Source organism: Ooceraea biroi, chromosome 5 (genome assembly GCF_003672135.1).
Source record: "Ooceraea biroi isolate clonal line C1 chromosome 5, Obir_v5.4, whole genome shotgun sequence".
NCBI classification, from domain to species: domain Eukaryota; kingdom Metazoa; phylum Arthropoda; class Insecta; order Hymenoptera; family Formicidae; genus Ooceraea; species Ooceraea biroi.
Genome location: NC_039510.1, coordinates 8652233 through 8773526, shown reverse-complemented (window position 1 = coordinate 8773526; position 121294 = coordinate 8652233). Strand labels below are relative to the sequence as shown.

Sequence of the window (121294 nt, the reverse complement as noted above, 5' to 3'; positions counted from 1 at the left end):
GTGCAGCGGTTAAAACATGGTTGCGCATTTAACCGACGGTCACTTTAGGCTTCCCGTTTGATCATCAAGTTGAAGAGCGGACGCAGGTCTCCCACGCGGGCAGCCATACGCAATCGGTGACTGAAAGAATCGTCATCGGCCCTTGTCTGCCCGAGCCTAATTCAACTGGCCAATTCGATAGCGATGTCGCGCCGTCATTTTCGAGTACGCGCCATCCCGGCATAACTCGCAAAGTGGCTTGGAGAGGATTAGCCCGTCGGTTCGATTTCATCGGGTTTCCTCATGGCTGAGTCCTAGATGTCATCGCCAGAAAGGTCGGGACGTCGAAGATCGGGTGCAACGATGAAGGGATCTCTCTCTCTCTCTCTTTCTCTTGTTCGTGTCACATCCATTCGCGGTCGATGTGTTTGTAGTCTGTGAGTACATTCGTGTCGTATACATTTCATTAGCATTCTTAAGATAAACTGATGCTTTCATCTTATTATGCTGCTTCTTCCGTCGATTAATTGATATATGCGAAATTTGCTATGCATCGAGAAGATTACTTGTTTCTTTTGCGATAATTTTCATGCTTGATATATTATATTATGGATCTTTTATTTAAATACATTAATTCTGCCAATATTGCAGTAGTAATTGAATATTCCACTGTTGGTAAAGATTAAAGGATTTCGTTAAGAACTAATTGCAGCAATGAGTTATTCTCGTAAAACTTGTGAAATTTATTTAACTGATATGAGACATTAATGTACGGTATGCTCTATAATCTTTTACGAAAGTTTTAAATTTATTATGAAATATTATACATTGTACATCGTAGAGAATGCATCATATAATAAATTTTATGTAGCTTCTTTATTTAATTATATGCAATCGCAATACGAAATTCGCGTTGTGCCGACTTTACAGCTCTCGTATTTTATTCAGGTTTCGTAGAATAAGACGTGCAGGGATTCATGGGTTCAACTTTACCCAGAGAATAAATCGTCTACGGGCGGCTGCGTGCTGTCTTGCCAATTATAAAAGCTATTATGAATTTGCCGGGCAATTTGGCGGCTTCGAAAACGTGCCGCGCGTACACGATACTACAGCAGCGGGATATCGAAATGGCGGGTGGCGGCTTTCTCTGACATTTGCGGAACGGTGAAAATAAGAGTAAGCGCGTGAGCATTAACGATCCGTTGAGAGGGACAACGACGGCCGCGTCTTGCATTCTACTCCAGCGGCGAGGATATTTGTCTTCCAACCCGGCTATTTGACATTCGATGCTTCTTGACACAGACACGCCGCGTAAAGAATTACCAGCGCCTCCGCTTGGGCACCGTCTGCTTCGAATCGTCGCCCATTTTTCTTTTACCCAGTACGGAGTCCTGTCGAAAGACTAGCTGCACACCTGCTAAACGTGGAGCACACATTCACCGTTCTCATCGTAAGATATTTTTGATGAGAATGAAAGAAAGATTTTTCAACCTTCTCGATCGATAAATAATTATTAAGTGACAAAATGGGTGTGACTGGTCTTATTTGATTTAGAGAAATCAACTTTTCGGGAAGTACACCGCTGCGTGGAAAGCTAAGATTAAATCCCCAGAAATTTTACATGACCTGGACTTTAATACTCAGATAAAATTCAAGGATGGCAGATTAAAGGATCGTGTGCGGCTCAGCTGGCGAGATTAATATAAAATCTTATCTTTAAAAACTTTCTTTTAAAACACGATGTGAGCCTAAATCTCTTGATTCTCTATCATTTTATGAGGCATAATTGAGACTTTCCTTCTTTTACGCTTAAATCGCTTAAGCGTGAGCGCTTATCCGTAAGCATTTATCCGTTTAACTTCTCGCGAACCGACTTTGGTGTGTGTGTGTGCCCCAATCGTTTCAACCCGGGAGCGTCGACCGATCGATAAAATGTGGTGCAGAAAATTGACCTCGGAACATAGTTGCTGCAAAGCTTATCCCCCTCATAATTCAGAGTCCTAGGCGAATTTCAGGTACCGTGGCACAAATTGTGCTCACGTCGTACATTATGCGTCGAACCCCGTGATTTCGCAGTTTCCTATGTTCTTCCTCCCCTCTCTCACGCACCCACACGCACAGAATTCCAGAAGCACGCGATTGTTAAACCCTACGCTTGGCATCCGGTCCGTAAAGTTCCGCTGTGGCCGACGTCAGGGATGGATTTACTTCGCTGGTCGACGTAGTTGCCTACTAGCCTGCGGCTACGACAAACCCCGGTTTATCGCGGCGACAACCGTCGGGATATATCGTCATCGGGTTGAACCCGCTCAAATTTCTCTCCTAAGCGAAACGCAAGAGTGATCGCAAACAATTACCACGACAAGTTGAGAGAGGAAAAGTCGCATTGTTACAATTCCCCTTTTCAACGATCCAACTGAGACAATTAGCGCAAATTATCGCAAACGCAGCTCCGTTGCCGTTACATTTAATTCGATATCGAAATCAAAGAGAAAGATGGACGTAATATGTTGTATCTTTCTCTTCATTACCTGCCTCGTAATCGCCTTCACCGTGCAAACTTTGTTAGCTGCAAACAATAAAAGCATTATTCCGTTTGAAACCAGTAATCTCCCATACCTATATGACTTTTTAGATGAACGGTAATGCGTGCGCGTCCCTGCACAAAGGTACGCGCGCTCCGCCAACTTCGTAAGTGGTAGGTGAACACCTAATCGGGATCCAAATTAAAGCGGACGATAACCGCGGCGCCAGTGCGAAACGCGACATGGCACAAAGGGACTCCTTCGCCCACCCTTTGCGTAGGATTCGACCATAATTTCGGATGTGATGCAGCGATATTTTCAGGGGCGAGACGTATTTGCCATCGCAACACTCACGCGGCAAGGCCTTGATGGATGAGAAACAATAATGGTAGTGGTTAGGGGCATTTGCAGGAAGCGCGTTAATGGACTCACCTTGCGCTTTTGTCATTCACGTAAAAATACTCGATCACATGGCTCATTCTTCCCGCGATAGTCGTTGAATTTGTTGCATTATCTCTGATGCGCACATTTCAAACATTTCATGTTACAAGATGTAATTTCAGCCGTTAAATCAGTATTCTTTTCTTTTTTAATAAAGATTTCGTGTACTTAAAGAAATCCATTTGGTTTGCGTAAAGTTCAAGAAAACTAATATTCAATCCGTGCAGTATACACAGTAGACTGTATATACAATATAAAGAAAAAGACGAGACTCTAGGAAGGAGACTCTTTCTCTTTACATTATGTTTTCTCGAAAGAAAATGATTGAATGGGTGAAGAAGGGCAGTGGCGGGAGAGGTCGGACGATGAAGCGTAAAGCAGCATGTCGAGGGCAAATTAAAGAGGAGCTCGCAAAAAAAAGAGAAAAGGGGTGGTGGGATGGAAGGGAACGCACAGAGTGCCGCTCTCACCCTCGAGTCATTAAAAACGCGGTCGTCGTTCTGGCCATTAGAATGACAAATGACGTCGTTGACGGTGCCAAATTAGTACGATGAAAGGACGACAGACACTGCGAAAGCCCAGCATGACGTGACCCGTACGCGGGTAATAGTAATGGTTAGGCAGTTTGTAAAATCTCAAAAAAAAACCGAAAATTTACCAGTTTACATTTACGCGTGTACTCGTTATTAAAACGTTGACAATTACTATCTCAATAAATTGATTTCATTCGCGATTACACTGCTATTACCACAATATTGAAGAAACATAAATAAAGAGAGAGAGAGAGATAGTGCTACTTTTGTTTTTATAATAATTACAATTGAATTACAAATGCTGAAAGGAAAAACAAAAGTTGAGCTTTCTACATAAGTTATTACAATAATATAATAATTTAACAATTATAAACATATAATAATAACTTAGTGCACATTGGTACGAAAACTGACTTTAAAAAGTATATTAATTCGTTTATTGTCACAAGAATCTTTAATATCTTCAGCTTAATGCTTTTATACCTTGGAATACTTAGTCCTGTGTGCATGCATGTGTGTATTATGTGCGCGCCTAGTATCAGAATAATCAAGGTAGAGATATAAATCACTTCACAGAATAGCTAATAAATAGATTCAGCAGATCCCAGTTGGCCTCAAGTATCCAATTTTGTATACCATTTCCTCCTCTCTGTTCAATATATTCGTTTATTAAGAAGAAACAGTATTTATAGAACCTCTAGAGGTTTCCATTATACTGAAACACAGTATCAGTCGTTGGATTATTTCACAATTATCTGTATAATTGGCTCTCGACGTGTATATTCGCTGCAATCTGAGAATTCTTTATTAATTATCCATCGAACAATATCGAGAAGCGTTCAATAATGTAAAAATTGACTGAAATAATTATCCTTATAATGTTAGGTGCAATATACATGTACTCGTTGAAAGGCACCAATTATGGAAAATGATCTTTCTCCTTGGGAAAAAGAACATTCTGATACTGGGATGGGGATAAGATGATTATCCAAAGGTTATAAAAAATTTACACAAGTCAGTTTCGTTTCGCTAAAAGTTTTTTATTTTATTCATCGGTCATTTAGCCCGACTGATCTGTGTGTATGCTTGTGTGTGAGCACATGTACTCGTTTGTTCGTGTTTGTATGCGTTACACCTCGGTACTCGTAGTTGCCTACATCGCGATTAATACGAGATATAATATGTATAATTCTGTATTTTTTTATCTATCTCGATAGCATACAAAAGGATACAGGCACACAAATATCAAATATGCATCCGGTACTCGTTACGCTATTGATCAATATAATTACACTCACCATAGTACCGCCTCTCCGCTCATCGTTTACGTTATATAATACAGATATATACAAGTGGTCTCTTTCCCGCGCGTTGGCGGGTGTATTTATAATACGTTTACACATATGTATGTATAAATTACAGTCGCTATATACATCGAGAGATTATGCGGCGCGTTAATACGTTCGGGGTGGCGGAAAATTTCCTATTATCGCTTGTATTACAACTATGATAAATCGTCGTCGTTGTCGTTGCCGTCGCTGTACCTGCTCACCGCGCTTTCTTCGACTTTCTACGTACAAGGTTCAGTACACGTATAGCCAGACGCGCTGGGTATTGCACGATCGATCGATTATGTACACGGTGTCTGTTCTCGACGAACACAATCCCTGGCACAATCATGCACAAACAAATTCATTGTGCAATGTACCACATAATTCGTCCAAGTCCAGTTATATCGTATCGTGCGTGCATTATTGTATTCAAAGTATTTTTACAGGAGAAATGTTAGAGTCGTTAGATCAATTTCTATCGATTTGCTTTATTTGCCAAAAATGATGAATTGTGTAACCAAATAAATTACACTGGGGAACACGAATTTTTTGTCGGGCCAATGGCAACTCATTCTGATAGGTTTTTTCCCGTAGAATCCAAATGTGGAAATGAAAATAGTGAATTGGCTCTAGTGTTTAAACAAAACGGGGTCAAATGTGCAAAAACCGTGGGTTTATTGGTCATTTTTGAACACCTGTAGAAAACAACGGGAGCTCCTAGAACTTTCTAATTGAGATTAAATGAAAGCCTAAACTTTGTCCTTTTAGGCTATAGATCGAAAAATGAGGTGCCTTTAACTTGGAGTAACAAATTTTTTTACGAGCGCGCACCGATTCCGCCACATGCTTTTCTGGCCGCGTGCACCGTTCTCTCCGCTCTCCAATTATTTTATCACTAGCATCCCCTGTCTTCGGCTTCGTCTGTGTTTTTCTACAGTATATTCACCACAAATGTAGCAGAATACATCTGGATGATTAAGACAAAGTTTTCGTAATGAACTCATATTTATACAAACCTTAAATCGTAATTCCAATGTTTATACGATGTAAATAAATAAGAATGATACCTCGCACTTGCAAACACACTTTATGACTCGTAACAAACTCACGAGATGCATCTGCTCATTCATCTGCTCATACATGTGGCGGATCGCATGTGGCGGAATCGGTGCGCGTTCGTAAAACAATTGTTACTCCAAGTTAAAGACACCTCATTTTTCAATCTATAGCCTAAAAGGGCAAGGTTTAGGCTTTCATTTCATCCTAATTACAAAGTTCTAGGTGCTCCCGTAGTTTTTCTACAGGTGTTCAAAAATGACCAAAAACACGGTTTTTTGCACTTTTGATCCCGTTTATTTCAAAAACCAGAGCCAATTTAGTATTTTAAAGGCCAGATTCATGTTTAGCGCACCCAAATTAGTAAAGAATACCCATTCCCTTAAAAACGATAAAATTTTGTTGACCAGTGTTATTGAAAGGAGAATCGCATAGATAAATTTGGTTTTCTTTTATACGACTCATGATCAATAAGTCAAGCGCGAAAATCGGTTGACCAAACAATCTGAGCTTAATCCGGTTTTTCTTTTTATGCTTCCTTCGTAGAACGTATGTACTCACACGCAAATACTTGTCGTCGTATAAAAGATGGGCCAGTTCCCCTTTGTCCCCCGTCCTGGAGCGTCTTCCTGCATTTCTCGTGTCAGATAGAAAAAGTGTTATATGCGTGATTTATACCCGAGAATTTTCCCCGGTCGCACCGACTGCGCCGTGTTCCTGCACATTGTACGTACCGATGCAGAACCGATCGTGTCGTATCTCGGTTATATCGCTAGACCGTGCCCGTATCGTTGTATCGGCCTCGACGTAGCGGCCGGAAGAAAACTTACGACTGGCAAAGAGTATCTATCGAGGGCAAGGAACTCGTGCCAAGACAGTGCTATCTCGTTCCGATACCGCGAAAGCGGCAATAAGAATTAGCTGCATAACGTTGACGGGCACATACGACCTACGAGACAGCGAATCTCCTTACGTCCTGAGATTATTAACATTTCTCCTTTCGATTCCGCTGATAATCGAGACAAGAATAATTCAAGAGTATGAAGAGTATGACTTTGACTTGTAGGTGATCGATAATGACATTCGACTTTGTTCGAACTAGGTTTTAACGGGTCGATACTAGATTTACTAGGCGCCATGATTTGCTCGTTCAACGGTTATTGTCTTCACCGTTCTCATCAGGAAACAAAAAAATCGGAATACAGATAAAAATATATCAAGTTATGAAATATTAATAAAAAGTTTACAAAAAGATGGTAAGAAAATTGACAGCGATGTCGGAGAACGATCGTGTTGCCAACTGGTACGTCTTGCGTCGGTAGTTCCATGTTATCAAAGAGATATTAGATGTACAGAGTACGCCGTGAGCAGATACCAAAGTGTTTTTCTTCGTCATCTTTATCGATTCCTTCGTCGGGGGAAGGACCTTACAACTCGCGCAACTTTGATATATATATATGTAAACTAACTTTCCATCATCTCGCGTCATCTTTTCCTCGTTTCTATGGATTAACTGATCGAACTCTCTCTCTTTCTCTCGCATCGGATGTGCGCGCGTGTGTACGTGTACACTCGCTTGGGACAAATTGACGATTATTGCCAGGAAAGGACTATCAGCGAGACTGATGAAAGTGCGAGCGATTTAGAATACTCGTATTTTCCGTGTCGTGGTAACTATAGAGCGCACGGTGAATCGATCACGGCGCCGCTGAGCGAGAAAATAATCGAGAGTCATCGACGAAGAGGAAACTCGGCGGACACGATGCGCCGATCACGGCCTTAAAAGCTCTCGAAGGCGCGACCTAGATCATATTTTGCCGTCAGTCTGCCGCCGTGTCTCATCACGATAATGATAACCGTTTGTACGTGATATCTTCCGCCTTTAAAGACGACGATTATTATTGCGACAAAATTATTTGCTCAGTGCCCCCCAACTTAAGGCGCTTGAAGAAAGTCCGCTTGCGCGCGCGCGTGTGTATGAAGTGTGTGTGTGTGTGCGCGTGTGTAGGTGTGTTACGTGGTACGAGGTCCCTAACGGTTAATATTTACACTCGAAAAGCGTACGAAGCTGTCACTCTTAGTTATCTCTTTAATTCAACATCCTACGTGGCGACGATATCGATTAAACACTAAATATACATAGCAATGTTTGAATCGTTGTAGACGCTACGCGCCGCTTTTGCCGCGAAAGGGCGCGACCTGCGCGGGGGAACGCTCGATTAAATTTCTCCTCAACGAGTCAGACTGTCTCGCGCTTAATCGAAAAACCGATACGCGCGCAAACATCGCCGGAACGGCCAGATATTCGGATAAAAATAGCGGAATGTCAATCAGCATTGCGCGTTCGGCGTGTTTCGGGACGCGTGATTTGCAAGAACGTTTCCGGGCAGCAATGCCGAGAGACTGAATCCGATGAAATGCGAGAAAAATTGAGCTTAATAGATTACGGCCAGTAATCGAGGGAAGTGCAATCGAGTCAATGGACGACCAAATAATCGTACGGGAACGCTATTTAAACGGTGCGCGGTAAAAGCACCGAACCCTGCCTTAAATTTCATGCTGCGCGCGCGCGTACGCGCGTTTCACGTCAGATATTTAAACCGGTAATAAATTTTGCACCACACACAGGTGCACGATCGTTCGTCGACCTAGTGGAGTGGGGAGTCGCTGCACTTTACGGCTGCTCTTTCAGGACGAAATTCACGGGGAGCTCCACCGCGCAAGGCACGCTTAAGCATATAACGTGTCTGTATATGTGTTACTCTTAGCGAGAGCTCTTTTGCGTTATATCACAATGTGGTCGAGGGTCTCACACGTTCGCGCACCCGATATCCCGAATATATCTCCTTATACTTTTTGTTCAATTACATACACATGTAGTTATTGTTGTCTCATCCCTGTATTGTCGATTTCTTACGCTGGTAATTCTCGATTTTCCTCGTTGCATGAAGGCGATGTCGGTAGAGATAGAGAAATAAAGTTGGGCTTATACAATATTATCGTTATAATCTAGCATAATGCTTCAAATTCGTCGTCGTACGATAATCCGCATTACCGCTTTTGTGTGTGTATATATATATATATATATATATCTATGCGCGCGCGCGCGTGTGTATATATATATATATATTCACTTTTTCTCGTATATATAAATTAAAAATTCGTCGCACTATGAGTCGCTGTGCGTGACAATAAATAATACGACGTGCGCGCGGTCGGGATACTGAATTATTTATGTGACATCAGTCTTGTGTGTGAGGTGGGACCGAAGCTCGCTACCGTTCACGCTTTTAAATATCGTCACGTCGATCTTACTGCGTCGACCTTTTCTCCTTCGATGTCAAGCGCCGCGACGACTGATGGTCGGTCAAATAATTGAAGCGTGCGAATAATTGAAACGCTCGCTTATATCACATCGAGCCAGCAATTAATTATTTTTTCGACCCATTACGTCGGCAGCGATCACGCCATCGGATAAATATCTCATCTGGCCTGGTCGTTTTTTCTATTTCTGCTTGCTGCGTATCTTCGCTGCGATCGATAGCGAGCTCGATCTTGTTGCACATGCGCGCCGTACGGACCAGATCATTAACGCGACTCTTCCTGGAGATTCGTCCGGACGCGTTGACGCGCGTGCATATCCTTCGTGATGCGTGAAGCAACGTCATTTGCCTTTGCCATCTCGAGAAATTTGCGAGAGAACGATTAATCGAGAATCCCGCACGACGGACGAATCTCGGAAAGAGTTATTCGCGCGAGAGGTCACTTTACCATTAAATTGATATGCCAATTTAATACAACTCCCGTTACGCGATTCACCCTATTCGTCGGAGGTGAATCGAGTCTCCCTAAAGAATTAAAAAAACTCGATCGTCACGCGCGATACGTTCGATAATTCATCGATGGCAGTGCTCGTCGGGAAAAGACCGCGCCGTGCGTTGCGTCGTTTTTTCTCGCTCCAGACGCTAAACTCGGAGGAACGGGGGAGGGGGATATCATCGTTGTAACAAGCAGGATTACGACTCCTTCCGCCGCGCGGTCGCTCACAGCGTTTACTTGAAAATATACAACGCGCCACTTTTATCACCGATCTTTACTTGGAGATTAACGCGCGTGCTTTCACGCGAAATATCCACGCGAAACTCGGTCCACCGTGATATTACTCTGCTCCGTGCTTGGTGGCGCTTTTTCTCTACGACGCGTTCAACGCTCGTGAAATCTACGAAATTCGGAGTCGATGAACACAGTAATTTAATGGTAAAATTCTTCACGTAAAGACACGAGACATAAAGAGACACGCGTTGTACGAGGAAACGGCAGTGCAGAACATGAGCATGCTTTTTATTGGCGCGATCAAGCATTAAGATACTAGTTTTGTTAAATGCAAATTTCAGACAATTTCGACGAGCAAGAAATGAAACAGAATTCCTTCTCGGAAGATGAATCACGCAATCTTGCTGCTTATAGTAACGGAGAATTCATCATACCTTGGAACCATTCTATCGCCTTCTATGAATATCCTGCAGGCTGCAAGAAATCCTTACGCGTATCTGTGCAAGGAATGCTCGCGGCGCTTACTACTTCTGCGTTCACGCTCGCAAACTGGTTCCGGACTCGGTGGATTCGAGTATGTCAGGTTGCTGGAACCTCGAGGGGGTGGCGCGCTCATAGGAGGTGGAGGCGGCGGGAAAAAGCTCTGCAAGCACGCCTAATGCATCGGAAAAGCACATGAAACATCGACGTTTTCATGTCCGACAAACGTTTTGCATGATACGAGGTAAAATATTTTCGTTGCAAAAATAGCGAGCGGAAAAAGATTCCAATGTTTCAATTAATATTATTAATATGAAGAAAATATTAAATATGTTTAAGTGCTCGGGTATGAAATTTTGGCTTGTTTCCACTTGTGACAACTTACCTTTGCGCTACCCCTGGAGGACGATTTCGAAAACACGCTATCCTGATCGCTGCTTACACTAGGCACGGGCATTGGTACTGCGTAATCATAAGTAGCATCTGTGCAATAAAAGATATTTCCCTTTATTTTTCTCTCGCGTGTGTAGCGTCCTTCCATCACGCGACATCACGAAACACCAAGTAACGCAGTACAATCGCATAGCTGTTTGACTACTTTGCGTTTGTACTGCGAGGCACTATGAATACGTTGAACAAGTTGAAGGAGCTCACCAGATTGTTCGACGTTGTCATGGAGATCCTTGTTGTCTATAACGACCGTGCTGTATCCGTAGTACGCCGCATGAGGAGATTCCCGATACTTGTTTTCGTGGAAGGGTTCCTGGTACTCGTCGAGCCTGACATCGCCCAGAAGACGATCATTGAGATCTCGTGGTAGGGTCGTGAGCTTCGTGCCGGCGTACCGGTCGTCAAGTTCCTCGACCCTGTAGGTCATCAGGGAAGGGTCCTTCTCCGTCGTGCCGTACGCGGATTCCGGCGACAGATGCTGATGATTGCCCGACGGAATCGCGCTTTTGGTGCCCAGGGGGCTCGCAAAGTTCTTCCGTTGTCTGTGACGCACGACTATGAGGAATATGGCGCTCGCCAGCAGCAGGATTACAGTGATCAAGACGCCAATGATCGCAGGCATGTAAGTCGGATCGTCCTGCTTAGCTACCGGAACTTCGGCTTGCAGCGGATTGTCGCGAGTCAAAGTTCTATCCCGCAATCGCGGGGCTTCGGTCGTGGGCGGTGCTTCGGGGGTGAAGTTACCATGAGCGATGTCTGCAACACGACAGAAACACGTGCTTCTGAATGCAACAACAAGCCTCCATCTAATGCTAACTTTGACGATGTTCATTCATCGAAGATGCAAATAACAATAGTGCAGTAACAATGATACGGCAAATGGTGCAATTTGCATTTCTATGTTAATTACAGATTCTTTTCTGCGTGAATCTTTGCCAAAATTGACAAAAGTTGTGGCTCTTAGTTACGTACGATAGGCGTATCGAGTTGAAAGTTTCTATTCGAGAGTCCGTTCGACGAAAGTATATCATGAAAGTGTTGAAGTTATTACTCACCAGAGTCAAAGGTGACTTCGCTGATCATAATCCACCGTGAAGCAAAGCTGAATCTTAACTTGACAAACTTGCCGATCCGATGATGAAGCTTGATCGAGACATTCCTCGAGTGCTCAAAGATTCTGTCCTCCATGTAGGAGTATACAATCGGATCACCCGTGTAATATTTACCACCGATGCTAAACATAATGCTGACTTCGGAAAAAATCTAAAACAGAAAAAAGGAACACGATGTTCTCGCATCAATATCCTTACTACGAAGAGTGCTAATTTGCGCTATCGAGCTTTATTACTGCGGACAATTCGATCTATATCGGATAAAGCACTGTGTATTCAGAGCTACTATGCGGAATTAATTTGATCGGAAGCATACCACAGGTACTCGCTTACGTCGGCATAATCGGTATTATCATCGTTATTATCATCGGTAACAGATAACTAGTTAACGGCACGCCGGGATGACATCGACGGTTTCGACAATACGGAATGTCTCACGGATGTTCCGAGCAAGCGAGGACGCGTGGAATGCTAATTTCATCCCTCGAAGGCGTAAGACAATTCAGCGAAGGGAATTCAAGTCGGGAGTCGCGTGAAGAGAGATAAAGATAGAGCGAGAGAGAGAGAGAGAGAGAGAGGAAAGGAGAAAAAGAGAGGACGAGTGAAAGAGAGAGGGAGACATTCAGAATATGGAGCCAAGACGTCGTCGTAGGAGTTGGGAACAAAGATTACAAAGCCGAGATTATCTAACTTCCCTTAGATCCAAAGACAGGGGAACGTAGAAATTTTCGACGTACTGAAGCCTACCGCCCGCGGATGCGTCGAGAGAATGAGGAGAGACGTATAGAGAACCAGAGAAAGCGGCAGCCACCACGTGGATACCGTGGAGAGAAATACGAGAGGGAGAGCGAGAGAGGCGGCAGTAGTTGACGATGCTTTGAAGCGCTGTCTTTCGAGGAGACGTGTCCTATCCGCGCGAGCGCGCGCTTGTTAATAGGAGAGGTCGTTTAGGGATAGCTTCTGCCACTCCGCAGCCCCATTCGCCGAACTGCCGACTTGCCAGACTGTCGGTGGTATTGTATTTGAATACGTGGCGTATCTGCTCTCTCTCGGTCGTTGTGACAGACAGAGTGAAAGAGGGGAGAGAGGAGAGAGGAGAGAGCATCACATCCCGCTCTATTCCTGATATTCGTCTTTGTTGAACCCCTTCCGTCTTCGTCTCCTCTCGTCTCTATTCTTGTGAATCGCCCGCTGATCTTCCCCACGAGCCACCGTAGCTGCATCCTCGTAGTCTTGACTGCCTCTCGTTGTCGGTCTGCCTCATGGTTCTCCAACTCGCTCGATCGCGAGTGTACAATCGGACTCGAGCCGGGTAATGAGGCGCTCCATTCAAATAAATCTTGATACCGGGTAGGAGAGTGTTTCGCGGCCCATTATACAGGGATTTCCGCGCGGAATGACGATGGGGAGCAAAATTTTCGCGGTTATAACCAGAGCACACATCGAGTTTCGTAACTCTTTAAACATAATATATTTGATTGATTAGCTCAGTTTTCACTAGAGCTTAGTAGCACTCTTTTCTCTCTCTCTCTCTCTCTCTCTCTCTCTCTCTCTCTGTCCAAGTGCTAAATTATTTTATTAAAATATATCTCACTAGTCGAGTACTCAGCGAGCCATTATGTAAACACTCGGGCGTAAAAAGACCGTGGGGGCGAAAAATTTTTACGGGAAAACTGACGTCTCCGGCAAAGCTACGGCCATCGCGCCGCCGCGCTGCTTCAAGTGAAACGCGGATCCAACAACCCGCGCGCGGGTCGTTTCCTTTTTCTCCTTCCGTCCGTTTCAGCTGAACCCAGGGGCTAACCGTTGTTGCGCCTCGTTACCCATCCTACGTCCGACCTTGACTCCAACGTGAAAACTGGATTTCATGCCGTACACCGTCTCCTCAACCCTACGGCGTCTTTTTTTTATTCTCTGGGTGTGGATTAAAGGCTGGTGGAGGATCTTCGCGCACATTTTGCCGCGACTGTCCGTCTTTCCTTTTTGCGTCTTTTTCTTCGTTCGCTCGCCTGCTTTATTCAGCAGCCGTTTCGTTCTCACTGGCAAGTCACTGCCGCGAGGCATTCCAATTTCCTCTCCATATCTTACGCGTATCCGTTTATAGTTTTTCTCGCTTATTATCGCGCAAGTACATGATACACGAACGTACATCTGTATGTGTATATATAGAGTCTACATAAAGATACGAATATGACAACGAGACGAATCTCGAGAAATTGGCGGGTCACCGCACACATAATCTAATACGTTTTCCAATGCCTAACAATTCACTGATGCATAATTGTACACGTAACGTAACCTTAGGCAAATCTTACCTGTACGTCCTTGGTGAACTGGTTGTTGCAATAGATGTGAACGGCCGAGAATTCTCTGACGTGATCGAATTCGAATTTGATCTCGAGCGGATGTCCGGATCTTGTGTCGTTCTTCCAGCCTACCCATCCAGCCTGACTTCTGTCATAGGTATTGTAGTAACCCATCTTAAAGTTGTCGGGGCCAATCTTGCCATCCGTCAGTTGTCCCAAACCGCGGAGAAGCTGTCCGTCCCAATAACCATCGTAGGTCGCGTCGAAGAACTCCCAATTACTGCGCTTGTCACCTTGGGGCATTGAGTAAGAGACGATGCCATCGTTCCAAGGACAACCGTACAGCTCGACGCGCATACAAACGGTGCGACGATGGTAGCTGTAGGGCAGGAAACGAATCTTGCTTGCCCATATCGGTGGTTCCAGTTCGTGCTTCGATTCTAGGTAGGTATTGCTATTGCCATCGATGACCTAAACAATACAATGGAAAATCGATTGCAGTGTTATCAAATGTATAATTTCTCATTTAGCCGAAAGGCATATACTTGCGCTCAATAAATTTCGTTTGATCACATGCAACACGTAATTGTTTTGTCGATGTAACGTTGGATATAGCCTTATGCGTAGCATCACTTGAAACAACTGAGCATCACAAGTCGCGATAAAAATGCAACAATTAAAATGCAATTTTCTGATTTTGACTGACGTGCGCGAATATGCGGGTAATTTTCTTGTCGAGCTAAAGCTAAAGGGTTGAAAGAAATATTTGTTTCTTATTTGGATTCTTTTGGCATTTTCGCACAATTATCTGAATATCTAAGCGAATATCTAAGCGTATAATGATGGTTATATCGTATTGAATTCAGAAGATGCATCGATGGACGCGTAAACTGGCTTCAACTTGTCATACAATCGGCAGAGCGAAATATGGCGTGATGTGTTTAAACGATGCTATTCATAGTACGCGTGATGCTAATTTATCAGGGAATAGACAGACACGAGATTCCGGTCGGTGACGTTGGTCCGACGCTTGGGATGAATCAGCGTTCATCTCGCATCTTGACCCTTGCCTCATTTACGGACATTCAGTCCGGGGAGATAGCGCAATTTTTCGCCAGTCCGTAATGTAAATCGCGCCACGCCACGCCACGCAGCGTAGCATTTCTGTGTGGCGTGATTTCAGGCTTGGTGCGTTCTCTCACATAGAACAAGGCTCGTTCTATTCGATCGGGCGAGCGCGCGCAACGGTCGAAACATATATATCGCTGGGGAGGATCGGGAATTTCTTGGATGGCGTCGTCGTCGAGGGAAGAGGCCCTTCGGAACAAAGGATCTCTTATTTTACACTTATGAGCTCGCCAGCGCCTCTTGAATCGCTCGGACGAGATTCTCACGTATGGTCGATTACGTGACTATGTGTAACCATCACCGTTGTGATCCCGACAGGTGTAAACGCTTCCTTATTTCCTATTTTGCGCTTTACACGCTTGTTTCTTCTTCTCTACTATACTCGTGCTCGTCAGGCGGTTTGTCCCATCACAGTTTTGTTACGTCCTGACTTTAATCAATTTAATACACTTAATCGATTTAACGCACGATATCCACCGTGATTAAATTTAATTATATAGACGTTCGTTCTGCGATAGGAAATAAGCAAACATTTATAGGCATTCTACAAAGACTCTAAAAATCTTTCAAGCAACTTTGTAAAATTCAATTGTGAATTTTCCAATTATGTATAAAATTCTTGATGGACCGATTTCTGTTTCATGTATTTCCATCCGTTTTCATTGATTAAAAATCAACTGAAACACTCGCGATGGGAAACACATTTAAAGATGATTCTCGTGACCGCGCGAACCGGCATGTTACGCGCCGGGTGGCACGGTAATTGGGGCCCGGTAGCTGACACCGTTTTATTTGCGCCGCGACACCATACCTAATGTTTAGCACATTGAAACGGACGGTACCGAGGCGTCGGATGCGCAAATACAATGAACCGACACGTGAGAAATTTTCTGCCAGGCGACGGAACCGCATCGTCGACGTTTCCGGAGGTTGACAGTTAGATGTGCGTGTAGCTGTGCAAAGTGTGCGTAATAGCATCCTGCCTCTCCTCAATTATACGATTGAGCGGGAGCTATCTTTACGCCATAAGCTTTCTATCAATCTATCAACTTCCGGACCCCCAAAATTACAAACGTGCACGTAACTGTGAATTATACAGATACATACATACATCTGAAACTCTTTCTTCTTAGATCGCTGTGTACGCTAATGCCTATCACAATTTGCTAATTTTGTGAATCGCATATTTTCTGCACAATCCGCGCAATTCACACAATCTACTCTCACGGAAATACCTGGAAATACAACTCGGCTGTTGAAAAATACATTCGATATCCCTTGCTGCCATTTACATCACGTCTTTTCTTATTTTATATTCCGAATTATTCCAAGCTTTCTCGTGGCGCGACGCGCTATCGAATATTTTTATGAACATGACTCACGATTCGGCGGCCGGTTTCGCGTGCACGGTCCTCGATGCCTGGTTCTCCGCTAATTCTCGAAAGACCCGCGACACCGAGCGAGACCAAATTACGACGGCATTTACGAGCCGTTGAGACGTGCGCCAGGAAAAATAAGTAATCTTGATATTTATCTTCCCGCCCACGCGCGCGCGTCACAGACCAGCCCAAGCGGCGCGGCTAGTTTGTGAAAGACTTTCCTCGAGCAGCGTCACGCTGAGGCGAACGATCGCGCCTCTGAAATTACTTCTCGACCGTTGCCGCGGTTTCTCGTCGCTTTTCGTCGTAGGCGAATTCCTACGAGCGATTCCAAGTGACGACGAGGGCGTGGCGGGGACCAACGCCCATTTTATGTTAATGTTTCGTACGTTCTGCTCTTGTGTGGATCGGCCGCAATAGGTTGCTACCGTTGGCAGCAAGCAACATTTCTCTTAGAGGCGGCGTTGATGGCTGCGTGTCGTCGCGGAAGATCGTGAGGGATAAGACGTCTTGCGGCTTAATTTAAATTGAGACGCCCGATGGGTGGCGACGACGCTATTACGCGGATTTATGTGGTACACCGTGATCTGTATGTGTCGGTATTGCCGACGTCTATTAATATCATGTAACGCGGGTCAGTTAGATATAAGAATGCGAAGAAGGATGCAAAGCCGGTGTCAATAATCTATTGCATTTCCTGTCCTGTTGTATTATATATTCAAAGAGGATCGCTTTACTTTACGAGACCATTTTTAATAATCGTCGCGTGTATCGTCGTCAGTTGATCGTCCGTGAAGTACAGGTGACGACAACCGCATAGTCCCCGTCGTCAACGCCGTCCAGCATCGGATCTGTTTTCAACGGCATCAGGCCATTAAGAAAGATTATGCGTTGGATAAGCTGAGTATCGTTGTGTAATTAAGCGAGGGACAACGCGGAGTGCACAGCGGGAGGAAGAGACACAAATTTCTGCAGGTTTATCCCTACCATCGGTGTTTTCTGGGTGGCCCCTTCTATTTCAACACAGGTATCTGTGTGCCGCGCTACGAGCGAATTATGCGGATATACAAGTGTTGCGAGATGAAAGATATCCATCAATTATCTCATTTCCGTTTTCTATCAACAAGGTATATCATTTGAATTGTCGGTCGGAACAGAATGAAAGGATAAAATTTTATACTGGAATTTCAGACAAGTATTCGCTTTACGGAGAAGGAAACAATTGTTCAATAAAATATGCGTATTCCGTTTGCTATGTAATAAATGTGCTTTTGAAAAATGACACATTTCATTGATAATTAAAATATAAATTTCATAATATGCATTTACCTGTAGTATCAGGTTTTCGTGTCTTTCGATGATTTTAATTGCACCTGATCGCCATCTTTATCAGGTATATACATATTGCAACGCGCACATTATTAGACATAGTTAAGAATGTATAAAAGATACCGTTTAACAGGCAACCCCTTCAACGTTTGATACCAGATGGTACCTTAAAGTACATTCGCTCGTCCATTCTGAGGAGTACATGGATGAAAATGTTGGAGGTGCAGCCCCCGTGCGAGGGAAAATATATGTAAAGGCGAATCGCCTCGCAGCTGCATGCAAATGCCAGTTCGGGGCCATTCTCCTTCGGGTTCGACCTTCGTTGGATACGTGTGCTACCGAAGGATTCGCGTGTTCAGACAGGTGCGCCTATGTAGGTGAGCCAGAGTCGTCTGACCCGCGTGCACGCTACGACCTTACCTTCCCTCATTTTATTGATCCACCCTCCTATACAAATAAGCTCGTAGCACCACCCAGCCTGCCAACTTCTGAGGAAAGTTACCCTAACGCGACCGGACGCTCGCTTCTCTTTCCTTTCGATGGTTTCGGAAATCGATGACATTCCCTGACGCGAGTCGTCCGCTCCGAGGTGTGTTTCCGCGTTAAACAGACGACTCCGCACGCTGACGCAAATGATTTTACGAGGTGCACGCATTACGTTTCCTTAATTCCAACGGTACGGTATGCCGACTAGTTTGGCAAAATGTGACGAAGATTTGTGGGCTGTTAGACCATCTTACACGGGCTCTACCACTTTCGCGAATCGTCGAAATTGGCTGGCTGCTGCTGCGCGTATATCGTCGGTAGCATGCGATTATTGCGAGTGACTTGGGCTAATTAAAGATTTGAGTTCACGGTTACCGGTATATCTGCGTAAATTACATCACGTACAACTCGCGCCAACTTTCCCAGCGCAGCGTATTACATTGAAGATTTACGTCTTGTTAACGTCGCGCTTTAGTTACTGTCTATGGTCGCTCCGCAGATTCGCGGACACTACTGCAAATCATTCTCAGTAATCCGTGCTCTCGGCTGTACGCGTATTACCCGCGACTAAATTTAACCGCGTGACTTTGCCTGTACGTAATCCACGCCTCGCGGGTCGGATTGCCGTGATCGCCGTATCGAATCGAATCGCGCAGTGAAATGTCTTTGTAGCATGCTGTCGATTTGCGTGATTGTTTCAATCGTGGCAAATCGCACCGACTGGGTATCTGGGATAACGTATCAGGCGTAATAGATTTTGCGATCTTGTGTCAGCGGACATCTATAATGACGCGGACAAATCTATAGATATACGTCGACTCTACACCGTACTATGTCGCTGTTACACTATTACGAGACGCCCGTGATCCCGGGTTATTCTTGGATTCGTGTAGTTTTTTAGTAATTTTGCTCACAACAGATAACGAGCCTTGCATCGTCCGTTCGACGTTCGCATGTCCGTCCGTCAATATTCGCGTAACAACAGGTTCAAGTGGCGGAATGATAAGGCTGGCTCACCTCCTCGCCGCGAAAGTTTCTGAAGCGAACCCACTTTCCTAGCTTCGGCCTCCAGTATTCCAGCATGTACGCCTCCGAATACTCGACCCCCTGGCCGTTACCGAAGCGGCCCTGAGTGGCGGTTGCTGTGATCATGTGCACCGTATGAAGATTGATCTCCAGCCACTCGCGCGGCTCCGTCGTGATCTGCTGCTTCGGACACCAGGCACCTCCGTGACTCTCCTGCCTTAACCTGAAAAGAATAAATATTTGCTTCGAGATTATACGGACCTTTTACTTTCCTTTTCCCGCTTTCTTATCGCACTACACGATCGCTCAGGGAGGAGAGGGCTTCTCGGATGAGTCGCGCTCGCGAGGAGGAAAACGGTCACCAGCGCGCGCTATCCGAACTTCCCAGTCTCTCTCCGTGTGACGCTTTTATAGATCTATACATTTTTATCTATATGTAAATTCGAGCGTTTTACCATATTTCGATTCGCAATATTCCTCTTTTATAGTTTTGCGCAGGAGCCCGTAAAGATATGGCATTTTAGAATTATGTAAACATTCCTGAATACGAAATGAACCGACAATGTATCGTAATATCCAAGTTTTCTCGAGCGTTCGTTGGAATTGGCAGCGTGTGAGAAATTCGTGTTCGTTGATAAGGAAATTGTTATCACCGGCGTGGCAAAGGAAGAGACGCAGGGTGGAAAGACGGCATTGTTACTTGGAGAGAAAGAGAGGAAATCGTATAAATACGTGATCGGCCGCGCGTCTGACGGATAACCGTCAACCCGCCGACGCGATACGGAGTGAAATTATAATTTATCGATCGAGCCGAGTGCTCGGATGACATGAATTAAAGATGAGCTGGCACCGTCGCGAGAATGACGACGAAGCCGGCTAATAATTGTATTCGCGTATACCGTATTTTGCGCGCTCGTCTGTAGTGTTAAAAAGCGGCTATCCGTTGTCTGCGACCACGCGGTCGTGAAATACGTGTCTTCATGGCGTGCTTCACGGATTATTCTACAGCTCTACGTAATTTTTACGTCGGGAACAAATTTGTCTCGAATTCTTTCCGTCGCCGTAAATTATCACGTTACTATCACTTGACGCGATAGTTAGTACTGATCCAGGAGATGCGCGCTGCCCCGTAAGCGTATTTATTAATAAAATGCGCTTGACGAGTATGGTATGCATTGTGATGTAAATATTCTCATGTTGAGCACGTTTATTAACCATGAGAAGTTTATGAAAGCATTTCCTCTCGAGAATTCCAGACGGAATTCCCTGCGTGGAACAGGACAGAAGCGGGTGTTCGCCGAAGAAAAATTTAAGAAAGAGAGAAAAAGGAGACGAAAACGAGATAGTGGGTGATGGAGCCAAATGAATCTGCCGGCGGAACTCGTATACGTGCGCTCAGCAAAAATGTTGTCGTGCAATAAAGAGGTGAGCTACCGTCCTCTCTGAAGTGTCAGAACTTTAAGTGTTGCTTTGACGTGGAAGGCGGTAAAAGCGGCCGACCAGGGTGTGTCTTTAAGGTCGTCTCTCGACGCAGTTTGGCAAGTGTATATGTGTGTGTGTGAGTAAGAGAGGTAGGGAGAGAAACAGACGAAACATACGGAACAAGTAAAAGAAAGCCCGAGATGCAGGCAAGGATCCAGGCGGGGAGAAAGAGCGAGAAAGAGAAAGCAGTAATATCCACCACCGCGAAAGATCATAACTCATAGCCCATTAAGAGACCTCGAACTGCTTGGCTGCCACTTTGATACAGTCCAGGGCATCAAAGACATTCCGCGCGCACTCCGGGTACGCGATAAATCTCCGAACGGACGATTACGCCGACTTGAGCTGCGAGCTGCCACGTCGGCGGAATCGGAGCGCGTCCTTAGACGGAGCGACCGATTATCGAGAAGAATGGTTTGTCGAACGAAGAGGGATGCGCTTTGCTTCGAGATCGGACATGAAAACTGTCCGAAGGGAAATGATCCGTTCCGAAGGTGAATAGGATCCTCGAGCACCTTCGAGCTGCACCATTGAGCGGCCGCGAGGATTTCTTTGCGAGCGAATAACAGGATATGTTGATAATGTACGAGCAATAGATGACAGCATGTAAAAGTGATTGAAAAAATTAAAGTGTATATAGAATTTCGAGATTTTATCAATTAAAGTTTCACGGAAGAAAGGGGTCTGCTTCGATTCGTTACGTCTATCGACGTTGGTATGCGTATATACGCACATGGTATAGGTATATTTTTGGGATATGCATAGAAGGATAGGCTGTTCGTCGAGAAGCCCGTGGTATCACGAAGCCTTGGAAATGCCGCCGAAGAAGTTTTAGTTGGCAATGCGATCTGGAGCAGCGACATCGGTTGTAGTCGGAGGGACTCTCGTGCCACGTGGTCGATGGTAAAACTGATTTTTACATGTCTCTGTCCTCTTATTAACCGATTACTTATGCGGCCATGATACTTGGGTCGTAATTAATTTAACGCTAATGCTAATATGAATTTGCCTCACATTCACGCTTCGCTGATTGATTAATAGACGAGTTGATTACATTCCACGGAACATTGGAAATTCACGCACGACTAGGTTAACGCAGCAGAATTTCAATTACGAGCGAAAGGGCACCGGTGGAGCTAATGTCCCGCGAGTGCGAGTTTATTAGCACGGTAGGTGGTCCCGATGATTCCTTGTGTTTGGACATCCGTCCAAACTCGTCGTGCTGTTCCTCGTCCGACCATGCCGCGTGTTTGTCCCGTCGGAATGGTAATTAGCTGACAGGCATAATCAAAGGAGTATGCGACGAGCACGTTAACGTCTGAGAGCTTCGAAACGGCCGATACAAATGGCTCCGTATGCGGGACACTGCGCGTCATTAATTCTCATTGCGGAAGGTCGAATTGGACCAGTTGCAGTTTAGTAGAACGTCGTGATTAATACACGGCGCCGTATCACGCGCGTGATCAGTTGACTATTCCGAGGAACCTATGGATGATCCATCTTGTTCCACGAAAAAGATGACTCTATCTTTGATAGCATCTTTGACTCGTTGTTTTAAATACCCTCATCGAGAGCCAGTTACGAGCAGACAGATCGAGAGCATCACGGATAGGCTGCTAGTTAACTTGTCGAGTGCAGCATTCGAGTATAATCGAAGTATAGTAGAAATATAGTAGCAGCAGCAGCAGCAGCGGCGAATGATCAGACCGTTTTGAATATCACCACATTAACGCCGCTCGATGTATTTCGACGCGATGCGAGCATTGCGTTTTTCATGGTCCGTAGCGGAGCTAATATGATGATGAAATTTCCGGATTTGTATCGCATCGGATTTGCGTGTGACGCACTGCATAAACGAATCAGTAATTCACTCACCGTCCGCGATGCGGTCCGACGTTTCCGCTATCGAAGCTGGAGCTCGCGGTGATGTCCGTGTCGGGAATTGCACCCGACTCCATCCCCAGAGGAGCGATGCATTGTGCTGCAAATAAAGGAAATTGTTTTTCAATTATGCATTTGCCTCGAGTAACAAGTTCAAATAACAGAAACATTTATGCAAAATCCCAGATTCTAAGAAATCTTATAACAAGTGAAATTCTTTTGCGCGATAAAGCGTACCTATTTTAAATTCAAACTAAGATAAGATCTTATCGTCGAGAACGTCGTACAATTGATAATACGACATTTTAACGTAGTATGATTTCTTAAGTAGATTATATTCGTTTTCATTTTCATTCACAAGTTGTTCCAAATGAAGCAATGATTCTCTCGAGGATTGTCTTTCACGGAGAGTGGAGTCGATTAGGTTTTGATACGTGCCCGAATGTTGCCAGGATACTTTTTTCCCGAGACCGAATCACATAAACTGCGCACGTCGATCGAAAACGAAGGAAAAGGCAGCATCAGCAGGAGTAGCGCTGTTTTTTCTCTCGACGCATTCGCGATAATTATGGCGCTCAACACAACACCGGTAATGGGGATTTCCATATGAAATCAAAGAAAGATGAGTGCTGTGGATGACTTGAAATTATATGCCCGCATGGGCTTGCCCATGATCAAAGCGTTGCTCGCAAACGGGAACCGCCGCTGTATCTCGAGGAACGGTCAAAGTAGATCTGTTAGCGTAGCGTAAGATCGTGCCTGGCTTCTCGGGAAATGAGCGAATGATATACAACTCTTTAGCGAGAAATCGTGGCAAGGCAGAGCGGTGCTTTAGTAAACTCGATAAATCGGAGCAGAAAATTCAACCCCAAATGGTCCCAACGACAGCTGTTTCCTGACCCGTCGTCGGAACCGTTAACGATTATCGAGCTCGTTTATTCGCCCAACGATCTTAAATCCACAAACTTTTCTTCCGACCGCTTCTTTTTTCATCGTCGCGGATGTCTGGCAGCGAAAAGACGTCTGGCGTAAATAAGAGGGTCGCATTTCCTACTTCTCCCGAACGTCGCAGAAGAGACTTTGAATTTGGATGAGATATAGAGAGGGGATAAAAACTAGACATTTCTTATCGCGGAATACAATGTTTAACAAAATGCTATTTACCTAGTCACTCGTTAAGTAACTTAAACTTGTCTTGTAAGTTTCGATTCTTTACCGAATACAATATAAAAAATGTGGTTACTGTACATACATAAATCTACAAAGAACTTTGAAATATTTCTTATGCAATAAATTTCCAAGTTTTTAAGTATGATATCATGGATATTTTAACATTATTAATATTCAAATAAAAACTTGCGTCAGCTCTTATTTCATCTTTGCTTCATTTTCACCGGCTCGAGAGACGAGGAGACAATTATACGTGGAGAAATTTTGGGTAATTATCGCCAACAGTGTCGACTAAAAATACATCGAGGATCGAGGACCTCGAGAAGAAGTTTCGTTAAGGGGAGGAAAACGCATTCAGACAAATAAGTTGTAATCAGCGCTACGCGACGCACGATCCCAAGATGCCCGGAGATCAATCGTCCTTGCGCCGCGCTCCTTCCGGTACGTGCCTGAGGAGGCGCGCTGCGAGCAGCATTCAGCGCGGGTAACCGTTGTCTCCGAGTAGCTGGGATAGCTAGGCAGGTTCGATTCTCGTATTTATAGACATCCTGGAAAAGAGCAGGCACGGAAGAAGAAGAAGAAGAAGAAGTAAGTTATGCGACGTTTGGCCCGCCCCAGCCACTCATTCGGCGACCATAACTCTCGGGGAGTGACAGCTCCGAACGGAAGGGTGTGCGCCGCCCTCCATCCGCGAGAAGAGGGAAATTGAATGCCCTCGCAACCCCTCCTCAACGTTCCAACGTCGCTCTCTCGTCTGCCCGGCTGCGTTCTCGCTCTCTTGCTCTTCTTCTCTAACCGCGTCACTGTCAAGCTGATAACCGCTTCTTTCCAGAGAGACGGCTCCTCCACGAAACCCGAGACAACCGAAACAGTTGACGAACAAACCGCGTCTGGACAAGAACGCAATACGCTCGCGAAGAGAGACGTGGATCGTAATAGAAAAACCGTAATAAATTCTGCGTGAACGTGAAATTCTTTCACTATATATCCAGTAGCGCTGTTTTTCCACTTGTTACTTGGTGATCCGAGAGTTCTACGAATGCAACAGCTTGTTTTCTTTATTTCCATTTTTGTACGTTCTATACATATGTATTCACGTACGGTAAATCCAGCTGATAAATGATATTTCGCGGATATTTTGAAATACGGGAATAGTGATTGTATGGATATCATAATGTGATATCTGTGAAATTTGTTGAAGGTCTATTGTCTATTAATATATAATACATATACATATATACAGGGTGTCTGACATAAGGCGAAAAACCTCTCGCCAGCGGCTAGCCGTTTTTTACGTTATTCACGCCTACTTCCCTCGCTGCCAATCGCGTCCACTAAATTAGCGAACTTTCTTTACTTAATTACTCGAAATTTTACATGGTTTGCAAAATGGTACAGGACTTTTTAATTCAGTTTGACGAGATCTATCTGTGGGCGAGAGGTTTTTCGCCTTATGTCAGACACCCTGTATATATGTATATCGTAAATCTTCACAAGCATGACTTTCCGTTATTTGTCCTTTTCGTCAAGCATCCACGTTTCAGCAGCGAACCACTCCTTCTTCACGCAACTGTGAATATATTTCGAATTAACCTTTAACGGCACGGCACACAAGTCACGTGCTTATCTACCGGAGGCCAGATTGACTTTAATAATTTAATATATATGTAATGTAACGTAGCTTGGCCATGAGGGACCATATAGTTGACTTAGTGATCCAACATCATAGTTTCTTAAGAAACATGTTAAAATATGTAATTTACGATATGTACGCAAATCTTTTTTCCTTTAGCGTATATTTACACGTCACGTCCCATCTAATTTTGTAATATTCTTACATATAGAGTCGAAAGGTTACATCTTTCCTACGCGAATATAATATGGCGAATAATTAGCATGGCTTTTATAATAACAGTAAAGCAAATTGCACAGAGAAGACTAACGAATCCCTTAAATTAGGGAAGAAAAATAGAGGTAGCGTGAGAAGGGTAGATGCCAACAACGGGCTTTTCTATCTCGTTGAATTTAATAATTCGCATCGCCCTTCCTTTGTTAATTCCGGGATTATTATTAATGACGGCGCACGAGAGTCGCGGTCGGCTTTCGGTACGCCCGGCTCGGTCCCACTTCTCTCCTCGGGCGCGAATGTAAATTAATTACGCACCAGGACTTTCACGAAAAACATATTAAACTTTCCCATCTCATTGCAACGCGATATTAGCGCATAAATCATAACCCGCGCCTAATCCTTGGGTTAACTCGATCTTTTTTACGTCAAAACATCTCGACTAATAATAATGTATGAGCTGTCTCTTGCAATCACGCGTATCCTCAAAGCTAAATGAGTCGTGAAAACCGTGTAATAAATGCAACAACGTACATTTCTATTTATTATATCGAAATTGGAATATTCTATCGAAAGGATAGAAAGTTGGTGCCGTAAGTGCCGCAATAAAATGAGCCGTTAAGGAAATAAACACTATTTCTTAAACATATGATTATACGTCAGATAAATTTCAACACGATATTGTTTGCGTGTTAGTAATAATCTTAGCACCGTGCATTGGAATCCTACTGCGTTATGTTTATTCAACTGAATTAGCAGGTGGACACCTGCCGCATGATATTTTCCGTCCTTCGTCCTGTGTCGAGATTTCCGGAGGTACCAATGAAATTAGGATGAATGTTTTTGTAAGAGCTTCGAGACCTCTAAGCAATGCACGCTGCGTTCTTTCGTAAAGCTATGCAGCTACCATGGTTTCTTCGGGTATTGTCGGATCTGGGGAGCCATTTTCGCCTCTTTCAGGGAAAACAAACATTCGTTCTAGGTGAAAGGTAACTTGCCTCGAAAATGCGCATGCCCGTCCTTCTGGCGCCGCGACGGCTGGCAGAACGGAAGTACTACTTTTACACGACCCTTTCATCCCTCCTACTTCCCCAGAGGCTCTCTCTCCCTCACTCTTTTCATCCTAGCCACCCGTTCTTGCACCCTTTTCTGCACCGTTTCACCCTTGGAACCCCCTTAGGCGTTACCCAGCATAGACTGGAAATCACCGTCTCGAGTTGCGTGCGTTACTTAGACCCCAAGGGTTGAAAGTGCAACCCCTTTGTGCGGGTTTGGTGCCTTCGTGGCCTGGATTTATCAAAACTAACCAGTTTTATCCTCTGACATGGCTGGCATTAATAGATATGAGGATTCTGTGTGTGTGTGTGTGTGTGTGTGTGTGTTGTGTGCGCGCGCGCGCGTGGCAGACGCTGAAGAGTATCTATCAATATCAGTTTGTTCTTTTAGAAATTGTGTTTTAATAATATATAATATTATATAGTATATTGCTATGCGGAATTCGAGGATTCTTTCTCTCTTTCTTTCTCTCTCGCTCTTCCTGCTTTTGAAGTTTTTTCTACAAATGAGAATGGGAACATAAAGAAAGTTCTAAGCCCATCAGTTAAGAAAATAAATCTTTAACGAACAACTTCTCCGACTGTCGTCCATATTGTCTAATTTTTTCCAATTCCAGTCAGTTCCGCGAAGGGTTTTAGGGCACGAACCCTTCGTGCTCGCGTAGCTTTGGGTACGTAGTGTTTGCTTTCATGGGTTGGCCTTATGAAAATACAGATCCACGCGGTGGATTGACGGGCGCCCTTCGAATCCGAAGTCGGGGATTATTACACTCGACGCCGCCGTCGACGTCTGACAGTTGACGTCCTTTCAGCGCGTCAAGCACGAGACGTCCTTCGGATTCGTTCGCGTTGCACGATACATTTTCCAGTGCCATCAAGATGTCATCACGCAGATCGATCGCAATGAGAACGGAATACGAAAGGATTTATCGCGACAGTGGCAGAAACGATAATCGCTTTGATATACTCTTCTCGCGTATATTCTGGAGCAAAGATATATCGCCGAAAAATAGAGATCCACGATCGAGGCAATGCCGAGGAAAGCCGAGGATTATTACGCTCTCGTGCGGCGTAATACGTCTCCCGAGCTGACATCCTTTCAACGTGTCAATCCCACTTGATTCTCTCGATTGATCCTCGTAGGCCGATGTACCCAAAGGGTATGTGTCGCGGGTGAGACGCTATGGGTTAAGTCGATTGCACTCGAGGCGATTTATTCGGACTCGTTAGGGCCAAAGGAGGTCTGAAACCGCGAGCGTAAACTCAAGACCCTGGCGCGTGATCAGACCGAACGAAGAGATCGGAGTCAGCCGCGAGGGTAAGAAACAGATGTCGGGATACTGGGATACCAGCTTGGGAATGTTTACGTCGCGGGGATTTTATATCCGAAAGACATACGACGTACACGTGCAGAAAGTGTCGGCGGTGTCTTTGTCGTACGAATAATTGCGCCTTTCAAACAAGCAGAAGCTGTCCGCTGGTATTAACGGCCATGCCATGCGTGTAGGCAAAGAACTGACAAGTTGTAATGATAGCCGAGGTACGTTTTGATAAGTATATCTATAAAGGAGCATGATCGCGTGAGAGTATATCTCTCGCATATAAGTAACCGTACGAATAAGCAACTAATCCACCCACGTAGGGTCTGATTTGTTTTGCAAGTAAATCATATGCGTGATTAGACCCAGACTAACAAAATATATTGACGTATTAATTTGTAAAACTTCATAATAATGTAAAGAAGTACAATGTATCTTATTATATGTATATATATTTATTGTCTTTATACATATCATTACTTTCATTATTGTCATAGAGAGAAATTGTAATAATAGTATCATAAAGATATGAAATAAGTGCGCTTCTGCGTTATCTCGGTCTTTTCTAATTTCAACAAAACTACAGATACCACTCTCGCAACTACTCTTGATATTACCGTGCCGTGGGTTGGCGATAGAGCGTGGACCTAGGGCAATAACACATTAATTGCCGCATTGTTATGTTAATAGGTTGAAGGTTCCTGCAATAATTTTGTCACCATCACGTTAGAGCCTAATGGATCTGCAGATAATTGGAAAGCAGGGTTGAGAACCGAGAGGGGTAACGGAGAGACGACAATGTCATAACGTGAGAGAACTCTCTATCGCGTGACGGTTCTCCTCCCTGGACGCCCTTATTCCTAACGGTTGTTTTCGTTGTATCGACAACGCGACGAGTGCACACGAATGCGCCTCTGCGTTATCGTTACGTTATATGTGTTCATCTCATCACGCATTATCTTACGTAGCGTAATTTTGCAGTTATTAAGATTGTAAATAAATGCGTAATTACATCTAATTAATATATTCATTATCTAGTTGGAGGCGCATCCCCTCGTGCTTCGTCATTAGCTACATCACCGATGTGACGAGTCCCGTGGAGAATGCGAAAAAGAAAAAGTGATGCGCCGCGTGTGCGTCACGTGCATTAAATTTCGCTACGTCAGACACACACATCCCTCCCCGGATGACGCATATGTACAATTACCTATCCTGTCGTTTCGACTTCACACACACACGTGCTTGTGTACGTGCAACGCTTTCGCGTTGCCCTGCAATTACGCAACACCAACGCGATCCACTCGCAAACGGCAATGGCCGTTCCTCGTTCTAGGCACGCGCCTACGTTCACGTAGGCTTACCAAACGTCCCCGTCCACACCATATGCACCCTCTCGCATGCATGCATGTACACACGCACGCGGGCAAGCATCTAGAGGGTGTGCAGCACGCGCGGACACCGCAATTCGACCGACGTGCAACATGTTTATGTATCGCCGGCAACATTAACATTGCAATTTATGCGCGCTTTAACTGCTCAGCGACCCTTCCAGCGTCCCCCAGCCGCCCTTCGGCCCCGCCACGGCTAACCGGCTCGCTTAACACAACCGCGAATTTACCAACGCGGTTCGATGTACAAGTTCAGTCACCGCGGGGGGGCCTCGATCGTCTCCCTTCGGTCTCCTTCCAGCTTTCGTACGGAGCTATTTATATTTCGACGCTGTTTGCTCGACGCTCCTCTTATGCAGAATCCGCCCACCTACACCCTCACATAGCTGTACGGATCTTCCGGTGACCGGTGTGCCAAGTGCGGTTTCATTGGTGCCGAATATGGTCGAACGAATTCGAAACGAATCTCTTTTTATCAGTTTGCTAACTCGTGCGTGAATAAAGAAATATTTTCGTCGAAGCAGTTGATATACGTACCGTCGTAAACATAATATACTTTTATTGTTCTAACATACTTTTATTATAGATTCAATATATTCTTTTCTTCTATCATAATCGTAATTTTTATATTGTTATATCAAGCAGAAATTACATATGGCATGCTCAGATATAAGTATAATTGCAATGCGCTCAGAGGCTACATATAGTTTTCTCGGTGACGAGAAATCCGTTAAGAATTCATCAAGCACATTGCTCGTTATAGAGTAGATCTCGTTTAATCCGCGTAGTGCAATCTTAACGAATCCAATTTAAACTTTTTCACAAAGTCAAGATAATAAACCATACACTTTACACTCATGACACGCAACGCGCAACACTTATTTGAGAAACTTTCACACACTTGTGCATTCTACGTAACTCGAATATACTCGCTCATCCAGGAAAAAGGATGGTACGCGCTGCGGTATAACCGAATCGGGAGACCATCATGATCCATCTTTCGGTTCTGCTCGAGAAATTCTTCGGGTGAGAAATACGTCCCGTATACGTAAGTTTCGAGCTCGATTTCACGAACGAGTACCTAAAAGCCTTTCTTGGAGCTGACTTTGGAACTCTTGGCGGATACTTTGCAAGTTTCTCGCCCTGTTTACCTGACACGAGGGTGGGCTTGGGCTGCCGGAGTCAATGGGATGGAAACCAAGCCGAGTAGAAACCGAGCCCGAGGTTTAATGTAAGGCAAAGGGCAACGCGGTACAAGCGAGGGCACCGGAATGCTTTTCTGTTTTTATCGCAGTGAAACCGCGGATGGGAGATGCATTCACCTTGGGGTAGAATTATAGCTACGGATGTAAACACGTATTTTTACCGCAGGCAACCAATCTCGCGAGAAATCTCTTGAATTTGCCAGAAGGAGACTTGAGTACCAGAAGGAGAGTTCGCTGCTACGAACTCAGCAAGTATCGCGCACAAGAGTACTCTTATTAGTTATTCAGCGATTATGCGTTAAGTTTATTAATCGAACAATTAACAAAATTGCTTTGATCGGCGGTGCTGTTCGGTCATAACTAATTGAGAAACTCGTATGTACGAATCGGCCTCGGAGACAGCCAAAGCCATTCTTCATCGAGTTGGATCCCTTAACCAGAGTGATATATGTCTCGACTCACATATGTCTATGGAACGTCCACCGCAGAAGCAGAGGATGAGCAGATAAAAGATGAGGCACGTCTGCAGGTAGTCCATGGTAGCGTCGATGGTCCGCGGGCCTGTGGTCATCGAACTCTCATAACCGCTCCTAGAAAAACAAAAGGTTTAAAAATCGCACAAACGCATACATACAGACACACACAGGGCTCATGATCGCCGCGTAAATTTACAGAAAAGAGTGATTAAGTGTAATTTCCAGGAAATCGTCTTGTCAGGCATAGAGATTGCACATTGCAGGAGCAGGAGAGGGTTGGACGAGGAGGAAAGAGCGACACGGCGCGGCGGTGAGTGAGTGGGAGGAGAAAGGAAGAGAAGAGTGGAAAGGGGAAGGGGGATATGCGACGTGAATGTAGAAAAAGAGCCTGGAAGCGGCCGTTTCGTCTCCCTGTGCTTTTCGCCGGGGTGAAATGGCGCGGTTCTCGTACCGGACAGATATACGACCGGTACAGGAGCTACGGACAAAGAGCTACATTCACGCCAGCAACCATTACGCGTCATTATCGAGATTAGGATCGGCCGTTCAGTGCGGGAGAAGAAGACGGAAAAAGAGAGGATACTACGAGCGGGAGAAAGAGCTACGGCGAACGCCGTGGGGCTCTTTGGCTGGTTCTTCTCTTGTATGCGAAGGGGCGAGGACTCGTGTGTACCGGATAGTCGGCGATGCAAGGGATTTCGAGGGACAGGAGGGAAGAGGATGCAGGTTCTGTACTTTATTCACGATGGTGCCGTCGTGGCGCGTAGCGCGGGAAAGAAAAGCGAGCGGATCCCCCTTCCACGATAGAGGGACCAGAGGAGAGGCCTCACTTTTTGGCTAATTAACGGGGGGGTTCCTTCGACCACCGCCGACTGTTCTTCTCGATGCTTATCTGCCAAGTTTAGAGAAGTCCTTTTGCTGCGTCTCATTATTTCACGACAAAAATATCTGTGGCGACGCGGCCGCCGACGTTTTATATCGTGTTACGATCCTGGATTGGTGAAGCTTGAAAATTTATCGTAGGTATCCGGTCGTGAATCAACGGAACGCCCGTCGTCACCGACAAATACATTGGTTTAATCGCTCGATCTGATTTCGCATGGGCGAGACGAGTCAACTTTGATGAGTTAAGTACTAAGACAAAAAGTACAAGTGTTTGACTATTTATGCGATTTATCTTCTCACGTGTTGTGATTATGACGTCATGACAATCTCATTCCAAGAAAAAAGCCATAGTGCTCATCTAATCTGTGCGCATCTAATCTGGATCTGGACAGAGTATATCATTAATAGGTAGCCAATACCATTTCGAGAATTCGCGGATACGATTGCGACGGCTCTATGGACGAGCATAATCGATTAAGTGGCTGAATCGGATTATCCGACCGGCAATTAAGACACCATTCAGCGTGAAGCGGTTGCGTATGCCGGTACCCGTGTCGAGCATAGTACGATCACAATGCGCGCGATCGATTAGTCGACATAGTAATTAAGGTCATAGGGCGCAGCCAACCTCTAACCGCCTCGCTCGCTCGACCGATTGTGTCCGAGACACGGCATTCGTTTCTGAGCCGATGATTAGATCAATCGTGACATACAATTAATCATTAGACCCGAGGATAATCTCGTGGCGAACACGCGTGCGGTCTAAATGCAACATTCATGCTCCATTCTACCATCGCAAGATACGTTCCCCGAAGCGACTGTATCTCGCGTCAGATAGCATTTCAAAAGTGTTTCTCATTTCAGATTATACTGTATTACGTGTCAATGTGCTAAATATAACGTATTACAAATTACATGTAAAATGGAGTCTCTCTAATTGCATGATTCGCATTTCGCACGACCTTACTTGGAGAAGAATCTTGAGCTCTTTGTATCTCGCGGACACGCATTAAGTGGAAATAAGTAATCATATCTTTGTAATTACAGAAAACTGATTACATTTCCGAATTAATAAATCTTTTTATCGAACGCACAAACGTTACAAGTTTATTAATAACTCTTTTACTTATCGTAGCCTTCGGTATATACGTATCGGTTCACGAAATGATTATTGTTCCACAGAAGAGTCGCAGGTACGAGCGTAAAACGCGCGTTCAAATGGTACGACCTGTTTGCAGCTTCTTTCATGAATAAATTATTCTTTTAACAATGTTTATTTAAGCGACTACGTCATCAGCCGGAACATCGAAGCCGGCGCAACTCTCAAGTAGCAACCGTTGCTACTATGTATGTACTCTGCATGGAAACGAAGAAATTATGTGAATTTAGTAACCTGTTTGTTCCAGCCTGCCACAGTACGCACACTGTCATCTTTCATTCGCTCGAATTGCCGCACCGCCTCGTTTGGCTACTCGGTTCCATTGCATGCTGCTACATAAGATGTCCTTGTGCGCATTTGGAATGCTCGATTTGCATGGCATTCGTCTCTTCATTTTTGTCGAATGCATCGTGCACTCATCGCGTTGAGCTCGCGAGCCAGGTGCATCGGTGCTTAAGTGGAATTAACGTGAATGATGGGGCCCTAGATAAAGCTACATCCGCCTGTACAGCTCACGAGCCGTATTTTACGAACGAATACACGTGAATTTGTTCAGCGAATCAGCGAATCAATCATGCCGCTCCGATTACGTTCGGTATACGTTCAAAGCGTCAACTTGCAATAGTAGATTTTTCTGGGCTCAATAATTCGTAGCAAGCTTTTTCGTAGCATGTGTTTTTGTTTTTTTTTAATATAACGATATTAACACTGATATGAAGCAACTTGCTGCCTCGCGTTGCGATGATTCTCATGTATTCTTATAAAATTTCTAGCTCACATCACTGTAAATGTAATTAAAAATATATACACGCTTTACGTGACGTTAAAGAAGAAATCTATTGTTTCAAGTTATTTTCAGCAAGATAATTATTTTCCTTGAAATTCAAAATTCAATTAAAAGCTAGGACAAGTATTCCCATTTGGGAACATTCCTATAGCACGTACACTCGTAGAGTCGGCTTGGCTCGGTTCCCAACGTGTCATTCCGAAGAACGTGTGAATGGGAGACGAAGGAAGGAAAGTGCTGTTGCACGGATCCCCACAACTGTACGTGTATGTGTGTGTGTGTGTACATTACGAATACACGCTTTAATCTCTACACTTACAACGTTTCCGGATCGTTAAACGCCGTTCGTCGACGAACTCTCTCGACTTCAGGCGAAAAATTCGCATCCAAACTCGACTTCGCCACTCGCTACTTTAGCCGCGACGGGAAACGCGTCATTTCTCGTCGAGAAGTTTTCTACGATGCAGAAAAAAAAGTTTAGGAAACTAGTAGGTAAAAATTCTGCATACACGCATACAAGGACTTTTTGCTAAACGGCAAAAAGAAATCGTGGAACAAGACCTTCCAGAAAGTTATGTCTCCACTCAAATTTGTTGGCTACACGTTCACAATTTGAAGGAAGACTTGTCCATTCAAACATAATGTATATTGATCTATAATTGAGATGCGTAAAATATGACGAAAACGCTCATCTATCGAATATAATTTCGGCAAATATCTATCAAAGTCAACATGCGTGCCTCGCTTTCCTATCGGTTGAAAAACGAGAAATTGTTTATTGAATTTCTGCAGCCATGTGAGAAATTTGCGTTTGAAGCATCTTTCCTCTTGTTTGCGAGAAAACGTCCAATTCTCAGTCAACGAAATTTACGGTGAGTGTAGGAGAAGCAAGCATGGTACTCTTTTGAAATCCGTTTCCATCGTTTGGATGCATAAATTTGCGCGTGAATTCGTGGAAAATGCTACGTACACGAATGCGCGGCGGTCTCGAGTGCAGGCAAATTAAAACTCGACGAAGTCGTCCTCGCATAATTGCCGGGGCGCGCCGCGACTTATTTTTGTAGACCCTCTTGTGAAGATGCAGTCGTCGACGCGAGAAAAATCGCGAGACGGCATTTACATCGCCGTTTTTACAGCGTACCATCAAGATAAAAGAAATGTGTAAAATGATGATAAAAGGATAATTGCCATCGAATAATTGCCATTGTTTAAAGATACAAGATGCGTAAAGACAACCAAGTACGTATGTATAATATTACATTATTTTTGCCAAGGATTCACATCGGAGAACAGGTTCGAAATTTATTATATAAATATAATATATTAATATCTGGCTTTTATTATATAATATATAAGCATATCGAGTTGAGTCTCTGAGTGTTAGCACATATATATGTATATTAATTTGCAGAATGACACAAGTCTCGGCTCTTTGAGATTCCAATATTTTCCGCTCCAAATGCAAAAGTTAACGATGATCCCTATCTCTTTTTGCCAGATGCATCTCCACTTGGAATTCGCACAGCAACTTTTACGAAACCTTTCGGTCATCCGGCGGTTTTCAAAAGACTTTGATCGATTCGCGAGCGGTTCATAAATAGACACCATCAAGCATCGCAGTCTTCGAAGCGGCGTTTCTAACGCGAGAAAAAGAAGAGGCATGCAAGCCCGGCTAATTACGAGGGTCCCTCTGGCTACCGTGCTGTTGGTGCTGTGGCTGCTGTTGCTCTGTTGCTGATGTTTATCTTCTGGCGCGAGCGATGGGAACCCAAGATGGCAGAGCATCTCCCATTTATTCAGCGCAAGAACCGGTACACTTCTCCGGCAGGACGAGAAAACGACTTGCGGCTCCTGGTCGTGCCTCGGGATATCTGCATCTTGTTTCACTGCCTTTTCTGCGCTTCGAATCGCGGTGCGTCCGTAGATTAAAGCCGGTTCTGTATTAATTTCGTGCAGCCTCGTAGCTTCGGGTACACATTTTGTCTTCCGATTGGTTTGTGTACACGGACCAAACGAGTCACACCCTGAGCGCGAGGCGAGAGGTGCAGTCGATTTTAACAACGACATTGCCGCGTTATCTGTTCGATCATGTTTCAGGTAATCCATGTGGATCATTCTATTCAACTGTCAATAGCCGAAATATCAAAAACACACAAAAATATCATCAAAAAATCTTCTTAATTGTATCGGATATTCGAAAGCTGAAAAGCTTAAACTCACGAGCGTTTGATGAGAGATCAAAATGACAATGATTAGTGTGAAATAATATTTTAAAACTTATTCCGAAAAATAAAAGCCCAAAGAGACTCTTTCCACAAAGTAAATATTTTCGGGGTACAAATAGTCGACATACAGAGAATAACGACCTTGTTGACGCTTTTGTGAAAAAGCAAGCGATTTTTGGTGCATTCCACATCCTTTTTCACAAAAATAGCAGAGTTATAATTTACAAGTGCACCCTCTGACGTATATTCTACCTGAATGCAGGATCTTTGCGTCACTGATATATTTCACGTGGCATTAAGAGTTTGAGATTTATACCACAGTACTTTATCTCACTACCCATCCCAACCTGCATCAAGCAGTACATATTCTTCGCGAGCTCGACGCGAATTAGAAAAGAAAATTTACACGCGCGTGAATTCTGTAATTAAAGAATTCTATGATTACATTAGTATCTTCTGCTTAAAAGCAACGTTAGTTTCAACGTGAGGTGGTAACGTGAGGGAGAAAAAGCAGGTCGTGCAAGTTACAAAAAACCTATAACGGATCAGCGATGCGTAAAGTTGTCCAAGCTGACTTGTGGTCTCGTAAAGATCCATTATTCCGATCTTCGAATCTTGTTCTCCGTCAGAGAAGGTATTCCAACGCGATCGAGAGAACGGTCAAAGCGCCCGCGGTGTTCCTCTAGTTAGGGCTGCGCTACCTCAACGGGGGGTGCTATCCGCCCATAACTCAGCCGAAATATTCGCCTACATTCTGCGCGAGGTTACGAACATGCGTGTATACCTGGTCGTAGGGCCAACTTTATATACACGTATGTACATAAGCGCACGCGCGCGCTTCTTTTGTATGCATGGACTAGCAACACACATATACGTGATGACATACAATGCACGTGACTAAAGCTGACCCTGGCAAGGAAGGAGGTTGAAGGCGGTGGTGTGCAATGAGGGCCGGGTGGCGGCGGCCCTCTGGAAGCGGGTCCGCCGGAGCGGCGGTCGGTGTGTAGCAGGACCATGAATTATGCAGTTCGCCGCGGGCTAGAGCCTCGTACGCGTCGGCAGGAGAGAGAAGGATCGCAGTACGGCGAATCAAGCGGCGTCGGGACTGTGAGTGGGACGAAGATAGGTGATATACCCACACGGTCCAGAACCACTTTACCTCCCTTCATCCTCCCCCGCGTCGCGTTTCTCCTCCTACCTCTTCGTCGCCCTCCACCTGTGCCTCCACCTGAGTCTCCTCCACTACCATACAGTCTTCCACCTTCGCCGACGCCGCCTCCTCGACGCTCTACGCGCGCTACGCCCGGCACTTCGCCCCGGCCGATTGAAATTTTCATACCGGCACGTCTACCGTCCCAGTTTATGCCTCGACAAGCGAAATGCACAGCTACCGTCGTAGCGCCGGGGCACTGCCGCGCCATTCTCCACCTTCTCCATCTCCTGCACCTCCTCCACCACCTCCTCTTCCTCTTCTTCCTTCTCTCGTCGTTGCCACGCTGCACGAGCAGTGGCAAGCCCTTGCTCTCGCCCTCGCCCGCGTTCTTCCTCCCTTCATCCTCGTCGAAACTCTTTGATTTTCCTCCATCTCACGGCGCCCCGAGGCTCGATCCCTTGCGTGGGGGATAATCCTCGAGAGCACTTACACTTTCTGTCTCTCTACCTGTGTGCGGATCTCACAGAAGCGCTACGTTTGTCGTTCATGTCTGATTCGACGAGGATTCATGATAGCCGTCGCTATCGATTTCACAAACGAGTTTTTTCTTTTTTTTCTCCTTTTTTTTCGATAGCTGAGCCGCTTTACGTTTGTTTGACGCGCACCAGACGAATGAACAATCGAATCGTTAAACATTGCAATATGACTCCCATTGCTAACGGGCGATAACAGTCACCGTATACAGTCGAGATCGACTGAAATTTTTATGTCAGTTCTGTCAGCTGCTATCCGAGTTAACGATCGAGAGAAACAAGCCGTATCATTCGCCTTAATTTCAACTCTTTCTTTGTTTCACTTGCGAAAGACATTTATACCTTTGCCTGAACTCCGTTCAGTCCCAGAAGTGTATTCTTTTTCTCCACGTATTCAATACTTTTATGCTGACGCGACCGGCGAATATGGGAATCGTATCGATTATTCTCGCCAAGGCGCTTCTGCCTTCGTATCGTTTTATGCAGATTTCAGACGCCAACTTATCACGTAATGGTACGATGGCTAACGACGAGATGCGATTGGACGAAGGGGTAACGATCCTGTTCGGGCTTGGATCCTATTCACGTATCGATCGAAGCAACATCGGGAGTATCAGAATTCAATGGCACTTTATTCGACAAAGAGTATAGAGAGTGGTACGTATCGTTGATAGAATGGCAGAGCCCGCCGAGTGCAAACGATGTCACGAGTCAATAGCGAAGTGATGGCCGTAACCGAGATAGAATATTGGCATGTAATATCACTCTCTGGAATGGTACCCAGTGAGCGATGTTACCTCTAACGGGGGAGATCGTTAAATTTTTTTTAGCCTGCACGAGAAACGACCCATGGATAACATCCAAACTGCATGTAGGACTCCGGAAATGATGGCGTCATAATTGAATTCTGCATCTCTCAAGTGGTATCGTAATGTAATATTATTTTAATCCAAAGTTCTTAACGACCAGACTGGCAGTTTATTTAAAGGAAAATAGGAACACAACGTTTCGATCAAAGTTTCTAATCCTTATCAAGTGTTTAACGTAACCGAGTATTTTAACTGAATCTCATTCTAAAACATAATGAAGTCACCAATTTGTTACAATAAAAAATACAAAATACAAAAATCACGCAAAAAAAACCAAAGTTAAATAGTAGTAGTGAAAACAATGCAGAGAACAAAACTTACTGGACAAAAGCGATTCAGGAACTCGAGAAATAATGACTTGTAGAGAGAAACACCTCCGTATGCGATGGAGGTTCACAAACAAGTGAGACATAGACAAAGGTTACATGTTTACCAAAACGGCATCATAGATACAAGGCAGGTTCTCAACGTCTAATTGTAAGTTAATCGTGTTAGGATGCCATTTTATGAAGATCATTTCGGCGATCTCTCTCTTTCTTAATCTGCTCTCATGATGCAAAATGTTAATATTCTACCAATCAAAATCGTGTTCGTTAAGTATTCTATGTTTGCTTACGACGGACAAACAGTTATCATTTTTTTTATTAATGTCTAATTGGTGTTCTCTAATACGAGTATTCAAATGCCGTTTCGTTTGGCCTATGTAGCAAGCCTCACAATCCATACAGTTAATTTGGTTTACTCGTATTAGAGAACACCAATTAGACATTAATTAAAAAAATGATAACTGTTTGTCCGTCGTAAGCAAACATAGAATACTTAACGAACACGATTTTGATTGGTAGAATATTAACATTTTGCATCATGAGAGCAGATTAAGAAAGAGAGAGATCGCCGAAATGATCTTCATAAAATGGCATCCTAACACGATTAACTTACAATTAGACGTTGAGAACCTGCCTTGTATCTATGATGCCGTTTTGGTAAACATGTAACCTTTGTCTATGTCTCACTTGTTTGTGAACCTCCATCGCATACGGAGGTGTTTCTCTCTACAAGTCATTATTTCTCGAGTTCCTGAATCGCTTTTGTCCAGTAAGTTTTGTTCTCTGCATTGTTTTCACTACTACTATTTAACTTTGGTTTTTTTTGCGTGATTTTTGTATTTTGTATTTTTTATTGTAACAAATTGGTGACTTCATTATGTTTTAGAATGAGATTCAGTTAAAATACTCGGTTACGTTAAACACTTGATAAGGATTAGAAACTTTGATCGAAACGTTGTGTTCCTATTTTCCTTTAAATAAACTGCCAGTCTGGTCGTTAAGAACTTTGGATTATTAGAATTTCCTGGCGTTACATCATACAACAGTAATATTATTTTATCAAAGAGCAGAGCTTGCACATAAATATTTCGGATCTCTATTTTTTATTATTGATACTTGATTGTCTTGATCGTAACGTCTGTATAACGCTTGCAGCATTGATATACATCAGCGAATCAGCTGCTTTAATATAATTTAAAAAACTAAAATTAGCGGCTTTAACATATGCTGGTAATAATAATAAATATGCTAGATTTTCTCGCTTCAGGAACAATTGTCGTTACGAGGCACTGCCATAGCTGCCTCTAGAGGATCCCTACTGTCACAGCTTAATGATTATTTAAGTTTAGCAACTTTTAGGTTTGTATATTTCTCGAGTTTACGATAAGAGCCTTGTTTCTCTCTATGGGTGTGGAGTATTTGTTTGAAAATGTCGCAGCGCCAAAAGAAGTTGGATGCGTCAAATGTACAGGTCTTCAAACCACGACGCACGTGGGGAGATCGTTTCTCGAGCCATGGATTTACGAGCAGACATTATCATTCATTTAATACGCTGATTAGATTATGGGACGAGAGCGTAGCACCGATGCTAGAGAATCTTCCTTGCCATATCGCAGACATCGCGCTACATACCTCTTCCAGAGAATCATAAAAGAATGCAACTGCCTCGCCTGATTTTGTTGTCCCCAGTGACGAGTTTTACGAGCACGCGAATTAATTATTTCGTGAGTGAAAAGTAGATGTAGCATGTGTTCGGGGGAGGGGAGGGGGGGAGGGGAAGCAGTCTCGCGTTTGGTATTGGTCGTTTTTAACGGCCTGCACCGTCTGGGGGTTAACGCCGCGAGGAACTCAGAATAGTTGCAGAAATACGCAGCTGACGCTCGCAAATTAGCTTGCGGCAATCCGCAGCGGAGCCAACTTTGTGAGCGCATGAAATGAGATCGCTTTGAAGCCCGAAGTTTCCGCCGGTACCCGCTCCGCGAGAAACGGGCCGCGTTCGCGCGCTCGATTGAATCCTTTTATCCCCCGCGTGCTCGTCGTACACCTCCGATGGAATATATATTTTTTTTCTTTTTTTTAGTCGGTTTCTTTTTCCGTTATCCGCGGCTCAACTCGTAAATACGACGTACTGGAACGCGATGAAATATAATCTTTCTCTTAGCGGAACCGTACCTCTTTGGAGTGGAAATTCTTTATGTAAGATCTCGTGTATCCTCGCGACAATTGCGTGACTCCGGAGTCACTGTCTAACATTCGGTTTACTTTCGTCGCTGCGGTGTGATCGACGTGGCGGGATGAAGATCGAAGCTTCCGAGAAGTCAAATGACCAAAAAAGTTCATTTACTCGCTCCATGAAGCAAGTGTCCGGCTGCGATTCATCGATGTGTTGTTACGTCCGAAAGAATGACACACACACACACACACACAACAGATACAGAAAAAGCGATTAATTAAATCAGCGAATAATAAAGCGGGATCATGCGTATGTATAAAGAAGATCAAAGCAATTTGATGAATGATAACGTTGGTCGCATTTTCTGCGAATCGTCGTTATATTCGTGCCGACAACCTTTCATCAACTCGTCACAGTCGTTTTGTTCTCATAAATCGTTTATTCATGTTTAATGCAGCCTAGTATTCAGACCGTCGCCGAAAGTTTTTGAAGCTCTCGGATGAAAAGCGCGACTACGACGGGAATCGGTGGACGGGGACGTGGGAACTTTGAACAAGGGAATGCTTTTGCATCGAGGCAACGCCTGAAACTAGTCGAAAAAAGTCAAGAGAAACTGTGGAATCGTGTTGGATCGTCCTTTCACCGTCTGTCTAGAAGACGGTCTCCCGAATCTTCGGGGTACCGTTCCCCCACACCACATGTATACGAAAATATCCATCGAGATGGTCGATTCGCGATATTCACTCGGTTGCCGAGTAGTTTCGTATTGTCGAAGCTGAAAAGTTCTCGTGTCGTTAGAAATAGGTCGCGATCACAAGCCGATCACGAATGAAATATTTGTAACGACCGATAAGATAACTGGCAACTGTAGGACATTGCGTAATTTCGTGTTATCAAGGCATAAAAAGACGGCGCGTCAAGGGCTTTCGTGATTCAAGATGATAAAAAGTACTCTGACTCATAAAGAACGAGCAAAGTTTGCGACATTATTTAGAAACAAATAAATCGATAGATCACTTATTGTTAGACTAGCGCGGGATGCTACATCGTTTTCAATCAAATCAATTTGTTACGGAAACAGCCGATGTTACCGATATCGATCAGACGACATAGGACGGTCGATAACCAATCGATCGCGTTAGAGTTTCGGACGATAGAGGGCGCTCTGCTAGGGCGGTTTAAGGTGCGCCGCGCGAATTTTGTAGTCGTCGTTCTTTGTTCTGTGAGATAAAGGTTGCTGGAAAAAGTGCGTTCTCTCTGCGAGCCAAGGACGAAGGGATTTCTACAAGGCAGTGGGTCCTGCGGATATCACTCCTGATCATGTCAGCGAGACACCCCCTTCGATTGCGATCCCTCAGTGCGAGGATTCTATTTGTCATCTCTCAGTGCGAGGCGAGGTTAAGCGGGTGAGCTTTATAACATGAACACGGAAGTGAGTACAGCGAGTACGTATTTCGGCCTTGATCAAGCCGAAGCCCTTCTCAGGGTGATAGTGTCTCAACTAGACACTTTTTCTATACTACGGTTTGCTTGCGTCAGTGAGACGCGTGGTTTTGTCAGTGAGACACTTTTATTTCACATAATTTGGGTCGTGTCAGTGAGACACGTTTTCACGTGCAACATTGCTTGTGTCAGTGAGACACTCTTTATTATTTGTCGTGATAACGTCAGTGAGACGTCTTTTTCTTTTGTTGCGATCTAGCAGTGTCAGTGCGACACTCAATCATTCATTATTTTATCCGATTAAGTGCCAAAAGCATGGCAGTGTCATTACGATAGTCAGTAAAATTAATTATTTATTTTCGGCTATATTATTTATTTCAAGCTATATTTAGTTTATATTGAGTCTTTCTTTGTTTATGTTCAGTAATATGTAACGGCGTGACAAACCAGAATTTGTAACAATAAGAAGCATTTTAATACAAGTAAACACGATTAAATATGTCTGTTTTGTGAACCAGTTATTCCTTCAATCAATTATGCGGAGAAATAAACAATCAAGCATTCGCTTGAAAAATAAACATTTTCCTGAGGAATAACGTAACTGGCTTTCACTTCAGAAGTTGGATAATGGTTATTTCCATAAAAGCGCTCGACACTTCTTATGTATAATAATACCGATTCATATATAATTCATCGTACTCTAACGCATGCGTAATGCGTACGTAGTGTATACGAACGGAAAAGTTGCATTTTTCAGTGACAAATACCATGTTTTATCTTCTTATGATGTATACACTTGGAAAAATCACACCCGACTTACACACGAATTCAAAGAATGATTTCCCTCAGCGGGAATTCCGCATGGATCTCAGTGGTGGAAACAGAAATGCGCGAAGAAAAGGTGGATGAGAAAAAAAGGGGGTGGAGGAGGGCACGGGGGAAACGGAAGAAGGAGAAAGAAATGTGCAGGAGAGGTTCTAATCCGTCCTTCAGGGGGCTTAAGCCCGTCTTCGTGTACCCTGCTCGGAGAATACCGTTTAAGTGTCGTCCGTCTGGGAGTCCTCCACTCGAGTAAATATTTAGGAATTTTTCAAGAGTCCCGAGTGCCTAAGAAAACAGTTTACTCCGTAGGAAGGAGAGATCCCTCCTGGGAGTCTGAACGCGCCGGGCCTGGAACAGTCATCGCTAGCGTCTTTCGTCGACAATCAAACGCACCAGGATCGCGCATGTCGGCAAAAAATATACAAAGGGAAGATGTACGGGGTACGTTTCATTTAGAGCGTTACCGCGCCTTTGCGCGTGTCCCGGTCTCGTTTTGTACGAACGCGCGTTGAATCCGGGCTTATCGTTTCTATTGGAATTTCCGCGACACGCATCGGACCGGATGATGTTCCATTGCATAATTACTCTTAATTGAACTCACTGTGTAGGTAGCTTTTCATTCCGTGAGCGCGTGATTGTTCAGACACTTGATAAGCTCAGTTGACTCACCTGTAACAAGCACAAAAGTAATGACGATTAGCTCTGATAGATCTCACCTATAATAGTACACAGTCAGAATGATATATCTATTATTCATGCATCATTTGCTTAATTTCGACGACATACGTGCGTCCAGTTTGCATGAAGCGCTGTAATTCAAGAGACATTTAACGCCAGAGAGAGACATTCACGATTGTTATTAACATAACGTTGAAATCCTCTCGATTATGTGGTATGCGGAGGCATGGGCGTGCTCCGATAGCTTGCGTGTTCCGTCGTGTGGCAATGATAATAATACGACATACAATAAGACGTCAGCCGACGTTTTAATGAGAGAAAAACGACGGAGCGCGGGAGCTCGTTACCGACGTACACCACCCCATAAAGAACGGCCAGGGCGGTGAGGAATGGGCCGACGCGTACATAGCTTTTGGTAGAAACCGTTCGTTACCGTCCGCAAACGTGTCCGTGTGCAAAATCACACATGAGCTTACCAAGTATATTCGGCAACGTTTCGCCTTGTCGCAATATAAATGCCAGACATCGAGAGTTTTAGTGAGAATAACGCGATCGACGGTGCACCACTTTAACATGATCCGTGACGGATCGTGCGATAGGTGCTAACATCGAGGTAGCCATTCAATAAATATTTACTCTGGCACGTGAAGCACGGCAATTAAGCGACGCGTAATGAAACCGCCAATTTCCTATACACTGAAACAACGTTGACAATTAGTCCAGCTTTTATTCGATGGAGAATTGTGACTCCAAGTTTTATTACGCGTACCATTGACGGACGCAAACGCACGACCACGCATCAACGGGTTTCACTGATCGTTTGTCGGCACGGGTGCAATAAATTCTGCTTAATTACATGCGATAAGTAATTAAAGTGATTAAAGCTTATAATGTGACACGCGCGCAATCAGTAATGCGAGTATAATCAGGATTTCGATTCGACGATATCTCTGTGCCTCAACGACGGACACTTTATAACGATAGCTTTCCGTTTCGTGCTTTTAACGAGTATCTATTCTCGCGAATATCTACTCTCGTTCGGGTTTTAGCGTTTTTGCAACAAATGAAAATTTCATGTCGATGGAAATTCCATTCACTGGTATTACTGATATCCACTAATAATTTCGTTCATTTATGCCAATGCCAATTAATAATTTATTAGATTACATTCCGTATTTCGCAAAAGCATATCGAGGGTACTGCAAGCAGTGCAAGAAAAAGAAACAATTCCATTCTATTACGAATCCATCCGAATTACGTAGGATTATGTAAATTCCGAAAATTTTCTGTTTCTCATTAATCATAAAGAATAAAGAATCGAGCATCTAATGCTTCTACAAGTTAACGATGCACGAAGAAGATACTGTAGCAGGGGATCTATAATAAAATAAAAATTGTTCAACTGTAGACATGAGAAACTGCGAGACACGTGAGATGCACTATCGAACGACGACGACACGTAGACTGAAGTCTGTTCGGACAACTAACCGGCTTCGACAGCAAGACGTTTTTATCGCAAATTTCAACCAACTCCGACGGCGATGTTGTCGTCGCCGTCGGCATCGTCCTCGTCTTTTTTGTCTTCTTTGTCGTCGTCATCATCGTCGTTGTCGTCGTCGTCGACGTCGTTGTCGTCGTTGCCGTCGTCGTAGCAGGTAGCTAGTACGTGCGTGCATCCACGATGAGGGACGTGCGCTCGCTGAATAATGCCGAGAATTCGGGGAAGAAGGAAATGAAGGTTAGTCGACGGTAAGGGCGTGCGAGACGCGGCAGACGGAGTGAAAGAAGGGGGTAAGAGGCGAATAATAAAACGCCGAGCTATAAAGAACGGAAAGAAAGAGAAGAAGGGAGAGGAGTCACGTGGCCGTCGAAGAAGCAGCCGGTGTCTCAATGAATTCCCTCGAGCAGCCTCGTTAAAACAGTTCCTTGACGATGCTGGCACCAACACCAACAACTATGCCGCCATTCTCGTCTTCTTCTACTTCTTCGTCATCTTCGTCATCGTCGCGGTTTACGTGATTTTAAACGAAAACGTAGAAAGTATATTGCAGCTGTACGCTGATCGACCACGACTTTCAAGGAACCTTCGAAAAATCGCGACGATAACCAGCCGAGGTGTTACAAATGCCGGACGTGCTGCGGTTTAACCGCCTTCTCCCCGATACCCTCTTTCCCTCGAGTGCCGCCAAACTGCTCTCCGCCTTTCGACCGGAATCCACCCACCTACCGCCCCTATATTTACCGTCGCAATAAATTTCAGGTCAGATTTCAGGCGAGCGAGAGTCGATGCGAGAGAAGGCTACGCGAAATTCGCGTACGCGCGCCGATTCCATCGCTTCTTTATTGAGAGCCAGTAAACAAGTTAAACCAGATTAGAAGCGGGCTGCCTCGTAACTGGTGTTTTCTGCGTCTATTCCTAACCCTCCAATCCTAGCCCTTTCCTCGCGGCCATTCTTCTTTTCTATGGCCAGTGACGAGGAGGAAAGATCGTGACGATAGAATCAAAGGAAGAGGAAAGGACAAACAAAAGTGCAGAGAGCCAGAGGACACTGCGTTTCATCTTGTCGAGTGGGACTCTTAGTTTCATTCCTTTTGCTCGAGTCTCAAGCGAGTTTCGGCCCTCGTGTAAACAACTTGGTGAACTGAGCGTATTATCCGGTCTGCGACGATGGATATTGTCTTTACCTATGAATCCCATTTCCGTTCCGGAAGCGCTTAATCAGACTTTTCTTCACGAAACGTATCTACAAGTGGTTTCTTCATTTCGCGAGATTATCTCGTTCATGGTAGCGCGTGTTGCGGTGTAACGCGATTGCTTTTAAAAGTTCACCGTCTCGCAAATCAGAGTTGAGCCAGGTTAATAAGGAGAATTCGCAGAAAACAGGTAGATGTCTGATTCAGAATCGCAACCCGCAATTTATCATAATCATCGCATTTAATTCCAATTACACGATATTGCGTGGTCTTGAAATGGTATATATGGTATTCGAAAGGCAAGTACGCGTAGTTCCAAGTCACGAAAGCATCCGTGTCGGGATCGAGCAAATTATACGCGAGGGTGAGGGCGTAGCGAGAGTTGAAAATTTTCTATCAGCCTTATACGCAAACGATTTCCCGAATAACGTTTCTGGGAAATTGCCCGACGCTAAACGCGCATTACGATTAGCAGACCAATTTGCCGTGCGTTTCAAAATTGCAAGATAAAAGCAGAAACGCTCGTTCTTATAACAATGAGTTGTCGGCACGCAACAATTCGCATCGCGAAGGATCAGCACGCGGAATCGTCGCGTCGCGTCACGTCGCGTCGCGTTGCAAACTATCGACCATCGAACGCACGTCTATCCACGTGAATCGTTCATAAACGTACATTTCATGCACTGCATTAACAATTAAGTCAGTTTGACATTTTATCCAACACTTTACGAGATTCTTAGAGTGTCGCTTATACAATGTGTTGAAAGTTTTGCGTCTGATTCGTTGCGAACCATGTCAGCGTAGCAATCTCGTGAGCTCACAGCTATGATCAAGTATGACGTAAACGTTGAAACCCCCGTGATTACACTAATAGTGGTTAGGCTATTAAACTGTATCCCTAAGATAATTTATCGCAGCAGATAATACGATACGCCGATTACGTCGATTTCGCTGTTTATTCCCGTTAATTTAAAGGCTCGCGATGCCCAAAAAGCTAGCGATACCTTTTCCAAAGCATCCCGCATATGCCCGCTCGTACATACGCGTGTATACATAGACGTGCATATATACGCCCGTACGAACAATGCTTCGATTCAGGAACGTATAACATCGTCGTGCCTTACGGCAACGGTCGTATAACGTCGGTGAATGACGGGCATTCGAGCGAATGGGACCAATCAGACTGATTGGCCGACCGGTATTTACATTTCTGCGGGCGAGCTTGCCGCTCGAGGCCGGTTGCGTCGGGAGACTCGGAGAGAATGCGGGGCAGACGCGACGCCGCCGCCGGTGCAACTGTGCAAATCCCCGTCGGTGCATCTCGACGATGATGCGGGGACCATGGAGCCCGAATGCTTGTCGAGCGCGTTGTTCGATTCATAGCTGGGAGCAGCGAATCATTCCACGTTGTGTCCTCGTCGATCCTCGTCTGTCTGCTTGATAATCGATTAGCATCCACTTAACGTGGAAGAAACGTAGATATTGCCGAAATATGGTATAAAGTATCGTTATCTAAGGAGAATATATCACGCGTAATCCGTGAGAATCATCTTTATTTTGCAATCAGAAATTCGACGTATCGTGCGAAAGACGGTATTATCCTCCAATTAAAATCTTCTCCAGCAAATGCATTTCAACTCACACACGGGAAGAATACAGCCGGTAATTATCGCACTCGGCTTTGGTCGACCAGCCGATGCTCGACAACGCGGACACGTTTTATCTCGTGTCGAGGTGGACAGGCCTGAGGCGAAACACGCGAGAGGAACGTTTACGATACTCGAGGCACCGATGTATTCTCCGTTCTGAGAGTTAATTGCGCCCTTGCGAGCTCACGCGAGAGGCGTCTGGGTACATCGGCTTCTGCGAGCCTGAGGGATGCGCGCGCGCGCACGCGCGTGTCTTCATCGCGATCGGCCGGTCGGCTCGATGCCTTGAACGGGCATCGGGTTACCGATACTTGAGCGGAGTCACATAATTTCGACGATGATGTCGCCGGGATACGGCCGTTCTCTCACCGAGCGGAGCTAATTAATAACCGCGAGTAACAAGGAGCAGATGGAGCGGTAGAAACTCCAGAGGAACCAGACCCCTGGGCCACGCTTGGCAGGCCACGATCAGCCTGGCTCAGCCAGCTTCGCTTGGCCCTGTTTGCTGGCTGACACCGATACACACCCACGCACCTACCAATTATACCACACGCACGTGTGGTCCGGATGGTCGCGTGCATGCTATTAGCGAAAAGGAGTGTCTACCTCCTTGTCTGTCCCCGGTGCGAAACAACTGTCTTTCCTTTCTACCTCGTGCTTCATCCTCGACGCCTCGACGATTTCGTGGTACGCCGGCTATTCCAAACGAAGGAGATGAATGAAAGGCTTCCGGGGTTGATCGCGAGCTTAGGGATCCGAGCGAGTACTTCCGGCTTGTAGGTGAGACGCTACCAGATGAGTGCACTGAATATGTAACACGTTAACGGTAAAAGTGTCAAGATTATCTTAATAACGTAGCGTGTACTTTGACTATAGAAATATGGACTGCCAGTAGCCAACTTCAGGTTAGTATCCAAGATGTGTTGCGCCGCCATCGACCAAGTGAGGTGTTTAGGAACTAAAATGTATGACATATAGCAATTGCTGCGGAAAGTGTTAAGTGTAGATCAACAGTGTTAAACGTAAAAGAAAATATAATAGAAGTGAGTACAATAAACAATGGTGGCGTATTGTTATGTTGAAGGGTGCAAGACAACTAAATATAAAAATAAAATAGAAAACAACAAAGCTCTACCTATGTACGGGTGAGTTAGAGTTAACCTCAAATATATATTATATTATTTTTATTTTGTTTTGCAGAGTTTGATGGAAGTCACATATGAAATCATATAAACATATGTAACATGAATATTGTTATTTTTATATATAGGTTTCCCAGTAATGTGATGCTACGGGAAAAGTGGATAAATGCAGTATTAAGTAATCAAATCAATGCAGAAAATCCACCGAAATATAGTAGAATCTGCATAAAACATTTTGCAGATGATCAACTTGAACAATTTGGCTTCATGGGTGTCCGATTAAAGAAGAATGCTGTTCCAACACTATTTCCTAATGTTAAATAACAACACGGGTACAATGTAATGTTATAATACTTGATATATTAGATAATACGCGAAATTCATATACATCAATACTGGCCTATGCAAACGGATAAATATGTAATGTGCTCGAAACTTTATCAGAATATCTATATTAATGAAGAAAATATATTGTTTATATATGTATATATATTTATTTTTATAACCAAGCAGCAATAACATATTAATTGCTTATGTAGAAAGGAAATATGTCAAAACGTAAATGTGGAAAAACCTGTTCTGCATTCTGATGACATTGGAATTGAAGAATCCATTTCAGAACACATTGAAGATTCCAATCACATAACTGAAAAAAAAGGAGAAGCGCAAAGGGAGAAGCTTAATTCCAATGAAATGGAATCAAGTACTTGTCCCTCTGAAGAGAATAGCGATTGTACTTGTACCGTGGAAACAATGCTTACAGATATCAATGAAGGAATCAACTCAACATTCTTTTCCAGTGTAGAAAAAAAACGAGAAAGCCATACTGAACAAATAATCAGAAACTGTAAAAAAAACTATTAGATATCCTGGAGATTTGAGTAATACCGAATTGACTAACATGTCCACAGAGGAATTGATAAACATTATAAAAATGTTGAAAAGGAATTCAGCGAAAAAAGATAAAATTATTAAACGTTTACGAACTCAACACTATCGCAAGAGAAACAGAATTCAAAGTATGAAACAGTTAATAGATGAATTAACAAAAGAATGTAATCTATCCTCAAATGCCTCCGAAGTATTAAAGGTAAGATAAAGTCATTTTATAACATTAATAAAAAAAGGGAAGACGGACAAGTTGATACATGTTGCAAAACGTTTGTGAAACTAATGGAAAAGTAGAACATGCTAGACCAATAAAACCATTAAAATTGCAAACATGAAGTAAATCTGTTGAAAATCACTCCAAGAATTATAGCGTAAATATGTAAAAAACTACGGGGAATTGAATTTAGGTATGCTCCACTTTCCCTTATCTGTTTCATAAAACCTAATTAATTGGCAGTTATGTGTGCTGACCTATGCCTATAGAAATACTTCTACAGTTAAAGGTAATGGTTAACACTTTGATCATGTATTACACAGAAGATGTTATATATTATATGTTATATATTCAGAACCAGTTATATATACAGATCATGTATTCACAAAATCGTTTATATATTGTAGAAATAAATAAATGGTGTATGCCATATGATGAAGTTATGTAATAAAGATATTTGTAATAATTGCTTTTAAACTCTTTCTCTTATTATTATAAGTTAATTTTCTATATTTTGTTAAAATGCCTTGAGAACATGGTATAGTTTTTTTTATTAAGAAGTCATAACATTTGTTTGTGAAATGAAAAAATGGGAAATTAAATAAATTAATTATAAATATTGATTTCATATTACGCATTACAAATATTAATTATATACTATTTTATGTTAAATCATAACTTTTCGTTTCTTGTTACGTTTGTAGACACTTTCGGAAGATAGTGATATTATTCGAGAAATTAAGACTGGTAAAAAGAAAGGCAAATATTCGCAAGAATTACGTGCCTTTGCATTAACATTAAGCTTTTACAGCTCAAAGGCATATGATTATGTTAGAAAAGTGTTTAAAAATAAATTACCAGCGCAGTCAACGCTTCGTGCTTGATATAGCAGTACAAATGGATATCCGGGATTAACTCAAGAAACAGTAGATATATTGCGAAGAAAAAGCGAAAATTCAGGCGAGAAATTGTATGCATGTTTGACTATGGATGAAATGGCAATTAGGAAACACATAGAATGGGATGCTACACAAAAGAGATTTCTTGGCTATGTTGATTATGGATTGGCAATCCAGAATCCTGAACATTTGCCTATAGCTAAGGAAACGTTGGTTTATTTATTAACAGGTATGAACTAAAGATGGAAGATTCCAGTAGCATATTTTTTAGTTAACGGGCTTTCTTCGAACGAACGAGCCGAAATTACGAAGAAAGTTCTTACTTTTCTAAGTACCTCTGGAGTTCAAATCGTAGCTTTAACTTTTGACGGACTTTCAGCTAATATTTCTGTGTGATTATTTAAATTCAAGTATTGCTAATAATGATTACGGTTTTTTACATCCAATCGACAAATATAGAACTGCGATAATTTTTGACGCTGCACATATGTTAAAATTGATTCGAAATACTTTTGCACCAAAAAAGAAATTATATGACGGCGAAGGCAACGAAATTAATTGGAATTTTCTCGTAAAACTTGTGGAAATGCAACAAAACGGTTGTTTTCATTTGGCCAACAAATTAACTGCTAAACATTTTCAATGGGATAAAAATAAAATGAACGTAAAATTAGCTGCACAAACCTTAAGCGAAAGTGTTGCTGTGGCTTTAGAACAATTGCATGATAATGGTCATTCAGAGTTTTCTGGATGCATTGCCACAGCAAAATTTTGTCGCATAATTAATAATACTTTTGACTGTCTAAATTCCAGAAGTTTATATTCCAATAAATTTAAGAAGCCATTGTCAGAAAGTAATATGAAAGAAGTATTTACATTTTTTGATGAATCTATTGAATATTTGTTGTCAATTAAATTCAACATTAATGACAAACCGGTGATACAAACAAAATCAAAAACCGGTTTTCTCGGTTTTATTATAGACATGAAGAATTTAAAAGTGATATATTCTGATTACATAACAAAAGGATACATGAAATATATATTAACTTATAAGTTATCACAAGACCACCTGGAAATGTTTTTTTCATGTATTCGAGCGATGGGGGGATACAACAATAATCCTAATGTAAAACAATTTATGGCTTCGTATAAACGCCTTTTACATCACACTGAAGTGCAATCATCATCACAAGGAAATTGTATTTCGTTAGATAATACTTCTATTCTAAATGTTTTGTCACGACAAAAATCCAATATAAATACGGAAAAAGAAGATGAAGGAACTCAAGGAGATGTCGAAGATATTTTGACTATTGATGATTTACCACTTTCACAAAATAATGCTGCTAATAACGATGCAATCATATATATAGCAGGATATGTTGAAAGACACATTTTAGATTCTTTAAAATGTAAAGTTTGTTATAATTTACTTAATGATTGCGAAGAGATGACATCGACATTTATTGATCGAAAAACTTTTGGATTTTTAAGATACCCTCGAAAAGACACATATATTGTAATAAATGTTCCAGAAAAAGTTTTTAATATGTTTAGAATAAATAATACATTAAATAACTTAAATACATATCAAAGACTGATTGCAAATACTTTCAGAAATATAAATACATCTGTGATATTTCAAAATTTCGATTTTCATATACAGGGTGTCCGATAACTCACGACTCAACGCTCGTGAGTGGATAAAGAGGACTGAACTGAGTGGAAAAGTCCTATACCATTTTGCAATTTTCACAATAGTTAACGAGTTATTAATTATTAAAAATCGCTATATTAGTCCGGCCTACCGCCGAATGCAAGTGCGCGGCGAGATGCGACCGCCTAGCGATCAAAGTTGCTAGACGCGAGAAGTTGTTTATTACAAATGGCATGCCTAGCCATTGCCACTGCGATCACTAGGCACTCGATCGCTAGGCGGTCGCATCTCGCCGCGCGCTTGCATTCGGCGGTAGGCCGGATTAATAGCACGATTTTTAATAATTAATAACTTGTTAACTATTGTGAAAATTGCAAAATGGTATAGGACTTTTCCATTCAGTTCAGTTCGCTTTGTCCACTCACGAGCGTTGAGTCGTGAGTTACCGGACACCCTGTAGAATTTATGGAAACAGTTAATATTATGGAAAACCATAAATATATGATAATAAAATCAATTCTCAAGTTATTTTTTAAAATTAAATTATATTATTATGGTAAACAGATAACTTTAAAAGAACACAACGTGTTTATTAGACACGATTTAACTAAAAATATTCTTTTTAAAGGTCAATAATTATTTTTATATAAGTAATTAATATTACTTACATAGTTCCTTTTATGTTTCCTTATATTTCTTATGTAGGACATTATATGTTCTTTATCTTATGTTCTTATATTTATTCATATATATTATTTATAGTTATAAATAATATTTAAATGTTATTTATGCATATTTAATAAGCATATTTAATTTTTATAACAATACTTTATGTGCAATAAGTTATGTTTTGCTGATACTTTATGTTGCATTTTATTTTGTTTTAAATACATGACTTTTTATACAGGGTGTCCCGGGTTTTAACCGACAAACTGCGGGAGCATATTCTACTAGTGGAAATAAGAAAAAATTCTTATATCGAGTTTGCTTAGAAATGCTTTATTACAAAGTTATAAACCAATATTGAAAAGAAATATCAGATAAGTAACAACGGATTTTTTCACAAAAATATAAATTATCTACGCAATGATTTAGTGACGCATTTCAAAATGTTGTCCTTGCACATCGATACAAGCTAGACATCGACGTAGTACAGAATTTGTTACAGTACGACATTCCTGAAAATTTTGTTGCATCTCAGTAACTGAATTAGTAATTCGTTGCTTTAAATCTATCTGGTACTCTCCTGTTAGGAAATCTACGTTGATACTCTCGTACGGCAGCTCGTGCATTTCCGTCACAGAATCCGTACACGAAATGAATATCAGTGTATTCCTCATTTGAAAACACTTTTGGCATTCTGATAGTAATTGCTAGTTCACACGACGATTGAAATCTAACAGCTACTGTTGTGAAAGTAACAATCATACTGAATCGTTTCAACATAGTGAACATGAATACATGTGAATACACGTAACATAAACATCTTCGACCTTCCAAATTCTACACTATGTTCCGTTGTTACTTATCTCATATTTCTTTTCAATATTGGTTTATAACTTTGTAATAAAGCATTTCTAAGCAAACTCGATATAAGAATTTTTTCTTATTTCCACTAGTAGAATATGCTCCCGCAGTTTGTCGGTTAAAACCCGGGACACCCTGTATATGTGTGTGTGTTGCATTATTTTATTACTCCACAATTGTTCCTTACATTTATATTATATACAATTATATTACTTATATTATTTACAATTTTTATTTTTCCTCATTTGGTCTATACACGGAATAACAAATACTTTGATTCAAATTTCCTGGTCTTTGGTCGATGGGGCGGAGCTTATATTGCGAAGATGTTGGATACACTCGTAGCATTGCTAATGAATGGAAAAAGTGGGGGGCTGGCAGTCCATATTTCTATAGTCAAAGAGCGCGTATCGAGTTTCAAACATTAACAATATATTTTAATAAATCGGTACACACGAATTGCATGTTTCAATAATGAATAGGTAAAGGATAAACGCGAGACGTCGATATTATCCCTACCGGTGGCAAGGTCGTGTATCAACAGCGTTTCTATGCGTGGTCGCGTGCACAATAATTACTTTTCGGTACGCGCCGGCATCGCTCAAAACGCAACACTTGCACGCGACTCGGCTCGATGCGTCGCGCGCGTGCATACGCGTTCCGCTTGAAAGTAAAAAAAGCGCACGCCCCGTCACACGTTTCGGGAATCGTGAGCGACAATGGTTTCCTGTTCCATCCCCGCGGGGCACCCAGCTGTCTATCTGGGCTACGATCGCGTGAATGAATAGTCCTCCGACTACATTGTTTGCTTTCCAGTTTTCTGTCAGAACGGTTGTTCCGACCCTCACATGATGTCTTGATCCGCGCTCATCCTTCGTCACATTGCTCGAGTGACCTCTCGAGGAACGATATCACGCTCGTGCACGTACAGTCGAGATACACGGAGTTTCGTCATTTCACGAGGTGGTCGGTCATTCGTCTCGTCTATTACCATCGCGTAATGTGCAATCGTGCATCCTTACGTATGTTGATCTCTCGAGAGCACACTTCCTCGCGGATTCTCACGCGACTCCAGAATAATCCGAAAAGCGTTGTAGTCAGCGATACGGCGACCATTCTTGGTGTGATTTTTTTAAAGCCAGTTCGCGATTCGGTGGTAGAAAGGATCGAGGGGAGGTGGAAGGCTTCGACTTGAGCTACGGCAAACGAGGGATTTCGGAAGCGACAGAACGGAGGCGTAGGCCGTACCTTGCGAATGTGTACGTAATGACCTTACGCTGCGCTTTTTTACGATGCTTATCAAATACAAATCCTACTTTATTGCGATTGATATTCTTATTAGCCGTCTTCTTTCTTGCTCACCCCCGACGAAGCGTTTTCGTTTTCCATTGGTTACTCCTCTTTCCTCTCTTTCCTCTTCTCGTACTTTTCCTCGGTCTTCCTTCGCGGTGTAAGAGGATTTTGTACGACTGCCTGCGCCGTATAACAACGTACACGGGGAACGTGTAAATGCCCATGACCACCTTTTAATCCCGGTCTGGCGATTAGGAAATCGCGATTGCCTCGGATTACGTCTCTATCTTTCGTATCTCAACAAACTACCGATTTGAATTGATTGACATGCGCATTTATAATCCGGTTACGCGATCGATTGGCGTCAAGTAATAATAACTCGCGATAGAAGTGGTGCTTCGTAGAGGTAGATGGTTTTTGGGGGCTGCATCCGACTGGAATTTCACAGTCGGTACCTCCTTCCACCGTAGGGGAGGGCGTCGGACCGAGGGACAGAAGGGTTGTTTTCGTGCAAAGGCACGACGTATTTGCGGTGTGCGGGTTGTTTCGGTATCAAACCCGGCGTGCCTAGAATTCCCCCCGTAATTGCATCGCTCGACGCCCACGCCAGAACGATTGCATTTTCGGGCCGCATCATGGCATAAATAGTAAAAACCTACGTTACCGCTCTTCAGCTCACGCATCGCCCTTCATGACGGACCGGATGGAATCACCTGCCTTGTCCGTTCCACGCGCGATCCATTGCCGCGTGACGTTGATTTTCGAAAATCGTTCCGCTCGTTTTCACGTGAAAGCGTCGACGTTTCCACGCGCGCTCCCTCGCCCGGTTGCGTTCGTGCGTGGCACGTTAAACGGAATTGTAAATTTCGGCGCGCTCACTTTCGGCCCGACGATAATTAACGCATTGTGGCCCGTAAGGGAGCGCACCGTATTTGCTGCTGCGGCCGTGATTACGTGGACACTGTGCAAACTGCAAGGCTCTAATTGCGTTTTAAAGCGTAATCTAAACTGAAACGCATCGGTTAGCACGTAGGTGTAAATTAGGAAACCGACCGGCACCGGCTCGAAACTTTACCATCGTTATTGACTAGCGCGATATGGTTCACACGATTCGTTATGATCTCCATTACCATCAATTTGTCGTGATAAAAATGTTCATCGATAGTGGTATGCAATATAGAGTTTATCTGTAAGTCGACTTGTTCGACAAATATGACGTCATTTGCATGTGTCGTCGACGTACGCGAGAAGGAAGCGACTTGCTAATGAAGGCGCATCTCGCGTTACAAACGGAAACGTCATGAACAAGTCTGTTGCGTGCTCCGTCGGTGTTTTGTAACGTTCCTCAAACGGACGAATGTGCACGGGCACATGTTCATCCGAAACGGAACGCAACGTGAGAGCCAGTCGAATCAGAGTTGGAACGAGGAGTCTCGAATTACTAGACAACTACTATAGCCGATCGCCGATAGGGCGATGATTCGAGGTGTCGATGTATTGCCGCGATTTTAGTGAACAAAGGTGTCCAACTGCATGAAACTTGACGCCGACGATTTACGAATCGGAAGATCAAGATCCCTCTGATCTAACTCTGATCTGAATCTGAATCTGAAGATGTACGACAAAAGGAGATTCCAATACACTTAAAAGAATATCATAAAGCAATATTGATTCAGTTTTTTAATTCCAGATGCACTTTTATGCACCAGATTTTACGTATTATGTTCTCTTGTAAGGGAAAACGTAATACGTAAGTATTAGTTTTACTCGCTGACGATATGCTAAAACGCGCTAGATATTAAGAGATTTCGTAATCTCGAAGAGGAAAAGGTATTTGCTATCCGCAAAATCCAAGAATCGCGGAAGCCGGCCAATAGAATGTTGCTATTTAAGTAGAGTTAATCTTCTTGGAGAGATCGCGATCCTGGGAGCGGAGGGAGGAGAGGGTGCATTCTCTCTAGAAGAATTGTGAGAGAAGAAGGAAGAGAAAAAGTTCGATCTGAGGAAACGCTTATTTGGCCGGCGCCTTTATTTCCAGGCAGGTACCTGAGAAGCGACGTCTTAAAAGTTCTTTGTTAGTTTTCCCGCTCACGAAACAAGAATAATCCAATCCGTTCTATATACTGGAATATCATGACGGTCTCTTTGGAAAACTTGAATGATCGATAGTCCCGATAATTTTCTGCTCAATCGATATAATGCGAGGCAATACTTTGCATCTAATGAAAAGAGCTTTCTCTACGTTTCCTTATACGCGACGTTTTCTCTTATTATTATTACTTTCTGCTATGCTCTGCTTTGTACTGACATTCCAATGGTTTCGATTCGATTCAATAAATCAGATGGTGTACGAGTCTTTACGTTTTAGCGCTCACCGATGACTTCAATCGGACATTTTATGGATAAGTGCGTAGATGAGAGAAATCCGTGCAATCGGCAATCACGATAGGCTTCGGCACGCAATTGCATCTACGTTCAACCAAGCGCGGAACGGAGATTCGCGATTGGTACAAGGCAAGAGACGGATATTGCGTCGGCTCTGGCTGACGTTACGTGCGCGGAAGTTTGAGCGCTGGTAATAAAAACGCCGTGCGCAGAGAAAAGGCAGATACAATGGAAACGTAATGGGCACACGAGTGGATGACTGGGCGACATAGACGAGAGAGAGAGGGGTCTGCCTCGCTTGGGTGCAACTACAATTGGCGGTGGTGGTATAGCAGCCGCCGCGGTGCAATCTCATTCGCGCTCTCTCGCATGAGCGAACACAAAGCGCACTTCAAGTTAGACCCCTCTTGCTTTCTCCTCCTCTTTTTCCTCCATCTTCGACCTTCTCTCTCTCTCTCTCTCTCCCGCTCTCTCTCCCTCTCCCTCTCTCTCTCTCTCTTTGTTTCTTTTGTCCTCGCCGCTCATCGATACCGCGATATTCTATGTAATATCTCGACAATCTTCGATTTGAAAGAATTGACTAAACTTCCAAATTTCGATAACGATTCGAGTGGCACTTACGTATAAATATAACGTATAAACGAGAGGATAGTGTGACAATAGGATAGTGAATGCGATTAATTGATATATGAATAGGTATATTTTAGAACAAGTAAAGATACTCTCCGAACGATCTCATTGCCTCCTCTTTGGAAACCTGTTCTCGCCGTATGCGTAATGTCCTTCACTTTGCTTCTTTATCATCTTGGATAGTATCCTGGATACTTCTATATCTTTGCTAGATATTTCCATCGCGCGACCAGATTCGCGAATCGCTGCAAACAGGTGGCTGTCAACTTTTAGATAAGCCTCGCGAGGAGAACAAATCTCGGAGAGGATAATTCGCGCGGTCGAATGCTACGTCAAGAGATCGATAAAAGGTCGATCGTCGTCTCTATCTCAAATACGATATCGCGTTTCTATCTGACGATCTCGTTAGCTTTGCCAAACATGTGGATTTCGCGAGACGAAGGGTGGAGGACGTTCGGAGGATGTTCTCTCGTCAAATAGCGATCGACCGTGCTGCCGCGATGAGAATGGAGAGAAATCGGAGCATAGATAAACCGCCGTCACTTACAGCTCGTTCATGACACTCGTATGAGGAGCCTGGCCGTGAATGTTACGGTATGTCGAGAGGCTCCCGTGTCGTTTACACGGTCGGCAGTAAATTTAGATCAGCGACACTCGACGTTACCCTCAAAGCCTCGGTCGGAGGATTCATCCGTTCCGGCGTACTTTTTTCTAGCATAATTTTAGGCCGGCCAAATAGTTTGCATTGCTTTCTGCCACCGCTCCGTTAATCATTTCAGGCAAATGACGGTTTCTCGGGCTCGAAGACGCCGCTTCGTCTGGCGGAGGAGGAGCGCAGAAGTGAGAGTGAGGGAGGTAGAGGGAGATAATTGGCAAGCGGAACGAGGATGAACCTTGGAAATGATATTCGCTAATCCGACAGCGGACAATTATCTGGTCCGTCAGAGCACGACTCATGGACAGCAGAGAAACGTGCAAACCTGAGAAACGACCGACAGGGTAGCTTAAATTTAGCAGATCTTCCTTTAGTGATTGGCCAGGAGCAACTGAGTATGCAAACGCGGTGTTACGGTGTTGATGCGACGTCATAAAATTACTTTGCCATGTTGACGAACAGATTAAAGAAAAGCTTTCGTTTGATTAATCGCACGCGATTATAAGATTATAAGACTCGACGCACTCGAGACGAGTCGGATCGCTCGTTTATATCTGCAAAGTGCAGAGATGTCTTTATGATATCGAAGTCGAATGAGATTGTCGACAGAATCTAGATGTAATCTTCGTTCTGTTCGTACTAGACAGGATTCGATGAGTGCCATTAATATATATATCTGTTTTGCTGTCGTTAGCGGAAACGTTGTTTGCAGAAGATAATGATGCTTAAAGAGACAAGAGAGATAAGAGAGAAAGAGAAAGAGGGGGAGGAGGAACGGACATAAAGTTCAACGAAACTATAAACGAACGTGTGAGCCTTCGTTCACGGTTCCGTCGCCTGAGCGTATTTCCAGAGAATCGCTGACGTTCGAGAGGCGGAGTGGAAACTCCAACAGAGACGCGAAACCGCTTCAAACGCGTAAGCACTCTTGAGAAAGTTTTACGATCAAGGAATTAATTATGTGCGGAGGGTCGCCTCTTGCCCTGGTTGGTGACCGATTAGAACTGGTCCAGATACTTCGATGAAAAGACCGGTTTGATTCGGTAGCAAATAAATTCCTTGATTCTCGACCGAACATGGCCGCGTTTGAACCAGGCTGCCATAAGTAGAACTTTTCAGATTTGCGAATTTCTTCGCGTGCTCTTACTTTTTTCTCTCCATTGAAACGAGAAATGAGAGTTTATCAATTGGACAAGCTGATGCTGGTAGTAAGACGGTAGAAAAGTGCGCAGGGAACAAGAGAAGCCAGAAGAAGGTGGTACGTCAGTTAAGTGCCTTCGTGGTAACTAGTCCTTAATGAAGCAAACTTTTATTTTACTTTCAGATTCTTCGCCGTCGCCCTACCCCATCCCCAATCCGTCCACCCATATTCGCGACGAAGCGGCAAAGTTCTCACGCGTATATGCAAATGCGCGTCCGCCGCAAATTGAATTGTATTGAACGCCGCCGCGCAGCAACGTTTCGACGTTCGGGCAGAAACAAACTCGACTAATGATTTGATTTCGTTTTAGTTTAATTAATTGCGTAATGAATTTTCGGTCCAATTGGTAGTAAATTAACTCGTTTGAGTTAATCGGATTCATGTGTAAATTGACTCACGTCGAAAATGCGTCCTTGTGGGCTCATTGATCGTTGAGGGAAAATCGCGGCATGTCGTACCGACTCGAGATCTTATAGAATCGACCTGTATTAAATGAGTTAAGATGGCAATCCATCGGTCTCATGTTGATCGTTTGATGGATAACGGATAGATAGATGATCGTGGTTAGACACACGATCAATTAGTCCCACAAGATGCTCGATAATCCTCATCGACGGGCAACAAGCCAGCTCCGGCATGTGCATCGTGATCGCCGCAACCACGACACACACCGAGTACTCGCGGTCAGTGAACGCATAAAAGAAAACCGGTAAAACTTGGCTTTGCCAAAGCTGACAAGATCAGGAAGCCAGCTTGATACATTACTCTGTGATCTCGTGTAGGAATAAAAATGAGGCGCATGGTGGGACGTCACATGTCAGTTTAGAGCGCAACACGACGATGACAGTCTCCGATGCACTGACACGAGTCCCTCACAAAGTTACTTGGAACGCCATCCATCTCCCCCCTCCAGAGCTGTCTTACTACCTAATTAATCCTTCGGCTCAATTAACTTCTCAACACGGCGCGACACCGGCCGATGATCATCGTAGTAACGTCCGGTCCACGTAGTTTACTAAACGTCGCTTTTCGTGCCTATTAATTAAAACGCGCGTGGTCGCATGGAGCAGGTGGCATCGTTTTTCCCTCATCGTCACGGAACTAGGGAGATATTTTCTTTCCCTCGTCACTTTCCCGTACAACCAGCGCGAAGATATATATATTTAGAGTGGACCCATCACTCTTTCAGCCTCTCCCCTCAGTTTTTCCCTCTTTCATTCCACATCCTCTCACCGATCTTGGCGTTCTCTCTATCGATATATGGCACCTAGAAAGACTCTACTTTCGCCTTGTTAGTAAAGTAAATAAAGGTGCATCTGCTTCTCGCGACGCTAACAAAAGTGGCGCGTCACGGAAAAAGAACGGAAATGATGAGGGTAAAGGCGGAGCCGACCAATCGCAACGTCAGGTTGCAGGCTGCATCAGTCAGACAATTAGGCGACGATCTAAGCTCATGCCCGTTCGGATCCTAAACAAATAGGCTTACGATGATCCGTAATGGGATGACGACGTGTCACACGGTCGTCCTATAAATCCGTTTACGATGTATACCTCTGGTATCCTCCGGCTAGGGAAAAAGGGTACGGAAAACGGGGGACAAGGCAAAAATAGTCTTGGCACTGAGGGATTCGCAGCAAGCTCACTTCCATGAATCCCATAGTAGAAAATACCAGTGACTCTTTTACTGTCTGCTTAACTTTTATAGATATGACTGCTTAGATTTGCTATATACACATATATATCTGCTGTGTGTATTATACGCTAGTACACTTGTAGTAGGTGAGTCAGTACGAGAATAATGTAACGTGAAAATATAAAGTTGAGAGCGAGAGAGGGAGAGGGACGAAATTTCATCAGAGTTATTCATTTGTGAAAAGATTTAATGGCCGACGATATACATTCCACGTTGCGAGAAATCAAGAGATATCGTTCTAATTACAGGTGGTTTGTAATATATTCATGACATGTTTCACGTGTGATACTTATAGGGGAGGCAAAATTGTCGACTCATGGAAAAGCGGGTTAACGAATCTTAGTAGTTCCCGGTACGAAGCGTACGAATGAAACAGATAGGATTGGTAGTGGCAGCTTCATTCTTCCGGGTAGGAAACTAGCTTTCTGGCTCTCGCTTACACTAATTCTCCGTTGTCGCATACTCTCCTCTGTTTAGGGTATACGGCTCTCACCGTCAGTTGGCTTATGTCACCCGGGATTAGCACTGTTTGGACAGAGGAAATTAACTACTACACTCTGGGCGCGCCATCTGCGTGGGCGTGCACGACATTGTGTCGCGGGCATTCCCCTTAAGATTTCGGGGCAATGTAATTCAGTGTCGAAACCGATCCTGGGGGGGTCGTCCATCGGCGATGACATTGCCATTTCTGTGATTAGATGCAACCCTAAGGTCAGCATATTTCATTCGGTTCTTATGATGTTTCTTTGCAATCGATGCAATTCGATGTAACATGCCGCTTCATATTGATGGTGAGAATAGTACATATAGTAATAGGAGAGACAAATTTATAAACAAGTTAAGTAATCAGTTACTAAATGCGCTAATGATAATGATTAAGAATGAAAAAAGAATGATCAAGATCAAGAATAATTTTTAATCGGTTAATATTAGACTAGAAATTTCAATTTTTTTATGTCACATTTAAAATATTGAAATTCTGTTTAGTTATAAATAATATCCGTATATATCATGCGAGGATTCCTTCTATAAATAAAAACAATATTACTACGATAAAACAATCTTCACTAACTAGGAACAGCTTTATAAGCATTGCTTATGTAACTGTATATCTTGATGTGTTAAACAATATTCTTCACTATCTCGCTAAAGATTTTGTATACGTATGTATTTGCGCGCGTGTTCTCATATGTTCGAGTTAATTATATAAAGGATGTATTAGGGGTGGAGTTGCTCCGCCGGAGTGAACATGATCGATTAGCGGCCATCTCGTTATTGCATATGCGAGATATAAAATGAAAATGGCGTTTATATTGCGATCGATTCTGTAAATAATGATTACGGTGCTTTCGTTGTTGTCGCTGTATCAACGGTATCGACAGTGACGGTCCCGATCTCGCTGGTTTGATCATCAAGTAGATGCTAGAGGAATCGCGGAGAAACAAGGAGAGGCGAAGAAAGAAAAAACGAAAAAAATCATCACGACGACGACGACGACGACGACGAGAAACCACAGGTCGAGGCCACAGTGCCCCAGGTAAGATTTTCGCACCCGGCGGTAAGCTCGTTAGCAGGAGATTGCGATCAATGACCGAAGATGAACGCGTTCGCACGGCAGAACAGGAAAGAGATGGCGGTAGAGAGGAAGCAAGATAGAAAATTGGAGTAAGAGAGGAAGAGAGCAGGAAAGAGAAAGAGAGAGTGAGGAGGAAGAGAGCGATAGTAGGGGAGGAAATGAGGAAGAGAAGGTTGCTTTGCAAGCGTTACCTGGCGGTAACCTGGCTTGCTCGTTAGTGCTGGCCTTCTCGCGTCGACCTCTTTCTCTCCTTCTGTCTCTCTTTTAGCTTCTTACTCTCCCTACCGCCTCTTTTAATACGTGTTATTTGATACCACCGTAGGTGGTTATGGTGGTAATTGCGTTCACACTTAACCACCTCGCCGGGTGCGGGATAACGATTGGTCCGCAACCGTGTGCATTAGAATTTATCGTTCTTTTTGCGCTCCATGTAATGGAGAAGTAAATACTCATAAGATAGGAAGTTTACTGACAGTGTCAATCTCGTATATAGTTGTTCCTGACACGGCCATAGGTTTGAATTTTTCAATGAAGCTCTCTCTGTGTAGACGTGTAATAGACCCGACAGATCACACTTCTGACGTATAATGTGTAAAGTTAAATATTGTTTCGAAAGGTATCAACTTAAAGCACAATTGCATCAACCGTGCATAATCGTACTGCTTGTCGTAGTTTTTCGTTAACTGGCAACCGCTATAATCGAGAAAGTTTCAAGGTAAATAATACTAACGTATTATAAGAAAATTCTCAATGTACGTGATTTTAGTAACGATAAGTTTTCAGCAATCAATTTTGCTATATTCCCTAAGGATTCGATTATTCACCGTTCATTAAAAGCTCATCAAAATTGCAAATTAGCTATGGCTGACAAACACATCAGCTGCTCTTAATAAACGTACGATAAATGCTGTAAGAGCAATATTGGAAATTTTTTGCGACGCGTTCTAAAATATAACGGTTTTAACGTTAATTACGCTCAAATGGCCGACACAGAGAAAAATTATAAAGGGCATTCAGGCGTATCTCGCTGCCGCGTGGCGCGGCATTAAACACGCGCATGGAAGTAACGATATCGCCAAGCTCGTGGCGAGCCGCAGAGTGGCGATAATCGCCGGGCAAGTTTTTTTACCGGTTTTATTTCCGACGCTTCGAATGTGGAGCAGCGCCCATCGCGCCGGGTATATCTGCGCGCAACGGAAACTTCGCCGACCCCACCCTCCTCCCTACCCGTCAGCGGGGCGGCTATTCCATGGGGCCGGCCCTCCGTGTTCCCGGTTTTCATCGTCTGCTGTATCGCGAGACCATAAATAAAATATACGCGGACGCGTATACATATACTCTGGCACTCGCTCGGGGCAGAGTAGAAGGCGTAAAGGTCGTTTTACCAAACGGCGCCAGGAATTCACCAAATGGGGTCGAAGCGAAATAATATTGCAAGTTCAATTCGGGCGCATCGGGTCCGCCCCTTCGATTTCTCAAGATCTATGCAAATGGAGCTGCATGCGCCGGGAAAAACAAGTAGGCACAGTTTTGCACTTCCGGAAGTGCTGTTAATTCAGCTACAGTACAACCTAACCTAATCATCTTATCACACGAAAAAAACGATAAATTTTCGCAAGTTTGCCTGAGCGTTTTCATCATTTGATTCGAATAAAAAATTCTCGCTTTTCTTATCTTAATCAGCATAAGATTCTTGTGCTGTCTTACTGTAAAACGATGATACCGAGTCAATCGACGATCCATCATTCGTTAGAAAGATTAGAAAAGTGTGTTGAACCAACAAAAGATTAAACTTCCTTGTTCATTTTTCCCCTTGCACACAGACGAGCATTTGGTTTCACGCGTTCCGACTTGTTCTAGGCCGCGGTTCTTCGCATCCGCTTTGTATATAGCTTACCCCAAGCTACGAGTACCCTTCACGACTCTACAAGTATCTGCATAATCCAATATATGCTGATGTGAAGTTGGCTGAGGGGGTCGAACGTCCGCGTTTGTCGAACCCACGGGCCAACTGATCCAAACCCTATTTTTATTACGTTTATAGGGAAATCTAGCCCTACGATTTCGCCTACGAGGCAGACCATCTGGCAAGTGATGCCGGCTTTGCAGGTAATCTGGTAAACATCCGCGGGTGAACCCCAATTAGCGTCTATTTGCTTTTGCCTCTCCTTTTGTCCGTCACGGACTTCTTTCTTCTTCGGCCTCCGTTTTCAATTAAAACTCGCGAACAACTGTTTGATCGACGGTACGTTGGTCCGGCCATGATTGCTTTTACGGGATACGAGTAATCGAGTCAAGTGGAAATGTAAATCTTGAGGAATGAAGACCCGCGCTGCGCTAAATAACGCCAAGTAACGCTGTTTGTCCAGGTTCGATAAGAAGCGTACGGTTAAAGATTTTTATCGTATGGCTGAAAATAACAAACTCGATCTGTAGACGCGCGTATCGAGGTCAGCGTCGCCGCCAATGAAACGTATTACGAGACTGGGTGGTGCCATTATATCAAACTTTTCTTGCACTTTGTTCAAATTTTCTCCTCTTCTCCTTCTCGCGCTTCTTCTTCGTCCGTTTAATTAAAACTCCCAAAGAATCATTTGCACCGGTACAATGAACGTCTATCCTAGACTCTTTCATTCATCGCGAAACAGCGAGTCAGCAAATTTCAAAGGAAAGTTTGCGCGCGCTGACGAAAGTGCGCCGAACTCGAGGGCGGAGAAACATATTTAACGGTCAAACAGTTTTTTTTTCTCGAAAGGTACCGTTAACCGGGAACAGTTTACGTTTACAGGTTCTCGTGATGCAGTTTACCACTGCTGTAATACTTGATCGTAAAAGTAGTGTTAATTATATCGTCGAATTCCCTACGCACGCATCCCATTTCGCTTCATGCCCGTCTACGCTCACTTTGTTTTCTACTTAAACGTTTCTTCCTACTTCCCGAACGACGTACGAGGATCAATTGCTAGCAACGTTTGCATTCCGCCTCGCATGTGTAGTGAGTTTCAGGCAAGAAAGGAATTTGAATGTAAATGCTTTGGTCGCCTCGGTTGCATGTTTTCCTAGAGTAAACTGATGGAACATGCAACGTCGAATGCAAATGACGTTGGCGGTCATTGCAGATTGCCACGGAAGTATATGCGGGCGCGGTATAAAGTAAGAATAAAAAAGAGGAGAGGAAAAAACGAGTAACGACTGCGATGTTATACGAACGTTGAAGCTCATGCACGATTATAATAAATTGCTCTGATCGGCGCGTGGATAAGAATCGTCAGAATTGTAACCTTTAAGCTCGTCGAGCCTTCCGAGAAGCCTTCCGTCTCGGTCTTGTGATGTAACACCCTCACGACCGCAAAATGGCAAACAAAAGGAGGTCGTCTTTTAAGAGTGTCAAGAGTGTACGTCTCGTACCAAATTTACCCTATCGCAATTACCGTGTTGTGTACGATTAAATGATTAAACAAAAATGAATGTGCGCCACCCCTTGTGCTTTTCGATGACAAATGTATGTGAAACAATTAGTTTTCCTGCATCAACTCTGTACAAATAGTACAAGTATCAAAGTTATAGTTGTATCAGAGGATACTCTGGACTGTTTTCTATATCTACAAGTCGGCATGACATACACATACACGCACGCGCGCGTTTAGTCGTTTCATTACCTTCGATTGTACCCTCGAGATACAGATATGAAAAATATGTTCCTCGTGTATGTATGCAAGGAGACGTTGACGAGGACGACGACGCATCATCGATCCGATTGAGAGATTGGGACACACGGATGGTCGCTTGCGATCGAGTAATTCGAGGAACGAAACCTCGAAGCAATTGCGCGTCATCGGAAAGTCCGGTCGATGTTTCAGGGCAATTCCGTGGCTGGTAACGGCTTATCACCGGGTGGCACGGCAGCCAATGGCTCCCAACACGAGGGCTGGTCTCTTCCTATAGAAGCTACCAGGAGGGTTCGCCCGTTCCTCTTTCCTCGCGCGCGCGCGCGCCATCGACCGCCTCGCCACCCTCCGGATCACTTCCATCCCCACTTTACCCTCCTCCGTCATCTCCCTCCACGCTGGTTGCTTGAATTCCTCGAGTCGAGAACGATCGATAATGGATCCGACCATAGCTTTCCAGTCCATTCTATACGCATCATTTGACACCCGGCAGACGTAAGAAAAGCGAGGAACCGCGTGGCGGCTGCCGAGAGATCGGAGGTAATGCGAGAAAGCGAGAGGCGGAATTCAATAGATAGAAATCACTGCCATTGTCGAGACGGTATATGACGCGACGGAATTGTGGAAAATGAGGCGGTCCTGAGGGCGAGAAAGAAAAATTATATCGAGAGTCGAATCCCATAAGATCCGCCGCACGTGGAGAAAAGAGAGAAAACTGGCCTTCCTTTTTCCTTTCGCGCCTCTTTTCGTTTTTTTCTCTGAGGGGTCAAGCTCATCCCTTTCGTTCTTGAACGACGATCATGATGCGCCCTGACAGCGGCCAAATCCTCGCGAAAATATCTCCGTTCATACTCATTTCCTGTTTTCCGTTCGTCCCCGCTCGTCGCGCGCACCGTAAATCCCATCCATACAAGTCCAAGACTGCTGATAGCCCTGCGGCTTCTCCCGCAGGATACTCTTGGCCTGCCATTGTCGATCGTTTCTGCAACTCCCTGCGGTCCTTCATCACCTTCCACGACCCTAAGATGCTCGATTTATAAGAGATCCTTCTCAAAGTGCGCACGATTTTTCCAGCCGGTCGGCTGGATAAATTCCTTGATCTCGCGTTCTCGCTTTTAGATGGAACCACTTTCATGATCGTCCTGTGATATTGTTTGCGCATAAGCGACCGTAACGCGTTCCGACATGAGAAATGTATGCTGTGTTGTACACTATACCAGAACAAAGAATCACTGTGGATTTTGAGATATCAAACTGATTCAATAAGCGGTGTGTCTTATGGATTTAATTAAGTACGTATTGTTCTTTCTTCTACGGAAGCGACACGTCATCTATACTCTCAGTGATTAATTTTACACGTGACATTTGAAAATATATTTCTGTTGAATTTATTTCAACCACAAACGGGCCGTTATTCTTCGACTCGGTCTTGTCTCAATAAGAGGCCGTATCTTCAGTTACGCCGGTTGACGGAAGCAATTCCTCCTTCCTTCCTTTCTTTTTTCTTTCCTTTTTTCGTTAACAAGCTCAGGAACGAATGTACACGGTCTATGTGAAAGAGCAGCGTGGATGCCGGCCCGCGGAACGTGCAGCCCGAGTTTTTGAGACGGCCGAAGCGAGATTATAATTATGCAAATGCCTTGTTGCGGGGAAGAAGAGAGCAAGCAACAGATGTCTGGAACGGCTCCTGCTGGAAAGAGCATCTCTAGCGCGGTACTGTTCGTCGCTGCTCCGAGCGCCGGAGCGATAGAATATAAGGTGGGGTCTGAAATGAAGCATGGCCAGGGACTACGTCTTGTATTTCCAGCCCTGGCTTTCAGCGCCAAAGAGGTTACTGAATTCTTCCATTCCCTCGCCGGCGACAGGTGCCACAGATTGCGCATCGCAACCAACCGTAGCACACCTGTGTTTCTTTTTATGAAATCCGATGAAAGAGAGGCGCTAAGAATTGCTCGCCGTAAAGTTTGCTTCCCCGTCGACTCACCACTAAACCAGAATCCTTGTTTAGGGGACCACCAACTGATATCTCCTCCCGGTATCTTGATTTTCGATGCGATTCGAGGAAACTCACGATATGTACTCGTCACGGAAAGATCTTGTTTTCAACTATGATCCGTCCTGCATCTCTCGCTTTAAACATTTATTTGTTTCTTCGTCAGACTGTATGGTACATACATGTTAGATGTATCAATTTACCGAATGCTCTCTCTCGAAGATTAATCGTGTCCGCGTCACTTTTGGAAGAAACGTTTATATCGCGTCGTACGAGACTGCATTTAATCTGGCTTGTGTGCGCACGGAAGTTACCGGGTACACAAACGCGGGGCCTAATTGGAAGTTACGAGCATCGCCATGAGCCTGCATGAAGCCATTCGTGGCATTTCTAGTTGTCTCGCTTATAAATCATTCTACCCCTCACATGATCCCACACGTAATATAGAAGACTCCCTCTCCTTCGATCGCATGTATCCAGCATCGCGTCCTCCACCTTCCGTCGTCTCCTCCTCGTTGCCAATCTTCCTCCTTGTTCCGTAGATTCGTGCGAGTGAGCTTTTTCCTTCCACCGGCAGCCAGACGGAAGAGGCTCTTATTGTGCACCACGTAGTTCGACGAAGAATTCTTATTACAGGGTGACTCTCCTCGCGCCTGAAGAAATCTCATTACCGCGTGCGAGGATAGAATTGCGTTGACGAAAAGTTCGAAAGGAGGTGTTAAGGCTCGCGCGCAAGGAGGAAATCGAACGAGACAAAGTCCATCCGAATGGACCACTCGTGCGGAGCTGAAGAAGAAAAAGACGAAACTCAATTTTCCAATGGATAATAAAAAAAAGAAGAAAGAAAGATAACGTTTTTTTTGTGGATGGCAGACGGAGAGTGGGGAAGAATCAAGTTTCGGCTCGCCAAAGCAATTCATCTTTTGCAACTCGTTTGCCTCAATTCAATCTGGCTTTTGTGGAGTCACGTAGCTACATTCGTTGCTAATTGCTTAGATTGTCGTGTCATGACAAATTGGGATTTTCGATTAATAAAACCGTAAACTAAACAGAGATCTTAACAGAGTTTATAGCGTGTGCCGTTTATTTTGATATAACAACATTTTCATATAATACGCAAGGGTCCGATCGAGTGATGGTTACATGGTTACATGGGTTAACGCAAGTGCAACACTTTCGACTGATTAATTCCTCTGCGACTGTTACGCGGAACATACGTCTTCGGGTAGACTCGTAGCTGCAGATAATACCTTACACGGATATTATCTCTAGAACATCGCGTGGATATGCACTACTTATATCAAGCGGACTGCGAGGTGGCGGAGTAAAAGCAAGATGAGACACGGAAACTCGACGAGACCGATAGAGAAAGGCCGAGAAGCGAGACGATAAGCGAAGAGAGACAGGCGCGGTACGAGCAAGGAGAGAGAACTCGAGCCGAAACTTGGATGTAATTACTCCCGTCTACCGTGTAAACTCCTCGTCTTGTCATAGCTATCTACCCTGCTGGGTTCAGCTGCGCTAACGGGCTCGAAATTACTCTTGCTTCCTTCTGTGGGCTAATCAGGCGCGAGTTTCCTCGATAAAGTAAGAATTCCGTGTGTAACGTGGGACCCGCGACGTTCGCGGATAAGTGTGACGACGAATGCACGATGAGAAACTTTCAAAGTATAAATATACTGCCGGTCCTCCGACGATATTCCTTCGATTTTGTTCGATGAACGAAATATTGATCCAATCCTATTCGGATACGTATGTATGCAGACGTAATAACCAATGACTCATGATTTCTCGTTAACGGTCGTATCGCGTGCGCATAGCGGAGTGAGAGTACGACGTTAAATTAATTAATTTGCTCAGTTTCTTCGTTTTTTCTCGTCAGTAAGATAAACGCGATAACGCGTTTTGTCGTTCATAGCGTCGCTACCCACGCGCTCTCCTACAATGTTCTAAACGATCGTCGATATCCCCGCGTTGAAAAGAGAGCTTACGTTCGCCATGCAGATTGAATTGCACGTATTGAACGTACGTTCTGGCCGATCGACGGTTATATACAATGTGATATCATCAATCAAGTCGTGCAGGTAGCGCAGGTGTATAAACGCGCAGCATGCTTTCGGATTGATCGATGAGCCATCGCGCACCAAGATAGAGAAAGAGCACTATAGAGAGAGATAAAAGATCGTATGCGCACGGTACATTCTCTGTATTTTAATGGAAAGCTCGTCAGTGCGTTAAAACGACCCGTCAACGCGTCTTGGTAAGGGAATATTAATTACGAAACGATGGACATCGATCCTGATGCGAATAGTCCGCGCCAGCGTAGATCATATGGCGATTGCCGCTGACGGGAGTTATTACATGGTCAGATTGGTGGCGGAAGAATTGTGATCGCACGTCGATAATGGTATCCCCCTTTAATTGGCCGCGATGCATCATCTGCGTAAACGATCAATCCCTCATGGTGGACTTATTATCCACTGTAGACTACAAATGTACAAATGCAAAAAACAAATGTACTTTACACATACAATTATAATATAATTTATCAAAGTAATTTGCGAGAATTATTCATATTCGTATTCCCCAGGTACATCCATCAAACTCGTGTTGAATAGAGACCATCGTTCCTTGGCGAGGAAAGTTTCGTCGGCTCGTGCGCTGATGTCATTTATTTCCCCGGAGTGCGTATTCCGCTCTTAACGAGATTATTGTCACCGCGCGGCGCGAACGTGCCGAGCGATGTTGGGTATCGATATACCCAATCACCGGCTCCAAGTACGAATGCGTGTATGTAGTTGTCTGGCACTCGCTCCTTCCGCGCGTTTCGACAGACCTAACGAGACACATTTTCGTGTTAGGTACGGTAACGATGCGCCGACGCGCAATCATGACACTTTCCGTGTATGCGACTAAAGTACCGTTAGTTGGCCAGCATCGTTTCCTTATCGATATATCAAAATATCTCAGATGACACAAAGATATTTTGCGGTCAGATAACAGATACTTGGAGGGGATTCACTACGTGCATTAAAAAGTACGTTATCCGTAAGCCGGTATCCCCGAGATTAGCAGGTGCGTCAGATAAGTACGGAATAGGCGCCTGGATCTTCGTGATTGTCGTTGGCCAGTGCGCCACACGAGACACGGAGATGCCTCCGTGGAGCAGTCGTGACAATAAAGCCAATTGTGGCCCTAACGTGAGAAACCGGGACCGTGCGCTCGTATACGCAAGAGATTTCAATTACGGTTCTTTATGCCGGCAGATGGACGTAATGGTCCCTCCTCTAGCATCGCTACCGACACTTTAGGCATTCCGGTGAACGCCTACGAGCGTCTCGGACTACGGTGTATCGTTTTTAAGAAGGCCGCGGCCGGTTGTCGGGCGTCAATTGCCGCCGTCACATCCGCTCAATTTCGGATGTGCAATGCGGCGGATTGCCGCGTTTGTGTCAACCGTCTCTCGTACTTTTCGAGAGGTACTTGATATCGCGGGAACAAGTAGCCAACAACAAGCAGGATGTCGTTAACGGTTGAACGTGGTTACCGTAAATCTCGGTATCAAGAGCGCTGATTCTCCTTTGAATCCAATTACACGGATCCCAGGACGAGCGTCCCCCGGCCAAAGTTAATGGGCGAGAGCGAGTGGGTATTGATAGTAGTTTATGATAATTGCTGGCGGGGTTGTCCGCTTGCTCCATATGTGTGTGTGTGTGTGTGTCTGTGAGCGCGTACGGTGAAGGTTTTTGCTACGGTGAAATTATTTTCAACTGCGTCTGCTGTCGCGCGTTTCGCGGTATAGCTCACCTTCTCGTAGAACGAGTATCGATGACGCTGCACACGACAGAAATTGATATGTTACCTACAGCGGGATGCGCGACGACATAATCGACTTATTTACCTGGACTGTAAAACCAGTGTAAGGTGGAGAGTATTTATGCATGCTACATCGAGATTTAACGAGGGACCGGCGCGGCGGCTACCCGTGCATAATCGATAATCGCGATAATTTACGCGCAGTCCCATGCGACTGTTAATCTCAGGTACCGAGAGAATAAATCGATACTTAACGAAGGAGACTGTCTGGTGGTCGTGGGGAAAAAATCATTTCGTCGAAAATTCACTTGCACCCCACGATAATACTGCTCGTGTACACGCGCGCCGAGGAATATTTCATTTGATACGGTTTTTAGGCATTTCTGGGTTGAGCGACGAGACTTACCGCTCGACAAGATTAAGGCGGGCATTGGAGCCCGGCTTCGGCACGTTTGCTCGCGCGCTACCGTTGTCGAGCATTACAAATATCGTGCCCACACGTGGCCCAACCGGTGTATTATACAATGCGTCACGATTTCGGCGACGGACTCGGATCATGCCTTGATCGTTATTAATGGCTTCACGTTATTGTATACCGCGACCGTGGCGTAGCGTAGCCCTTTGTGATACCAGCTGCATACGCGTAATCGATTGCTCGCTGAGAAGCTGTCCGAGATTTAGTTTTGGTCGTCATATCTCATCCTGTTTGTGCGATTATTGCGTCGTACCGCGAACACCCGATGCAAACGTTCAACGCAAACGATTCGTTAACTTATTTTCAGACAGACATCCGGTCTCTTTCCTTGTACTTTCAACTCGTACTTAAGCCTCAACGGAACGACTTAACCAAAACTTAAACAAAAACTGTGACGTCAACTTTGAAAACGTTTGCGAGGTAAACCATGATATAAATTGCTCAAAGTTACAAAGGATATTTTAAAGCTCGGATACGGATCTTCCCTCTCTCGGATCTCACTGAGATATTCGGATAACGGATAACGGTAAGTTATCGAGAGAAGCGAAATATCGCGCAGCAATTCAGAGTATTGGCGGAGCACTTCTTGAGGGAATCCATAAAATCGCATGTAGCGACTCCGGCGTTTTCCTATTCTAAATAATTCGACGCTCGAGCGCAGACAGCGGGTGGAATCGTGATCTTTTTTTGCGCGGGGAGGGAGCGGCTTTGCAGACTCGCCAGGACGATGGAAGCATTTGTCATCGGAGCATAGCACGAAATATAAATCGCAAACAGAACCGGAGCTACAGGTTGAAGCACCAGAAGAAGGCAGGAACGAAAATAAACTCGACTCTTCCTCGACGCGTTATCACTATAACTCCGACTGGCAAAGGCGCGCCCTGTTCTCTGTCCCTTTCTATACGCGTATCCTCCCATGCGTTTTTTCGTCTTTTTATTCGTCGAGGTACCTGCTTTATTGTGCCTCTAGTGTAGGAGCACGTACGTAAAAACGTATACGACCGTTCAGCTCCGCTCTTCGTCTCTCGTCACGATCGTCCTCACCCCATCACAACGTGTCGCTCGTTTTTATAGAGTAGAAAATTTTATATACACATACGTACAGAACGCAACGTCCCTGCCTACGAAAAGATCATCTCGGGAATGCACCGAAATATTTATCAAGGATAATGTCACGATTGACAGTGTTGCACGACGAGAGTTGCGTGAGAATATTTTCCAACGGCACTTTTAGACATTTACAATTTTCTACGATAACATAAACATCTCGGTATAACAGTCGACATTTTCATAGAGAGCTTTAATTTGGCTATTACCAGGTGCCAGGTATGTATCTTGTTTTAAAGGTCCTTGTTCTACTGTGCTTCCATTCTTTGGTTGCTCCATTTCGGAGCATGTCGGTACCAATCGACAAATCGAATTCTACCTGTTTGTTCGACGACGAGAACCGTCTTCGTCCGTTTCTACTTTTACACACAGCCAAGTTTCTCCGATACATGCGCTCGCGTTACGCGTAAACGTACTTCCTATCTTCCTACCCTAGTATGGGAAAATGGCCTGGACCGACTCAATTTATAAAATGGAAGAACCAAAGTGCAAGGACGTTTGCCAAGACGAACATATTTGATCAAGCGAGATCAAATATTTACATGTCGAGTTAACTGAATGCGTATTGCACGCTAACAGGATGTCTAGATTCTCTGTTACGTATTTTCCTACGTTTATAATAAATAATTCAAGAGATATATCATACAAAAATTATTTCAGCTATTATCGTATCGTATCGTGCTCCGTTCTTTCTACAAATCTGATGAACATTATTATCACGCGATTATTCCATTCTGGAATTTTCATTAGTGAAAGAATTGTGTGATTCGCAGGCGTGTGTGGATGTTGCATGTACATACGTGTACGCTCAAATACATATGAGCACAAACGCGCGGTTCATGTAACCGCAAATGGATTGGACGATCACGCAATAAGATCTTATTGCTTATAATACACCGTATGGGAGAGTCTGGTTAGCTGAGAGATGAGTTTCGAGATACAGATCTTGAGCGACGATCGATATGAGGTATCGTCACTAACGATGGATTGAAGCTGGATCGATTTTTACGGGAATCAACCCATCTCCATCACCATAGCTTGCGGTCGCGCAACGTATCTATCGATAAATCAATACTGTGTAACTAGCTACATCACTCGCCATACGATTTAACGGATACTTATACCCACGATCGAATCGCGCGAGACCGTGGTAAACGTGTGTGATAAGCGGGAAAAATGTTTCACTGCCTGGTCGGAGATACGCTCTGCTCCGGAATAGCGATTAAAATTACATTTGTTCCCTTCCGCACAATCAACGTCGGACCTGACGACCAATATTTACTCTCGTGAAAGAGCCGAGTGCCCCTTCGCGGCTAGAAATCTCGAAAATCAATATCGAGAGGGTTCAACAGACTCTCGACGTCCTCGATCAAACCGCTTGACGTGTCAAACAACGCACAGCAGATAAGTAGTCCTCTGACATATGAATAATTTCCGATGGAGTCTTTGTCCATGATGTGCACTGATCTCGTTGGAATACCCAATGTATGTCACGGTTTCTGTTTTATCCCAGATTAAAAAAGTATACATATCGTACGTACTGAACGTATACTTATTTCCTTTTATAACGATACAAGCAATCGTATAACAAAGATACTACAGAATATTAGTTTAGACATAATATAGTTTTTTCAGAAGGAAAGCATTTATCGGAGACAGTCGTAAGTAACTGTAGAGAAATGTGAATATTCATGTTTGTAAAATTGTCGCAATAAACGATTCACGCGAATTTGAAATTGAAGGCACGATGACGAATCGGAGCAAGAGATCACGCTAGGGTTCCTTCGAAAGCAAAAGTAGCAGACATTTCAATTAATATTCGATGTTCGAGCCGAGTGACATTTAGGTACGACCGATGACCGGAAATACGTTAAACGCATGACAGGTTACTTCGACACGAGATACACGCGAACTCTTCCCGTCTCCCCCGATGTGTTTCCTTGTAGGCAATCCTTGGTTTGCAACCCCTGTTTCGGGAACGCCTGGTGTGTCACGAAAAGTTGAAATCACCTATGGTGAGCTTCATCGGCACTCGGTACGCACGTCTCGACTCCTTGCACGTGACGTGCATTTATTCGTCCGTCTTTTTGTCCGGCTCGGGTCAATTTTCCAAAGTCCACCGGGCATTAATGACAGAAAAGACGGAACTAATAATCCGTTGTGTGTACGGGGCAAGAAAAGGGACGCTGGCTATTGTCGCCATGACCGGGATACTGCAGTATTGTGAACCGTCTCGCAAACGAGACGACGTCTCGAATCTCTTCATTTTAATCAAAAAGTCTCATAAAGTTCCAACATCATAACGATGATCTATCGCGCTTGCAACCGAGGTACCTACACGTCTCCGGAAAAGTTGCGAAAAGATCATCTGCAGAGAGAGTGAGGGAGGGAGGGAGAGAGAGAGAGAGAGAGAGAGAACGGGAAAGAGAGATAGAGAGAGAGAGAGAGAGAGAGCGGGAGAGAGAGAGAGAGCGGAAGAGAGAGAGAGAGAGAATTTGTCGTCCAGGCAAATGTATGTCATTTCCTTAATAACACGCCGGTACTTTTTATGCAATTGTGATAAGACTCGTCGTAAAACTAACACTCGCCATATGGCATATAAAGATTGTTAAAGGAGCATGAAGATACAATAAATGGTATTACCTCGATATAAAAATCATTGTCAATGTCCCGTAGAGAGAGGATAACTTTACGTCCCCTATTATTGTTATGCGAGTATAAATGCGAATGTTGATTCACAATGGCCGGATCAGTGGTGACGGTTCGTGGATATTCAAGCACGTCAAGCATCAACTGTCAATATTCGTTGGAGTCAGCGAGGCGAGCGAAGATTGCGTTACGTCAAGTGTCAATATATAAAGTATTGAATTTCAGCCGCACCTTGTTCGCACACGCAAAGAACCTGTCGCTTCGATTATATGGATTGACGCCGAACATGAATAAAATCGTTCTGACGTTCATTAGCGGAAACGCCGCCTAACGCCGCTACGAAGCTTCTAATCTAACTTCTAATCAATCGATCATCGCAGATACCGGATACCGGATATCGGATTCTCGAGGGACCGCAATTTCGATATAAAAGGAAATCGATATAAAAGGAATCGAGAAAATTTCGGAAAGCTTCAGTCGATTCCGATAGAATTATGTAGCCGCTCAAGTATAACGATGCCCGCGCAGATTTACAGCCCTCGTTCGTTCACAAAAGCAAGTGCTTCGTAAGATATGGATATACCGGCGCCTCGCGCTTTAAGATTCATGTGGATGGCCTTAAAGGGATATCTGCATTCTGCAAGAATCAATTCGACTGTAAATAACATTCACTCGTAAAATTCGTCGAACGCTAAGGCATAAAACCCCGCCAAGTTTCGAGTATACTTTAGCTTGATAAACATCCCGGACGCTTGGTGTAAATAAAAAGCAATTAGCAATAAATTTTATCTGACCAGAGCTGCGCTGCACTGCACTATAATACGTCCGAGGACGTGTCTCGCATCGCGAACACGCGTAACGGCGTTTACGCGAAACGCGACTCACAGTCTAGGTAGGCAGGTAGCTATGGTGTTTGTCTGCAACGTAATGAATATACGGTCGACAAGCGTACAACGAGCGTCGGCAGGACTGCGTACGATGCAGGAGCGATAAATAAGCACGCGCAAGAGCTCGTTAAGACATTTTGCCGCGATCAATCCTCTCGCCTTGCTTGATACAACTTATTAATTTCTCAACCGTAGCACTTTTTCCTCTAAGCACCTGCGCGAGTCTGTTGTACGGATCAGTGATTTTCGATTAAGCGTAATATTATCGCCTGCATGGGACGGTACACGTACATACACTCTCTCGGAAGCCGTACAAGTCGGAGGAGCGTGCGCCTGTCCCGTGAACGGCAATTCGATTTTGCAAGATCGAGCGTCTCTGAAAAATGATGGTAATGTCGTAACGGGGTACGTACGAAATCAATCACACGATATAAGCAGACGGATAGGATATATTGCCATGAATTTTGCGCGCTACATCCTATCTCTTATGCGAAAGCACTGTCGTGCGTGTAAACTTGTCTCTTTTGCCTGTTAAACAGCGCATAACATGGACTCGGTTGCCACTTATCTAAATTAATCGATTTTCATTCTTTATCGAGTCGGCAGTGTCTATTGGAAATCTTTGCCGAAGGGGAATCGGAATAACTCAACCGTTAATTTTCATGTCATATCGACCGATAGCGGCAATCTAGACGAGAAGGACGATTTAAAAGGATTCTCCATCAACCGTGCGGAATTTTCGTTGACTAGGACGAACCAAGCTTGCACATTCACATCGACTCGCAAATCTCTCTCTCCTGCTTTCATGATTCTTCTTTTTTTTCAGCCTTCTTCTCGGATCGCAGTCAGCTCGTTGGCTTGGTTGGTGTTTGGTTTCTGATTATGGGAAATCGATCTCTGGCGAGCCGTTAAGGACATGTTGGACTAAGCTGATGGGGCCTCTCTCTCTCTCTCTCTCTATCTTTTATTGCTCACCAAGCATATGAGTAATACATATATGATGTATTCTCGAGTAAATTATTGGGATCCAGAATATCAAAACTGTGGCGGAATGTAGACACTTTGGTCAATATACGTTTTGTTACTTATGTTTAATTTGTGTCGGAAAACGTATGATAAAATTTATATAAAATTCATTGAAAGCATCTCAGAAAAATTATACAATCTGTTTTAGAATCGCTATATTTACGTTTTAGCGATTAATCTTGAAATTGAACAGATTTATAGCATACCGTAATGCTGAAATTTATCGAAGAAGCACTGGGGGATGCACTGGACTGTGTCGCATGTTCTTTCGTTCCCTAGTTTGATTCTTCGAGTTTTCTCCTTCTTTCACCCCACGGACTGCTGGCGGCTCGTTGTCAGTGTTCGGTTCCTGATTATCGGAAATCGATCCGTGGCAGGCCGTTAAGGGCACGGTCAAACAAACCAGTAGATATACCGAATGGAGGAACGCACGAACTGATGCAACATTACGTTACCATCGATACGTGATCGCCGGATGTACGACGCGCGCGATTATTTACATTATTTAAATATCATGATAACGCGGCGACGCAATCTCCGATTCTTGATATTCAGATGCTAAGAGTTAAAGTCGCTAAAACTCAAAATGCGTCAACGAATAAATTAAAATGTTACAAGTGACAACCCTTTCCTTACGATAGACGGGACAGTTTTTTTCTTGGCAGATTGTAATTGTTTGGCGCTCACGCTGTGTACATAGTAATTGTTGTTAGTTATTAGATAGTTTGCGTATCTGTTGTATGTTATTTAGCAATTGGAATCAATTAAGTACATATTTAGTTACTGCATTCGCGAATCACTTACGTGAATGAATTGAGATCGAATATATCTGCATTTATCGATTGTATTGACTACTTACTTTGGAAATCGTCGGTGGATGGAGATCTGGTAGCTGATTAGTTTTCGCAACTCACCGATTAGTGCTGCCATCGATCATCCACTGGCGACGATATTTGGGGAAAAAAACAAATAACTGCCTCGCGGCTCGTTTACAGAGGTAGCGGCGACACTTATCCACGGCGCCGTGAGGAGAACAGACGCACGATAATATCTAAGAGTGTGCACTTCTGCCTGCTTTGCTTGATTGACTGTTTGGAGTGCTTATTGCATGTGCTTGCTTGACATTCTGCGTTTTCCAACCACGTGGAACAATCGAACGAGAGTGAGGCCGCAGACTAAACTGGAAATCCTCTCCTGCACGAGCCACGGTGAGTCGCTTTGATTTTCACATATGTTGAATTGCACTATCGCTTTATTTAGCCCTTTTCGCATGATCGTGTGGTTTGCCAGCTCGCCATACCACCGCGATCTTCGCAATTATCGCAATTATCGCAATTATTCGCCTATCCGACGGGACATAAGCCCCCGCCGAAACAGTAATAATCATTATTTGAATGTACAATGAGTGTGACTTGTCTTGACTGTCGATTTTGATTTTTCATGATTTTATTTATTCGCACGATTTATTCGGTTTGTGCGCCGGCAAATCGTTGCTTTATCATCGACACGTGGCCAAAGAGTTCTCCTAACAATCTACACGGATAGATATAAAACAGAAGCGGAGCACAAAATTAGTTCGTTTACGAACTGTTGCTCGTACGTGTTTATTCATCTCGGAAATCGTACGCGCGATATACGTAGCGAGAGGAGGCTATTCTTGAGAGTACGAGCCGAAAAGGGGACGAAAATTCAGCGCCGCGGGCGGCCGTTGTAAATTAAATTTGGTTGCAAAGGAAGTCATAACGGCCGGCACGTGCCCGTCGCTGTTGCATGGCGCCTACGTGCGCCATGGGATTATGGAGAAAAGTCTTCCATACCGCGACGAGAGAGTCAGCTTTTTTTCGTCAGGAAGCGTGGCTTCTACGTGACCTGAATACGTCAGTCTCGCGTGCATTTAGGTAAATACAATGGAACCTAACAGTTATAACTCGATTATGAAACCTGCGTGCTCCTATTGTAATACGAGACACTTTTGCTCTTTGAGAGAGATATCGAATCAATTTATTATCGATATCGTTGGCGTGCGCGAGTATATAAATGTAAAGCTATCAATCAGCTATCAGCTTGTTTTTTCTATACATAAAAATAATTCGAGAGCAGAGCGGACACGTACAGCACTCTTTGATCATTCACGACATTAATTAAATTCATTTGCACACAATCCGTTTAAAACTCATCTCTTATGCTCTTAAAGAGAGAACGTTTCTTTTTTCTTTTCTTTTTTTAAACCTTCCAATACGAGAGTAAATAATAAGGGTTGTGCTCTACGTTCTCCCCATTTGAGGTACAGCCCATATTTCCAACGAGGGTCCGCTGTGAAAGCAACAGCATTATGACGCACAATATTTTCTCCCTTTTCATTTATAACTCCGCGTCTTTCGTTGTATTTTAATGATCACACGGCCTCCGATCGCGCAACATGGAATACAGGGGTTACTTTAAAATGGAAGAGAGAAATGCCGACAGTTGACGGTTCGAGGGTGAATGGAACCGTGTTCGCAGTCAAGGCGATCGCAGTTGTTCACTTGAGCCTTACCCTACCTACCGTATGTCCATCGATTGCAGCTGAGTAAACGAAACCTCGAAATTAACGGGCCATTACGAATTTAAAGGCAGCAATAATCTCCGCGCAAAGTACTATTAGGTGTCTACTCTCCCCTTTTCCAGCAATTATAATAAAATCGTAATAACACGATCAATTATTTTACCTCGCGTGAAAATCGCCCACGACATTTCTCATCTGCGTGCACACGTGCAGCTATACATATAATCCGGTATGGTAAGTCCGGTAGTGACTTGAATATCAATTACACCGTGCAAGCTGGCACGTGTTCACCCTGTAGGTGGACCGGTTGCATCGATTGGCACAGGTGATTCCGCACAACGCAAACACAAAACGCGACATAAAATATGGTAATAATAATGTTATACGACAACACGCATCATGTGCACGATCAAAACTCATAAACAGGTCACGAGAAGAAGAAGAGGAAGTATCTCGCGACTAATCCACAACGTCAAGCTGAAACATGTATATAACTCCCGAATAGTTCGAGTATACATCTCAACATGAGACGAACGCTAATAGAAAATATTTGAATAATTGGACGATTCCCATTCTTTCGGAGTACCGCGACACACATCCTTCGTCTGACGTATAATATTGGCTTTTCCACGTTCTTGAAATATCCTCTTACTATTTATAAGTGCATCGAGCTTCTTCCACATGCGCAAAAACGCACAAGCGACGGTTCTAACAGGGAAGCCTTGGTCCTTCCTTCGTTTGCATTTATCGCTTCCGTCGTCATACATTTGGTCGAGCCGGGATACTCGGTGTACACTTCCGAGCGGTGTCTCGATCATCGCGGCGGCGCCAGCATGCAAACGAACTAGCAGTCTACCGGCGAAGGGACTGGTGAATGAGTAAATAAGCAGGAAGAAAGAGAGGGAGAGAGACGTCTCCGCCGAAGGAGGAACGTCCCGTTGCATCACGCGAGAACGATGGAGCGTAACGCTCGATACCGAATGGCGCAAATGGCCGAGGTGTTCGGTATTTCTGCCACGGTCTCTCGCAGCACGTGGCGTCATATTTTTAGTACGTGCCGTACGGACTCACCTAATACTCACCCGACGACAGGTGGATCGTTAAACGAGGGCCTCGTGCGCGCGCGCCCGTTCGTCTCCCTTTCTCCTTCCCTCGACTCTTTTCTCCTTCCTCCGTGCCGCTCCGACGGTGACGAATGTCACCGCGCGTTGCGTGAAAATGTCAGCACCATGTATGAGATATTTAGAGACGCCATAGGGAACCGGTTATATGCATCTCTCTGCGCTCTATTCCCGCGCTCTTACTGTTCGTTCTAGCCAAAGCGTGCGCGATGATCCGCGTCGCAGAAAATTTAGAGGAAGCCCCGACGAATTTCGACATTGAGCGAAAACAGCCACGCGTAAAACGGAGCGACGCGCGTACCGCGTGTGACAAGATTGATATCCGGTGAAATATCTTTGCGTTCTGGCTGGCGAAATGCGTATCCTAACATATTACACGCATCGTGTCGCGTTATGTGCGAGAGGATAAATACATTTCCGTAGCTGTTTCTCTATCGTCCCTATCCCCTAAACGCGGCACCGCCGCGAAAAACGATATCAAAGAGCCACGGCCATTGCAAATCGATCGAGGTATCGCAGCTGAATCCGAGATGCGTCATAGGATTGATAATAATAGGAGCCGCATAAATCAAAGTTCCGTTCACGTCTTTATTGCTCCATTAAATGGGACAGCTGGTGCCTGGCCGTTGCCACGTTCCGCCGGGCTCGACGGCGATAGCAGCCGGGTTGTCGGTCGGAATTTCGCGGAGGTACATTTGTCTCGCGCGCTACAGATTATCGCACCCCGGAGCGGGGTGCGAGCTGCCGTCCTCGCGTAGTCTATAAAGTTATATCAATTCGCATCTGGCGTTCCACGCCGTATTCAGTTAATATCGTTAATTTCCGTCAACGATTTTGCTAGGGGTAAAACGCCGGCGAATGCGGAACGGCGATCGATAGAAGCTTGTTTACATACAAATACAAATACGAACAGCCAAATTGTTTCACGACGCGGCGATGCAATTTCCATCTAATCTGCCGTCAGTCACTTTCCGTTCGCGCGACGTCGATCCATAGATTTCTCGGTATACATAATACGTAACTAGACCGCTAAGATTTAATTGAATGATCAGGCAGCCTGATTGGCTTCTTACAACAAGGGTTCGCAGTCGAGAGCGAAATGGCCAAGAAACGTGTCTGGCTTATGGGTTTCATAATCGCAGCGGAAACGTACGCGCAGTTGGCAAAGTCGTATCAATTCACGTCTGGTTTGGCGGCACATTGAGTTCATAACATTAATTTTCCGTTAACGGTACAGCCAAACGGCTCTCGAACTCCAATTCCGAGGGTTCGGCTCGGCTCGGCTCGGCGCGGCTGCTGATGGAGATGGATCGAAGCCTGTTTACATACAAATTCACCCCGTAAAACCGCACCTGCGCGGTGCAATTTCGGATTGGCCTGCAGTTAATTTCAAAGTAACAACGCGCGGGCTCGAGTACCGGCGCGCGTCACTTTGCCACGCGGACGTTAATAATGTGCGCACAATTCCGACCAACTTCCGCGGGGCCGCAATGTTTGGCCGCGCAGTTTAGCCCCCGGAGCCGTGATAATTCCAGGGAAAGTGCTACGCGAAACTTTGTTATCAAAGTAGAAAGGTTATAACGCGCCGCTTGTCGAGTTCTCGATACACGTCTCGCAAATGTGTATTCACGCTGTTGCAGCCTTAATTATTTGTTGGATAATATCCCCCCATGTTATGATATTTGGCGTTTCTTTCATTTCATATTAATATGGTATGACGATGGACGATGGCGTTACGAGTGACGATCAAAATACATTGGAATATGTCGGAAATATTCCTCAATTCTACGGTATTTTCGCATCTTGACGCTCGTAGATATTGGACAAAGCGCCATGCATCACTTCGAAGAAAGAAGGAGAAAAATATGAGGAAGATAGGAAAGCTGGATTATTAAAAATATCGTGGTGTGTTACGAGTGACGACGTTACTTGCAGGATCGCCGGCAATGTATCAAGGAATGTTGCTCGCAGAAATCTCGAGTATCTGGATCGCGCCAATCATTTTTATCGTCGCAAGTCCTTTCGTTCGACATTCTGTCGAAGCGAGTCGATACGATACATTCGTACATTCGTCGTGGCAGCTCATCAATACATATCCTCGCCAATAAAATACTTTGCCGCACACTTTAACGGCTGCTTACCCGAATCCGCACGTAGTACTTTTCACGATTATTTCTGTGAGGCGAGCTCATCATCATTGCTCAAGCACATTATCATGCTTGTACAGGATGAGATGTATGGTGTTGCTGTCTAATCATGATTATTTTTATACAACTACAGAATGATGTCAAGTATACAGAATACGATCAACTCCAATGTACGAACATAATTTTGCATCAAGATACATATCTCTGTTCTTTGTGTGGAATTGAACTGATTGTTCTCAATTTTTTCGTATATTTTGATACCTATATTATTGTAATATCGAAATGTGTATCGTTCTCTTAAACGCTGAGCACGTTTCCTCCACGACTCTCTGAATTTTATGCAAGCAGATGCGGTCATGCAGTTCGATCGGTCTGGTTAGTGCATATACAAAGCCCTGAAATCCCCCTTGATTTTGCAAGGCCGAAATCGATGTTAGATGCGCCTCAGGGAGCATCAAGAGCTTCGAGGATCGTCGAACGAGCGTTTCTAAGCTTAGAGTGAAACTTGGTGGTCTTTGTTTTGTCTTCGTTACATTTTCATGATAACAATCTCTGCTACATTTCACGTACTATCTTCCCCTATCTTCCTCTGGCCTGTCAAATCGTCTGCATCGAACGCGCAACTTGTTTTAGAAGAGGATTATCTCTGTCACGCATGTGCCGAATAATCAGTCGTTTCGCGACGGAGCGATATGACGAATATAATTTCTCTCAATATATTCAAACAGCTATTGGACATTTATTACAATGGATTTGAGGCGAGAACAGCTTAAATAATACATGTAATAAATATAATCGGAGATTGCTATAGAGCAAGGAACCTTTGGCTAGATCATGAACATAAGGGTGTACCCGAGCGTGATCATGCACGGCGCGTTTCTCTCGTTATGGGAACACGATGGAGGCAATCGGCGCGAAATCGATTCGATCACGAGCGTAAACCACGAAGGCTCCCCAATCGTGATCCGCGTTTCGTCATGTAATGTCTCCGTGAATCGCGCGAGCGAATGTACATGTCGACGAAAAACGAGGACAAAAGGTGCACGCTACGAATTAATAAGCCAGCTTTAAATACAGGAGTAGCATGTATAACCTCCCCTCGAGGTACACCGAATAGATCGTCAGGCCGTACATAATGCGGCGCAGCTGAAGCGACCAGGGGAATCACGTTAAAGGGGGCGTCTCTGCCATTGTCGTGGACCCAGTTTGACGGTGCCGTCGGGAGGGGTAACTGACTTTTGGGACCGGAGGGTCCCAGAAAAGAGAGCTGTTTTATTCTCAGTCGATGCGAGCGCACGCTTGGTCGGGTATTCGAGGAGACTTACGGTTTTCGCCTTCGTCAAATCCATCACCCGGGGACGCTCTATTACCGCTCTTACCATCCTTACTTCCCCTATCCCACCGGTTCTCCCTACATTTTTGCGATTCCCTGCCTCGTCTAAGTGGATTATCAGAGATATCCGTTTGATCTCTCGACCGAAAGGGCCACGCCGGATAAACTCCGAACTGTCTTACGGATTTTCGCAGGTGTAGCGGTTAAGCCCTTCCATTTTGTACTAACTGTCTAACGACATTACGAAAAACGGGACATAGAGAGCCTCGCGTTCCCGTTCCTCATGGGAAGAAAAGCCGAATGAATCTTCCAAACTCTTCCAATCCATTGGGAGTGTCGAACGTCGAAAGATATTGTTATCACTTTTATTCATGTCTCTATCGCAAGATGGAATAATCATGTGACATTTTTTCACGTCCAAAACAAAACATGTCTGAGCATAAACAATTTGTAGAAAACTTTATTCAATATTCTTTGTGTTAATTGTTTCAACCGCTCTCTGTTTCTTGTATCTAATTTAAAAGTTATAAATAAAAAGTTACTTGATTTTTTTCTTTGAAAGTACACGTATTCATATATCGCGTAAAACACATGTTTGTAACGTGTAACTAGGTTTGTTCTTTTTAGCTGCACTGCTGAACTAGTGCAATACGTTAAAGTGAGACAAGTATATTTTTTCTCACTCTAACTTATTGCACCAGTTCAGCAGTACAGCTAAAAAGAACAGACCTACTGTTTCAAATCAGATCTTTGAGCAATGCACCGAAAATAGTTGAAAAATCAAAATCTTTGTCAAATGTAAGCGCTATATATTCTTGTAACGTATCTTCCGGATGGCATCAAATCCTCCGAGATATCTACGCTCACTGATTTATGTGGCGTTTCCTCTAATTGCTTCGCGACAGTCGAGCCTCCGATATTCCATTGGAATAATAAAAAGATGATATCGCTGTGATTCCCCTCAAATTATCCCGACTCCTAGGTCACAGACGACAACACAATCGAGGCAACGGACATCGATAGTGGCGCAGTGTCGAAAGAGGAAAAGTTGAACGGTCGGACTTGGTCGACCGGCAACGATGACTTCCTTCAGGAGGGTTTCGATTCAATGGGGTCACGATGATCCGACAATGGATGGGAACTGAGTTTGGCCGAGGAGAAAGAACCTCCAGAAGAGGTTTTCTGGAGGGATCTCGAGGAAATAACGAGTCACGCTCGTCTCGCGGCATGGTCTGCTACCGAAACTGGTGAGACGAAAGACCATAGGGCACAGAAGGAAGAGGTCGCGCGTACCCATACGCACGCCGAGACACGGGACGGCAGGCAAAGAGAAGGAACAAGAACGCGTGACGATCTTATTGTCGTTTCTAGATCCGCAGAAAAGTCGTTCCTCTCTCGCGGCACATCTGACAATGAGAGTCTACCCGTATCCTCCCCTTTTTCCACTTTCGCCTCGTCTATTTTTCTAGCCCCCTTCTGCTCTGCTTCGCTCGCCGGTCCGTCAGGAGTCCCCTGGCGCGCAAAAAGCAGTTAAAGCGATTAAAGTCCCCGAAAGCTGAGCGAGAAACGAAGCGCGATAGAAAGCCTTCCGAGTTCTTTGCTCGTCCTGCACCGCGCGCCGCCCCTTTGGGGCTGGGATATTGCGACTCGCGGTGGAATTGCCCCGGGCAATTGCACTGGAATCTAACTTCCATTCGGACTTATTATTTGAACAGGGGTAGCGCTGCCGCGCCCTGACGACTACCAGCGGAGGTAGCTCCTGATTCTCTCTCTCTCTCTCTTTTTTTTCGTGTTACTTTAGTCGACGTCACGTGATGAAGCGCGGTCGATCGATCGTGAAGCTTCTCTCGATTGGAAACTCGGTGCTTTCGCGTTTTACCGATCATCAAGTGGAATTTGGTTAAAGATTGATTATGATTTTCATTCAAGTGAGCGTATAAACGTTTATATCGCTTATCGTTGCAAACTACCATCGCTAGTTGTTAATGCAAAATGTAGATATTCCGATTGTTTTACGGTACCATGACGTCGCGTTAATGAGCTGTGGTTCGGTTGAACTTGTCCTGCTGTCATGCAATCAGAACGTCAAATGTTTTTTTGTATTAGTGTCGCTTCGACATCTAAAGCCAAGAGCATGCAGAGTCAAGAATTAAATCTCCGCGTCGCGCCACTACATAAAATCTCCGAACCGGAAGAGCAATTACTACTGATTGACCTCTTCGCTTGATTCTCGGTAACCGAACCATGTAACGGGATTAATAAAGGCTCAACTGTCCGTTCGTGTTACTGGATGATGGGAGTAAGGCGAAGCAAGTAGTGGCACACGCTGTCCTATAATCAACAACACGGCAACTCGTACTATCATACAGGCAGATTAATTGTCCCTGCGAACACGTCACTGAATTAAGAAGCGTGCATAATCGAGCAACTAGTTAACGCGCTTCGTGCACGCTAATTGCACGTGAGACAATACCGCACGATCACGGAATGCCTTGCGGAATTACGTTCACTGCGGAGACACGCGGATCGATAAATTGTAACTCTGATGGTTTTCTCGGGGGGAATACACATATGCGCGCGGGTGCTAATGCATGTCGGCGAGTAGAACGTAATAAAGCAGATCAAGGAGAATGATGGCTGACTAATTGCTTCGACGCTTGGAAAGAAAACGATATAACGGTAAACGGATTAAGTACGAATGAGAAAAAAAACTGCCATTTTCTTGAGTAGCGCCATAAAATTCCGAGACGCAGCATCACACAGGATTGCTACCTTTCGCGATCGAACGAGCTAGTTAACTGTGACCCAACGCCAATCTATAATCGCCGGACGCGGACCATTTCTTTTTTTCCATTAATCGTCGCTGCTCCTTACTCGCAGAGACTGTAATTGGGACCGGATCGTAGTCACAAAGTCGATAACCCGACGTAATTGAATCCGTAAGCAGTCCCGTCGATCGGAGGTACTCCAGTAAAACGATTCGCTTCGGCGAAAAGTTCGTCAATGTACTGCCTGCATCGCGTGAAAGATTAAAGGACCCTTACGTGATACCTACGTTTAACAATTTCATATAATCATACGTATCAGTCCCGGCATAGATCTTTTCCATCTGAAAGTATATAATAACAGAGATGACAGAGGATACACCTACATGTTGCTTTGCATCGCACGGTATTATATGGTTAAATAGTTAAATTCCGGAACAAATATATTTTGCCACATGCCGCGATTTAATTAACTTTTTAATTAAATAATCAAATATATCTCGTTTCGCGTTCTCGCAAGAATTGCAAGTTCAAGCACTGTTACCAGCACTAATCGCGGAGATCGATACGCACATTACGTTTGATAATAATAAGTCGCCGTGAGAAGCGTACAGGCGCTTTTAGCAATACGCTAACGGATGAAGCTAGGACGCAATTTTATTCGGGATTATTTCCGAGTGACGCGCGCGTACGGTCACTCCGGAAACTTCTCTTTATATAATGTGGCGAATAATGTGGAGCAAACATTAGGCCACGTGAGTTCACGCCGAGTCGCGATGCGATCTGTCGCGTCTTAATAAAACTGTCCCGTGAAACGACGATTTTACCGCGACCTCTGAACGGAATCTCAGAGAAAAAGGGTCTGTCGTTTTCTCGCCCGCTCTTTCGCTTCTTCCCTCTCGACGGCGAATACAGGAGAGACGAATGAAAACGTTCGCCGGGACAGAATAATTCATTGTCCTACTGAAACCGGTGGTGCTTCACGCTTGTTTGGGGAACGGATTCTCATCTCGTTCGAGCCACCGCGATCCACGATGGCTCCGACGGGGGCGGACATAGTATTCTAGTGATCCTGGTGATTCTATCTTGAGAGATTTGTTTTCAATTCTTAAAGCAGATTTCGTAAAGGGGCTCATTACTCCATCGATCGTATTCATGCACGCGCACAAAAGTAATCTCGGAAAAGGAAATGAAAATATCAGTGATATTTACAATGTACATTCAAGGTGTATTTTATACAATAATGAATAAGTAATAGTAATGAGCAAAAAGTAAGCATGTAAAACGATTTCACAGTAAATCTCTCATACATGAATGACGCATCGTTAACGTTGGTCACAGAGAATTGTGATGATAATTTTCGGCTCATTCACCAATCACATACGACAAGCAGATCGTTGGTTCTCTCTCATTGCGATCGAGCAGTCTAATTAGACGTAAAAAGAAAGAAAGGAAAAGAGGACAAGTCAGTACACAGGAAACTGAACATATAGAACTATGGGAAAAGTAGACAACGAACAATGAGCCGAGTAAAAGGGAACACGGTAGTGAAATGGAATACGTAATGAAGGGAGGCTTCCACGTGATAGTAACGTTCATCAAGAAGGTTACCATCCATCCATCCTACTCCCTATCACCTCGGTTATTCAGCCCACGGAGTTTTTCCTCGTCTACACCTTCTCTCTCTGTTCATCTGTGTCCAGACTCGGTGCAGTCCATCCTCTCGCGTCGCCGATCCCTCGAACCACCTCTGGACCACGCGACACACGCGTTGTATGTCCGGTTCGTCCCTTCGCTCCCGCTTTTTTGTATGCTCGGCGAGCGGCACGTAGACAGCTGGACGGGAGGGATATAGAGAGAAAGAGAGCAGTCCTCTCTCAAAAGACACAAAGGACGTCCGCATGCATTAAAGGGTAATGATGCCTCCGTGGCGGTAGTGATGGTGGTGGTTTGGATTGTGGTAGCCGATTCTCCGTATGACGTTTGAAAATTCATTCTGCCACGCGACGCCGCCGACTTTTTCTGTGGAACAAGATACAATGCTTCACCCGGAGCGGCGTTTAGGAACACGTCGGCCGGACGTGCATGCTAATTTCATGCAGACGGTAAGTCAGAGGAAGTTTTTCTTCCTTTCCAATGTCGTGAACGTGTCGAGGCAAAAGTACGTTTTCTATTATTCCGTGGATGAATTTGAGGGACGACGGTGTACCCGCTTTTCCGTGCTTCTCACGAAGAGGGTTTTAAGTTTCTTAAGACTTTTAAATTGGATATTCAGTATTCCGTGCCGGCGACCATCGACGAGTCGTAATAGCGTTAATCCGGTATATACTGTAAACGATTGTCAACTTAATTTACGTTTAATTAAATCGTCGCCGCTTTTTAGCAAGGTTTTATTTTCGAATATAAATTTTCGATTAAATTAAGAGCGGCGGAGCGATTAAAGGGAACTTACGAGCCGTCGACGCGAATCTTAAAGGTCTTAAAATGCATCTGCGTGTAAGCATCCTAAGGATAATTAATTTCTTTTACGTTCGATTAAATCGTCCTTTCCTTTTAACAGGCTGCGACGTGTGATCATAAAACTCGAATTCAATTAAACTGCAAACCGCGCGTTATACTTGATTAAAGAATTTCAATAAGATCGGGAAAAGAACGGCTCGTTTGCTGATAGAGAGGAAATTAAAGGATCGCGAAATCGTTAGTGCTAATTGGCAGTATAAGCGTGAGATTCGTTTCTTTTAAGATAGTTTAAGAGCGGCAAATATTTTTTCTTATTCAAGTTTCATTTGATTCAACATGTGGCGTAATTCAAATCCAAAACTATTGGTTATAAATAAATACAGCAAATAATTTAATTAAAACGATGCTTAACAAAGATGCTTAAACATTTTACTCAATTATTGCATTCAAATGCAGCTATACTTTCAGGTAAATTAATTTTATTCGGTGCAATTTGTTCAAAAAGTTTTCCATCACATTCACCTATCATTTTAGTACACAATTTACGTATATGAATATAAAAAATATGGAAATAATAAATGTGTATGCAGTTTATATTCTCATTCACATACATCAGATGTATAAAAAAAACATCTTGATACAATATAACATTATTAAGAGGAATAAGAGGTATAATGGAATACCTCTATATAGTCGTAATATAATAAATACGCAAAGCGTTATATATATGCAAAAAGACATCTTTGTAATAATAAAAGAACTCTGCTGAACGATGTACATCCGACAACAAATTTCGCTGCTATTACGTAAATGCGGACATGGACACGAATTGCGCATGTGAAAGTAATTGCGAAATTAATGGATAAGAGTTGAAACAATCAGCTCTATGAAATCATCAGGATAGAAATTACAACTTGGATGCCGCGATGGACTAAAATGCTTTCTTTCGTAAAATAATTTTCCCGGATAAACTGATTAACCCAGCATTCAGAGCGAAGCCTGAAGGAGAAGGCCCACGCGTGCGCTCTCGTTCGGTTGTGTCACTCATTCTTTCATGGGAAACAAAGCGTTTATTGCTTCGCTGCATGTTGTAAGAACCGTTTTTACGATATCCAATTGATGACATCATCAATTGCAATTTTTGCATAATGCCGTCGACTACTACTGTGTAGTGACCAGGACGGTCACACGAATTACATATTTGGTATATTTTAATAAGTTTCATCACATTCTTATTTTATTTGATATTAATGTCTTTTAAATTCCGGCCATTTTATTTCTATGACGATTAACACATTCCATGAGAATATTCCGCAAATGTCATTAAATATTCGCCCTAAATACAATGTCGATTATACCGAGAACTTTCTCGCAAAACATGTATTTTGCGAGCAAAATGCATGTGTCATCGACATGACCATAACAAGTTATAAGTAAAATTCGCATCTGCATTGTACATCAATAAATTGAAAAATCATATGTCTGGCGATTTCAACGTAGGTAGTCCAAACTTGATCTATCGACAGCGAAAGTAGTTCCAGAGCATAGCAAACTAATCTTCCTTGGTCCCATACGTTCTTTACGACAATATTACGATGAAAGGGAGAGATATTATATAAAGGCTCGAAATATATGGTCGTATACTACGAAGTTTCGGAGTGCATGCACTGTTTCAACGGATGAACCAGCGTCATCCGCTTCTCCGTGGGCCATCTGTACAGAAGGATTTCAATTTCACATTTCTGCCAATTTTTCATGGCGACTAGAAAGAAAGTCAGAAGGAGAGTGGCGAGAAAAGAGAAGAGAGCAGACTAGCAGAGAGTCTCGGTACTGAACCGTGGAGACGCAGCGCCGTGGATAAACGATCGAGATAACGGACTTTATGGTTCTGCGGGATTACGGGTCCCATAGCCATTGCATAAATTCCGCTGTGCGTATAATGTAAAGCTAATACGACGGTTCCTCGAGCCCTCGCGGGGATTTGATCACGGTAGCAGTGAGTAAAAGAGAGTATGCAGGTAGAATTAAAAACAGAGCGATAGGAATAAAGGGATAAAGAGTGAAAGAACGGAGACCAAGCAGTGGAAAGAGTGCTAGAGAATTCCTGGGAACAGTAAATGTTCGTTGCATCATGTCATTATTATTAGCGTACAAGTATTTAGAATGAATTATGAAGTCTAGGTCATTCAACATCATGGACGGACATATTTGGCATAGACTAAGCATTTCTCCTCTAGGTCTCCTCAGGTACATCTAAGGAAGCATTAGCATTAGAAGTTGTCTTGCATATTTTGGAAGGATCGAAACTCTATAGGCGAGATTTAAAGTCGTGATATTATGCACACGGAAGATGTAAGATGAATTGCTGCCAAAGAGATCGAGTATGTATACGCTTTCCTCTTTCATCCGCGATGTTCTACCCGCCTATTTCAAATTTATGATTAGTTGACTAAAGCCGAAAGATACAGTCGCACGTAGAGCGTGGGCTCGTTAAAACCTGATCAGACGAATGGTCGATTATAAAGTCGTCGCTGATCGTTGCGTTCGCGTTTCGATAATCCCAAAAGTACGTGAGAATGGAGATTAGACCACTTTTGCGCGTGCTGATTCCTCTGGAGTCGAGCTCCACATTCCTACTTTATTAAGCGTGAGTAACATTCCGAGGGCCTGATATCACGGATCAGAGATCGCGGTCCTAACGAATAGCAATCGCGTTGCATCGTTCACTCAACTAGAAAGCGCACCGACAAACAGGTTTACGTCCACCAACGGAAAAACTGTATAATTATGAATGATTAAGTGTGATTGCTCGGTCAAAAACTGTCAGTTTATAATTAGCCTATAAATATTGTTTTCTGTTGTCAATTAATACTGTGTTAGATATGTATTGTTTACGAATCACGAGAAATTTGCCGAGTTATAAAAACAGAAATTACTCATTTTGTCCTTTTATGTAGTTTTCGTTGTTTTTCCTCTTTCCATTTTTTGCTCCGCGTAGATGTCTTTCTTGTTTCAGTGTATTATTTATCTTCCCCTTTTTTTGCGAAACTAACCGTGCACAGTTGTACACAGGATCGCGCGTGGCAATTAGAAAGCCATTATCTCACTACCCTGCGTATTCAACCATTGCGCAACAACCATGCAATAAGGGTGGAAAAACAGTGGTGTGGATTCCCACCGAGTTTCTTCTGTCCGAGGGTAGATGGATGCCCGGCAATCAGGTGCAGGGACCTCCGACCGTCTTTGAATTCGTCCGCCGGCAGCTGGCTGTTGCGTTCTCGTTGACGCGGTGTCATCATCCTGCCAACAGCTCTCCCGCTGCTTTGTTTTCGTTTTTGAGTATTGACGGGGGAAATAAGCTGGAGAAGAACCATGTCCGAAACATGGCTATCTGAAGTAAACACCGGAAATCCATTTTAAAAGAGGAGAAGCAAGGATTTTTCTCAAAATTAACCATGAACCTCCTTGACATTCCAGAACAGAGAAAGTAGGAGAGAGATGGGGACATTTGCTTTCGAGTTTACGAGCTAAGCACACAAGTCACTAACAAGTAACACTACCCAAGTGCCACTCGCCGATTTTCTTGAAACTTTGCACACACGTAGTACATCGAAAAACATTAGACACGTGTCTTTTTATTTGTGCTAACAACGCATTTTAAGGTTAGAAAACGCATTCGAAAATTAACACTCTATAGCACAATGGTAACTAACGCTACTTCTGAGCGTTATTCTCTTACAGCTTTTACGACATTACTCTATTATGATTTCATTGTCTGAATGTTTGGTATTAATTTTACGAAATTCGGAATGGCAGATTCAAAATCGCGGACCGAAATCGCCGAATTTTCAAAAATTTATTCAAAGTCAGTTTCGAAGAAGTGTTTTAGACCCGTGATTACGATTGTGGTAACAGTTATATCAATCTAGAGGTGGAGGATGAAAAATGGCAAATTCAATATGGTGCATCCAAAATGGCGGACCCAAATTCCAATTGTTTTAAATTAGTTTCAAAGACCATTTTTGTAGTGGTTTTTGAGATCACTGTTTACAATGTTAATAGTAGTTTAACAATATTTCAAATGACGGAAACAAACAAATCAAGTTAACGAAATTTTAAGCAATTTAATCTGCTGAAGACAGGTTTATGAAATTTGAAATTTTGTCAAACTACTATTAACATTGTAAACAGTCACCTCGAAAACCACTACAAAAATGGTCTTTGAAACTAATTTAAAACAATTGGAATTTGGGTCCGCCATTTTGGACGCACCATATTGAATTTGCCATTTTTCATCCTCCACCTCTAGATTGATATAACTGTTACCACAATCGTAATCACGGGTCTAAAACACTTCTTCGAAACTGACTTTGAATAAAAGTTTTGAAAATTCTGCGATTTCGGTCCACGATTTTGAATCTGCCATTCCGAATCTCGTAAAATTAATGCCAAACATTCAGACAATGGCTGTGTTCGGCAGAAAAAGCTGCTTTGCAACCGTTGTAAAATTCGTGAATATGATTTGCGTATACTTTTAGATTCAATCAAAATTAAGCGCATACGCCAATCAGATTCACGATTTTTACAACGGTTGCAAAGCAGCTTTTTCTGTCGAACGCAGCCAATAAAATCATAATAGAGTAATGTCGTAAAAGCTGTAAGAGAATAACGCTCAGAAGTAGCGTTAGTTACCATTGTGCTATAGAGTGTTAAATTTTCGAATGCGTTTTCTAATCTTAAAATGCGTTGTTAGCACAAATAAAAAGACACGTGTCTAATGTTTTTCGATGTACTACGTGTGTGCAAAGTTTCAAGAAAATCGGCGAGTGGCACTTGGGTAGTGTTACTTGTAAGAATGATTATTAATGATCAAGTGTTACAATTAATTAGAAAAATCTAAACATCTCCAACACTTTCAACTGGTTGATAGTTATAATATATTGTAGAAAGACTGTCGCAAAGAAGCTACTGCATCGTAATATTTTGTGATACTTTTGCATCACTATGGAGTAACAATTAATAGTTGGTTTATCCGCAGATCATAAAATTTACGCACAATTATCACTCGTAACGTGATGAGCGGTACAAACGCATAATCATGTATGGGAAATTTCAATTAAATATAGATACCGTGATGATGATAGAGATTTACGATGATGGTGTGTCATCACGATTCTCGCAGCGTCAGACCGTTTTGGAAATGATAGCACTGGAAATTCATAGTGCCGGTTGCATATGTGTGGTTCACTCAGCCGCGTTAAATTCGGTCGTAATGATTCGACGACCGTGCACGTTCATTTCCGAGGAGTTAATATTCAAAATGAACATTAACAGGACGCACGCTACCGTTAATCTCCAATGGCATGTGGAACCGCTCACGATGCGATGGCGGTCGCTTTACTGCACTCGCGTTAATTATGTAAATGAATAATTAGCATTTCGATTATTTCGGCTACGTCACTGCTACGTCGCGGAAAATTTATCGAACTGATATTAATTTATCGTTCTTCTTTTGTGCATTTGAGTGGAATTTATCATGAACATTTCGGTATTATCAGACGGGACAATCCACGTTGTGTGATGGATCGATCATGAAGCTGCTTCTCTCTCTCTCGGCGGATTAATAACTTAAAAGATAATTTATGTCGTGCATCATTCTCGACCGTCAATAGTCGATCCTGTCGTCGTAAAATTCGTAAGATTCCTATCTTGTAATGAAGATACGACAAAGCAGGACTAAAAGTTGCGAGATTGTCAAGTACACCAGCAGAGAACAATGTCCACGTCGTTTAATAGGGTACATAATGGAAAAGAAGGAGATTGAAAGATTTTCGAGTGTAACTGTGAAAAACTTTGTGACGGAGAAAGAACACGGATCTAATACGAATATTAATCGTTCGAGGGATTTCCGACCGAATCAAAGAGTAATAAATGCGAACCGATCTAGCTGCAGAAATAAACTGTTTAGCTTTCATGAATATATTCATATCCCTTCATCAATATTCAAAATCTACTTTCCCGACTGCACTTAAATCCACTAAAATCGAGAGACGCCGAATACGCTCGGCACGCGATAGAATGAGGTACGGTCCTCGATTTCTCATAACGACGGTTTATGCCTTCTCGATTCATGTCTCAATTCTCATTCGCCAAAAGCATCGAGATACGTGGACGTGATGATGACATGATAATTCTTTCTCTCGACATTGGTTCTCCGTAACAGCGTGGCGTTTTCACGAGAAAATGATCCACTCGGAACTCGTCCAAATGCATTATAAGGATCTCGGTGTAATCGGTGTAAATTGGCAGTAAACATTCGTACAATTAATTTACTCGAACTTGGCACTCTGATTCGATAGGAATCGAAATCAGGTGGAAATGGGGGATCGGATTGAAAAGGTGGCTCCTCCTTGGACCATTTCCAATTCCGTTCGACTTCCTCCATTCTCTCTCATCCGTCATTGCCTGTTGCGTTATTTTGCTACCACGGAAGTCAGTGAATCCGGAACGTGAGTCGTATTTTGAGAATCGCGAGGATTAAAGTACTCTTGGCGAATCAGACCACGTCTCGATCGAGAGGATTTAAGGTGGCTTCAGTAAATAGATCGCCGCGCTAATGGATGGGAGTTCCGATTCGATATTACCTTTCCTTATCCTTATGCCTCTAGGGCAAGGCAGGAAATTAGCAAGTCTTAGGAGATCTTCTGTTAATCGTCGGGGTGATTTCTGTGGCATCGCTCTCGGACAATTTGCCGCGACGAAATTTCATTTGTCCCCTTCCTTGTGCATGCCGACAGCCCCATCGAGGGTCTCTTTTTGCTGATCCACCTTATCCACTCTTTATCTCCTTCTATTCTCGCGACTCTTCCTCGCACTTGCTTCTCGTCGGAAATGGAGCTTACAGAATTAATCGATGTTATCCCGACTCCTCACGCCCGAGATCCACGAAACGGCTTTACGGCTTCATCATGATCGTTTCCAGGGTAAGAGACTAGGCGACAATGAGTGACACCGAATGAAAAAGGAAATCAAATTTCTTCAGTTCGATAACCAACGTCGAAATCGGATTAAAACAGAAATAGACCGATGTGCGAGCATAAAATCTTTACCGCGACAAGAATTTCTAAGCACGTACAAAGAAACTTTTCTCAATAGGAATTTTTCTAATTCGATTTCCGATTTCGGGACAGATTAAAACACAGAAATATCTCTTCTTCACAAATGGACTAATTTATAGAATATATTTTACAAGATATATTTTTCAACGTCGTGAAAGTACATCCTAACTTCTTAAAGCTGTAGTTTGTTATAAACAATAAATAGTAGGCTATACAAAGTGATATATTATGCATTTCAGAAAGCACAATTGAAATTTATTGTTTCGCAGAGCGCGCGATTTATATTCTAATTTCCCAATAATTACAGATGTATCGCGGTGAAATTACACATTGGTTCAAAGCGTGTTAATGGCGCTCGCGCGGTGCTCCCTTTGACAATTTTCACGTTGCAGCTGCGTTCACGCGCGCTTTCCTCCGGAGTGTCTCGTTATCACTTGACGAGCACGCGCGCGCACACACACAATTAAACGCACGAGTAATTGGAAGAAAAAAAAATATGCTCACCTTAATACTGTATCGTGTATCCGCTCGTGTATGCTCTACTAGTCGGGATTGTACGCGCACACACCAAAGAGCACCAAAGGAATCATCGATCACAATTGGTCTCTGTAGAATTCCTTTCCGTGTGTTCCTCACTCGACATAAATTTAATTTAAAAATCTCACTCGTACACCTTCGAGTTGGCGCTATTTACAAGCTGCTAAGCTTTGATCTAACACAATCTACGTTCTACGTGCTACGCAACTACCTATTTAGAAAAATGCAAAACGGCCGGCGCCGATTCTTCACGATTATGTCAACGTGTCACTTGACTATCGGTGGCCGCGTGTCCTCTCGCACTGGGCCCGCGAGGTCCCCATTGATGAAGGCGCGAGTGCGCGACGCGTATCGCGGCGGGGCACACGGCCAGCCGGAAGGAACGATGTACCAACCAACACCGTACCGTCACGGCGCCACAGCACTAACTGACAGGCTGACGAGAAACTCGAGTTGGTCGAAGGCGAGATGGTCGAGGGGAGGGAGAGTTTACCCGCGCGGTTCTAGACAGGAGAGAGAGAGAGAGAGAACACTCGCTCGTACGGTCTCGCGTCCTCGTTCGATCGCATGCGTCTGCTTCGTCCCACTTACGTTTTCGCCCTCCGTCACCATCTAGTGGTGGATCGGCGTACCCTGGCGAGCGAGCGAGGGCGCGCGCGCGTTTGCCACCCCCGTAGTGGACAGAAGGGAGGAAGCGAAACGAACACGTGAGAAGTCTAGGGGTCTAGGGGTAGCGAACGGAGCGTGGGGAAAAAGGGAAAGAGGAAGGGGGAGGATATGGGGGCGAGATTGCAAAATATGTTGTAGAAATGGGGTGGCGGATGAATGCGGTCGCCCGTAGACTAGCAATTTTATTGATCTTTTTTCCACCCTCCGTACGCATATACGCGCGGTTCGCTTAATTAAGCGACCGCGCCAAGGTCATGCGTACCTTCGGCGAGGTATTTCGACAGGGGTGCTGATTAAAAGATACGTCCGGATAACGTGCATTCGATCTCGGTCGATTATGTTCTTGGCAGTATTCGTCTGAATGAATTGAAAGAAATTCGATAGTAATACTTGATTTAATAAGTGTTTTGCGAGTTAGACAAATGCAAGCGATTAATTTTATTTAGTCTATTCATTGTATGATGAATATTGGTGTCTAGCGTAAACATATTAATCAATGCGTGCATTAAATGATATAATATGATATGAAATGATTATGAAGACTGCAGATGTATCGTTAGTTGTTTTTTGACTGACGGAACGTCCGATTATCGACCAATCGTAAATTTCCCACATCATCATTCGTAATAATTTATTAGTATATGGGTTGCGAGAGCCCATAAGACCTCGAAAAATTGTGAGATATCGTCTCTTATCACTTTTCGGTCCCGGCTCGTTCGGTCCCGAGGGCAAACGGATGGGATTCGAATTAGTGTTTATAGTACCCGTGGGTGTACGATAAAATCCCTTTTTGCGAAACAATCGCAGCAGTCTGGTACACATTGGATGGTGATGTCACTATCTTTTTTAACACTCTTCTCCCGTCATGTTTGTTGCATGTATATTTTTTAGTCTTGCAACCAACACTGCAATAACAAAGGACATATTATATGTCTTTAATCTACTATAATCTGCTACGAATTTACATAATTTTCATTGTACGATGGTTAATTAATTACTCAAAGTGACATTAATTACATGCAGTTGATCCGTTTACTTTGGTTTGGAGAATTTCGATCAAAGCGCATGCTGATGCACTCTGATTGTCCGATATTTTCTAGTCTAATTGGGAATTCGGTCACGCCGTAAATCTTTAAATAAACATGATTAATCGTTCTCGACAAGTTTACTTCCCAAACTTCGCAGTCGCGACGTAGCGGGCTGAAATGGATTTACTCGATTCGAATGCATTAACGACGGGATAGAAGTAGTTGCTCCTCTCAAAGAGTTCGTTGGCTGGGAGCGAGTGCTAATTAGCGATTCGATCACGAAGCTTCCGGCGCCGGTAGACAACGTCGTCACCTTCACCGGATTCTCTTTGATCCCCTTCTATCTCCGTTTCATTCTCTTATTCGCGCGCCTCCCTTTTCCACCACCTTCATACCGTCGCGCGTGCACGTATGCGGATAACACATATATGCACGTAGACGGCACATACAGATGCTTAGATGCACCAAAGCCAGTGTATGTTTGCTGCAACGTGCCAAAAAGCATGTTAATTGCCAGAGACGCGGGCTCTTGTTTTCCGAACGTTTCAAAGAAAACATTATCTCTCATTTATATTTGCGTGAGATTATTCCATAATACATACACACCCACAGAAAAGATTTCTGGACTTAATGCTATTACTCTTTAATCTATCATAAAATAAGATCGCTATAGCGACAATTATATTTATTATTGAAAAGAAGCATATTTTAATCTTGAATAGAAAATTTTTAAATCTAGATTAAAATAATCTTGGTGCTATCTCATTAATTTTCTCAGAAGGATTTAGATAAAAATTTGTAGCAAGTTCAAAATATTCTTTATTTAAGAATATTGTGAGATCTAAAAGACATCTTATTCTATTCTTGTAAGAGAATTTGTAGAATCTGCACAAAACGGCCAATATTTATGTGTTGTAATCGAAAATCGGGAAAGTGTTTTTGTGTATTTCTGTGTTTCTGTTATTTACAATGAATAAGTGCAATACTCTACAAGAAATATTAAAAGGTATGGAAATGTCTTATCTCGAATCTTATTTCTCAAGTAAGTATATACAGGGTGTCCGGTAATGATCGCCTCAGCTTCCGTACACGAGTAGAGCGGATCGAGACGAAGAGAAAAGTCCTATACCGTTTTGCGATATTCGCAATAATAATCCTATACCTCGAGCGGCTCAGCACTCGCCTCCGCGCGCTCTGGATTCGCTTGACTTTAATATTCAATATTTCGATTATTATTGCGAATATCGCAAAACGGTATAGGACTTTTCTCTTCGTCTCGATCCGCTCTACTCGTGTACGGAAGCTGGGGCGATCATTACCGGACACCCTGTATATACTTACTTGAGAAATAAGATTCGAGATAAGACATTTCCATATCTTTTAATATTTCTTGTAGAGTATTGCACTTATTCATTGTAAATAACAGAAACACTTTCCCGATTTTCGATTGCAACACATAAATATTGGCCGTTTTATCCGAATAAAGGACGGCGCCGAGTCGACGAGCGACTGTGAGAAAATGATGCGTCGACATGGACAAAGCCTACTATAAAGTGGCGCTAATATCAAATTATTCTACATACAAGAATATATAAGCATAAATTTGTATATGTTACTCTTGTCTCAAGACAGCAAGACAATCTTATTTAATTCGAGAGAGAAGAATAGAAATTACTGATTTAAATTAAAAATTGTTTTATTTTCATATTTTTTATACTTGTAATACGATTAAATTAGTCAAGAATATTTTTCGTCTTGTTATCAGAAATCCTTTCTGAGGGTGCAATATTCGGGCGCGCGCGCATCAACTATATTTATTTCAAAGATATCGTTAATTATTTTCTATAATGTATACATTCAAAATTCGTCAAAAACATTTTTCAATATGATAGCTTTATCTCGTAACATTTATCGACGCGAGTCGAGGATTGCTCGACTCATTACAGGATACAGGATGCAGGACCGACAATGCACGATTGGAATCGATAAACTGCCGTCGCATAATTGTCGACATTAGGCAACGCGCTGCAAAAGTTGATAAATACGGGACGCGTATGAAAGAATAAGAAACGAAAAGACAATGCATTATGCGCGGTTCGATCATTCGTCTTTATCAAATGTCCCCCTTAACCACGCGTTTCGAATCTCATAGTCTGTGTCTACTAGCCCTTCCACGGGACCAATCCCTGAGGCCCGTGTACGCAAAAGGGGGAGGACATACGCCCGCAGACAAGAGATCTAATATACCCGTCGGTTACATTAGCCGGATTTAATTTAAGCTTCAGCCCCTCCACGCGTAACGTGCCGTTCATGCTACCACGAGTGAGAACACACGTTAGAGAGAAGGAAGCCTTTCGAAATGGCAGAAACTGTCGGAAGGTAAAAGAGAGATGAATGCAGAGAGATGGAAGTATGTGTCAGTAGCGAGAAATGCCGCCATCGTTTATCGTAATTGCATCGTTGTCGCGCAAATAAAACGTGTTTCCCGTGGTTAATCGGGGCAGTATTCACCAATACTCGATTTCAGAAGAATTTCAGAAGAGAACAGCTTCATTAGTGGCAAACAATTATTTCTCTCCCTCGTTGCGTGTCGTTTTCCGTACTAGGTCCGTACCACGATCAATTTGGTCGCATCGGCGCGCACTCATACCCAGAGATCACTTAACGCGATTGGTGTTGTCTTCGGAAATAATGATACAATACGATGACATTTTTCTCGAAATAGCAAAGAGAACGATTGCTAATACACTATTGCTACACACACGTAAGGACGTCGAGATATTTTTTACGCGACTCGCTGCTTGCTCGGCATTCGGTCTCCTTTCTTTCTCGTACGTCGACAAATACGATACTTCGGGATACGCGGCTAAGCTCATATTTATTTATGAAAGAGGAAATGGCGCACGGTTTATCTAGCTGGCGTGGAGACACATTGTACATCCTCGTTGGCCGCGTAGCACGTAAGTGCGTGTAAGAGACGCACGTGAAACGCAAGTGTTCGCGAAAAGTTGCGCGCCATGGACCCCTGGTACATACCTGGCGAGTGGGAAACTTTCGACCGAGTGCTCCCGAGCGAAATCGCACGTTTCATTGTTACTTTTGTACGTTTTTGAGCAACGTTATGGTAGACGTTCAGTCGTCGTCGCCGCCGAATGTATAGCGCAAATAAAACTGCCACGTCGAGCAAAGTTACCGTAATCGTTTTTAGTGCTTTATAACGTCCATAAATCTCTACTGCTGCAGGAAGAGGCCTTCCGATCCTTTTGAGGATACTTCGCTGAATCTTTGTTGAAAATTGACGAGGTCACTGTGTCGCGCGGAAATCAAGTTCCTGAAATCCGTCCGTTAGATAATCATGTCGGATGTCGGAGTCGGAGTATAAACTTGAACCTTAAACTTTAACTTAATATTTTCGATATAGACTACTTTAGTGCGCTCAAGTAAAATCTATCGTGGAAAAGTTCTTTTCCACTCACCATTATCACATGCGCGACAACTTTTCATTGTGATAATTTATCCATGGAACAAAACTGTAGCACTGAAAAGAAAGATGAAGAAAAAAGAGAAAATTGCGTGTTGGTTAGTAGCTGAGAAGTTAACACGTGTGGCGTGCATGGAAAATTTACGACTGTATTGTATGACTGTATTGTATTGTTACGTCAGTAACGACAAATCTGGACTCTTTTCAACATACCTGCTCAAGCCTACGGAGATTAATCGTACTTGTTCTTTTTACTTTTTCAATGAACCAGTAACATTCTCTCCAATTTTACACGAATCCTCCCTGCTGATTCTTCCGATTTTTTTTACAAAACGAACCATAGCAGAAATAGGTCAGCAGGACGAGCTGAAGGTTTAGTTCCCACTCTTGTTAGTTTCCACAAAGCACAGGACTATGGTGGTATCGGTTTTATATTTTCTTGTTTTATGACGGCTGTAAATCTTTGCTACCGTGTGGAAGAAGAAACAAAAACCCTCGCCACCAACTGATTTCAGGATCTTTTACGAGGAAGGTCCTTTTCTCCAGAGTTCTTTAAAAAGGAACGCCATGAACGTTCACGTCGAATGTCTGACGTCAAGAGGGACATCAAACAATTTCACTCTTTTGGTTAGAAATATACAAAGAAAAGATACTATAAATAATAGTGCAGTTTGCAATTTTTGATGGTGTGTTCTACAAATCCCAATCTTGAGACTATATCTCTCTTGACACGCTACCAACACACTGCTGTAAAATAATTTCTAAAAGAAATCATACAATTTTTACGTTTTACACAAATGTATTCCGTATGTGATATCTTTCCTCTACGTGTATTGAGATATTACACATCGGTTAAATTGAATAGTTACTTGTCGAGTGTTATGTAGGTAGAGGGGAAAGAACAACCTATCAAGTATTATATTATATTATAATAATTGTGACTCTGATGTACTACGTAAATAATATGATTACAGAAAAAAATGAACTTTTATTAAAAACTAGGGAAATGCCAGGCGTCTACGCCAGGCGTTATCATTGTTGAAATTAAAGATTTCAAGCATTTTCTCATTACCTGGGGGTGAATCCCTATCACCATGCGAAATTTGGTGTTTCTAGCATGTCGGGAAGTACCCGATCAATTCAACGACAGAATAGGGATTTTATATGTATAGATAATTTGCTCTTTGAATTTGTCACAAATAATTTCAGAAATAACATCTTGTACATACACATGTATCCTTACTCTGATTCGTCGCCGTGTAACTAAAACGTGGGAGGGTAAAGAGATTGGTAACGTAACGACATTAAATATTATATTGTGGAATGTCAGCAACGTAATATACATAACAAGTGTAATCGTCAATTGCGATACGGCGGTACCCATACATATGTGCATGTGAGACAAGTTCTCTTATTGACCAACACTGTTTAACACGCAGCGCAATGCCATACGAAAACCTATTATTGTAAGCTGTAATGTTTTCCGCGGCAACACTGGGAATCTGATTTCGCATGGAATGTCGGAGCATCTGTACCTGGCGTCGCAGTATACGCGTATAAAGACGATATACGAATGGGGATTTTATTGGAAAACAGAAATCCGCTCTCGCGTGGGTGCTGCACGTTAGGACTCGAAATAAATTGCGCGCCTTACGGAGGATTTGCTCGACGGATACTCCTCGAAAGAATTTTTTCTTTGCAAAGTTTTGCACCGGCAATGAATAGCGTGTATGCGTGTGACAAAGGATGCTTTTATCGTTAAGCTGCGTTACTCGTTAAGCGACTTTCTCGCGCCTCTCGTGGTATCTCGTTTTATTTCCTATGCAAACGAGTCTCGCGCGGAGCTGGATGGGCATAATCGAATTTTGAAATATGATTACTCCACGACATGAGAGAGGTGAGGATGTTCGGAAAAATACCAATTTGCTAATAAAAAATATTTTTATATCGAACAATAACATACGAAGTAACGAAAGCTTGACTCGAATGTCAGGCATAACGTGACGATAACGATAATAAAAGATGTTTATGCTATGAGAATGAGCCAAAACTATGTGCAAATGCACGAAGGCAGCGTACAAATGCATTGATTCCGCATGCTTATTGCGTATCTAATCTACACAGCTACCAGAAAATTGATCTCACACACACACACACACACACACACATCTTGATACTGGGACGAGATAAAATCGGCGAATAGTTTAAATATGATATGCAAATCATGGGTAAAGTAGGTGCTTTACATACAAAAGTCGAAATATAACTGCATTCCAAGTATTCACATGTATTGGTGATATTACTCGACACTCGTATCCAACTATACTCGCGTAGTTGTTTGTTGTCTATTCTACAAGTAATGGGATACAGCATAATTTCGATAGTTTATGTTTTATTGTTGCGCACTTTCTTCTTGTGTGATATTTTCGTGATATACAAGCGTAAGAACGAACAAGTTTCATTGAACTAAACTAAATGTTTGTCGGACAGTTAAATGCGATAATGGAACCGTACAGGTATAGGCACTAAGCTTTCGCGTTATGGTTCCCACACGAGTGAATTCGAACGTTGATTTTCACTTCACTCCGCATCCCATTAAATCCTCAGGGCGTTCTTCCTCGTACGGTCTTGATAACCCGTACTCAACCGATTATAATTTTCGTGAACCCAAAATTTTGCGCCATAATCCCGACAACCTATCATTGTGCTGTTTTGTGTGGACAACACAATTACTTGATAGCAATCGATCGGAGTTTGATCGGGAACACCCTTCTGAGCTAGATTTAGCACAATTCTGCGCTAGCGTCACGCGCTACAACGCCGACCAATAAACATAGTCCGTGATGGATTCACGAGCGTACATGTGAGGCTATACGCATCAACGCCTCCCGCGTCAGAAACGGTGGTCCACTTAGAATTTCGTGCACGTGACGGCCCTCCCGTTGTACCCTAAACGAGACGAATCGAGATCCAGACAATACGTTGCACTTTCGACACGAGCGAGCGCGCCGACACCCAGCCCTTCGTCCTACCGCGCGCACGTGCGTGCCAATCCATTATCCCAATTGGCTTATTGAAATTTCTCGGTACTGACGGAGAACGGATGGATATTCATTCGTTTAGTCCGGCACTTAGGAAGGCGAGAGAACTCGCTCCTTCACTCCCGCGGTCCCCATGACGTATACGTGTACGAACATATGCTTTCCGACAGGGCGCACGTACGAGGAGCAAACGTTCGACGAAGGAGCAGAGAGCTTGCCATTTAATTTCGTGACTTACGCCAGCGTGCTTAATTGTTTCGGCTGTCGAAGGGCGCTCAGGCACTCGATACGTCTTTGTGCGCACAGGCGTGGAAATGTTTCGAGAGAAAAAGAGGAGAATGAAAAGGGCAAAATGAAGGAAGAGTAGGGAATTTCTAAGACGGCGGGGTAGAGCGGGGAGGAGGACAGAAATGTCAAAATTTGGCAAGTGTCCATTGTTACGTTGACCAATGTAACATGGTGTGGTATGTAGTTTTCAGAACGCCACGGTGGTACATTCGAACACTTTGAAGTATCATTTTATGTAAAATTTACGTAAAATGTATTGGGTCGTCCGGAAAGTTCGTGCCGATTTTTAATAGATGGCGTTGGAACATGTCTGAATATATCAATGTTATTGAAAACATACGATTTATATACATATGCTTAAAGGTGACATTTCAACGCATCTTTAGGAAAAAAGTTGTTTCAGATAAATTGATTCGTGTCAGTTTTGTACTCTTTTGAAGATGGAAGAAAATAAAGAACATTTTAGACACTTGATGCTTTTCTATTACCGGAAAGGCAAAAATGCCTCACAAGCAACAAATTCGATATGTTCTGTTTACGGAGAAGGCGCTTTAGCTGAAAGAACCGTACGTAAGTGGTTCGCTAAGTTTAGAGCTGGTGATTTTAACCTTAAAGACCAAGAACGCTCGGGCAGACCCTCTACTACTGATGATGACCAAATCAAGACACTGATCGAGAATAACCCGCGCTACACGACACGTGAATTAGCAGAGATACTGAAAATATCGAAAACCACTGTCCACGATCATGTAGTGAAGCTTGGTTACGTAAGTCGCTATGATGTATGGGTTCCGCATAATTTGGCCGAAAAAATTTAATGGATCGCATTTCCATCTGCGACTCGCTGTACAAGCGCAACGCAAACGTACTATTTTTGAAGCAATTAGTGACGGGTGACGAAAAATGGATCATTTACAACAATGTAGAACGAAAAAAATCCTGGGGTAAGCGAAATGAACCAGCATTAACCACTCCAAAAGCCGGCCTTCATCCAAAAAAAGTCATGCTCTGTGTCTGATGGGATTGGAAAGGAATCCTATATTATGAGCTCCTACCGCACAACCAAACGATAAATGCAGATAAGTACTGCTCGCAACTGGACGAATTAAAGACAGCGATTCAGGAAAAACGTCCAGAATTAGCTAATAGGAAGAGCGTCGTGTTCCATCAGGACAATGCCAGACCTCATGTTTCTTTGACTACCCGACAAAAATTGTTGGAGTTTGGCTGGGATGTGCTACCTCACCCACCGTATTCACCAGACATTGCACCTTCAGACTTTCACTTATTTAGGTCTTTGCAAAATTCTCTTAGCGGCAAGAACTTCAACTCTTTGATCGATATAAAAAACCACCTTGAGGAGTTTTTCGCCAAGAAACCTAAGAAGTTCTGGGAGAATGGAATCTTCCAGTTGCGTGAAAGATGGACAAAGGTTGTGAAACAAAACGGTGCATACATAAGTCAATAAATATTTATCGACATAAAAAAATGTTGCCTTTGAATTTTCCTTCAAAATCGGCACGAACTTTCCGGACGACCTAATATAATGTCTAGCAAAGACCTTGCGATCGCCATATATGATACGCTTTATAATAATGAGAAGAATCGATTTATGTTAAAGAAAGTACATGATTCCACTTAAAGAAACAGTATAGTTGCATCTCTTGTCAATGCATCAATTCCAAAAAATATAATCACAAAATGGTAGATGATACTAAACAGCGGAAGATTTTTCTTCTACCACCTTTTTTCTCTATCTTGGCTCAGAAAAGAACTATCTAGCCCAGTTACTAGAATCATCCTATATATGATGTTATAACAATATATTGTACAGGATATCCCAAAATCATCGGTAATAATAATTTTATGAGCAGATTCTATGTGGAACATTTCAATAGAAAAATATTTATATGAAAATGTCAAAGCTGTAACCTAACACGACATATGACGGACACTCTGCTATATTGACGCAATTATCATCAGATTAAGGCAGCTGGCCATCCACCGACGTGGACATCGAAGAGTCTGCTGTTGCTCTTACCTCTTGGTATGGATGTATGAAACTCGTGTAAATATACGGTTGTTCTTTTATCCGCCAAGCAGGGAATTCAGAGCATGTAGAAATCTTCGGATTCATCAGTAGGTATACTAGGCCGGTTCTGGACCACTTTTGGGGAGGGGATAAGACAGGTCCTAACCCAGGTCAGTTATGACTCATGCGCGGTCCTAACCCAGGTCGGTTGCGGTCGGCGGCGGTCCCAACCAGGGGGTGAGGGGGGGGTATGACGACACGAAGGGTCTGTTTATGACCCTGCGGCACCTTATCAGTCTTTATTTAAGGGATTATTAATTAAGATTATGTTTATGACCCTGCGGCACTTTTTCTATCTATTTTCTAGGAATGAATATTTATACAAAAATGTTTACGCAACCAAGGCCCGGCCGCCATTTGGGCGCCGACACTCGGCTGCTGGAATGCTAGATATATTTTAAGATATCAAACATTCCAGTGAATAAACCACGGGTCTGAAGATTATTACCTACGTTCCCAAAATTAACAACAAATCCCCTCCTCACCAAGTCCCATCTCTCGCAAAGACTCCACCCTCGCCTCTAGCAAACCCTACTCCTGTTTTTTTTTCTACGGGCTACACACGAAAAATTAGCTTCCTTCTTCCAAGATATTTCCAAAGCATTTCAAATTTAAAGTTTTGTGCAAAGTACAGTGAAAACAACTTCTCCGAGAAGAAATGGAGGATATTTACTCAGAATCTGAGATAGAACTAGATATAATCAACGTTCTCGAGAACCCCCGAGAAAAGTGGAAAAAGTTCACGACGGGTGTGCAACACATATCACCGGTACAGTTCTTACCAGACCGAGAACTAGGAATACATGGAACCGGTGAACGACGCACCAGACAAGATATTCATATAACTGATGCGTGGACTGTTGAGTGGTGGCCTCGTTGCGTAAAGTGGAAATTATACAGGCAACTACTTGAAGAGTGTAAGAGAGAGGAAAGTGAAGAATTCGTACCGCACAACAATGTCGAAACTGCAGCTAGTTACTACATCCCAAAAATTATTGAAAAGATCAAGCGTAGCGGTGATCCTGTACATCTTGAGATATCCGCAGATTTCGGGAGACATGTGGATGTGATAATATCGGATAAATATACAGAGCGTTATACTCCTTTTAGAACATCGAAACGTGTGTTCGACGAGGAGTACCGGAATATCTATGAGAGGCGGAGCATCGACTTGTGCACCATCAACTTGTACGATTTTAGACACGTGCACGGTACCATTAATAACATCGTGCGACATTGCGATGTATGCGAACAAAAGACGTGCAAGTGTCCGGATCTCAGAAAAAAGGTATGTAATATTAAGTAAAATTGTATATTACGAAAAAGACGATCTTAATCTTCAAGTTATATTTATTTTATAGAAGGATTGCCGCCGCAGTTCTCCTCCGCCACATGTCACCAACGAAGAAGATGATTTATAAAAATAAAAAAACATATTCAAAAGATATACACATTTTATAGAAAAATAAAAGAACATTTATATATATATATATATATATATATATATATATATATATTGGGTCATTAAGTATGAAACTTTACAAATGTAAAAGCGCCATCTTTAACATTTGTTATCTCAAATTTGGCGCCAGACGTCAGTATCAGGTTAGGTTAGTGTGATAGATGTATGTTCGCTCTTCAAATGTCATATTTGTTTGTTCAAATATCTTCATTAGTTTTATTGGTGGATTATTTTTTATAGAACTATGGAAAAGTCCAAAATTCGTGTGATTTATGAATATGAGTTCCGCCGTGGAACCACAGTGTCGGAGACAGCTCGTAATATCAACGCTGTATTTGGTGAAGGTTCAACTACTAAAGCAACGGTGGGCAATTGGTTCAAAAACTTCAGAGATGGAGATTTCAGCCTCGCTAATGAGCCACGTGGAAGACCAAAGACGAAGGTGAATAATGATCACTTGAGAGCCGTAGTAGAGTCCGATCCATCTCAAAGTACACGTGAATTGGCATCGATATTCAATGTTTCCATACCCACCATATTGGTTCATTTAGCTGCAATTGGTAAGATAAAGAAGTTGGACAAATGGGTCCCGCACGAATTGACCGATGCGCAGCAGGCGCAACGTCTAGAGGTTTTCCTTTCTTTGCTTTCCCGTAAAAAAAAAGGATTTTTTTGAATCGAATTGTGACCTGCGATGAAAAGTGGACAATCGTAAACGCTCACATCAGTGGTTGAACGCTGATGAACCACCGAGACATCACGCGAAACCCAACATTACACAGAAGAAGCTTATGGTGACTGTTTGGTGGTCCAGGTCAGGTGTTATCTACTACAACTTTATGAAACCTGGTACATCGATAACGGCTGAAGTATATTGCAAGCAACTGGACGAAATGATGCAACAACTTGCTATTAAACAACCGAAATTGGTCAATCGGTCAATGCCAATCCTGTTGCATGATAATGCTCGACCGCACACTGTACGACTGACCGTGGCAAAGCTACAGGAGTTGGAATTGGAAACTCTCCGTCATCCACCATATTCACCAGATCTATCACCTACCGACTATCACTTTTTCCGGAATTTGGACAACTTCTTGGTGGGAAAATTCTTCAATTCTCAACAGGCAGTCGAAACAGCCTTCCGCGACTTCATCGATTCCCGTACTCCTGGCTTCTATAGTAGAGGCATAGACCAACTACTACTAAAATGGCAGAAGTGCGTAGATAACATGGGCGCATACTTCGATTGAAAATAAATCATGTCCATGTGCTAAAAAATGCAAAAGTTTATGTTCTATTTGTAAAGTTTCATACTTAATGACCCAATATATATATAACAATTTTATACCTCATCGCCTCTTCCGTTCCTTTGCATGATTTCAAGAACTTAATCTTGCGCTGTGCTATACTCTTTATCATGATTTCATACGTACAAAGTTAAACTATTATATTATACAAAGTTAGGTTATCAATAGTTAGGTTATCGATAACAAAACTAAAATTCTAAAACTTTTCTCTCATTTTTCACATAATCTCCACCCACCTCGCCTCTAGCCAATCGCTTTGCGATGTCTCCCCTCCACCATCCAAAAACTCAAATTTTGAAACCAATCTCTTTGCCACGCCCACGCCTCTGACCAATCGCTTTACGCGATGTCACCATCTATAAAGCTCTAAATTTACGGTAAACTCCTCCTAAGACATTTTCCTAATATAAAAGAGTAAGGACTTCGAGTAAAGTTCTTTGTAAGAAAAATCCGTGTGAAACGTAAGTGCTGTGGAAAAAGTATCTCAAAATGGAACTCTCCCAAATCGGAGAAGATGTTGTTGAAGAATCATCGCGAGCGACAACATTGGGTGAATATTTCACATGGGTGCAACGTTGTGACGAGTGTATTGAAAAATTAGAGGAACAATGTCGTGCTAAGCGTCCACGGCTATCTCTAGGACGTAATCACTCGCTAGTGGCTCGAATCGCGCAGCTTGAGGGATTGAAGAAGGAATTAGAAACACGTTTTTTACATGTCGGTGGCGGTGACCATGGCGAACAACCTTCCAACACAAAACCCTACCAAATCGAAGAAGATCTTGTTGAAGAATCATCGCGAGTGACAACATTGGGCGAATATTTCGCGTGGCAGCAACGTTGTGATGAGTGCATTGAAAACTTAGAGGAACAATGCCGAGCTAAGCGTCCACGGCTATCTCTAGGACGCAATCACTCGTTAGTGGCTCGAATTGCGCAGCTCGAGGGATTGAAGAAGGAATTGGAAACACGTTTTATACATGTCGGTGGTAGCGACCACACCGAACAGTCTTCCAGCCCGGAACTCTCTTGGCGAAAGATTCATACCGCGTTCAAAAACCGTGTTCTAACCGGTGCAGTGATCAACGTGGATTACATTGACCCACGACGATTCCTGGAAGATGCTCGTACCATAGTCCTGGAGCGTGTGCGCAACGCTATTGAACAACACAACAGCGTAAAAGTGAACACCATGTTCAATGGAGAGTTTATGACGGGTGAGAAGACCGCCAATAAAAGTATAAACACGAGAAATCGTGAACTCTTTAAGACATCGGATTTGCAAGAATGGTTCACGCAATACGTGATCGAACCTACCCTGGCGTCTCTCGAGGAGTTCCAGGAGCGCGATAGCGGGTGGGCATTGTCGCGTATATTGAACTTGACCATTAACGTGAACAGACACAATCCGATGCACGCTGGATGTCAAATCAAATTACCAGAGGAGATAAAGCTGAAGAAAGCAGTGGTGAACGTGCAATCGAAGGACAATGCGTGTTTCGCGTGGTCAGTGGTCGCCGCTCTTCACCCTGCGGAAGAACACGTAGATAGGTCATCTTCCTATCCGCATTATACAACGGTGTTGAATCTCAAGGGCATAAAGCTTTCAATGTCGCTGAAGCAAATAAAAAAATTTGAGCTTCTGAACGACATCTCGATAAATGTATACGCCGCCCAGGAGAAGAAGAAGAAGAAGAAGGAAAAGGAAAAACTCATGATCGTGCCGATACGACTCGCTGATGAGAAGAAGTGCAAGCATGTGAACCTGTTGTACATACAGGATCCACAGGACAACAACGTGGGACATTTCACATACATCAAGAATCTGTCTCGGTTGGTGAGCTCACAACTGAGCAAGAAGATGCATAAGAAGTATATCTGCGATCGGTAAGTAGCTCTATTATAATGAATAAATACCTATACATTGCTAGAATAAATGAAGTAACAGGTTCTTTCTTTTTTCTTGCAGATGTCTACATTATTTCCATACCAACGAGAAATTGGAGGCCCACACCGCGGATTGTCAACGATTGAATGACTGCGCCATCATTCTGCCAAATGAAGAGGACAAGTGGCTAAGTTTCACCAATTTTAATAGAAAGGAGAGAATACCGTTCGTCGTGTATGCCGATCTGGAATGTATCCTGCAGAAGACGGATGACAACCCGAAGCTGTACCAGCGTCACCAGGTATTCAGCATTGCGTATTATGTGCGATGCAATTACGATGCGTCGTTATCCGGGTACCGATCTCATCGCGATACCGACTGCATAGTGTGGTTCATTGAACAATTAAAAGATTTAGCACATCGCGTGAAAGTGATTTTGTCGAGAAATGTCCCCATGGTAGAATTAACACGAGACGAGCGCGAAAAATTTAACAGTTCAACGCATTGCCATATCTGTGAGAAACCGTTCGCGTCAGACGACACGAGGGTTTACGATCATTGTCATCTCACCGGTCGGTACAGAGGTCCCGCACATTCTAATTGTAACCTCAATTATAAAGATTCTTATATCATTCCGATAGTGTTCCATAATTTATCCGGCTACGACGCGCATTTTATCATTAAAGAAATAGCTACCGCGTTCGAGGGCGCTATCGATGTATTACCAATAAACAAAGAAAAATATATTTCCTTTACAAAACACGTTAACGAGTCAGATGACAAAAAATGGCATAACCACGTGCAATTGCGGTTCATCAATTCGTTAAAATTTCTGAATAGTAGTCTGGATAAATTGTCATCATTTCTCAGTAAAGATAAACTCAGAATCATACGATCAGAATTTGCACACCTCTCTACCGACGACTTCGATTTACTTACGCGAAAAGGTGTGTTCCCATACGAATATGTGGATTGCGCCGAAAAGTTGGAGGATACTTGCTTACCATCGCGAGAATCGTTTTACAATTCGTTAACCGGTAATACGGTATCCGAGAGCGATTACGCGCACGCTGTCAACGTGTGGCAACGGTTCGCCATTCGAACGCTCGGTGAATACAGCGATTTATACTTGAAAACAGATGTCTTGTTGTTGGCCGACGTATTCGAGAATTTTCGCGATAGTTGCATCAACAGTTACGGTCTTGATCCCGCTTATTATTACACTTTGTCCGGTTTTACATAGGACGCGATGTTAAAACATACGCGTATAAATTTCAAACTCCTTACCGATATTGATATGATCATGTTCATAGAACGCGATATACGCGGTGGCCTGAGCCAATGTTCGCACAGGTACGCGCAAGCCAACAATAAGTACATGCAGTCGTACGACCCATCGAAACCTTCGTCGTATCTCATGTATTTTGATGTTAATAATTTGTACGGTTGGGCGATGTGTCAACCACTGCCCTATGCGAACTTTCGATGGGTCGATGACACTTCCAATTTCGACGTGAACGCTATCGCTCCCGATTCGTCAAAAGGATACGTACTCGAAATCGATCTCGAGTATCCGCAACATCTCCATGATGCGCACGCTGACCTACCGTTCTATCCGATGCGTGATAAGCCGCCGGGCAGTCGGCAGGATAAGTTGCTCGCAACTTTATGCGACAAGAAGCGGTACGTCATCCATTACCGCAACTTGCAACAGTGTACGCGCCACGGTCTTCGCGTTACAAAAATTCATCGCGTCTTAGAATTTGCACAATCTCCATGGCTCCGCGATTACATCGAACTGAATACCCGATTTAGGGCAGCAGCTAAAAACGATTTTGAAAAAAACTTATATAAACTGATGAATAACGCGGTATTTGCAAAACCCATGGAGAACGTGCGCAATCACGTTGATGTAAAGCTTGTAACGAAATGGAACGGAAGGTACGGTGCGGAGGCAATGATCACTAAACCGAATTTTCACAGTCGCAGCGTCTTTTCGGAAAACCTGGTCGCGATCGAAATGCGTAAGCTCGAGGTGAAATTCGACAAACCGATCTACGTGGGTATGTGCATCCTCGATATATCTAAGGTCTGTTTGTACGAGTTTCATCACGAGTACATGTTACCTCTTTATCATGATAAATGCAAAGTTGTGTACACGGATACCGATAGTTTAATTTACCATATCGAGTGCGAGGACGTATACGATCAAATGAAACGCGATATTCCGAGATTCGATACAAGCGATTACGCTCCTGACAACATTTATAATATTCCGCTCATGAACAAAAAAGTACCAGGTTTAATGAAAGACGAGAACAATGGCGCGATAATAACCGAATTCGTTGGACTTAGAGCGAAAATGTATGCTTTGAAGGTAGACGGTAAAAAAGATACGAAGAAAGCGAAAGGTGTTAAGACCAATGTAGTCGCACGAACAATAACGTTCGACGATTACATGCAATGTTTGAAAGACCGCATAGAAATGACTCGAGATCAATCCCGTATACAGTCAAAGCTGCATAACGTGTACACCGTTCGCGAGACGAAAATCGCTCTGAGTCCGCATGATGATAAACGATACATCGTATCCAAGTCTACAAACACCTTACCGTGGGGACATTACCGCGTGCCGTTATAAAATATATATCATAGAATAATAAAAATATGTATCATAGGATAATAAAGAGTTGTATTTCATTGTATTTTCTTATATTTTCATAGATTGTATACATCATATTGTTATATATCCTTATGTTTGCGAAGAAAGAAATAAATGTATTAAACAGCATTGCCTTGTGTATCCATGAATTGTGCGATCCATCGAATCCCAACCACCTCACGTAGACCTTGTCACCTCTCCTGCGCAGTACTTTCTCCACGAGATACACGTCCGGATACTTCGCACGATGCAACTCATGCTCGTAGAACGCTCCAGAAATAGATTTTCCACGATAATCCTCGAGTATATAGGTCACAGGATTGGTATGTTGCACTTTGACGATCTTAAACACCTCGGTGGTCCAATTTGGTGTGTAGCCCTTTTCAAAGACCGTCTTGTACTTGCTGACGCGTACCGAGTCGCCTACTTTGAACCTGGCTGGACCCGCTATCTTTATCGCGCTGTACACCGTACTTAAGAGTCTCTCAGCGTCCGCGGGGGTAACGTCGGCGGGTCGCATGCCGATCGTTCGATATTTTCGGGTGTTGTACTCCGCAACGAGCCGCGGTAGCGCGTCGACCCACTTGTAATTTCCGTTGAGCGTAAACATCTTCCACATGTTATTCTTCAACGTTCGGTTGAATCGCTCGACGATCGAAGCTTTCAACACCGAATACGTGGAGTAGTGATTGATGTTATGTTTCCGCATGAGTCGTTGCACGTCGGTATTGTAAAATTCCTTTCCCTGGTCGGTTTGCAAGTTTTTCGAACATCTCTTGCTCTCTCGAATTATTCTGGCGATCGTAGCAGCTACCTCGCTTCCACCTTTGCTCTCGAGTGGCACGGCTCATGCGTACTTGCTCAGCACGTCGATGACAGTAAGTATACAGGGTGTCCCGGGTTTTAACCGACAAAATGCGGGAGCATATTCTACTAGTGGAAATAAGAAAAAATTCTTATATCGAGTTTGCTTAGAAATGCTTTATTGCAAAGTTATAAACCAATATTGAAAAGAAATATGAGATAAGTAACAACGGATTTTTTCACAAAAATAAAAATTATGTACGCAATGATTTAGTGACGCATTTCAAAATGTTGTCCTTGCACATTGATACAAGCTAGACATCGACGTAGTACAAAATTTGTTACAGTACGACATTCCTGAAAATTTTGTTGCATCTCAGTAACTGAATTAGTAATTCGTTGCTTTAAATCTTCAAGCGAGATTACTTCTGTACTGTAAACTTTATTTTTTAAAGTTCCCCATAAATAAAAATCAAAAGGCGTTAAATCGGGCAATCTTGGAGGCCAGAAAACCGGTCCTCCTCGATCAATCCACCTATGAGCATAATGTTCATCTAACCAGTTTCTAACTTGTCTAGCATAGTGCGATGGACAACCGTCTAACTGTATCCAGCTGTTTTGGCGAAACTGCAGTGGCACATTTTCTGTCGTCGGTGTCTTAGAGCTGAACGAACATCATCATATTCATTCATAGGTCGAAATGAACCCAAATTACGTAATTGCAAATGGGTATTACTAAACACAGAACTATCTGGTACTCTCCTGTTAGGAAATCTACGTTGATACTCTCGTACGGCAGCTCGTGCATTTCCGTCACAGAATCCGTACACGAAATGAATATCAGTGTATTCCTCTTTTGAAAACACTTTTGTCATTCTGATAGTAATTGCTAGTTCACACGACGATTGAAATCTAACAGCTACTGTTGTGAAAGTAACAATCATACTGAATCGTTTCAACATAGTGAACATGAATACATGTGAATACACATAACATAAACATCTTCGACCTTCCAAATTCTACACTATGTTCCGTTGTTACTTATCTCATATTTCTTTTCAATATTGGTTTATAACTTTGTAATAAAGCATTTCTAAGCAAACTCGATATAAGAAGTTTTTCTTATTTCCACTAGTAGAATATGCTCCCGCAGTTTGTCGGTTAAAACCCGGGACACCCTGTATAATAGTATCCTCTGTTGACATGAGAATACGGACGCATCTCAACGAGGTCAGCCTGCCACAGATCATCGTATCCTCGAACTATGACACGTCTTCGTGGGAAATTCCTTCTCGCTGGTGCATGCAGTTCTTCGACGAGTCGACGCTTTTCGAAACTTTTGACAGCAGATTTCACCGATGCCATATCGCAGAGAGTGAAGAGCTATCGACCAATCAGCTCGTAATGACGTTGTTTTCCAATACACTGTTGCGTTTATATTTAATTTTTCGGATGCTTCGATCGGAGCTCCGTTATAGCATCCCATGTCGAGTTAACGATCTCACAATGGCCTTTCTCTCCCCCCATATCATATCGTTAAATTTTTTTTGAGCTGCATTAATCTCTTCTTGCTCATGCTTTATGCTTCGTGTTCCATCGTTGAATTCTTTTTGATATGCATCCAAACGGGCGTTAACGTTTTGGAAACGCTCAATGAAGCCTACCTCTGTATCGTTGATTCTGTTTGACATGTGATTTCTAAGCGTACTGTAAACGGTAGGGAATCTTTTATCCATCTTATCTATTTTTTCATTTAATTCAGCGACTCTTCTGTCTATTTTCCGGTCAACGCTGTCTCAGTAGAAATTTAACATGGCGATTTTTTTCTGCATATCGATGATTTCCTTCTCGAGCTCTTCATGTTTAACTCCTAAAGTATCGATGCTCTTCTCCATATTAGATTTCGTAGCAATGTTATCTGCAATAACGTTTCAGACTCGTTGATCGTCATCTTCGCGTTACAAGTAACACCGCTCGATTGACTCACGTGCTCAATGGTACGTTCAATTTATAATATCAGACTCGCGAGGTTCGTTCCATGTTCTTGACCCGTTTGTTCCACGTTCTTGACTTGTTCGTTCCACGTTTAATATACATTCAAACACGTTCGTTAGCCGTTGTTGAGCCGTTTATACACGTTTGATATACGTTCAAACACGTTCGTTAGCCGTTGTTGAGCCGTTTATACACGTTCGATACACGTTCAAACACGTTCGAAAGCCGTTCGCTATCTGTTCAAACACGTTCGTTAGCCGTTCAAACACGTTCGATATACGTTCGTTCCACGTTCTTAAAACTTGCGTTCTCGTTTGTTCCATGTTCTTG

At 43.4% G+C, this 121294-nt stretch overlaps 3 protein-coding genes and 1 non-coding gene across 4 annotated transcripts; 2 read left to right on the top strand and 2 right to left on the bottom strand.

Annotated features, from left to right (window-relative positions):
* Nucleotides 1–4497: 4497 nt before the first annotated feature.
* Nucleotides 4498–100766, bottom strand: LOC105280884 (discoidin domain-containing receptor 2). Its single transcript, XM_011341748.3, has 9 exons — nucleotides 100213–100766; nucleotides 31423–31550; nucleotides 22972–23077; nucleotides 19606–19837; nucleotides 14276–14737; nucleotides 11904–12111; nucleotides 11053–11604; nucleotides 10784–10881; nucleotides 4498–10573 (listed from the first exon to the last, which is right to left on the bottom strand). The coding sequence occupies exons 2-9, from the start codon at nucleotides 31529–31531 to the stop codon at nucleotides 10406–10408; spliced, it is 1935 nt and encodes a 644-aa protein (XP_011340050.1). The 5' UTR covers nucleotides 31532–31550; nucleotides 100213–100766; the 3' UTR covers nucleotides 4498–10405.
* On the top strand, nucleotides 44489–51543 carry LOC105280883. The gene is made up of 2 exons (XR_003406587.1): nucleotides 44489–49977; nucleotides 50103–51543. It is a non-coding gene; the product is annotated as an uncharacterized LOC105280883 (transcript).
* A 14438-nt stretch (nucleotides 100767–115204) lies between the features above and the next one.
* Nucleotides 115205–116746, top strand: LOC113561963. The gene is made up of 2 exons (XM_026969640.1): nucleotides 115205–115502; nucleotides 115585–116746. Exons 1-2 carry the CDS (start codon nucleotides 115225–115227, stop codon nucleotides 116744–116746), a joined length of 1440 nt encoding a protein of 479 aa, XP_026825441.1. The 5' UTR covers nucleotides 115205–115224.
* A 1429-nt stretch (nucleotides 116747–118175) lies between these two features.
* On the bottom strand, nucleotides 118176–118874 carry LOC113562012. Its single transcript, XM_026969896.1, has one exon. It carries the CDS (start codon nucleotides 118872–118874, stop codon nucleotides 118176–118178), a length of 699 nt encoding a protein of 232 aa, XP_026825697.1.
* Between the last annotated feature and the right edge of the window lie 2420 nt (nucleotides 118875–121294).

What these genes read in the sequence shown, in the direction of transcription:
- LOC113562012 (XM_026969896.1), bottom strand. Translation starts at nt 118,874, where the DNA reads ATGCGGAAACATAACATCAATCACTACTCCACGTATTCGGTGTTGAAA.
- LOC105280884 (XM_011341748.3), bottom strand. Translation starts at nt 31,531, where the DNA reads ATGACCACAGGCCCGCGGACCATCGACGCTACCATGGACTACCTGCAG. An exon ending in CGAAGTCACCTTTGACTCTG is followed by an intron (nt 11,605 to 11,903) that starts GTGAGTAATAAC and finishes GTCGTGTTGCAG; the next exon opens with ACATCGCTCATGGTAACTTC. An exon ending in TGACAACGTCGAACAATCTG is followed by an intron (nt 10,882 to 11,052) that starts GTGAGCTCCTTC and finishes TTTATTGCACAG; the next exon opens with ATGCTACTTATGATTACGCA.
- LOC113561963 (XM_026969640.1), top strand. Translation starts at nt 115,225, where the DNA reads ATGTCGCTGAAGCAAATAAAAAAATTTGAGCTTCTGAACGACATCTCG. An exon ending in AAGAAGTATATCTGCGATCG is followed by an intron (nt 115,503 to 115,584) that starts GTAAGTAGCTCT and finishes TTTTTCTTGCAG; the next exon opens with ATGTCTACATTATTTCCATA.